Raw genomic sequence first — 135,747 nt, 5'->3', positions numbered from 1 at the left:
AGGGGAGATACGACGAGGCACGGGAAGTTCTCGCTGCTCTCGAAGGAAATGGCGCTACTCCGGAGTCGGCCGCCGTACGGACCCAATTCAACATCATCAAAGAAGTTCTCGATAAAGAACATGCTGGCACGTACACCTGGTGGCAGCTCTTCACCGGTCGGGGTCCATCAGGGGTCGTTCGACGTATGATCTTGGGTGCTTGGATGCAAGCCATGAACCAGATTTCAGGCATCAACGTCACTTCATATTTCCAAACGTTTGCCTCCGGTTTCCAAAACATGAGGTGCCTTGCTAACATCAACAAGATATATTTTCATCCACGCCATCAATCTCAGCGAGCTTTTGGCACGGATCCTCGCCGCCGCTGGCTCCGTGGACTACCTCATCTTCAGTTTCCTAGCATACTTCGTCATTGAACGATATGGGCGACGTCGTGTCATGATGTGGTCGGCTGCTGCATGTTCGACATGCTGGATCATCATCAGCATTGCTTTGGGTCTCTCGGAGACCGGTCAAGGCGACGCTTATAAGCTGGGCGCTCTTGCGACAACGTTCTTCTTCGTGTTCTTTGCGTCTTTTGGAATGGGAGTACTTGGTGTTCCAGTATGAGCTCTTTTCATTCATATGCATTTTGCTTTCCTGCAGCCACCGCGCGTGGTAAAATACAGTGTACGATGGCTGACTCCTTGACTTCATAGTGGCTCTACCCAACCGAAATCAACCACATCGCATACCGAGCCAAAGGCGCCTCTCTTGCCATGTCCACGAACTGGATCATGAACTACATGGTCGCCCAAGTGACGCCCCCCGGCATCGCGAACCTAGGCTACAGATTCTGGATCATCTGGGCCGTGATCTGTGCATCGTTCGTGCCCATCACTTATCTCTTCTACCCGGAGACAGCCAACCGTACACTCGAGGATATCGACCGCTACTTCGCCGAGCATCGCAACATCTTCATCTTCCGCGACAAGGTCGCCACACAGCTCAAGCGGCCTGAGATCTGGGAGCGGATGGATGCTGAGATCGAAGCCCGCGGTGAGGAGATTGAGATCCTCGACGAGGAGAAGGGTACCAAGGAAGTTGTCTACGTTGAGAAGTAAGTGCAGAACTAACTGCGTAGCTGATGAAGGTTTGAAATGCCAGGCTGTTTTGTCCAACGCAGGTGCTCCACTACTGCTAGGATACATAGACTTCTATAGAAGACAGGACTGAGTGGAGTGAACGGGAATGAAAGACAAATTGATAACTGATAATGCCTCTGAATCATGAATCTTTTGCCATCCTAATCGTAAACCTCTCGCCTAACCATTCTATAGTTCTAGATAATGTGTAGTCCTATTACCATTCGAAGTGTGTTTTTCTTCTCGGCTATACCGCCATCGACATTTAGTGCTAAAGCTCCAAGGATCGTATTGAGATCGTCCTCTATCATTCTGTCAATGGTAACCATTGGCCGAGGGAAGTCATTAATAGGCTAGTTATGAAGCAGGGTTAGGTTATCGGTGCGATAGACCACTTCGGCATTCCGAAGTCGTGCAATAGCGTGGATCAATAAGTACTCAGAATTCATTCGCGTGTTCATGTTGTCCATGCGTCGTCCATGCCGTTCATGCGTTGACCGAGATATTCCACACGTTGAGTAACTACTATACGTTGGATTAAACATTAATCGAGAAAAATGCTACTTACCTTGGAGGTTTTGATTGACTTGGACAATGCTGTTGATAATCGCTCCGCTGTCGGAGGAAAATTTGGAAGATTCTGGTGGTTATCCTGATCCATGCTGCACTGCAATGGTAAGGGGAACAGGTAGTTGAAAAGATGTCAGGAATTTCTGTGATGGTTGAGGAGGGTTCACGGTTTTTATTGTTGGAAATCGGTTCGCGGTGATGACTGCCTGCCATAGAGCGGGGGAGTCGTCGCCGTTTACTGGCAACAGCCACTTTACGAACAAACAAGACCCCGCGTTGCTCCTGGCGGACGCGTTGCTGAGTCTAATACAGCATTCAACAAATATTTTCGCTTTGGGCCTTTTATGATTTGGGGAGATCGTACTTCAGAAAAGAAAATCAGCGCTGGAAGTGGTGGAAAACGTGTACATATCAAAGCTGATGGTTCGACAGCTCGACGCTACAGAAAACTTACAAACTGACCAAAGGAGAGCCATGAGAAAGATCAAAATTATGGATTGGAAGAGGTTGATGGCGCAGATACTGTTTGGTTTGTCGCAGATACTTTCGATTGATATCATACTCTATAATGAATCCGTGCGACTCGGCTTGTACGTTCTAGACTCGAGAATGTTTGAATACTCCGATTCCAACAAAGTGTCTGAAGATACTTGAGGGGGAATCGAATATCCAAATGAAAAGCCACTCTGGACTCAACGCTACTCATCCTGAGGAGAAACGTCAGCACTTTCGGTGATCAAAACCGTCCATCGTACCTCTACTTATCGTGGCGGCGGAATGGGCGGGAACTTCGTGCTGGTCATTGCAGCTAGTAGGGACACCAATACTAGGCAATAACTTCCACTTCCCATAATGGTAGCGACACGTATCTTGACATTCATTTGATCACTCGGTAGCAGAATCGCTAATCCTGAATCCTATTCCGAGACTCAATCTTCAGAGTTCGAAACGTCGGGTGTGACTGTGCCGCGAAGGAAAGCTGCGACGAGCAGCCAAGCACAAGAATTGCGGGACACTCTGCTCTCATCATCTGACGACGCTCAGGTATCAGACCAGAACGTTTTGTTGTTGTCCATATGAGCCCTTTCATGTCATCTCATCCGATCTCACGGCAAAGAAATTGATGGGACAAAACACATTCTTATTTGGTCAAGCAGATTCAAAGGTGTGGAGAAGGTCCGATGGTGTTGAGGTTTAACGAGTCAGACATGCCTTGAGAGGCGATTCCATCGATGACATCCGGTGAAGACCGGTGAGGACACGAACTTACATCTGCCGCGATAACGAGGTGTGAACTGAGGTATACGACCAGAGGAGGGAGGACGAGGCGGGTTGGGGAAGTAGAGACGAGGCGCGGGCTGACGCCAGTCATGAAAATGAGCAGTTGGAGCAATGAAGCTTGAAGATATGACAACGTTCGCGACCGGTGGATGAGGAACGTGTAGGACTACAAAGCGTCAGCATAAGAAACAGAAAGCGAAGTTGACAGTAAGTGAACGCCCGGCTGCATGGAGGGAAAATCTGGAAGCAAATGAAACGAGAGATATGAAGAGGGAATTTGCAAGTCGAGTAGGAGACTCGCGGAAGAGATATCCTTGCAGACTATTTATCATATCGAAGGAGAGGAAGCAAGACGCAGGTGACAGAAAGATTTTGAGTGAGTGGACTAGCCAAAGAGCGAATGCCGCATCACCCTCAGTTCTGATGAGAGGAGTGAACCCCGCTCGGCGAGACAGCACCTTAATTTTATCCTGCTCGTGAATTTTAGGCTGATGGCGCAGTCTGTGAGAGGAATCGTGGCGTCGTGGGCGAGGAATTTGGAACTCCTTTGTCAATTACCGTTCTCAGAGGTTGTTGCTGTGTATTCTGAGGGAAATCCAAGAAGGGTGAGAACGAGGACATAGGAGGAGGGGGAGAAAGAGGAAGGATGGTGGATGTGAAAAGGTTGAGAAAGGTGAGAAGAGAGGAGAAATGGGAATGGGAGAGACAACCAAGGTGGCCTTGTGCGCCAGGCAGAAAGTGACTGAGAATGCGGTCGAATAACAGGGCAGGGAGAGCTTCATGGGCGGGCCTCGAAAGCAACTAACCGCCAGTAGAAGAGGCGACCGGGGGGAAGGGAGTGGAGAGCAAAAAAGGTTGAACGGTGGATACGGTGATGAATGAATGGGTTTGAAGGAGTCAAAATGATGCAGCGAAACGAGCAATCCCGGCTCCTTGCACCTGGATCATCATCCTCTGATCAGTGGGTGTGTGGTCGAAGGGGGGTGAATTTTTGCTTGGTGGCCATCCCGCGTCGAGTTTTCCGGCTACCCACTGGCTGGTTGTAGGCAATCAGCAAAACTGCAAGTAGGGGCCCGCGGGCCCGCAGCTCCAGGATCTTAACTGCGATCTTTGTTCAAATCACCTCCCTGAAGCCTGTCCAGGGCATCCGTGTTATGCCGCTAAATGCCATGTTCTCATTGCAATGTGCCATGAATGGCGAATCATCTCTCCCACACTTTGCTTGTCAGAGCCTAGCATTCCACGCCTCTGCCCTGCTCTCCCCTGTGACTCGTTACGTCGATGGTCCTCTCGGCCTCTTACTGTGAGCAGGCTGCCAGTCCCCTCGCAAATGCACGCAGCAAGACGCCGCAGAGCCAAAAAAAGCCAAAACGCGCATTTTTCAAGCCCAGTCCACCAACGCTAGGCCCTCGACATTTGGCCACTAGCCCCGTCGGTCCTGGTTCGGTGGATTGTGGCCTACTCTTTGCTCTGCTTCAACATCTAGCCAGTGGCAGAGTGGCAGTCTGGGGGACTCGAGTCCGCTTGCACCTTTGTGCTTGTACAGTCGCAGTGCAGCTGCGGCTTTTGCTGCGTGCTCATGGCCAGCCTGCCAGTGGCAGGACTCCGTACGCCGGCCAAGTACGTTGTGAGTCCTCTAACCATTCTGATCCACGCTACGCTCTCTATGCTCTCTCCCGTCGGTTTCTTTGCCCATCTGCGTCCCTCCCATCTTTCCTCTTGCCGTTCACTCATCCTTCCTTCTCTTCATTTTCAACAATCACACACTCTCTATTTCAAAACCATATCCCTTCCACCTGGCGAACCTTATCTAAGTCTTTGTTCTTCCCTCTCCCTCTGTCGCCTTTGTCCTGTGTCACCCTCGATTGATCTCCTTGTCGACGCTTTTGCACCCTCTGATACTCTCAACGACATCTTCAACTCGAGAACCGCGCCGTTGGATGTCGTGTAAATCCCTCGAATTTGCTCCAAACGCTCTCCGACCTCATTTGGAACCTATCTGGAGCCCTCCTCACTGTTTGCGACACCCCTTTCCGCCCTGCGCCTACGTGACCACTTTGTCGACCTGATCGCCCGCCTCCTTGAGCCGGCACTTCTTTTGCCCCCTCCCCAAAACACCACTTCAATTTCACTTCCAAAGAGCAATTAAAGACATATACATCAATTTCATACCTTGGCGAAACCGGTATACTTGTTTTGAGCATCCCAACACCGTGTGGGAACCGATCTGCTCTAGCGATGCGCGACACGCGACTGAGGAATTTATGACTGAACCAGACAGAATAACTCTTCGATTCGATCAATGAGGAGGTGCTCTGTCAGATTATGACCGAGTCCTCCCTCCTCACCACGCATTCGACACCCAACCACTATCCGGTCACCGCCGCTCCTTCTCTAGCCTCTCCCATACCTAACGGCTCTCTGTCCGACACCAACCCTCAAGACGAGGAGGAATACACCATCAAATGCATATGTATCTATGCCGATGATGATGGTAACACCGTCTACTGTCCTAAATGCGATACGTGGCAGCACATTGAGTGCTATTACCATGGCAAAAAGGTACCAGAAGAGCATTTTTGTGCAGAGTGCTTCCCTCGAGATCTTGACGCAAAGAAAGCTACCGAACGACAGAGACGGCATCGAGAAGCCCTTGACGGCGGTGACCGGAAGGTCAAGCGACCCAGTTCCAAGGGTCAGAAGAAGAAGAAAGAGACCGGTGGACCCTCCGACCAGGTGAATGGGTGGCATTTACACGACCGCCATGAATCCGTGGCCAGTTCAAGAGACGGGCCGCCCGCGAAGAAACCCAAGACAAATCACCGGACCTCTGGCTCGGTTGTTTCGGTGAATGGAGATTCGAGGAAACGGGCGACCTCCACCGCCCAGTCATACCCGAGCCCTTCCAAATCGCCTCAAGATCTTTTCCGCTTCCCTGCCATCCCTACGTACACCACGGAATTCCTCGAACTTTACGAACGCGACGAAGGAAATACCAATGCTAGGGACAATGAGCAGACCATCCAAGCGACCAACAAGCTCTCTGCGTGGCGGACTGATCCGTCTCTCGTGGTGAGCGGCCCGGGACAACAGCCGAATGCGAAGTCACCTTTCGTACGCTCCATTCGGCCACTGGACCAAAGCACTTGGCCGGAGGTTTCGGTGGAGACTCTTCGGAAAACGGACATCGAGTACGATGGAAGATGTCCCACCTGGCGATTCCTGCGCGTCCAAGCACCGGTCAAGAAAGACGACATTGTAGGTGAGGTGCGCGGGCAAGTCGGAACGTTGGAGGAGTACTGCCAACAAAAGTCGTCTTCCAACCGATGGCAAGAGTTGAGGCATCCGGACCCTTTCGTTTTCTTCCACCCGCACATGGACATCTACATTGACAGCAGAAAATCGGGCACTCGATTCCGATATCTGCGAAGATCCTGTCGACCAAATGTGACGCTGAAGACGTTCGTTTCTGACACTGACGAGACTCATCACTGCTTTGTTGCCAGCAAAGACATCCCGGCCGGTTCCGAACTCACCACGACCTGGTTCCTCGACTCGGGAATGTTCTCTGTCGATGCAATCCGCGACGATTCCGAACAAGCCCAAAGCCGGCGCCTCGACTGGGTGAGCCGCGTCCTTGCCAACTTTGGAGATTGTGCCTGCGACGCTGGTCCCGCTTGTCCACTCGCCAAGTTTGACCAGCGGTTTCCCGGCCGATCTTTGGAGGGTGTTCCCAAGGAGAAGGGAGGGAGAAAGAAGAAAAGTAAGAATAAACATACCATTTCGCCCTACAGTACAGGACGTGCCACCAACAGTCGTGCAGGAAGCGAACCCAAATTGCTCGATGACGACGATCCGTTCGACCGCCGATCTAGCTCCGAATCCACTCACAGTGGTGCTCAGAGCCGGGACATCACTCCGGTCACGGTGGCGGCCCTCGATGCCGACCCCGTTCTGGGGAGCGGGCTGACCGCTCGAGAGCTACGCAAGATCCAAATGGCCGAAAAAGCATTTGCGCAACGGGAACAAGAAAAGAAGGATCATAACGGACACGGTCCACAGCGGAAGAAGAAGCGTACGAGCGGAGGGACAACCTCGAACACTCCAAATGCGAATACATCGAAGCCATTGGGTCACCATTCGAATTCGCATCCACCGACACCCAGCGGACAGCAATCCAAGTCCACCGAGCCTTCACCCTCTCCCAGAGGCGGTGTAGGTCGTGGCAAATCGACGGATGCACCGAATAGATCCGAAACCAGGAATCCACAACCTGTGTATATTAGTGTTTCAGTTCAAACGGACCCCGAAGAATCCGACCTGCCTATGCCACCGCCCAAGAGGAGAAAATTCTGCACGCCTACCCAACGGTTACTGAAAAAGCTTTTAGAAGATCGTGCCAAACATAGTGGTCAAGAGTGTCCGACGCAAACTTCCCTTGCTCCCCAAGCAACAGAGCCAAAGATGGCTGCAGACTCGGAGACGCAGGATGTCGAAATGAAAGATGGCTGCTTGGAGAGTAGTGATGGTCAACCTATCTCGACGGAGGAGCCGTCTGCACTTGATTCGGAGAACAGCGGCAGTGGCCCAGTCCGTGTCCACTCCGCAACATATCCACTACCATCACAAGCGGCGCATACCATAAGGGCGATTAAACCTCCGGCCGGGCCTCGGTTACAGTTGTCTACCTTGCCTCCGGTACCAGCGTTTCCCCTGCCCGCCTCTTCAGGTTCAGCATCAACTGCCACTGCATCAACTCCCGGCCTGACCACGACGCAGTCGCCTCTTACCATGACTTCAGCATCCAGCTCGAACCCGATCATATCAAGTTCGGCGGTGACTCCTAGTCCAGCAAGGAAGAAGCTGAGCTTGGGAGAGTACAGAAGTCGACGGCTCGCGTCAACACCGTCTGCCGAAAAAAGCCAAGCTCAAGCTGGCTTTGGTAGTGTCGAAGGTGGACCAAAAGATGCCGAGCAAGAACGGCCTTCGCCCAGGACTTCTGAGTCGGCAACAGGTCATCCTCGACCGAGCGAGGAACTGGCGCAAGACGCCGCAGCCCAAGGAGAAGTATCAGGGAGTGCAGTGGATGACACGCCCATGAAAGATGAGGGTGACGACGTTGACCATCGTCCTTTAGGTGCGCCACCGACCGAAGCAGGATCTACTCAAACGTCTGTGCCTCCCAAAGAGGAGGCGGCAGTCCAGTCGATGGCCGAGCATCGTAAGATGCCCTCGGAAGTGTCACATGTTCTCGCTCAGCTTGCGCAGTTATCAGAGAAGTGATCAGAAAATGAGATCGGGTTGATGGGCCGGGGAGTTGTATGATAATCGACCGGAATGGCGTTGTTTGAGCTTTCTTTTCTCACGAACAAATAGAGATTTTGGGACCTTTCGCGAGGCTGGAACACGCAGTGATGACGAAGCTATACCCAAAGGATGGGAATCAGGGCATAAGGCACAGGGCACAAAATTCGGGGCAGAAGGCTGAAACTGAGGGCGTTTTCGGAGGGGATTTCTGCGTCAGGCGAACCAATGGCTTTTGTGTTTGGCGAGAGACATTCCGGGTTTCAGGCAGTCCTGAGACCATTTGCTGTATATATTTTTACTCTGTTGGAGCGGCAAACCGGACACCGTTGCCGGGATATTGTTGTGGCGGGTGTGTGCGATGTATTAGCCGAGAAACCAAAGGCTAACCCGCTTGGGTGATCGAGGACGAGATGTTAACTAGCTGAATGAGCCGAGTTTGGCAATGACAAAGAAATCAATCTCTATTTCCCTGAGAGTATCCGGCGAGGGAGGCGTTGATTTTTGCTGTCAAAATACAAAATACCATGGTAGGCAACCAGAGACGACGGAGAATGAGAGCGCAGCCTTCGGACAGCGCAGTTGGCGCAGTTTGGAAATACCCCTCACCTGGACTGTTGAGCCCCCCTCTTTCTAGATGCAGATTTCGAATGTCTTCGCGGAAGACAAGTTCCATATCTCCCATCCACCATGGATACCTCCCACCCAATGGGCTCAACGGGGCCCCATAAATCTGTGAGTTGAATTCCTTGACCCCTGTATCGTCAACACTTTTTTTTGGACGGCCGGTGATGTACAGATGACAGCCCTGTATCCTGCTCTGATTGCTGAAAAAGGGAATCTCGTCACCAATACCCAGTCCGAATTGTTTCTGCTATTATTTTGATTTCTTCCCTTGCACATCTCTTGACCTTGTTACTTTCATCACTTTCCTACTGTCTACCTTTCCACTTCCCCGTCGATCATCAAATTTCTCAAGACGGCCTCCGGATTGCCCTCTTCAATGGCCTTTCGAACCCCTCTTGGAAGTGGAGTCAGAACTCCTCCCAGCCGACAGAACTCAGTGGACACTCGAAATGAAGTCCACGTCCAAATGAACCATTACATTGGCATCGACGTCGGTACCGGTAGTGCACGGGCATGTATCATCAACGAAGCAGGTGATATCGTGGGCCTATCATCAGAGAACATTGGCCTTTGGCAGCCTCAAACGGGATACTACGTAAGTCCAGAAGCATCCCACAAACTGGAGCAAGCCACTCTAACCACCTATGCGTCCCTTTCAGGAACAATCCACCAACGACATCTGGCGCTGCATCTGTATCTCGGTTCACCGCGCCATCACCCAGAACAACATCGACCCTCACTCGATTCGAGGCATCGGATTCGACGCTACCTGCTCCCTGGCGGTCTTCACGCACGACACAGACGAACCCGTGTCCGTCACAGGACCGGACTTTGACCAATCCGGCAACGACCACAACATTGTCCTCTGGCTCGACCATCGCCCCGTCGAGGAAACCCAAAAAATCAACGCCACCAAGCACAATCTCCTCCGCTATGTCGGTGGCACCATGAGCATTGAGATGGAAATCCCCAAGGTTCTGTGGCTCAAGAACAACATGCCCAAGGAGCTCTTTGCCCGATGCAAGTTCTATGACCTAACAGATGCCTTGGAACACATTGCGACTGGAAATGAGAAGAGGAGTTTTTGCTCTGTGGTGTGCAAGCAGGGCTACGTCCCTGTGGGGGTGGATGGGAGCGTTAAAGGCTGGCAAGAAGATTTTCTGAAAGAAATTGGACTGGAAGATCTCGCCGAGGATAATTTCAAGCGGATGGGGGGCGTCAACGGGGTGGTGAGCCTATTTCCTATCGCCTCTCGGCCCCGGCTTCGTCACGTTCTTTGCCCCATTGCCACCCGCTAACATATATCCTTTTCGTGCAGAACGGCGAGTACCTCTCTGCCGGAGAGCTAGCTGGGTACCTTTGCGAACGAGCTGCCGCCGACCTGGGACTTCCTGCAGGCATTGCGGTGGGCAGCGGCGTCATCGATGCCTACGCTGGCTGGATCGGAACGGTGGGGGCCAAAGTGAACCTCTCCGCCGATAAACTCGACGATTCTGCACCTGCAAACGACCAGTCCCAAGCATTCACCCGTCTCGCCGCTGTGGCCGGTACATCCACGTGCCATCTCGTCATGTCGAAGGACCCCGTCTTCGTGAACGGAGTCTGGGGACCCTACCGAGACAGCATCATCCCAGACTACTGGATGGCCGAAGGCGGCCAATCCGCGACCGGTGAACTGCTCAAACACGTCCTCGAAACGCACCCGGCGTACAACCAGGCCGTTTCCATGTCTCAGTCCAGTCACCGGAACATCTACGACTTCCTGAACCAGCACCTGCTAGACATGCAGGAGAAAATCCAAGCGCCGAGCATCAGCTACTTGGGCCGACATTTCTTCTTCTACGGCGACTTGTTTGGAAACCGGTCGCCGATCGCCGATCCGACCATGTCCGGCTCCGTCGTGGGATTGTCGAGCGACAAGTCCTTGGATGGCATGGCGCTCTACTACTACGGCACCATGGAGTTTATCGCCTTGCAGACACTGCAGATCATTTCGACGATGAACAAAGCCGGACACAAGATCTCTTCCATCTTCATGTCCGGATCACAGTGCCAGAACGACATCTTGATGTCCCTGATCGCCACGGCGTGCGATATGCCGGTCCTGATCCCTCGCTACGTGCACGCGGCCGTTTGCCATGGTGCTGCCATGTTGGGCGCCAAAGCCGCCAGTGCCGATCCCAACGGCAAGACCGAGGATCTCTGGAGCATCATGGACCGCATGAGCAAGCCGGGAAAGGTCGTTATGCCCACGGAAAACAAGAGTGTGAGACCTCTGCTTGATGTCAAGTACAAGGTGTTCTTGGAACAATGTGAGCGACAGAGAGTGTTCAGGAAGATGGTGGACGAAGTGGTGAATGCATCTTGAATTGAGATATATTGACCCGGGAGGAGACTCCGGATTAGATCATGTCGGAGCTTGGTCCATACCATGGCTGATGATTCAAATGCCCCCGGTTCAGGACACTTCTAGCTCAACTGTGCCAGCAATGCTAGGCACATAGTCAGATCCCCTAGATAGAAAATTTGAAGTTCACAGGTAAGGATCTTCGGAATGGCGATATGGGGGCTTGTCTTTTGGTACAGCCAAATGCCCACGTCTGGTCCGAGGAGCACACCCGGTCGTACTCTGATCTCTCTCCCTGGTTCCCGAATACCTCTGGCGTCCTTCACAATCCGGGTAGCTTTCATGACCAATGTTCTAGGGAGAGCATTGCGAGGCCAAGGCGCAGCCTTTCCGTACTGAGCATGTACGAGCAGATCCAAGTTCGTGAATACTGGAACGGAAGTGTAGGCTTGCAGAGCGCGAGCTCGTAGCCGTCATGGTGGTATGAGAATTGATTACACCTTCAGCGGATGTTCAGAAAAATATCACATTGTCGGGCTAGTTCAGCCATGACTTGCCCCGGCCTCGGAATCCTCGCTTTCGTTCTGGCTTCTGTTGGCGGATCCCCCATCCGGGACTCTGAGAGGTTGCCGGTTGGCCAGCACGCCGACACGCCCTCCTTCAGACACTGGTAACTGAGGCCGCGCCTCTTCCGGGATGGACTCCAGTCGGGGGGAATGGCGCCGCTGTTGCTGGCGCTCTTCTTCAGGTACCACTACGGCGTCGAGGTCAGGATGGTGCTCGACTTCGTGGATCTTCAACGGCCCCTGTTGCAGTCCAAGGATATCGAATTTGCACAGCGGACAGTCATGATGGCCCCGTTCAACCCACAGATTCAAGCATTTGGCGTGAAACACGTGGCCGCAATGTAGCTCCCGGATTTGGTCTTTCTCCTCGATGAGCTCGAGGCAGATGGCAGTGCTGTGAATGTTAGTCTCACAGAATGAATCCCGACCGGGAAGAAGGGTGACTTATCAGATCAGTTTGGTGGTGATGGTCGCAAATGTTTGGACGTGTGTGGTCAGTTTCTCGGCACGCCATTCCCCGAGCGATTGGGCGGGCGCAACTTGTTCGAGTTTCTTTAGCCTTTTGCGATGTCTGGCTGCGATGGTGGCGGCAGCGGATTCTGGGTCTTCGATGCGCCAGGCGCCAGAGTCTGAGATGGACGAGCTGGAGTCGGAGTCGTCGTCGTCTCCGCAATTGAACTTTTTGTACATGGCAATGCTGCATGGAAATGTTCTGGTCAGCGTGACGGAATGGGAAAATTGGGGAGGCTCACTCACCCCAAAATAAGCGCTAAGAAGAATAAGCACGTCACTGTCACGGCGACGAATGCTGCCGAGCCGGGCATTTCGTTTGTGCTGGAGGAGGTCTCGTTCGTTTTCGACCTGGGTCCTCGTTGGTACAGGGTCGATTCGAAAGGTTGTTGAGCGACGTCTGTGAATTGAAACGAAGGCGGCCCTTCGAATAGCAGAGAGTCCTGTCGTTGTCTAGGGATATACATGGCTTGGGTACGGTCCCGGAATCGATGTTGCAAATATCATAATCTGGTCTCTTGGAGGAATTGATTGCGGAACAAGGTCAAACGATTCAGACAAGGGTGTGTCACGCGGCGAACAATATATATTTCAACGTGTCGGCCCCAGTTCGGTAATTCGGGATGCCAATCAAGGGAAGAGAAATGGAAAGGCTCGCACCCGACAGGTGGAACACGGATAGAAATAAAAGCATGGATGACCAAACTTTGCGAAAGTTCATCAGGTCCACGTCTCGAGGTGCAACAATCGTGAATCTTCTGGACGGGCACGCGGGGAGGCCATGTGACATGACGACAATGGACATGAGCATGATATTGCGCCAAATGTCAAGGCGAGGATAGGTTGGTGGATGGAGATCCGCGGTGGAAGCGAAAAGGAAGAGGTCTGGGCGTGCCATTCTATGCATTTCTGAGTGGTGTGATGAGCGCAGAGGACCTGGGCGTAAGGATGTCAGATGGACTGACGCGAAAATTTGAGTGGAAAAGGGAAGAAAAGGGACAATAGGAGCGCGCCGGAAGCAAAATCCTGTTCCCGGAGAAATGTTTACCCGTCCCGAACCCCGAGCTCACCTTCCTTACTCAGGGACCCTCAGCCTTGTGCACATGAACTCGAAGTCGCTGGTGGTGATTAATGTTGATGTTTAATTAAGATTTGAGCCAGTATTGTACATGCCTTCCCTTCCTCGAGTACGACTATGTATGAGGTCGCATCAATTCTAGGTAGATAGCCAACCCCTTTGAAATCCGTCCACTCCGGCTCCCTAATTGAACGAGCGAATTCTCATCGCGGCCTCGGCCAATCTTACCGACTCCATCTCCTGTCCCTTCAACACGCTCACTAGGATATTTTCGCCATTCTGTCCCACGGCATGCACCACCACATTCTCACCGTAGCCGCAATCTTTCTCTCCCGCTTCAGCCTCGTCGTACTCGGCGAATGATTCTTTGGTCACGTCGTCCTCAGGAGCCAGCAGGACCTGGCTGGCGTATTGCCTCGCCTGTTCGTACGAAGTAAACGATCCTTCGACATTCGTTTCTCTGGCCTCGCCGCTGTCGTCTTCGCTGTACAGCACATTTGTCTGCACCACATGATAGAGGTCCTGGTGAACTTTGTGATCTTCGGCGGACCCTTCGAATCCCTGCACGTTGGGCGTCGTCGCCACGCTCACGCGGAAAACTGTGCCGTCGGAGGCCTTTGCCAGGACACAGAGGCCGGTCCTTCTCTTTATGCCGTGGGCCACGAATTCTTCGTGCTTGGTGTCGAACTCGGTGAACCACTCCTTTTCATATCCTGCTTCGAAGAGGGTCTTGTGTGCAGCGGCTTTGGCAGCAGGAAGCGTCGTGTAGGTACCACAGATTCGGACTTTCTCAACCTCACTGTTGACGTCTTTTTGGATGTGAGAGACGGAGAAAAGTACATGGTAGAGGCTTTCGGCTTTGCGGTCACCGTTCTGGGTTCCGTTGGAGGCCATGTTGATTCAGATTGGATTGTGGTAAACGTTCTTGTTGGTTTGTTGGTTGGTCTTGGTCGTTATGATTTCGCTCGTGACTAAGGGAGGGCGGACCTTCTTATTGAAAACCGGCAGCCATTGAAGCTCGCCCCCGGAAATAACCAGATTAACTTTTCAACCTTCACCCAATATTTTCCCAACGACTCAATCACGTTCTCCCACTCGCCAAAATCAGAGGGTGTGCTTGTGGTCTGATTAGAAAGTAAACAGCGGAACATCTCACACCAAAGCGAGAATCGAGATCACCCAGCTTCTCGCCAAAAAGGTGGGGGGGAGGACTCGTATGACAAACGTGAAGAAACCATCTCATGCACGTCGGGGTGGAAGTTCTGCAGAAATGGCTCATTGGGTGAGTGTGTTTGCGGTACGTGTTGTGTCTTGCAATTACGAGAAAATCAAATGACTCCCCGTTTGAGGCGTGACCTTTGAGCGGTTTTCCGGTCAGTTGGCCTAGTGGCTGGGCATGGTGTGATCCTTACACAAGAGCTTCTCGCTTACCATTAGCCAAAACTTTACCTTTCCCCGGATTTTTCCTCGTTCCGATGTGTCATTGCTGCATCACTTTAGCTTTTGGTACCTCAGAGGACAGATCTAAACGTGGCGGGACGCAGATGTTAGGGAAAAATTCTCGACGTTCTGCAGCATTCTTGGAAGGATCGTTCGTTCCAGCGACTGAAATGGATCCAAGTAGAGTCACCGAGAGGGTATTCTCAGTGGACTTTAGAAGCGAGATTGTGTGGCCATGGATTGAAAAATATGCTGGGGAAATCGCTTTGAGGCAGAATGCATGGCAATCAGTGAGACATTATGACATTTATATGTCTATGGCAACATCAGTCGAGACTTGCGCTTCGTCTCGTCGCATCCAATTCAAAATCACTGTTGCGGATTGGATATCATTTCCAACCCATGGCGAGACCTGTAACTTTGTCCGCGGCCGTTATATGCTAGAACTCCCCCATCCAAACTCCATGATTAACCCGATGATGATGATGTATTTCATTACAAACAGCTCTTTAACAGTCATTTTTCTCCTTGTTGTGCTGCAGCGGCCGCTTTCTCCATTTCGTTCAAGTGGCTTTCCACTTCATCGAGGTGTTTTCTTTGGGCCATGAGCTTCTCTCTCATCTTCTTGATACTAGATCACGAATTAGTCTCGGATCTAAACATCGGACCGGAGGAGTAAACTTACTTCTCCATCTCGTGCTGCTTAAAGTACATGTTCTCGATGGCTTGCTCGCGGCGGATAAATGAGTCACTAAGATCGAACCTGGTCAGCGATGTCTTCTGACGGCCACTCGGGAAAGGGGGAAACCCGAGCACTTACCCCGCGGCGACACCACCTGACCTAACAGCACCGGTATCTCCTTCGCTGAATCTTGGCCTTGAAGTGACAAACGATTGACAGAACGCTGGAGTCGTGATTCTGGTCGTATAGGCCCTAGGCATCGTTGTTCGAATCATTTTGCTGGTTTGTAGTGGTGGAGGATGTGATGGCTGAGTTTCGGGAACCCTTCAGGAGTCTTTTCTGTCTGTATTTTGCTTTGTACTTGGATCAATGTAACCAATGGACCTGCGACGCAGCGAGATTTATACTGTTGAGGCAGAATGAATATTGTTTCTGTTCGGCCGTGGGGGGGGGCTGAGACAGTGATACCGTGTGGTATGACGCCGTCATGAGGCTGAGTGCTCCTAAAGATGCAGATCGGCGCTGGGAGCATCTTCCAGCATCCAGGGGTTGGAGCCTTGCCGTCCTAGCCTGTAAAGCGCTTTTCCTATTATGGCTAAGTTGTAAGGGAAAACAAAATCACTCCACATCCTAGCTCACTTTTCGCGCCCTCTCAACGCCCAACGGCGCTTGCCGAATGCGCCTAGCCGCAATATGCTTATTCCTGTCGCATGATGTTTCCTCGGCAATGCAACCCGTGACAGGTCTTCAAGAACGATCTCGACGTTTCTGGCGAAAACAACACGATATCTCCACGAGATGTGTTTCCTAGGCGAGGAGAACATCCCTCTTGTTGGGGTCTGCCAATCCAGAGGTGGTGAGGGGGAGATGTGCGTTCATGTGGAAGACAAATATACGGCCCGGCATCCTCAATTCTTGAGAAGCTGAAAACACGGAAGACTACAACAAACGTGAAAGACCAGTACAAGATTACCGAGACCACGTCAAAGAATCCTCACTAGACATATGCCGATGTCATTCTACATGTTTCCCGAAATCGAGCCTTACCCAACGACCTATGTGTCGCACACATACCCGGAGAAGGGACATCATCACCTGCACCACCTGCCACTTCCCTACATGGTGCACAAAGCGCACAGACTGTTCCACGACAAAGACCATGACGTCCACCAACCCAAAGCTGACGTACGAGAGACGCCAAGCAACTTCTACATCGAGGTCGAATTGCCAGGGATCAAAGACAGATCCGAGCTCCATCTCCGCTGGACTTCGATGCGTACACTGCTTGTCTCGAGCAAGATCCTCAGGCCCGAGATCCCTGAATCCGAGCTCGTAGACTCACCAATGCCAGCGGCGGACGCCAAAGAAGCTCAACCCGAGAAAAAAGAAGAGGGGGCCGAGGCTGGGAAGAAGGAAGAGCCCAAGCCAGAAACCGCGCCAGAAACCGCACCAGAAACCGCGCCCGAACCTCACGCAATGCCTGCAGCGAAGAAACTACCTCACCTTACAGTCAACGAGCGGCAGATTGGTGAGATGCTGCGCGCGTTCAATTTCCCCGTCGACGTCGACCGCGACAATACCCATGCCAAACTCGACGCCGGCCTGTTGAGTATCAAGGTCCCCAAGATGGAGCACGAGCAGGTCAAACACGTCAATGTCCCTGTTAGGATTCAGGAGTCCATGGGGACCATCATGGCCGATTGAGGAGCTGAACCAGTGAGAAAGAATGCCTCATCACCACAGAAAAGATTGTCCAGGCACGGTGATGTATTGGAATAGTGGATGTTGGAAATTGGCATACGGATGGCTGAGAAGGTTGAACAGGCGGACAAAAATGAATGGGGTAATATAAGGAAATTGTATCTGCTATTGCTGAGTCAGTAATGTCTACCTCTGAAATATGATATCATCAAATCTGTGTGTATTGGTGTCAGCTGCTACGATAGTATGTTACACCTCTCAAAATCACGCACGACCTCCCGAATCAACAGATCCCTATCCCAGAGATAAGCCCTTTGGTCTGATTTGACTGATGGGACCGGTTCGTACCTCTTATGTTCCTGATCCTGGATCCATGCTAGCTCATGGCGAAAATCGATACCAAGGTATAGGTTTTTGAGGCGCCCTATCCTGTAGTATTTTTCTCTGGCGTTTGGTGTCTACAATATCGAGCTCGTTCAGCATCAGTCGAGCAGAATCTCCCGTATGCGAATCTTTCACAAAGATTTGATTTCACGTCCTGGCAAGTCAAGACTTCCTAATAGCTTCACTGCCCGGCTTCGGCATATATGTTGATACAGAGTGAGAATTTCCAGCCTGCCGATTCCCATGACCCCCTTGCGCCCCGGAACTCCCTCTGGGAATATTATAAAACAACCGAGTTGACTTCGTTTCATTCCTGAAAGCGACCCTCAATGGCCGGCCATTCTCGAAAATAAGTGGCATGGAATCACTCGTAGAAAGCATCGGTCCAGACTTCCTCTTCAATGACATCCTCCTCCTCGTCGGCCGAGGTCCCGTCTCGTTCCACCCACTCGTGCCGTGCCGTCTCTTCGTTCTCGGGCCACCAGCTCATCGGCACATGCGACTCGGAAGAATGCCGTCTGTGTATATGATGTGTCTTGTGTTGTTCATGCTCATGGGTAGTGGGAGTCGATACTTCGATGAAGCTGGGTCGGCGTTCTCGGTTGACGGCCTTGGCCATAGAATTAGCTTGTTGTTGAGGGGTATTTTTCATCGCAGGCTTCGGTGGGTTTTGTTGCTCGGGGGCTTTTTTCTCAACTGTTGCCGCCGGTGGGGGTGTCGTGCCGGTGTTGAATGTCTCGGCTGGTCGTACCTTGGATTGGTGGATGTGAATGGGGTGGGCCTGTTTGTCATCTTGGGGTTCCAGAGGAAGAAACCCGGAGGCAAAGGCGGGAGTGATGTAGAGGTACTCGCTAATGTCGCCGTCGTTGTAGACGGATACAAAGGCGTTGTCTCTGACCCCGGAGGAGATCTCTCCGGGTGATTGGTGGGTCTCATTGACCTAGAGGGGATCATCTGTGAGCATCCGGGCGAATAGGAGATTGGCGGAATAGAAACACATCACTCGATGGAGAACGAAGAGGAAATCCTTACCGGTGCTGTTTGAGACATCATCTTGAAATTATGATGGCTGAGGCTGAGGATTGGTGTCGAGTGGCTGGTCTGTTGCAATACAAAGTTGTTACGGGATGGTGATGTTGAATCCGAGATCTCTCCAAACCTTTTATGTGAATTTGCATGCATGATCAGTAGCAAATGGATTATCATTTTCGTAAGGCCATGATGACAGGCAGACTCATCACTGCTCAGGTTACTCATTCTTGTTGCATCTTCGGGAGATGTCGCACTGGCAGAAGGTGGTCTGATCCTACCATTTGACTTTTGAGTGGAAATACGGAAATACTCGCCTACTCGGAATCGGGTGACGGTCTGACCAGTCGTATTCGGGCCGGATGAGGTATTTGGGCGCCATTTTCTCCGTATTGCTCGTCATGTTGGTATTGTTTGGTATCACGTCATACCACAAGGACATCCAACTCATTTTCCAGACTTCATGCCACACCAATCGATCTTCATCTTTCTTTCACCCTGCGCGATTATCTTTGCGGTGTTCCACTACCGACGGAACTAGCATTACCCCAGATTCTGCACAATTCTGGCTTTCCATTGGGCTTTTATCAAACCTTCCCGCCATCAGCCCGCACCCTCTGAATCTTTACCAATCCTCATCCAGCTCGATATTGCGTGAATTGGGATGGCAAATCCTGTCCGCCCATTATCACAGCCCGGAACTTGCTTCCATATCCTTCCACCTCTCACAGGCCCGCACCACCTTTGACATGGACTGATCGATCCACTTGTGAGGCATTGCTCGTCTTTTTGTCTTCTCAATTTTCGGGATCGGTCTCGTGAAAGAACGCTCTAGGGTTTCTGCTCCCTTTATCCAATCTCTTCTCTGGTGTGTCGAGACGCATATCTCATGTGTGGCGAGGTATAAATAGTACAATGCCCCAATCAAAACCACTAGTGCGTTTCTTTTCCCGAATGCAGAAATGTTGAGACGAATTGCATCAGCACTACTACACCACCGCCATAACCCGTTCGGAGAAACTAAGCGTTGCAACCATGAGTCGACGACCTCAAACAGCGGTTGACATTCCCATCATCGTCAGTACCCCCGGGCTTCACTGCCATGCGGAGACAGGCCCTTCCGAATATCCTTTTGCCTCGACCACAGGAACCCACGCTGAGAACTGTACCCCATTAGACCCAGCACGACCGACAATGATATCCCACGCTACCCAAACAGACCCGGAAGAAGAGACGTCAAGCCGCTTCTCCCCTAAAAAGCAATCGCCAGTCCACTCCAGATCCCCTTCTAACTCGCGCAAGCCTCACGGAAGCTGGGCTGAACAACTTCTCAGTCGCTTATCCAGTCCACACTCACATCACGGTCCCGTCGCGGTCGATGCAGCCGGTCGACCTCTTCTCACCGCTCCCGGAGTCGAAACGCCCAAACGACCGACGACTCCACGAGCCGATCTCTACAAAGGTCAGTCCGATGCCAATTTTGGCATGACCTTTGAAAATTCTGGGGATGTGCATTTCAGAAAGGCAAACAAACCCACGGCTTCCCCGTATAGCTACGAAGATCAAAAACATCGGATGATGATGGATTGGCTAGAGAGGAGAGCTTGAGATCTCTCAAAATACCCAGTCATGGCGGTCTTGGCATTGGGCGATTCGTTGTCTTTCTGAATGGAGTATTGGATATCATGCTGGGAAGGCTTGGGCCCGGACGAGATGTGGACTGGTCGGAGTTTGGATTTATCGTCGAGGAGGACTTCTTACGGCCGATCGATTAGCATATTACCTAGAGGGCAACGAAAGTAAAGCCCCATCACCACAATCCGAGGCCTGAACACCGGGCTCAAGACATATCTGAAGTACCAAGAGACCAAGCAAATCAACCAACGGAGAAAGCATATTTGAACACCAAGGGAGAGAAGAAGGCCTTTTTATCCAGATTGAAACAATCAACTCTGTCCCGAGACTCAACGGGCCCTCGGTTGGTGTTATTCGATCACCTCGAGTGATCAGACCATATAACACATCGACTCATACGCCTGTGAGTTTGTGCACTTATATTTCTTGTTTTATTATCTCAACGACGGCAAACCAATTCAGCAGGCAGCAGCAACATCAGGATCAGCATCAGGACCAAATTGTTAGCATTTCGAGGAGAGTAACGTCAAGGGCATTTGACATCTGAGGCAAACTCGACTATTCACCACTCAAGAATAGCGGAGCGGTTGCCGCTGGTCAGGGAGGATATTACGACCTCTCTTCAAATTGAAGTTCGCAACAGCTGATAGCTTCATGTTCGTAATCACCATTGAATGAGACAATACGGTACGGTTTCAGAAACACAATGATTATTCTTCCCCCTGTACCGCAGGTACGATGATCCTACTCCCTTGCTCCCTGCCATCCATCCACTTGAGGCCTCGTACCCATCTGAGTTCTCTCCCTTTAGAAAATAGCAACCCCATTAACGGGACTTGCCACCCCTCCCGGAACATAACACGGCACGCTCGCGACGAAAAAGCTCCATCTCTTTTGCCTCGCACATTCCTTACTCAACGCTTCCAAATCCAAAAGCTCACCAATATGACACCCCCACCCCGCCAACAGCACCTCATGCATACTCCACTCGTACGTTGTCGGCCACCTTTCAAAGCTCGGATGATCACTCGCCACGGCCGAAAAATGATCCCAGATCCACTTCAGCACTTGATCTGACTGTTCCACACCTCCCAGTCCTGGCGGAGACATATTCGTCAACCGATCCAGTTCCGCTTCATTGTTCGCTGACATCTCATAGTAACTCTTAAAGAACCCCGAGCGCACGATCAGTATATCCCCGAACTTCGGCACGGTGCCCTGCCACTTGAGCGTCTCGAGCAACCACTCAAACTTAATCCCGCTTGTCTCAAAGCTCTTGAACCCGTCCCCAACAATTCCCATTCCCGGGCCCTCATCAATCCATCGGCGAAAGTCGACGAGGATCCCTCTCCCCATAACACCCCCACGGGTCACGGCATTTTGAATCCCCAGGACGTTCGGGTTCTTTTGGCCCCGGTCACTGGTCCCCGCGATGTCTTCGAGGGTGGTATCATTGTAGAAACGTCCTGCCTTTTGATAGCCGAAGTGGCGAAGGCCGTCCCACTGCGTGGAACTCTGCGTGTTGAAGCTCCAGGTGTCGTCATGCACGATACGTGGTTTCTTTTGATATACGTCCTTTTGAAATATTTGGCGGCCAAAAAGGGGCTTGGGGCCTTGGAAATCGAGAGCGGCGTCGAGGGGGACGCGGATCCCTGTGCGGATTTCTGAGGCGGCAGCAGCAGAGACGGTCGAGGGCGTTTGACGGTTGAGGAAGCCGAGTTCGTCGGAGGGACCGTAGGCACCCCAGGCGTTGAGCCGGGCGGAGGAAGGCTCCTTCGAGAGAGGTAGGGAGGAGAAGGGGACGGGAGGACCGGACATTGCGTCGTGTTCAGATCCGAGGACGTGTTCGATTGAAGACAAGTCAAATGGTAAGTTGCGTAGGAGGTCGCTCGACGGGTGCAGCGAGGTTGGAATTGAATAGAATAGTACAGCACGATGGCTTCCAATGGACGACCTACCTTGAAAATCAATCAATTGAACGCGGAAAACGGTTTCCTCTATATTGCACGCAGAGAGTATTTGTAGCTCGGCTCATTCGATGAGGATGAGGGGCAGGGCGGTTGTGGTTTGAGATCCCCCGGAGGGGAATCAAATACCGTCCTTCTCCGTATCATAGCATGGTGCTTATTCCGACGGAGTTCTTTTTGACTCTTCCCATCAGACCCGCACGGCGAAATACCAAAGGGAGAAGATCAGTGAAGTAGTAGAAAGCCATTGATCGGGGATTAACGTAATTACTTGTGTTCAATCAGCCAGTCTTCCTAGCCAGAGCACTCCTGGTCTCTTGAGGTGCCAATCACCTGCATGCTTTTTCATCGAACCAACCAACCCGCTGGGGCAGGGCCGCATTGGCGCTCTCCCATTGCTTATTGATACCCCCATATGCACTGATGCCCTTCCATTCATCTTTCCTTGGCCCCAGCTCAATGCAACCCCCATGCGAAACCCGCGCCGTCTAGCCCAATCAGGAGTTCGTTGTTGTACAATGGTTGTATTTTGAATGTTGTAGCAAAAACGCTGTCGAAGATTCTTGGACGCCGTGAGAAACATGTTGGGGACTTTTCCGGAACGCCGTGCAATCTATTTCCAAATGCTCAAACTAGTTCGCTCCGCCATGCCTTTAAACTGAAAGAAACCGATTTCGATTCACCAACCTCAGGCGTGTCCATTGACTCCATTGACACCATTGACCACAGGAGCTGGAAGTCCAGCCACCATGCTGAATTGTCCACCTGCTCCAGCCCAGACGAGTTTCTTATCTCTAACTGCCGTGTTGTCGATGAGTGTTGCCACTTCAACGTCGTCGTCAGTACCGAGACCGGTCTGGAAAGTCGTGCTGAATCCCCAAGAGTATGCTTTGCCCTTTTTGTCGATCGCAATGCCATGGTCGGAACCAGCCGCCGCATAGACGGCGTCGATGTTGGGAATTTGAGTGGGCACCGTGAGAATTCGAGGATGACCTGCTGAATCACGAACCACCTCATCTTGCGGAAGATCCGACATCTTCAGACCGAGTTGATTCCCATCAAGTCGTCCCCAAACCAGAAGTTCGCCCTTGTCCGTGACGGCAATCGTATGATGGGCTCCACCTTGAATGCAGGTAACCATTCCCTTTCCGTGAAGACTCTGGACGACGATAGGACGATGGACATCAGATCCTTTGCTGGCGCCGGTCTCGTCGAATTCCTTGGGAATACCAGTCTGACCAAAGTTGTTCAAACCCCATGAGTACACATCACCATTGTCTCGAACTGCAAAGGAGTTGTATGCACCAGCACCGATGTTGACGATCTTCTTGGGCAAGCCAATGGGCATTGGCACCAAACTGTTGGATGCTCTTCTCTCCAGAATTCTTCGGCCCAGCTGATTCTGCTGTCCTGATCCCCATCCATAGACCGTTCCGTTACTTTGAAGAGCTAGCACGTGATTGGCTCCGGCTGCGAGCTTGGTGATCTTGCTGAGTCCCTTGATCAACTTTGGTCGGAGTTGAATCAAGGTGGTAGGATCAAAGCCGAAGATGCCTTCGTTGGAGCGGAATGTGCCCCATCCGTACACCTCGCCTTCACTGGTGAGGGCAAAAGTGGCACTGTCAGTGCAGGTTACCTGGGTGAATACGATGCCTTCTGGCAGACCAGAGAGATCGACTTCGCCCGGAGTGGACTCTTTGGGATTGATTGCCGTCTCGGAACCGCTCTCGGAATCACTGTCGTCGGTATCCTCGTCGATGTCGCGCAGTCCTCCTTCCCATGTCGTATCTCGGCCGAGTGCGCCCTGATCGTTGACACCCCAGGTGAAAATCTTGCTGTCGTGTGTGAGGGCTGCCGTATGCATTCCGCCAACGCTGAGCGTAACCACTCCGACCGTATCGGGACTGAGATTGGGGTTGTAACGCGGTCTTTTCACCTCAGTCTGACCCTTAGCACTTCCCAGTCCCAATTCACCCGACGAGCCTTCACCAAAAACGTAGACATTGAGCTTCTCAGTGGGAGCATGGTTGATTTCAGCCTTGGCTCTGGGCTTCTTTTTGGCTGCAGTCTTTTCCGCCGCTACCTTGCGCTTTGGTGGCTCGGGGACGGGCTCGGGTGTAACGGATTGTGACTTGACTCGCTTGACTCCGTTGACATGGGGTTTGTCTTCGACAACATCCTCAGCCTTTCGTTTGGTTGTCTTCTTTGCCGGCGCAGTGGATGACTCCTTCGCGACTTTCGGGGGTGCTTTGGAAGGTTCTGTGGATTTCTTGTTGGTAACGGTGGAATTTGTCTTTGGTTCTTTGACAGGTTTGGATGATTTGGTTGCCTTCTTAGATGCCTCTGCGGCATTCGCCTTTCGAGGGCGAGTCGACGACATTTGGGTGGAGATATGGACGCGACGGAGGACTCGATGGTGTGGACTGTTCAGCGAAGGGGGCGGAGAGTTGGTCAAGAGGAGAAATGGGCGAGCGAGGGGGTTGGAAGAGAAGGTTCAGAATCAAGAGCTGTGTTTGATTGAATAGTCAGAAGGCTATTCACCGTGAACAACACAATGGACAATTGTATGGAGAAAGAGATGAGGCAGAATGAGCAGCGACAGACTCCCTGGGAGGCGACGAGCAAAAAAATATTCCCTGCGCAGTTTTGTTGTGATTGGACTCAACGCGCCGCTACCATCCGATCAGCTGCTCGTGGGTGCGCATCTCGATGGCTGACTAATCTCTTCGACTCCTTTGGAACCCCCTTTTTGCATGTCGTCTTTCCTATTCATCTATCTACCATCATATTCAGCCCTGTTGTGGACAACAACAATACCATCTTGTATCTACCTTCCCCCTCCCCTGCCTTGTTGTATTCTCATGTCAATCGGCCGTCTGGAAACTCCATTTCTCTGGTCTGTGCATTCATTCCCATCGCGTCGCCATCCAGGCACGTCATTGAGTGTTCCGTCCAATGATATACCTTATCTAACCATTCTCAAACCCTCTTGCAAGAGAGCTCCTTAAATGTGATGCTGCTGCTTCGCCATAGAGTTTCACGATATCGGGTTTTTCGGATTTTCCTGTGTCAGCCTTGTTACGGGTCGATTATGGGCGTCCTGGCTCGCTGATTCCAGATCTTTGTGGTCCTGTTCGTTCCTTGTGCACTAAGCATTGAAACCTGCCGAGCTGACATGTTTGCAATGTGCAACCCAACTCCGAAATCCGTGAGCAAAAGGTGGACCCTTTTCGATTTCCTCCTGCGTCATTCTGCAAGGAAGGAATTCACGGAGACCCGTCAACGTGTGTAAACTAGGTAGTCCGCTCCAGATTCCACGACTCCGAGCAGCTTTTCGTCGAAGACTTGTCCAAAAGTCCTCTACAGCACCCTTCTGTCGCCGGTTCAAGGAAGACACCGATGACGGCGGTTTCTCTGCCTCCTGTTCTCCTGCCAGTCGGACAGCCCTATCCGAGGCAGACACATCGCCGTCGAAGAACCCCAGACCTGATCATTGCAGTGCCCATATTGACTGGGGTCAAACATGCTTGAATATCCGATGGACCTTTGTTTCCAGCACCACCAACTGACACAGTGAAAACCTGTGATTCTTATATATGAGTTCAAATTTGAAGATCGAAAGGGCTGTCGCAATCTTCAGGTTTTGACGATCGAAATCCGTACTTCAGATAATGGCCTGGTTTCGGAAAGATGAAGTTTCGGAGGCCCTTGTTTCGATGTTGTCACAGCTCCACATTCTCCACCGTCATGACATTCATCATTTGTCGATGTTCTGGGCAACTTGTTCATCCAGTGCTGGTCTCAGTTCCGATTCAGTGGGCGACTGCATTCCGGGCAAGTGCAATGCGCTCTAGCCGGCTATACCCTGATTCTGTAGCGGATATGCCTGAGGTGGCATGAAGTGCATGTGGATGGTAGGTAATTGCACGGGAGAATTCTGGGGGGCTATTGGGTTCAGGCTTTTGCGTCTGCGACGGTTGATATTCAGATGTTTAAGGCAGTGATCCGAAGCCATGGTAGCGACCGTGAGATTTGAACGAACGATATTGTGCAGACGGTGAGTAGACACTTAGTGGTCAAAGGAGACAACAAATGATAAGACGTGCAAATCGATGAAGATAGTTATCGGTATTCTGCATCAGTTGTTGATGGGAGTTTTTTCCAAGTGATAAATCGCGGCTTGCATGTTTCGTTGAGATCATTTCTCTGCTAAGTCCCGGCCCGTGGTCGCCTCCATAGTAGTGCTCCAAAATTTATGGGAATCGCAATCCTCAATCGAGATATCGGCCCAGTTAGCTCTCTGTGGCATACAAAAATGCGATGCCCATTGAATGTCTCGTCGAATGGATAATGTTCATGTCGTCATTATCCCATATAGCCACGTCTGTCAGTATCTTCCCATCTCTAAACTACTGGCTTCAACTTTCGATTATCCTTTGCTCGGGGATTTGGGGCATTTTCGTTCTCCTGAAGGTAGAATCGGCGCAGCAACATGATAGCTTCCTTTCTGAAGATTCCTCCATAGCTCGGATACCCTTCCTCTAAACCCTTGTCGGAGTGAACTGCCAGAACACTTCCATTGCCTCCAAACCGATGGTTTTTACATCCAAAGTAGACACATCGAATTCCATATTGTCTTAAGGCTGAAGCACACATGATGCAAGGCTCGACTGTGACGTACAGATCGGTTTCCTTGAGCCTGGAGGCCGGAAATTTGGAGAGGAATTCCGAGATGGCGAGGAACTCAGCATGTCGAGTACCGTTCAGAGATCGATTGGTGTCATTCATGCCCCGAGCGACAACTTCACCATTATGAACGAGGACGCAGGCCACGGGAGTTTCGCCTCCTGCTAAGGCTTCTTCGGCGATATTGATGGCTTGATGCATGAAGCCTTGGTGGACCTCGAGGTTCTTGAGGACTTCAGGATGAAGTTTGTCTTTCTGATTTTTGGAGCTTGGCTGACTAGTCGTTGTCACGTCGTCCGAGTCGGAAGAGACGGAGAATTCTCTGAGGTCCGTGTCCGTAATGGTGAAAAAGGAATCATCTCCAGGGAGGTTCTGGAGATAGTCCATCGTGGCTACATCTTGAGTCGCTGCAAAAGGAAAGAAACAAATTAAAGCAGGCGCTGCCGTTGGGCGTTTGTACACTCGTTGTTCGGCCCACTTTCCGACTGTGAAAGGGTGTTTATCGACTTCAACTATGGAGACCATGCGAGGGATAATCACGTGGCAGCGCTAGTTCCAATCGGCCGAGCTGTCTGCATGGGCGTAAGAGATAATCTATCGACTTCATTCAGACAACCTCAGTTCTCGTCTTTATTTCTCGACCATGTTTATGCCTAGTCTTCGTAGCTTTTTGCTGCTGATTCTGCAGTCTTTTATTGCTTTGGCCATCGTTGATGCCTCAAACTTACCAAAGTCAATCACCCTCTCCTACGAATTGATCGGATTCCCTTCTGTCAAACCCCTCGTCACTGTCTTCTACGATCCGAAATCGCTGAAATACTCTTTGTCTTCATGGAATCCTCCAAACTTGGACTCCCTTACATCTACAACACCGGAGTCCACCTCCAAACTCCTTCGAATTCTACTTCCTAACGGAAGCTCGACTATCACGACCCTCGACACATTCAACCAAGATCTCCACCAGAAGATTGATCTGTGGATATCCCCGGACGATGGAACAGTTTTTTCGGCTTCTGTATCCAGTCTCTCACCACCACCTTTGTCTCCAGAAGAAGAACGTTACAGGAAAAAGGTCGAAAGGGCCAAGGCTAAAGGGAAACCAATACCAGCCCGGCCCCCGGTACCGAATACAAAGAAGGCAAGGGAAGAGGCGGCCAAGGCAGCGGCCATGTACGAACCCATCAAAGTGAATCTGTTAATCTCTGGGCCTGGTCCTGCACCGTCGCTGGCCACTCGCAAACCGCCCCAGGTTGATTCGGAGGGACGGGAAATTCCACAAGAAGAACGGCAAGAGAAGAGTTTCTTCCAGAAATATTGGTGGGTATTCTTAATTATAGCAATGCTTACCATGACTGGGGGCGGGCAAGACAAATGAAAGAAGTTATACATAACCAACACGATGGACTACGTATCGATCCGAAAAAGTATATTCTACTAGCCAGCTTGGAGCCCCGTTGCAGCCTCTTCTAATACACCCACCTTGACTAACCGAAGGCATTCTCGTGGAGAAATTGTATCGAATCAAACCATTTGCTCACATCGGGATCTCGGACACAACAAGTCATTTTCTAGTTGGGTGAATTCAATGCCCAAAAAAATCGGTCCGCTCGACAGGGCCTGTCCCGACGATTACAGTATGCCGAGCGCGCTCCATTTTCATCAATACACTGCTATTTCTCGTCCCGCTATTGCAGCACATCATCACCGGCGAGCTCACAGTGAATCTGCCTTCTCTTGCCCCAGACGCTGAGATCCCAGACTTGAACCCCGCGATCTGTCAAAATCGTCAATTCATTCTCGGTGACCCTCTTTCGCCGCTCTCGTTTTGGTGGGGGTGGGGCCTTGGGCACAGACTGTGTCGACACCACCTTTTCAAGGGGAGTAGTCTCTTTCAATGGGTGAGATGGCTCGATCGGTGGCGGAGATGAATGCTCATCCAGATCCATTCCCTGTTCATGTTTTAAATCGTCCTTGCGGTCTGATTCGTCAGCCAACTCGGGCTCTTTGCCTTTGCCCCAATCTGGCTCTTCCAGACCGGGAGACGGGGACGAGGATGGAATGTCCGCGAATGTATCCTTGACGAAATATTCGGGAGGTCGGGCAATATGTTTGATTTGACCAGTCAATTTCGAGTCTGAAAATGGTGCTGGAGGTGTAGTTTCGGGTGCCACAGTTGGTACTGAATCGGTGGAAATGAATTTGGCTCCTGAGAGGATGGCGCTACTCCCATCTGTTGTCGATATGCGTGGCTCATTCGATGTTGTCGGCTCGGAACCACGAGGGTCTTCTGGCGGACCGGAGTTTCCCTCATTTTCCGTTGTCGGCACCGTTTCGACATGTCCGATCCCCGGTTCAATGGGCTTGATGGACGAGAAGGAATGTTGACCTCGATGCACAATAAAATCTATATTTTCCATCTCTTTTGCCTTCCCATTGGTCTCTTCTTCATCCTTCCCGTCTTTCTTCTCCCGCTCGCGCTTCTCTTGATTCTCTTGAATGGTGACTCCCTCTGTATGATCATCGTTGGAATGAAGTCGCTCATTCCCGGGCCCTGACGGCCCATTTCCCCAGATCATTCGCCGCACGATCGCGCCGCCGTCCATTTTCAACACGATCGGCTTTAGCTCGACCACCCAGCCGCCAAGCATGTCGTCATCGACACGATGGTAGAAATTCATAAGCTGCGATGTCGATGCCGATGTCGACGTGGTTGAAAAGGCCGGTTTCGGCGCAGAGGGGTGCGTTGTGGACTGAGGCACGGAGGGAGCCGGGGTCGGGTTCTGCGGCATTGTGGACGGGGCTTGTGGTTCCCCTTGAGCCGCGTGTGTGTCGTCGTCGTCGTCCTCCGTGTGGGTGGTTGCCCCGTACGGGTCGGCAGACCCATCCACCACCTCTTCGACGGGCGGCCCCAGGATCGAGGAATGGGAAACCCAAGCGTCGCTAGCATCCTCACTGCCCGCCTCGCTCTCAATGATACTTCCTCCATCGTTCTCCGAGCGGCTTCCTTCGTCGCCACCCTCTTCGCACAAGGCTGCAGGATCCAAGGCGTATATCAAGACGCGATCCCACTGGGCCACGGCAATCCTCTCGCCCATGGGCGAAACACTGACGGTGTCTAGTCCTGTGAGCGTTGTGGATTGCGGATTCCAGCCCCACAAACGAGCGACAACGCGCACATCGGTACTGTCGAGTTCATCGCGGTCACGGTCGTCAATTCCAGCGTCGTCGTGGTGGCCGGCATTCTCGTCATCATCATCACCATCAGGATTATTGTCAGGGTTGGGATAATCGTCAAAGATTCGCTGAAGCCTCCTCGGTGGAGGAGGAGGCAAGACAGGGAAGTCGTCTCGAGATTCCACGTGATGACATTGGTCATAGGGACGGCGTCGACGGATCTGCACAATGGTCAAGACTTGTGGGCCTGTCATGTTCCGCAGTCCGTCGCTGTCATGGGCAATATGTCTGGGGATCGTTGCCGGTAGGAGTGTTGTATTTCCCAAGCATAAGAAGCTGGTTATGCATTCAGTCTCACAAGCTTCGTTGTCGGTTCCGGGAAGACCTGGGCGGAGAGTAATCTCGTGCCGGGAGAAGAACGGCAAATCCAACGTGAAGCGGTGTGAGTAGATAGATGTAATGTTCGTGCGCCGGACATGTGTGGCCATGGATTCCACGAGCCTCACATGATCCATAGGGTGACTACCCGGAACGCGGTTGGGATCAATTTGGCGGTAGCGGACTATCTCGTTCGTCATCAGCGTGGTGTACGGTGTAACCGCGCCGGGGGCATAGAGCAACAGCCGGCGTCCCCATTTGAAGAAAGAAATGGCCCGAGGCTTCATTCCGGCATGCAGGAGCCTCTGGTCTTGCCCGGGTGCCAGCTCCGGTGAATAGGTGTTGGTGTAGACTTCGTCGGATCCTCCATAATCAGTAAAGTCGCCTGATTCCCTGGTCTCACCGGTGTCCCCCCTAGATACCGTGGCGACGTGGTCAAATGGATATATCACTGTAATCCTGTACATGCTATTTCCTTTCTGGGAGGCTACGTCGGGAGAGTACAACAATATACTGGCGTGGCTGGTGGGTGTCGAGCGGTCCGGCAGATCCCATAATATTGCGCAGAGCATGCTACTATGTACTGCTAGATGGACAGGAGCGAGTACTTTGTGATAGCACGACTTGTGAGTCGGGATGGCGTAGAATATCGGTCGGTCGCTGAAGTATTTGTTGTAGTGAAGGAGATGATAACGTACAGACCCTTTGTTTGGGGTGGGTGCCTTTGCGGTTCCATCTTGAGCCGAAATTTGGCCTGTGATAATCTGATGAGTGGTCTCTTTCACTGTTGGCTTCGAACTTGACGTCGCGCCAGGTGGATCTCTTTCAGCTGGTGTCCAGGCGTACAGGACAGAAATAAGATAAGATTTGTGAACGACTTGGATTACCCTCGCACGTCCGTCGGCATATGGAGACTCAATAACATCATGAACCTTGTCCAAAGATCTGTACAGGCAAACCCGGGAGCTGTTTTTCAAGACAAGAGAGACGTCGTTGTTTCCATCGCAGTCGGAAGAAAGGCATGAAGCGTGCGGGTCCAAGACACCGCCACGGCGAAAGCGATAGTTTCGACAATCGGCGGTCAAGTTGGTTCCGAAAAGATGTGCTGCTGCTCGTTGGCGAAAGAGGAGGAAGAGCTCACTGGTGGGGATGGAGGTATCATCAAGACCGAGTTTCAGGCCAGGAACATGGTGAAGGTGGTGTACGAGGACTTCCCGGCTTTGAGAGGCTAGGGAAAAGAGTCTGTGATTGGACTGAATTAGTTGCAAAAACGAGGGCGTGGTACACAGGTAGAAGATTTGTTGGAGGATCTCTGCGGGAAGCGAGTTCAAGGTCAGAGCTTCAGAGCCAGGCCAGTCCATATTTGAAGACATGAGAGTGAATGTTATTCTTGAGTGACATGGGTATTCACATATATTTGTGCGAGAGCCGTTGAATTTGTGCAAGGAGCTGTCCGTGTTGGTAGTGGGGGGAGCCAACCAGGGTAAACCAAACTCTCAGCCTGCTACTGCACGAAATGAAACCTAAACTGGGGGAAGGGGGTGTCAATATTGCACGGTGGAATTGAATGAACGATAAATGGCCACGGCCAAAGAGCCAGAATCTCCCACCGAGATTGCTTGAGCCGACATATCGAAAGGGAAATTTCAAGAAGGCGAGGCTGGGAGTTGCATTTCAGGCTGAACTTGAAGTAGATTTGAGTTGCGTGCAGCGATTTTAAATTCTAAGTTGGGACGCAGAGGCTCCCGCCGCTGACGGAAATCTTGGCGGGCTTGGCCATAACCGACCCAACAATTCAAGCGCAAAGACATAGTATCGAGGTTCAGAGGTTTGAGGAATCTCTCGATCTCCATTCCCTCTACTTTACGACCCATAACTTTCTCTTTACGGTAAATTCCTTCCTTCCCAGGGCTCATAGAATTTCACACCTTTTCTCGATCCACCCACCGTCTCCCAAATCGGGACCCAAACAATCATACCCACCGCCATGCTCAACAACTAAACAGCATCAAAGTGCTCCTCATCCACAAGAGGCAAAAGAATCAAGATAACCCCGGCCACAAGCCTCATTCCAATCCTTATTGTCTTCGTCATGATCGACTCCCCTTTATCGTCGCTGCGGAACAACATGGCCAAGATCCAAAGACAGAGCAACACAACTCCCCCCCCCCAAGCAACCATCGCTCAGCATGTTCAATCTCCTCATACCCCGCGCTCGTTGCGCACACATGTCCGCCCGCAGCCAACGACGCAGCCAACGGCATATGCAAGTCGAAGAAGACGAAGGTGGTCGTCGCAGACCGACGGATTGAATGTACACTCTCGATGCCGTTGACGTACAACCGATTGAGACAAAATGCAATAATCAGCGTCCACACAGCTTTAAGCAGATCCATATTCAACCCCATCGCCGCCGGATTGCCCACGATCATGCTATAAAGATACCCGCCGAGCACAATGATATAAAACGCCGGCAGTCGATCGATCTCACGTCCAATGTCCGCCGCGGTACTGTACTCAAGATGGAGTCTTTTCTTGATCCCGGGTCCCAACGTCGCAATCCCGCTCACTTCCTGATGCACAATGGCGACGGTGGCGACGGCGATTTTCGCACGCGGACTCATGCTCTCAAAGAAGAGCGGGATCCAGATGAACAGACCCACAGCAATCAACGTGACCATGAGCCGCGTCTGCACCCGGTGCGGCCAGCTGGCAAAGCTGCTGATGGCATAGACAGCGGCGACGGTGATGCGCGCCCCGCCATGAACGCCGCAACAGCAGTTCTCATAGCGCCAATGTCGGCCGTGACTAGCACGGCGTTGTTTCTGTGTAGTACAAGTAGCGCCATGATCCAGAGAATCACCCAGCGCTGCACCGGGTCGTCTGTGTATTAGCTATTCATGATTTCGCGAAGATGAGCAGGTACTTGACCAGCTCGGGGCCTGAGGCGCGCTCCGTGAGATCCACTTAGGCTCTTATCTTGAGCTGATCAAGCCTCCTCGAGTAAATTGTTCGTAAAGAAGCTTGGCCTAGAATGCTGATTTCAGTGGGATCTGGAGCTGGCGAGTTGGCTGTTGTAGCGCCTGCATCAACCCATTATGCTCAAATGCCCTATATTGTACTTGGTTCTCAGGATTGGTATCTGCTCGTTTATCAGTACCCGTGTGGTCGATGGCATACACGACACACAACCTGCACTCGACGACGAGCGTGGAGGAAGCAGGAAGCACAGAACACTGGTCCGCATCAGCGTAACGACACCAGCAAAGAGAGTTGATGTCTCGACTGTGCTCAGGGTTCAAGGCTCAAAACTCAAGGTTGTAGGTCTTATTCTGCTCACCCTCAAACGGATGTAGAGATGACCCTTGTCAAAACAAACACCTTCATTGGGGTCGACTTGTGCGAGAAGTTTGCCTTGCAGCGTGAGAACCCGGTCCTTGTGATTGTATATTTTCCCAAGAGTGGAATTTCGTGTCTTTGAACGCGCCTAGAAAAGGAAACAGAGGTGACTAGTGCCCAACACCCGCCACTAAATACCACAGCTGCCAGGGATGGGCGATAAGTAATGGATAGGGACAGCAGATGGGTTAAAGATATTGTAGAAATGCAGAGTTTGAGATCAACCATGCGTTTGGAGTATCTTCGAGGAACGAAACAGATATATAGGTGCCTTCGCAGTCCCCAAAGCAGCTTGCAGCATGTCTGAGAGACGGAATTGAAAGAGTAGCGCTTGCAAAGCTTTTGGGCTGTACGAGGCCGGAAAAGCTTATACTTGACCTCGTGGTTGGGTGTCTTTCGTTTTCAGCTGCATGTTGCTCCTATATGGGCATGAATATACATTCTGTAGATGCTAAGAGCGGATCAGGCGTCGTGGAGAATCAGGAAGATACGTATCCCTCTTAGATGTCCTGAATATCGAGTGAAGAGATCAAAGCCTGGACGACTGTAGAGACGCAAGAAAGAAGCTGCATATTTTGAATGATATACAACACACACGATCTCTGGACACTGGGAATTTCAGGCTGGCAGTATCTGCTGCGATATTGACATTCTGCGGGCATGATGCCCATGGGACCGCAATTGGCCCTTTCGTTTGGCTGGTGCCGACCGAACCGTCTATTTCCGGAAAATACGTTTTGATCAGCAGTTCAGCAAGGATCTCAATAGGCGGCTGTAGCTAATCCTTTCTTCAGATCTTCGAACTTGCCCTACACTCTGTCACATGTCCATTAGGCTACTAAGCGAGGTCCAAAAATAATTTCTAGACTCTTGTGTTCTCGTGAACGCCACGTAATCTGATTTCAGGGTCCGCATACGATTCAAAATGAATGAACCAAAGCATCCTGAGAATAACATGGGTGTAGGTATGATATTGTATTCATATGGATTGTCTGTTTGTCTATACGGTTGTGTTTCTTCTCACTATACTAGCGATGGGTATATCGTGCAAACCAAATTTCGTAAACGCTAAGCAATAAACATTAATCGGCGGTTTGGTCCAAACGTCCCAAGTACGATTCGTCGCAGCAAGGGGAGTTTCAGGTTCCTTTCCAGTGAAAAGTAATATCGGAGGAGTCCTTTCCCATTCCGTTCCGTTTCGTTCCATTGTCCATGCCACGCCGTGCCATGCCACGCTCCCCGCTTGCTTCAAAGATCAAAATCAAATCAAGCAGCCAAGATCAAAATAGCATTCTGTGTCTTTAACGATCGTCGTTCAAAATCCATCTGGCAAAGTGCTCTTGTTCGTCCAAGGGTTTGGAGGTAGGGTTTTCGTAAGCCTTAGTAATTTTGGCTCTGTCTCGAATGTCGGAACTTCTCTCTGGAATCGCCTGCCGTCCATCTTCGTCCGCGGATCAACTCCCACACGGCGAGAATGGCGACGGCAACTCCGATGATGAATAAGGGGATCAAATTCCATCGCCAGCCTCTCATCAGTCGCAGGTGGTTGCGGATGTCGCGTCGATCACTGTCATGAGCCAATGGAAGAGCTAGGACGGCAACAAACCAGTTTTCTGGCGTCCATTCGTCGTCCGGATACATGAGTGGTTCCGGGTTTGCGGCGGCAACGGTGAGGTTGATTGATTGGTCATCTGTTTGCGCCGTGAGGACGAACGTGTAGATCAGAGCAGCGAGTGTGAGCATGGCGGACAGAATGGTCATGACGACCCAGAAGATGAATAGAGCAGAATGACCGGTTGCATTGGTCTGGAAAGGATTTGTCAGATCAGTGCGACAAACCAAAAAAGGAAGAAAACCAACCTTTCTAGTTCTTCGTTGCTCATACCAAATGGTGAGAAATCCTAAGATACCCACTAACACGACCGCGGTTCCTGCAGCACCATTGCTCGTGTGGCCTTGGTCCACCAACAGTCCTTTGGGCTTGCCGTGAAGATCGAATGCTCCGTCGGGTGCATTAATGGTGAAGAATTTTCCAGCTCGGTCGTGAAGAAATCCAACCATTGACCCCACGAATCCCACTTCAATGAGGCCATCGGCCATTAAGACGGGAAGCGTCACCAAAAGTGGTAGGTATGGCACGTCGCGAAGCATTTTGTCGCTCTGACGCGGGGGGTTGTGTGTGTGTGTTCTTTCTCGCAGGTGGTATCCAACACAAAAGGCCAGTCCGCAGCAGGACTGAGAAAGAAGAGTAAGGATTAAAAAGTAACGTCCAAGATGAGGGATAAGGTGGATAATAGTTAACAGACAGGCAGAAAACTGAGGAGTTATGTAGGATGACTAGAGAAATCGGTGGCAAATGGCTAAGTAATGATGGCGGGGGAGCTTTATAACGAAGGAATCAACCTAAGAAAGATAGTGGTTAGGGCTGAACAGGCAAACCTTTCTTGGACAAGTACTCCGTAGAAGGAGATTAATTCGTGGCGGTAGTGGCTGGACGGCTGTAAGACATGAATACTACGTTGTAATAAACGAAAACAGCTGGTGGCTATCCCGTCCTCTTTTCGGGCTTCCGACGGTGGCCCCGCTTGTGTTGCTATGCACGATCTGGCATCGCCGGCGGCCCCAATAGGCCGAAAATCAAGCAGCAACCGTACCTTTGGTACCTTTTCTTCGAGGGTGGTCATGTTCTAGCTGGGAACAAAGATGATTGACCGAAAAGCCCATCGGGCGGCGGACAGGCGCACCGCACGATGGAGGCGAAGTTTTCTGGGCATCGACTAGGCTTTGAGCTTTGGAAGAGGACCACCACCTAAGCCTCGGCCGGAGAGCCACAGGGGGAGAGACACGAAAAGTCTTTAGTCCTGCACGTCCGTTCGGGGAGTGAAAGACGTTCGGGAGTTCATGTTTTGCTTTGGCTGGAGATTTCCTGGGAACATGCCTGGAAGCACGGTTGATCAGGCCGTGGAATAACTGGAAGGCTCGTTTAGATGCGGGCAGGGATGAGGAAGGCAAAGTTCGAAGTATGGGGGAAGAAAAGTGATTTAGTGCTGACTTGCCCGAGAGAGGGCTCATGATCATTGGCCATCCAGCGGGATCTAGGCACTCTTTGGGTATGGTGGAATGCCAGCAATGGTTTGGTTGTTCCAATTAAAAAGTGATTGACGAGGCTGTGACTCCGGAAAGGCCACTGAAAGGGAACGTTGGGGCCGATTTTGTGATCAGCGAGGTCGACCACGTTCGTGTTTCTTTTTCGGGGTCGGCTGCTTACGAGATAGGGATGGCAAAAATGACAGACTCTTATCTCTGGACAAGAGAGGAAGGTCGACGTGTCCCTGCCAGACGTGAAATCAAATAAGACGGTGGTTAGGTGATGAAGATGAGATATCTCCTCCAACAGTCCTCTCCTTTTTGATTATTACCTAATCATAAAACTCATGCATCAATAACATGCACACGAAGTGTAATGCAATTCATACACGCTATGTAATGCTCGCTCCGCAATGCAGGAGTGCAGCCCTATCACACCAATGCCATGCAACAAAATATCCTGTATAAGTGGACTCTGTTTGTCGTCCACGACCCCATCGGTCATAACCCCTGTTCATCTTTATATTCCCGTTCCCTATGATGCAATGCCTTTTGAACCGTACCTTAGCCTTGAGAACTCCTTCTGGGATCTTGCATTCGCGGTCGTTTCAGATGCTCTGAATCCTGTACCACCAGCCACTGCAAAATGCTTTCGTAACACAAAACGAATTGTCGTAAATTCTGTACCATGCTCAATCGTTGACGTCGGAAGTCATCCACGGTCTTGGCCACCAAGTCAACATCATCTCGATTCACCCAGTCATCACCGTCAACGTTCATTGCATTCTGACTTCTCTCGTGCGAAAATCTTTGTCGTTTCAACATGTCAATCACCGAGTCAATGGTGCAGAAAGTTCCCGTTCGCCCACAACCGGCACTGCAATGCACCAGAATTGGTCTTAGACCCTCGGGAGTCGCCTCCTCGGGCCCGACCACTCTCGGTGGACTGGCAGAACCTCGCACATATTTATCGACTTGCTCCACTAACCCCAGGAGTTCCATCGGGCTCGCTGGAGCTCCAAAGTCGGGCCAATCCGAGTATTGCAGCTGGGTGATTTCCCGCATCGGCTGGAAAGGAAAGGCCGAATGGCTCAAAGTGAAATGCCGAACCGTGGCGGAGGGTGCCTTGGACGTCGAAGACTGGACCTCTTCATCTCTTCTTCGTTCTCCCGGAATGTTCGCCGTGGTTGACCTTCTCGGCGCCATGGAAGGTCTACGTGTGAGGGCCGCTTTACTTGAGTGCTTTTTCGGTTCCAGGCTCACCTGGCGCTCAGACAGCTGCTTCAGCTTGAGAGGACCATACTCTCCAGGCTCCCAATACACGTGACTCTTGACTTGTCCACCTTCAGCTTCGGCCGTCAACATGACAATAACGCGAACGTCTTGTTCCCACACGACCCGCCAGAAGTCGTTGAAAGTTGCTGGAATAGGGGCCTGTGTGGCGATGTAACGACGGTTGGAGAACTCGGCCTTGAGGTGACTGGCATTGATATAATCGCAGCTCCCACCGGGGACGTTTTGCAATCGGACTCGTGCGTGGTCGTATGGAAAGATATTGTTGTATCGGTTCTTGGAGCCCTTCTCAATCCCCGCCACCTGGATTTTCCGGGGAGGTTCACTTCTTGGCGTCCCGTACGAAACTTGGGCACTGAGTGCTTCTTGCATCCGCTTCTGTTCGGATTTTTCAATGGTCAAGAATCGGTCCGAAACCAACTTGCCTTCATCCGAGAGGGACGAGGCCCTTTGCAACCATTTGGGCATGGCGCGTTCCGTCTCTGACGACATATCCCCGGGTTTCTTAATGGGCATTTGCCCAACGCCATCGAGTAAATCCATGTTTTGGCGAATGTTTCCAAAGAAGGCATTTGCAGCCGATTTTTCGGAAGGCATCGCACAACCTCCGGCAACAGGAACCGTGTCCTTTCCCGGAGCCGAGATAGATAGCGGCTGCGATGATACACCTCGTTCCGTGTGAATGGGTCCAGAGTCCACAGATTCGGGGACCATCTTTTGAAATGCAAGGAACCCGCCTTTAACGACCAGCCCTGTGCCTGTCCACCCTTCCGAGGTAAATTTCTTTAAGACGTTGAGCGGAGTAACGGCCTCCTTGGTCAGGGCGGAGTTGGCATCATAAACAATTATATAGGAGCAGTCCGGCCACCGCGCAAACGTTTCCTGGTCGCGAGGGGAGGAAAAGGTGTCGGACAGTCTTTGAACATTATATGCAGGCCGCTTCAACAAGGTCGTGGGAATGCAAAGGTTCAGCGCTCCGTGGATTCTTGCGGTGGCATATTGTTGGTAGACTCGGAGATCAAGAATAAGAATATCTTCCGGCTGATTCTTCAGGAGGTCGGCAATGTACGCCGGTGAGACAAGGGGGGGAATATCCTTCTCGCCCGAGGATGGTAGCGTATCTGAACGCTGATTTAGCCGGGATGTGTTGAGAGGTGGTGCTCGCAATCCATTCGTCGGCAATGAGAGTCGTGCATGCTGATGGTCGGCCACACTATACTGCGAATTGATCGGATCGGGGGATTGTCGTCGTGGCATGTCAAAGAATGAGACATCCTCCATTCGACTTCCTTGTGATGTAGTCCTTTCATTTGATCTGGATTTTTGTTCTGTGACCGGCCTTTTGGTAGACGGCGAGGCCGGAGGGGAACCAGGGGGAGGGGTGGTCGAGGAGTTGTGTCTGCTTTGGGAGGGTCGACTAAAGGCTGTATTCAAAGTAAAACGGTGATTATGTTCCGACTGCCTTCGAAAGGCCTCGAAATCGGGATTGGCCTCGACCGGCACATGGCGGGGAGTCGGCACCGCAGTCAGGACGCTGGAATTTGGGAATGCCCAATTTTGGCGGGCATGAGCACCGGGATTGGAGTCTGGAGGTATGGAATCATCGCCGCCTACCACAAATCCAAAATAGCTCGGACTCGGACTCTTGGGATCCTTTGGCTGTTGGGGAGATCGAGAAGTCGGGGAGAGAAGAGGAGGTAGGGACTGGCCGACCGATGCAGCGGTTGGTTGAGTGCGTGGTGTCGTGGACGGCCGAGAGGATCGAGAGTGCGAGTGCGAATGGGAATGGGAATGGGAGTGAGAGGGTGATTTGAAAGCAGCTGTGGCGCTGGCCGACATGGCGGCGCTGGCCGATTGACCTTTGGACGGGGGCGAGGTCGTCGTGGAGCTGGTCGAGGAAACGTGGTGGATGGTCATGAAGGAGAAATTGGATTGATGGAAGGTGGTGATAAGTGGTTTGTTATAGTATCTCTGGTGGCAGTGGTAGTCGTGGTGATGGGAAATGATCGGGGGGTGGAGATAGGTACCGACCACAGGTTGCAGGGGAGCAACGCAGGTGAACGCCAGGTGGAAGCAGGTAAGCGAGAAGGCAAAATGGCAAAGGGTTGCAGGACATAGGACGCAGGATTTACGTCATTGTGGTCTGGACTGCGCACGCGACATGGCGAGGGGGATGGGTAGAATGTACCTTAAGGCAACAAAAGGGAAACATCAGCTGAATGGCCTGGGGGGATTCTGGTTTTCAAGAAATCAAATCACAGCCGGATGAGGGATAAAGAGTAGAAAATGGATATAGAGGCTGTGGTGGTGAGCAAAGTTTTTTACTAAGTCGTAAGGGGTCGAAGTGGTGGCACTGGATGGTCTTCGGGAGGATGACGTCGATGGATGGGGGGAGGAGAGTTGGGAGAGTTCAGGACCCCGGCGCAGGGCTCGGGGCTAGCGAGAGTCAAAAGGGTGAGGGAGAGCCCGAACGAGAATGGTTTGGAGGCGAAATGAGCATAAGAGTACTAGCTAGTAATGGACGACCGGAGGGGGTTCCCTACTTATTCGCTCGCACGAGTTAGATAAGCGCCGGTGTTATCTAGTATCTTAGCGAAGAGATTAGCAGTGACAGTGACAGGAGACCCTACGTGAAGAAGAATGAAACCCCATCAAGTCACCTGCACATATGTCTCAAGTATCCTGTACAAACAAATTGTAGGGAGCATACATATGAGACAGAGGTACTCAGTACTACCTACACCGGCCATATCTCGATTCATAATTCATCATACATTTCCAGAACCCGGGTTTAATCGTAAGCTCTCCTCGCTCCTCCTCATCATCTCCACCCGGAAGTCTAAGTCTCGTGGCGTCTTCCCACGCGAGAAATGCCAGGACCGCCAGAAACTAATTGGCCCAGAGTCCCTGTAGTCAGGATCATGCCACTTTTTGCATTACCCACCCAACCTACCCTGGCATGGTCAATAGCGATCCCATCAGTGCACTTCAGAGAAGCAACTACATAACATGGGAACCGGATGAAATGATAGGTGGCTCTCCTGCAACCGTTTATGAATCGAATCCCTGGGTATGCACCATATTATTCAAGTTCTCGTGACTATGATTAGTTATCATTGGTATCACCACCATCATCTTCACGAACTTTCAGGGTCCAATAGCAGTAGCTACCGAGTCATTGCAACGAAGAGATAGTACAGTATGTCCAGTATGTCTCCTCATTTCACCAACCCGGGCCAAATGAGTATTGACGTAGATGCATTTAGAACGTGGGTGCATGCACTGACCTTTTTGGGCCGGGTAGGTCCCGTTGAACGCCTGGCAGCAGCACTCCCATAGCCTCTGCTAGCCCATCTTCGTTCAACGGTCTGTCTGACTCTAGACTGGAGAAGGCCTTCCAACAAGTGCAGTCGTATTTTCCAATCATCAATGCCGTCATTGACCTTCTGCTCTCGGCACCAAAAGGGGGGGGGGAACCTTTCGGCTTGGCTAGACTCAAATAGACCCTCATCGCCTGCATATTGGCCCACGCCTGGCATTGGTTCGCTTCAATCTCTGGCAACCACTGTCTTTGCACGAAACCGATACAGGCTGCTTTCTTGCCAAGGTTCCTTCGCAACACGTTCTGCTACAGAAATCCCACCATCATCCTGCTGCTCCCCGCATACGTGTAGCAGCATTCCTCATACATTTGCCGGCGGCATTTGCAAGACAACGTCATACCAAATGGTCTCCACCGGCATTGACTCTCGCATCATAGGCGTTTCAGATATGCGGACGTTCGTCTCTGGAACCTCTTTCATGCCTTGTATTATCGCAAACCTTTCTTCGAGAGAGAGGTCCAAGCGAAGGTTTCCGTCTGGCTTTGCTTCCATAATGTCGGGTGATGCTCCGGGTCGGTTATCCTCCCCTCTGGCCGGGGAGGTAACACTGTCCTCGTCATCATTCTCTTCAAAATTTGTGAATCGAGATAAAGTACCGCTCAGATTTTCACAATCAAGATCACGCCTTTCTCGAGGATGCAAGCAACAACTTTTCCGCTTCATATTTGCTCACAGTCTCCCGTCAGGCTCGCCCTTCCATCGTTCTACTCGTTTTTGCTCCCAATTGTCTAGATCTTTGGCCATCAATCTGTAGTACTCGTCTCGTTCATTCAATTCTCCTTTCAACACCTTTCTCCGCCGAGGGTTGTATGTCACAGTTCCGTCGCCCTGCGGCCCACCTTTTAATCCCAGTTCTAACGTTTCTTGGTCGGTCAACTTTTTGTGTTTGCGATCGTGCTGCTCGTATCTCAATGCAGTAGCCGGTGTAAGGAGGAATGAGGATGCGACCATGATTGTCATGAAAGGCAATCCGAAGAATAGGAAGGGGTTTTGTGCCAATTTACGACGATAGGCAGCGGCAATCCGCTCGGACAGGTTGTTTGCTGCGGCAGAGCCCCGGAATCGCTTCGATGGGAAAGTGGGCATATTGGAACAATCTCGAGTCTTAGTTCTGGAATGTAGAGGGTGATGTGTGCTGCTGAGGCTTTATCACAGCTCATATAACATAGCTCTGGAGGATACCTTGAGCTTTGCCGCGCTGGTCTGACTGGAGATACAGTTGAGCAGCAGCTTCGGTGAGAGAACTTGGAGGCAATAAGCAGTGCCAAGAACAGTAGCCATGTTCGAAAGTGGGGCTAGCAATCGATGGGTCATAGCCTAGAATCGGAGGCATGGTCTCGGAGATTGTAAGCTGGAGTGGTTGTGGCCACGTGAAAGCAGGGCATATGATACGAGGAACCCACGAATCTGACATCTTGGAATGGAGTTTACAGAGCAGAGTGTTTGGTGAGGCTCGAAGATCAGGGGGAAGCATGAAGCCGAAGTCGCGTGAAGGGGTTTACCAGGGCTTGGCAAATGGCAGACAGGCTACACGAACGTGGTAGGCAGTCTCTCAACTTCAGTATGTTGAGGCGACAAGGGTATCATACGCTCAGGAAGCATGCGTGAGATGGAAGCCATCAGGAGAGGCTCAGGAAACACGTCCAGTGTCGCGGGAAAACCCATTCGAAGTCAAATTGATCGAAATTGCATTGCATCCAAGGTGAATCGAATTCGAAGTGAATTGCATACTAGAATTCGTGTCTACCATACCAGTAGGTTTCTCATTAAATTCCGGGGGAACACCACATTCACTGTCTACATTCAGCTGCATCGTGGCGGGACATGCTGTCACCATCGGGCTCTGTGTGGCCTTATCGCAGCTTGTCTCGGATCAATGGTTTACAAGCACTTTGCTGCCAGCGGATTGTAGGTAGCCGGCTTTACGATGGGCGAATCCAGGGTCAGCAAAAGCCATGTCGCACACAGACAAAGACAGAGAGGGAGAGAGGGAAAGAGGGAGAAGCATGTCTCAATGATATCTATTGCAGCTAGAGAATTCGTTGTCCAAACCTGCTAGTACCGCAACTCAGACACCTCAGCCTTGAACACATCTGCATCCTCCAGGACCACTCTGTCCGCAAGCCGCACGAAATCGGTGACCTGAACATCCTATTCAGATAGCCTGCCCAAAACTCTCGGCACTTAACATCCACACAGGCGCAATCAAGGGAGTAGACTGAAGAAACTTTGAGGACTGTGCGCATATGCCATGGGCCACAAATTCTGGGAAGGCGTAGCGCGATTTGGGGTGTGGTTGCAAGTTGGCTCGGAGCATGTCGGTCAGCTCTTGTTGCAAGAGGTTTGGATTATTGTGGCCTTTGTGAGCACGCTGGCCAAAAGCTCCACCGGTCTGTTCAAGATCGCCTCCGGAACGGGAGTAAGTCATGCTTCGGTACCGAGATGATCAGCAAATCGAACCCGTAGTGATCATCACGCTTTAGAGGCGTTTGAATAATGAATTGCAATACTAAGGACTATCAAATAGGGTGCGCCTTGATGGTGTCGAGCTGTTTCATTTTAGCGTACAATCTCAGGAGAAGCGTCTAGCGCCTACATCGAGCATACCTAGTTGACTTTAGACGGCAAATAAAGCATCCCGAGCAACTACCTGCGGGAGCATCAAAAGATGAACGCCGTTGAGAACAAGATCGAAAGAATGCCTAGATGACAAAGCTCGCGCTTGGCGTTGAAAGCAACCTATTCGCGAATGAAAAATTTAGTACATTAATTTAGAAGATCAAAATCTTCCACCAAATCAGCCGGGAGCTGTGGCGCAATGGTATCAAACCAGCTAGGACCCCTGGCGCAACGGTAGCGCGTTCGACTCCAGCGATGGTTATCGAAAGGTTATCTGTGTTCGTATCCCTGTCCAAGCATTCTTCATTCCGCTAATTCATTTCATTTCAGTCAAATCAGGTGGGGTTCAATTTTTTTTAGGCTGCTCTCCATTGATGTAGTACGCCGAATTATATATTCTTTTCGAAGCGCAGCCCCTTTAATGTACCACTTACTCGAGGAAAAAGCGACGAGTACCCTAACTCTACAGCGTAACAGCTCCGGGGACTGCTCACTCAGGGGTCTAGCGAGTAGGCTTTAATCAACAGAGGCGGGATGCACTATCGACGGTCCTTCCGTCAGCGTCGCACTATTAATGCCGTGTCCTGCTACCTAGATAGGATCTCGCCCTCATGGCTAGTGAGTTCAAGGGTGCCTGCTCACTAGGTCAGGCGAGGATGAGTACAGGGCGGCATCACCTTATTCCGAATTCGGGGTGAGCCGCGAGTAGATTCCCCATACCTTGGCTGGAGGTGCTATTTAGTGGGAATCCCCAGATCAAGGAACGGTATTTTGAACTTGTTCATAAAACGGTCCAACCAGGCCCGAATCGAAGAAGTCATTGTCATGCAAATGACACATAGAACTGATATGTCCGTTCCAAGATCCACCATCTGATACATTTCGGCCCGTCTCCATGGTTGGAGGAGCTTGGTTCTTGCGTCCGCACCATGCGAAAATGGAAATGTCCCTATGGCAAGAAACGCCTCTGCTCCGCAATTGAAACTTCCATATCAAGCCGACGTGTCCTTGAGCATAAGATGAGCACATTTGAAGATGAGAAGGAAATGTACCAATGCCTCCTGGGTCCTGCCTCGTCACGTGGATTTGTCTCTAGCAAGAAATACGAGGAGACTCTGCTGATAGCAGCCAAAGTTCTCGCCATGCAACACCGAATTGAACTCCAGTGATGATACGATGTTGTTCTCTTGATGTGAGCCGACTATTCTCCTGGGGTTGGGTTTCCTGTTAGAGCGACTGAATGAAAGCCTGAAGTATTGCGAGTTATTCGGCACTAGCCTTCGGACCCCAATCCATCAAGCAGCGCCGGTATACAGCGGCGGGAAAGCGTCAACCCAGGCCTCTCAGATGGTAAAACGCGACGACAGGACAGAAGCAAAACGGAGAGGAATTGACAATTGTGTAACATTCTACAGAACATATAGAAGGGAAGGACAGACTTTTCGCTCTCCCTCAGGTATGTTATTTCTCTCAGGTCGACCATGGATTTCTTTGGTGACCGACACAGGGACTCGAGAAGCATCGATCCCCCTGACATTTACATGCCGACAGGTTCCTTCCGACAACGGGGAGATATATTCATAAGAGTGGCCTTGACATCACGAGAAACTTGTATTTTGTTGAGGATGGCTGAACTGTTACTAGCATTTTCGAAGAGCTGTGTTTCTGCAAATGGTTTTGTTACCATCCGTCTCCTTTTGCTTGTAAGTACGGTCATTAATATGTTTGACAAGGAGTGGTTCATATCACCTTGGACCGCGCAACGCCGTGTGCAAACCAACATGGGAGATCTTAATTATCCAAGCCCACGGATCGCTTCCGTGCGACCAACCAGCCTCCCATGGTTACCATGGAAGCTTCTGATGCTCCATTTGCCATCCGGCGGAGGCATTTTCATCACTGGTTCGCCAGATGGAAATGTTTCAGGCTTGTCACTTTGCTTCATTTTACTAGGATCCCATTTTGTGCTGACCCAAGTGGTTCGACCGTCCACGTCCTTTCCTAAAACTTATTGAGCATAAGATGCCATTCTCTCTGACTGCTTTGGCCTTCACGAATTGCACCCCTGTGGTCACAATAGTTTTGTCGGTTTGATTTGGTAATTCTAAATTGAGCGGGTCGAATTGGTCGAACCATCTTCCATAGGTATACACTCTTGTCCGTTTCCCGGTTTTGGAGGGAGAGTGCAGCGTGAGACTCTCAGACCTGTTAAGCAGGTGTTACCGCCAAATTCTCCCCATGCGAGCTCCAATTTGGTGATCCGGTGCGAGGACAGGTCTTTCAGCCATTCGAGATCGTTGAAGTAGTAGGATTTCATGCGAGAGATTTTCATGTGCAACAAAAGTCGCCGATCCGCCAATGCTCTCCAAGATGCACTAACTTGGAAAAGGGCGACCTTTTGGATTGTTTGGAAGATAGCCAAGCCCCATGTTAGGAGTAGAGAACTGTGTTTGACTGTATGCGGACTGTTGTGGCCCAGACAATACCGAGCACTTGTTCACCGTTTGTCTGTCGTGTTGAAGCTTGAATAGAACCCAAGGAGAGTCCAAGTCCTCTTTTCTGCCTGTGGAGCTTTTTAATTCTCTTCCTGCGGCGCTGTTATCTAGGTGACTTCCTTCGGCAAGTTGCCCAGCTTGGGACATACCACGGCTTCAAGATGCATATTTGACCAACTCAGTGCCAGGTGAGCGACGGTACCCTTCTCATTTCGAGCAAGTTGCAGGTCAAGAACTGACTTGTTGTCTCGTGTTTGACTCTCGCGCCATCTCTGATGGTCCTCGTCAAACTGTCTTCGTCACAAAAGACTCGAACACTGCTGACGGCCAACACAGTATGGAGTTTTTCCAGGTCATTGGTAATGACGAAGCCATTTTTCTTGCTCCTCAATGGTGGGAACGATACCTGCATACCTGGACATGCGGAAGTGGTTTGCCTTGTCCGTGTACCTGGCCGCTGATTTGCTGCAGCAGGAAATTTCGAGGGATCAGCGGTATTGACCTGGTAAAAGTCAGTATTTGACCCGCTCAAGGAATCTGTCCAATCTGTCCATTCATCATCAACGACTTTGTTGGCCAAAGCAACCAAGTGTTGTAAGCTTCTGCTACAAGATAATTTGAGAACCGGAGGGGGTTTAGAGATAGGATTGTCCAAAAAAATACTTGGTGCCAGAAGATCTGGAGCATCCGGTTTCATGGCAATTACTTGGATTCTTGCGGATGGCATCCAGCAGGAGAAAATGGAAAACTTTAGTTATTGACGATCTTCTTTGACAGATCAAACGAATCGTGGACGTCCACGTGATATCGGGAAACTAGACGCCAAGAGACAAACACGCGCCTCTGGCTCCAAAAATTGTAGAGACGCGACCAGCAACCGCATTGCGTTTGAACGATGAAAGCAACCTGATTCACCTTCCCAGATTCTCATTAGGCAACATGTCGCTCTTTGGACAGCCATCCTCTGGTCAGGGAAGTTCAAGTAATCCTTTCTCCGGCCTAAATCTGAACACAAACACCGATCCACAGGGCAAGCGAAAGTCCGTCTTCGATGCCTCTCCGCCAACGTCTCAGCCTGCCTCTACCGGAGGAGCTTCAGGTTCCCTGTTCAGTCTCGGCGGTCCTCCAAAGACTTCTGCTCCTACCTTTTCATTTGGGACCACCACGACCACCACGTCAGCACCTTCGACAGGCTTGTTTGGAACCAGCTCAGCGGCACAGCAACCTGCTGCAACTACATCACTCCTCGGTACCACGACGACACAGCCTGCTGCAACTGGCGCTTTTAACTTTGGTAATACCCTCTCCACAAGCACAGGTGCACCAGCTGGAGCTCAACAGTCAGAACCGCTTCCATCGCAGGCTAGAGATGCAGCGTATTTCAGCAGTTTGTTGGAGAGACAAAAGAAGAAGCCAAGATGGAAGTCTGAAAACAATGAGCATTTGGGTAAACTGTCCGGCCTCAATATGGATTTGGGGGATTTGGCTCGGCGAGCGCAGGAGATCAGACGGCGTGGATTGAAGACAGAACCTACCTGGGACAGTCGTGCGCATTATTTATTGGCGGGCTCTGGCGTTGCTCCCGGTCAAGCGTACAAGGATTTCCAGGCATTGGGACCTGATGGTCACCTGCCAGCATTGAGGACAACAGCACAGAACTTTGCAGACGAATCCACTGCCTATCTGAGAGATCTACGAGTGAAAGGCCGGGATGCGATGATGAGAGAAAATATGGATCGCGTCTACCGAGAGGTGGATAACTTCGTCGAGGAAAGCTTGGGCGTTGACTTTGAAGAACAAAAGTTGAGGATCATGGAGCACTTTGGCCTGGTTCCCGCAGGTGGCGACGATTCTGGACGGTCCACTGCGGGCGGCTTTGGAAAATTAACGAGACGAGGCAAGGAGGGTTTATCCGACGCGTCTCGCACTACGAGAAGTGTTTTTGGTCGCTCGGCAATCGATAAATCTATCATTGGAACCCCAGGCTCCGGTGCTGGCGAAGCAGCACCTCTAGGTTCGGCCGGACTTTCAAGAGGACAAAGCTTACGCAATCTTAGAGACAAGGAAAGATCATTCATCCGAAAACTGGAAGAGTTGAATAGGGCCAGGTTACAAGACGCTGCATTTCCCTTGCTCCAAAACTTTGCCGAAGCTGAAGAAGAGAGCGTTGGTGATAGCCCTCGACAACTTGTGGATGCGTACAACGCCTTGCGCGAGATCACCAGAGAGGGCATGTCCCCGGTCAGGGAGCGGCAATATGCGGAAGCGTATCTGGATGAGTCGGGCACCGACGTTGACACCTTCAAATTGAAGAAACAAATCTTGGAGGGTTCCCGCGTTCACTTGGAAAAGACATTTTGGCGTGAATTACGGACTTTGATCGAGAAGAATGCACGAGAAGCCTCCCTAGGTGGACGGCCGAGTGTTATCAACATTGTCCGCGCTTACATTCGATTACGTGCTGCACGACGGGATCTGGCCCCGGACGGAGCAGAGTTACAACAGCTCGGTGAAAATGGCGACTACTGTTGGGTGCTCATCTTTTACCTGCTGAGATGTGGTTTTGTCAAAGAGGCAGCAGAGTATGTCAACAATGATGCAGCTTTCCAATCTACCGACCGAAGAATGGTGTCGTACGTGACTGCCTATGCAAACAGTCCAGACAGACGTTTGGGTCGCAAACTACAAGACATGATCGAGAACGAATATCAGAATCGAACGAAGGTGGGACCCAAAAATACGGTGGATCCTTACAGAATTGCATGCTACAAGGTGTTAGGCAGATGTGACCTGAGTTCGAGGAATCTGGACGCTGTAGGTCAGGGTGTTGAGGATTGGCTGTGGCTTCAATTCACACTTGCCCGAGAAACTGACAGGTTGGAAGAAATATCGGGAGAGATTTTTGGCCTGGAACAAATCTGTGAGACAATAACCGAGATTGGACAAAAGCATTTCCAAAAGAGTCAAATCGAAGGCTCCAGTGCCTACGGAACATTCTTGTTGATGCAAGTCCTTGCGGGAATGTTCGAACAAGCCGTCGACTATCTGCACAATTTCAATCCTGTTAGCGCAGTTCATCTTGCCATTGCTCTAGCATACTATGGCTTGTTGAGGGTGTCGGATTTTACGGTTGCTGGGAATGAACTTTGTAAGCTACCCGCTTCTCTGAACTCGATACTCTCAATGATGCTGACCGGGGGTGTTCTTTTCCCCCTTTGCAGTGACCTACTCAACCACGCAGCAGCCGCAGATCAATTTCGTTCCACTGGTTGCCCATTACACCGCCACTTTCCGAACAGCCCTTCCGGTGGCCGCGGTGGACTATCTCTCTGTGATCTGCCTCAACTCCGACCTCCAGCCTGCCAATCTCGGGTTGGTGCACACCAACGCATGTCATGAGTGTCTGCGAGAGCTATGTCTCGAGACACGCGAGTTCGCCAAACTGCTCGGTGACATTCGCAGTGATGGCACTCGACTTCCTGGAGCTATCGAGATTCGGGCAAAGCTGATCAATCTCGATACACGAGAGGAGTTCTTGAAGTCAATCACCAGTCAGTCTGCCGCGATCGCTGATCAACGCGGGCAAGTGGCGGATGCAGTGCTTCTTTATCACTTGAGTGAGGACTATGACCACGTCGTAAGTGTGCTCAACAGAGCTCTTGCGGACGCTGTCACCCTGGATTTAGGAGAATCGCCCATACAGCTTCAACCTCTCAAGCCTCGACGACCGGATGGACAGAGTGATTCCTCCCCTAGCAGCCAAGGTCCCGGGCCTCAGTCATCCTTGTCATTAACGCAATCGACATCATCACCGGTTGAATTGGCCCGGAATATGATCTCATTGTACAACGACAATGCTGCATATTACAACGTGATATCCGCCACGAACCGAGAAATTTGTGGCGCTCTTCTTCGGCTTCTCTCCGTGCGAGCACATCTTGAAGCCACCCCTCCTCGATTCATGACGGCACTGGAAGAACTCAACGATTTGAACATCCTGCCACTTCGGGCCAATGGCTCCATCCCCACGATTCGAGCTGCCGCCACCGCTTTTGGAACGCTACCTCAGCTCCTGGCTCGATGTGCTGGAGTTAGTGTTGTGTGGGCAGTACGTGCAATAGGGGGTGAACGAGACAATATCATTAGAAATGGGAGATGGGAAGCGGGATATGGTGGTGATGCAGATGGGATGAAAGATCAACTGGGCGACATGGCCAAGGATTTGATGGTATTTGCAGGCTTGGTCAAGTATAAGCTGCCTGGCCGTGTGTATGATATGCTGACCCGGGCTGGGGGAGATGTAGGTGGATTCTGAGGAACAATATGCGACTGTGATACCAGGCAAAAGAATACAGCACCGATATCGGTGGATTGTCGAGACAGTCTTCCACCATTAAGCAGGTGAATTCTTTCGAAGGGGCTTGACTTTGACAGATTTTTTTTGGCAGTCAGGTGCCTGCTGCCAGTTCGGCAGCCCATTGTCGGAGACAGTAGGGAGCTGGGCCCCGTCGATGGAGTCACCCATGATCAGTCGGTCCGTGTCAAGGATGGCGGGTGGTGTGGCCTTTGTGTGATAGGATGCCTTGGGGTGGCGATAGCGTGTGATAGGCTCATCAAGGCTGGCCCACCGATCGCCCAAGGGCGCAGTCGGGTAATCTTATCAATCTCATCAGCTAACCAATTCCTCGCCTTTGCTGAGCCTGATCTTTCCACCTAGGCAGTGCAATTGTTTCGCCCTCACATCCTCTCTACTCAGCTAGTCGCTTCTTAGTCTGTCTTGCTTCTGTGACGCTTCCAAGCCGCGTTCATTTGTCCACTCCCAAGTCCATTCCCAACGCCCTTCTCTCCTCTATGGTCAGGTCATGCTTGCTGGGCTGGGTCAGGCTGCATCCCACTCCCAGTCTGCAGACGCTGGCCTTGAGCTCTCCCACCTTCAATCCTCCTCAAACCTCCCCCTCGCAGAGCAAGATGCTGCTGTACCCTCTCTATTCGAGCCCCAGAGTCATACGGGTGGCCCCTTTCCTGGTCACGGACCCTACGAACCCTCTGCCTTGCCTCCGATAGATTCGCCTCGACCAGATCAGAACCTCCGGGGGTTTACCACGCGTATCTGGGATGCCATCATGTCACGCAATCCTCTTCTGTTGATTCGCCCTTCTCCCGCCTTGGGAACTGGTTCCTACGGCGCTGTACCATTGTCCGGCGCTAGATCTGGATCCGAGTCGAGTTCCGACGACGAAGGGGCTCTGCATGGGCGTCCAGACACCAGCAAGAGGAAGGGAAAGAGAGTACATTCTGCCCATGATATATCTGACAACCATGGGCATTCCTCAAACCCTAGACGCCGTCACCGCGGCACCGAGTGGTTACATCGGAGATCTTCCTCAGTTACCAGTGACATTGGAATGGGTCTTGATGCCAAAGCCTCTTTTGCCGTGAACCCTGCCATCGCTGAGGACAAGGCGGAGTCGTCCAACGCCAGTACACGAACACGGAGCGGGTCAGACATTGAACAAGAATACATTCCCACGGCGGAAGATCCTCCAGACAATTCTCCGTACCCCGAAGTTCGAGCGTCAGTTCCAGCAACCGACAACACTTCTCTATCGATCAATACACCTCGAATGTGGACTTTGTCACTATTCTTTGCCATCGCAGGGTCGGCCACGAATCTTTTCTTTTCATTGAGGTACCCCAGTGTCGCCATAACACCTGTCATTGCGCTTGTCCTTGTTCATCCCATGGGTAAGCTTTGGGACCTGTTGCTGAAGAGACAAAACGACCAGGAACAGTTTTTTGTCGAGGGCTCTCTTCAAAAGGACGATCCCCAGCTTGGTCAGTCAAAACTTGAAAAGTTCCGGTTATGGCTAGCTCAAGGCCATTGGAACGAAAAGGAACATGCCTGCGTGTACATCAGCAGCAACGTGTCTTTCGGGTTCGCATTTGCTACCGATGTCATTGTCGAGCAGCACAAGTTCTACAAGCAGGACGTTCCAGTTCTGTACCAGCTCCTGCTTACCATTTCGACCCAAATTCTGGGCTATGCTTTTGCCGGTCTCACGAGACGATTTCTCGTTCGCCCGGCGGCGATGATATGGCCCGGCACTCTAATGTCAACCGCAATGTTTACAACCATGCACAAGGATGAAAATAAACCGGCCAACGGATGGACCATTTCAAGATATAGATTCTTCATTTATGTTTGGGTTGCCGCATTTGTCTGGTATTTCCTGCCTGGGCTTTTGGTTCCGGCATTGAGTTATTTCAATGTCATCACTTGGTTTGCGCCGAAGAACGTGGTGATTTCCAATCTTGTAGGGCCCCCGTTGTTCCTATATGTTTGTGCCGGTCTGACTCGTCTAGTTTGGAGTGGCTTCAGGATTAGGACTTTTTCCTGTCACCTTCGATTGGGCCCAAATTGCCTATATTGGCTCCCCATTACTCACTCCGTGGTGGGCAGCTGCAAATGTGGTTGGCGGTCTCGTGCTGGTCATGTGGATCATCGCCCCCATTCTATGTATGAGTCTCCGGAGGCCGTCGAGTTCAGAGATTGATGCTCAACAGATTACAAAAACGTCCTGTTTTCAGGGTATTTGCCCATCCTCTCTTCAGCAGTCTTCGACAATGAAGGCAAACCATACGACGTCAGCAAAATCCTCACACCAGACTTTCTCTTTGACAAAGAAGCCTACGACAATTATTCCAAAGTCTACCTTCCAATAACCTATGTACTTTCCTATGGAGTTCAGTTTGCGGCCCTGTCGGCGCTACTGACTCACACAACATGCTGGCATGGCCGTGATATATGGCGACAGTCGAAGCAAGCGTTTAACGAAAGACAAGAAAAACTTGTTGCCGAATACCAGGCCATCCCCAGCTCCGACCACGATACACCTCTCAGCAGGATTGACAGTCAAACCATTCACGCCGGAGGCGAAGATGTTCACAACCGCTTGATGCACCGGTATTCAGATGTACCAATGAAATGGTACCTTGCAACCTTCATCACAATGTTGGCTGTTGGAATTTTCGTCGTTGAATACTATCCCGTCCATCTACCGTGGTATGGTCTTTTGATGGCTCTCGGCATCACAACCGTTTTATTCATTCCCGTGGGAATCGTCATGGCAATCACCAATCAGCACAGCAGCCTGTATCTGATCTGTCAACTTATCTGCGGCGTGGTCTTTCCCGGCCGACCCGTGGCAAACATGGTGTTCGTGACATATTGCTACATCAGTTCCGCTCAAGGAATCAAATTCTCCTCGGACCTGAAATTAGGCCACTACATGAAAATACCTCCGAAATTGCTCTTCAAAGTCCAAATGGTCGCCACCTTGGTATCTAGCCTGGTCCAAATCGGCGTTCTCAATTGGATGTTCATCAACATCCCTGGAATCTGCACTTCCCAGGCCATCAACGGTTTCAACTGTCCCATTGCCCGCGTCCACTTCAACGGCAGCATCCTCTGGGGTGTCGTGGGGCCTCAACGCTTCTTTGGACCAGGAGCTTTGTATCGACCACTAGTCTGGGCGTTCCTGATCGGCTTCATCGCTCCTATCCTCCTCTGGCTCATGGGCCGCGGCAAGAAGAAAAGTGTCTGGCGCAAAGTCAACCTCCCCGTCCTCTTCGGCAGTCTCAGCTGGATCCCGCCGGCCACCGGCCTCAACTTTTCCATCTGGGGGGTCGTCTGCTTCGCATTCAACCATGTCATGAAACGCCATGCCTCTGCCTGGTGGGGGAAATACACCATGACCATGTCTGCAGCTTTGGATTCGGGCCTCGCTTTTTCCCTCGTGGTGGTGTTTTTTGGCTTTGTATATCCGGGGGTCATGGACAATTTCCATTGGTGGGGCACAGAGATATATAAAGCGGGATGTGACTGGCAGGCTTGCCCATGGATTAAACTTGGACCTGGGGAGAAGTTTGGTCAGTAACCGAGCCGGGCTCCCCAAAAAGGAATGCATGAATGATGAATGATGGTGAAAATATGCACATTTCGGCTGTGGGCCTAGGGAATAGAGCGACAGAACAAGAGGCGTAGAACATGATTGATTGTTTAATGTTCCTTTTCCCCCTTTCCGTCTTTCTCAAGTAATGTGTTCTTTAAAGTATTCTCTGGGTATTGGTTTCTGAACTCCCACCCAATTGGTTCTTTTTTGACTTCGGTTCTCCTCGCAGTTTTCCCACAACTGGTCTCTTCTCACTACCTTCTCCCAGATCTCTTTTATTTTCCTCTTCTCTGTTTTCACAATTGTCCTTTACTACGTGTTCTTCTTCTACTCTGACCATCATTCTCCTTTCGTCTCTTCCTCCCCTCTCTCTTTCTCTCACTTCCGTTCTTCGTATTCCTCATATCAACGAATCCGAGCTGGATTCACATCGACCTCATTCGTCCTCATGAATCATAACCATGTCCGATCTCATTTCCATCAAAGCTGAGAGGCAACAACTCTGGATTGACGAAGAAGTCGATTAGATTAAATTGGAAATCGATGTGACGAGGTTACGGCAGGCGCATCGTCGCAAGAGGAGAGTCGAGCGGAGCCAAGGTGGACGCCGAATTTGCTTCAGCTTCACGAAAGCCGGCGTTGTCGAGATGTCAAGCCCGCGTCTCAGCTTGTTCAGAACTTAGAACCGGACCGGAGTCACCCTTTATCTTGCTCAACCGAAGAGTGTCAAACTTCCCGGCCCGGTCCAGTCATGCATAACAGCAGCCTGAAGGGGCAGTCAAAAATTGGAGGCCAGATACCTGCGGCAGCATCTCGGTCCAGAGAGTGTGGCGGTCTGCGTAACCGTCAAGATGTAAGCCAGAATAGTGAACTCGACGAGGGACGACCTGGATGGGTTGGATCTGGTTGGCAATCGATGCATTTCGCCTGGAAGAATCGTCCCAACATTGCCTCTTGTCTCAACGTAAGGAAGACCGATTGCATTCGATGCTAGGATTTGAGACGAGATCGATGCTGGACTTGATAGGACGACATCATCAATTCATGCCTGCCTCCAGAGTCGCTAAAGAGTCATCTTCAGTTTTCTCCCTTCTTTTCACGTCGTTTCTCCGCCCACCAAGCCCTCATACCAGCTACATCAAATCCCATTTCCTCCAACCTCTTCTCATCACTGATGAACCACTCCTCGGCAACTTGATCGTCTTCGTGACCAGGTTTCGGGGAAGCATACTTGTTCAAAATGATATCATCCTCCCACCTATGCATTACCACATCACGGAACAGAGCGACGGTCCCAACCCTCGGGAAAAAATTCTTTGCGTCAATGAACACTGCGACTGTAACCCCCGCTTGACGACGGCGTATACTTTGGTCGTGGATCTTAATGTGTCGTTTTGGTGGAAAAGGGGTGTTGGCTTTGTGGATAATGGATGTAGAGACCCAGGTTATGATAGCAAAGACTGTACAGGCGTAATTGCGCGATGGTAGCGGTGTGGGCGGAGAAAGGAGGGAAGAAAGAGCGTGCAATGGTGCACACTTGAGAACGGAAGATGGTTGAGCTTCGAGAGGTGTGGCGCTCAACGACTGTTGCTCTGGCCTTGGTTCCGGCAGGAGAGAAGGGATCTTCTTTCCGTCGCCAGTTCTCATTTCCATCTGTGATATTACCTTCAGAGAGGCTGGTGTTGTAATGGGGCCTCTATCAGACTCGATTCGACCATGGGCGGTAGGTTTAGGCCTGCTTGGGATATTGGTGGCCGCTTTTTTAGCAATCTGATGGAGATTTTCACGGCGTCTGTCGATCTGGAACTGAGAGACCGGCATGACTTCAAAGAAGTCGTCCTCATCGTCGGAATCTTCCCTTTTAATTCTCTGTTGTCGTAGTCGTTTTTCGCCCAGCCCCCTTTTGGTGAAGCTATGCCCGCCGTGATCGGCCGATAAACCCCGTTTTCCATGGCCAAAGGCGGGAGCGTGGAAATTGCTTCGCTTTTGCTCCTTCCACTGTGGATTTTGAGGAGATATGTGGGCTTCTTCGCGAATAAAACCACCTTCGAAGTCGAGCTCTGGGTCTGTAACTTTGCCTCTTCCCGCCCATTCACAGCTTTGTATACCCAAGTAGACCACTCGTCCCTGGCCGTTTATTCGAGGTGCACTCCTGATTTGGAATTTCTTTACCTCAATGAGATCGCCTCTTTGCGATTCCAAAAGTTCTTTGGTATGCAACTCTTTTGCCAATACTGCCTGGATTTGGAGATGCCCGTCTGATACAATGAGACACAGACACCTCAGTGACGGGGTTTTCAGATCGATTTCAGACCCATTTTCCAAACGAAGATCTTGCCCGTGGTTGAGAGGGTGGTCTGGACTCGGTGGCGTATTCCTGCAATTACCAGATAGTACTCTTACAAGTATGTGCTCAACTCGAAGGAGGAGCGTTGGTGGATGGACACAAGTGCGAAGTACTTCGGCAAGACATGGTTTCAGCCTGGTTGGTAGAATGTCGGCAGGGTCAAGCATACTCAAGGTCCATCATTGTAGAGAATTTCTATAGGTGGGAGAAGCACTGAATTCTAAAAGCGCGTGGATGGTTGTCCGATTGATGATGAGCACCGTAGAAACTTCACACCGCGACGCGTCGCATTTTACGCGAACATGTGACTGATCTGCTTACATAATAGAGGTTGAGCACGGCTTGCCTTCCCCCTTTCCAATAGCCTTGCAATTCATTTTGACAAATCAGTTTTATTGCTCCCTTAATGTCCACTGAGTAGTATGAATCGGCTCATGCTTCTAAGCAAATGAGGCTCCGTCTCTCTACTATTTTCTGCGTGTAGACCTAGTTGATACCCCATGGGGAGGGCATTTATGGACCCTCCAAACCAGACAAAAACCTGTCCAGGGCGCTCTTCACGCCATTCATGTCCTGCAGAATCATTTGATGACCACTTTTCACAATTACGACCTCGGATGGGCCTCCGAGCAGACCACTAATATCCTTAGATCGCTGCACTGGACTGATCATATCCCCATCGCCGGCGACAAAAACGCACGGACAAGAAATCTTGTTATAATCAGGATCAAAATGATCATCGCTAGCGACAAGTTCCGCGGTCTGGGCATATGCTTCCGCATTGCATGAAGCAACAGCAATGCGAATTTGCTCTTTCTCGTTGTCTTCCCTTTCCCGGTCGGCTGGAAAGTTCGTCTTCACGGCAACTTCTGCAATAGCATCCATGCCTTTCTCTCGTGCTGTTGCTGCGAGATCTCGCATTCGCTGTTGAGCGGCGGGAATACCCCTGACAGACCTACCGACGCCTAGCAACAAGAGTCCTCCCACTTCTGCCGGATATTTAGAGGCATAATGCAAGCTGATTATGGCGCCAAGGGAATGGCCCATGAATACGGTTTGGAACTTGGCGGCACTGCCATTGGAGGTGTTCGCAAGGGGAGCAGAATGTTTTTGCAAATGTGAGATGAGAAAATGTAAGTCGGAGACATAGCGTAGGAAGGAAAGCGGTTGGGTTTGATTGAGTGAGGTGTTGCCGAATCCTTCGATGTCAACTGCAATGACACGGCGATGTTTTGGGATGCATGGAATGAGATCGCGAAACGTTTCAGTTGAGCCTCCTAAACCGTGCAATAATATGAAAAGAGGTCCCTCAATGTTCCCAGAAGCGATATAGTGGATGTTGGTGCCGTTTGGAGTCAAAAACTGTTGTGATGATGGACAGAGCATCTTGATGGCGGAGCAGTGTATGGATGAATAGACGCTACAGCGTCCTTTATGCACAAATGGTAAGGTGAAAAGGGGTCCATGGTACGATGACTTAACAGGACAGCCCCCGATGCCAAAAGGAGTGGGCTCTCATAGTCGGCCGAACCGGCCGAGGTATCGACGCCAATGTTGCAGACATTTTACTGGAGCCAGATCTTATCGATATTCGAAGAAATCGTAGAAAAAGAAAGAGCTCGCTAGGTGTGCTGCTCTGGGAGCCTTTCCATGATCAAGAGCTTTGGCTGTTGATGGTGCAGCCATGGTCATTGAGTCTCTTACCGAAGTTGTCGCCCCGGAGGGCATCAAAACAAAATTGGTGGCCACCAGATCTGATATCAGTCTTCCACATGCCGAGGAGACGAATGGAAGAGTCGTTCCTTTCAAGCACCCCGCGGACAGCAAAGTCAACTTTGGTGCTGCTGTCTATGGCATCAACCTCAACAACTTTAGTGACGCAGATTTTGAGTTTATATCCGACGCCCTCCACGAGCACAAAGTCCTTGTCTTCAAGGAGCAGCCTGAAATGCTAAGGCCGCAACAGCAATACCGTCTCGCAGCAAATTTCGATCCTGACGAAACGACGGGGGGATTCGCCCATGGGGCGGATCCATTTCTCACATCGTACAACAATTTAAACATCTATGGAATCCCAAGTCGACCCGCCATTCCTGTACAGCCTCAGGTCCACATCCTCGGCAGAGGTGAGGTACCTGAAAACCACTACCAATTTCCACCTGGCTTCAAGATTAAAGGAATTGATCATCATGAGTTTCATCTTCCCCCTCACATCCCAAAAGAAGAGCGGGAGAAGGGCGCCAGTAGATTCTACCAATGGCATTGGGACGGATCGCTCTATGGCATTCCCCCACCAAGAGTTGGCTGTTTGCTGGCCGTCAAAGTCCCCAAAGGTCCGGATGTGACTGTCAGATGGGACGATGGCACGGGGACAGAGATGAAGATTGCTCCGGGCGCAACGGCTTATGTCGCTGGTTCCAGAGCCTTGGAGTTGCTCGACGATGAAACAAGGGCAACAGTTCTAAACAGTCGTATTGAGTACGCTCCACACGCCTTCAAATGGATGTCGACAGCACATAGTACCCGGCTTGGTCATACGCTGGAGACCGAGGGTCTGGAGCTGCCTCGTGAAAAGCTGCCGCCAATCGACGAGGGCAAGATCTGCGTTTATCCAATGGTGTGGACGAATCCCAAGACTGGAGAAAAGTCTCTGCAAGTCCATGGTCAAGGGGCAAGGAAACTGTACCTCAAGAGCAGTCCAGATGGAGAAGAAATTGTTGTGGATGATCTAAAGGAGGTGAGAGCGTTCATGCATCGGTAAGAAGTCCCGTGTGTAAAAGCTTCATATGTGGTCTGATGATTGGATAGCATTATGCGACCTGTCCTCTCTCCCGAAAATATATATGCACATCGACACGACGAGCAGGATGTCATCTTATGGTACAACCGGGCACTCTGGCATAGCATTGTAAGAGGAAAACTGATCTGTGAACCAACTAGGTGTCGTCGCTGACGGATTGGCAACAGACTGAATTTCCAGAATCGTATGGACCAAGAATCATGCATCAGTGCAATATCGCTGCCTCAGATCACCCTGCAGGTTGAGGAAATGTATGGATTCATCGGGCGGCGGAAGCTGGTTGGTTAGCTGTCGAACTTCCAAGAGAATATTCCAAAAATGGCGCCCCCCTTTCCCCTTCCCAAAAAACAATACCTGTTGGAGAGTGTATGAAAGACCAAGGGCATCCGTGCTTATCTCTAAGTTGAAGGTGCTTACAATCCCTCGAATCTCAATTCGACCTCGATGAGTTAATCCGGGATGCCAGGATCCATCCAAGTACCAGTCTTATACCAACACACACCTTGATTAGCAAGAAACATTAAATTTTCAAATGGCTGAGAGCCGTCAGATTCGTCGAATGGAATGTCCCAAATTCGATTGCACTCCAGTGTAGGATTGAGTGGGCGTTCGGAATCGATGGGCAGTGCGTTGTTCTCACTTTCAATTCTGTCTTGCCCAGTAGCCGCAGCTTCATGGTTTGGCAAGACCGTGTCAACGTCTCCAGGAGATCGGGCATCTCCACTATTGCAGAAGGCCCTAACAAATTCAGTAACATCAAACGTGCGGCGTCTTTTCCTGGCCCCGTTCTCAGAGACATCGTCGGCAGACCGTTTCTGACCGTTGCTAGCGTCACGTATCCGCTTTTGCAGGGCTTTCAACAGCTTAACGCCCCGGGATGCAATCATGCTTCTCTTTCCACTGGCTTCTAGAATTTCAATGGTCTGCGTGACAAGTTGCGACTGCGTCTCGACTGGTATTGAGGACTGATGCAACATGTCTAAGCATATGATGATGCAAGCGGCCACCGAGAAAGCCTGATGGGTCCAGAGAGTAGGACTTGAATCGTCGTGGCTGATCGCGATATACTCTCTCAATATCGTCTTCGCAGCTGCAAGACACGTTCGACGGGTGAATGCGAAAACTGGATTAGTGAAACTAAGACTCAGAAATTTCCTACACAGGGATGAGTGGTTGCACACGGATCCAGGGGGAGAGAATTTCGGGGCTTTTACCTGTGGATCATGATGATCTTGTGCGCTGAACTCATTGCGATAGCTCTGCGAGCCCAAGGGATATAACACGGCCAACTCTCTTCGATGGGTGTGTTTGCCAGAAAAGATGGGCGGCCTTCGGTTGCAAGTGAACGCATTTTCCTGTCGTAGAAGAGTACTTGTTCGTGTTTCGTATACAATGTATTGGAGGAGGCCATACCATCTTGTAGGCGAGGCATGATAGACGCTATTGTGGCCAGGAAACGGCAGAAGCTGGTGACGGTGGGTACTGACTCTGGCATTTCCACGAGGTCATCATCACAATTTTTCGGAGGAAGAGATGTACAGTGTAGGTGGTTGATGGTATAGGTCTCGGAGAAGGACGTGCTGAACCAGTCTTGCGTGCAGAGTTGTTCCCACACACGCCGACCAGTTTCGAGTTCGATTGCATCCCCTCGAGCGTCTTCATTCAATCGATGTAGGCCGAGGCTCTGCGCAATTCGAACAGCAGATGCCAGCATTACTGACTGACTGTTGGAATGACCCAGGATGTGCGCCGTGCTGGTCAGTGTCGCGATGGCTTGAACCGAGTATAGGGAGTGATTTGCAGTGTAGCCCGCTGCATTCAACAAGGCAATGACAACTCTATACCATTTTTGGGAGAGCACCCTGATTTCTTTTTCTTCAAACCTCCATTTATTGGCTTCATATGTTGGTGCCGAGGTTATTGTTCCCGCCATAACGGCAAACAACAGGGCTACCCATTGGAGATTCACGCCGGGCGATTCGAGGCGACCGCGGTGGTCATGATAGAAGGATGCGAGCTGTTTTAATAGGGATGGAGCAAAATATGAGCCATGAAACCACAAGAGACACTCGTTGTGGTACTCGACCAGTTGAGTTACCTGGCGTCGAGAAGGAAGGAGTATCTGCACCCACGGAAGGAGACTCTGGTTTGAATCCAAAAGAGCATCGTCCTCATTGTCGGCTGGGCTGTTGGCCACTCGTTCATCCCGTTCAGTTGCTCTCAATACTTCCGGAGAGAGTCTTGTCCTGTCTGGGTCTTTCATTCGACCCCAAGCAAGAAATTCAAGAACGGTGGCGGCATCTTCAATTTCTGAATCGTGGCTTGGGGAGGAGGTCCGGGTAGCTCCAGGGCCAACGCGACCCTCATTGCCAGGCACAGGAGTCAGATCGGTGCCACTCTGAGCGCTTCTCTGTTGTAGTGCAGCCTCGAGCTCGGCGACACGGATTCGCAGCGCACTGACAGTGCTGGATACGTCCACATCATTGTGACCTGTAATCCCATTATTGGGGGCCGATGGCTCGACAGACTGGTCTCTGTTACATTCTTCGGGGGCACCTCTCTTGGAACAGTTGTTGCAGGGAATTTGTTTGTCGCACTTGACCTTGCGTCGGGTGCAAATCCGGCAGGCAAGCTTCTTTCGCGAGGCAAGCATGGTGAAAGCTCAATCCCATCTTCGGTGAAGAAATGCCTCGGCCGGGGATGACCATGATAAATGGCTTCTTGGGCCCGGCACGAGTACAGCACGGCTTTTCATGCTCGGCCGAGGGATCGGGCCACGATGATAAGCTCGAGGCACCCAGAAATGTGAGTTTGATAAGACCCCGGGATTGAAAATTAACGCCCCGTGATTGGCGATGAAAATATCAAAGCCTGGTCAAGCCAAGATGACAAGAAGGTGACAAATTAACTTCAAAGAGGAGAATACTCGATTTGTGAGGTTATGCGAATGCTGCTCAATCCGAAAAGACATGGTAGATACTATGCGTACCAGATCCTTGTATACGACGTAAGGCTTATCACCATAGACAACCAGATACGACTATCTATTTGTCGATTGAATGTAGTTCGGCCGTCCTCGTCATACAAAGGCTCAGCGTCAATGGCCGCTTCTTGTCCAACGGCATCCGCATGGACAGCGACATCCAGCACATGAGGTCGACACACATATACTCGTGCGCCGGTACTCTTATCCCGCATCTTCAGGCTCGATATCATACCTTTTTGTCCTCTCTCCTAGTTTCGAGACTCATGTTCTGTCAAGTCACAAAATGTCAAGTTTTCGCCCACGTTATGAACAAGCGAGATCTAAAGTCCATGATCGTCTAACACAGCCGTCGAGCTGGAAATTACCCAAGCAGAAAAGCAGCATCGCCCCCCAAAATGTGTGGTCCAATGCCGACCAAGATCCTGTCCCTCCTGAGAAGAGAACATGGGACGGCTTTGCTTTTGTCATGTACTGGTTTTCGGACCTTGTCACCGTCAGTGGCTGGTCTGCTCCAGCCTCCATCTTGACGGTGGGACTTACAGCGTAAGTGATTGCTGCTCATTCTCCCGGGTGATTAGGGGCTGAGACTTCGACAGCACCGATGCAATCCTCATTACTCTAGTCGCGGCTATTTGCAATGCCATCCCCACCGTCCTCAATGGCGCCATTGGTGCGAATCTTCACGTGCCTTTTCCCGTTGCCATCCGTGCCAGCTATGGCTACTGGCTCAGTTATTTCTGCGTGGTCTCTCGTGGAATTTTGGCCATGTTCTGGTTTGGAGTCCAGGGTGCTTTTGGAGCCGCATGTGTTACTCCGGTACGTTTATAGGTGATCCTTATCGGACTCGCTAGTCACACTGCATAATACCTTCTAGATCATTTGTGCTATCTGGCCAAGCTATGCGCACATCAAGAATACCCTCCCGCCATCAGCTGGCATCACCACTCAAGGGATGGTCTCGTACCTTCTCTACAACCTCATTCAATTTCCATTCCTTCTCATTCCCACCCACAAATTGAAGTTGATGTTCATGATCAAGACAATTGCCGTCCCGCCAACCGCTTTGGCTATGGTCATCTATGTCAGTGTGAAAGCTGGCAATGGAAGCTCCTTCTTCAATCAACCAAGCTCTGTACATGGCTCCACTCGAGCCTGGCTCTGGTTGAGCAACCTGACCTCCGTGACCGGTGGATTCTCGACACTTGCCGTGAACATCAGTGATTTTTCCCGTTTCGCGAAGACACCTGGTGCACAAGTGTGGCAATTACCTTTTATCCCCTTTTTCAAGGTCATCGTTGGAGTTTTCGGCGTGGTGGCCGCCAGTGCTACTACAACTCTCTATGGACAGACTTTGTGGAGTCCAATAGACATTATCAGTCAGTGGAATGACAGCGCTGGTGGACGAGCGGCGATGTTTTTCTGCGGCCTTGTCTGGCTCCTGGCGCAAATTTGTGTTAACATCTCCGCGAACAGTGTGTCATTTGCAAATGGTATGAATAAACTTTAGTTTCGTCGTTTTGTGCTATGCTGATTGTCTTCCTCACAGACATTACTACTCTCTTTCCAAAATGGTTCAACATTCGTCGTGGAGTGATTTTTGTCTCTCTCATCGGTGGATGGGCGTTGTGTCCGTGGATCATTATCAAATCGGCCACCACATTTTTGTCTTTTATGGGAGGCTACGCCATTTTTATGGCTCCAATCGCCGGAATCCTCTTCTCAGACTATTGGATTATCAAAAAGCGGAAGTACGATGTGCCCGCTCTCTACGATCCACATGGCATCTACCGATACAATAAATTTGGATGCAACTGGCGCGCCTTGATTACCAACCTTGTTGTGGTGGTGCCCTTATTACCCGGGTTGGCCAAAGCAGTCTCCCCGGATACTGTGCATATCAATTCGGGCTTGCAGCATCTCTACTCAATCAACTGGTTATATGGTTTTTGTCTGAGTATCTTCCTCTATGTGGGCTTTAATTTTGTACGGCCAGACTCCAGAACCTTGATTGACAGAATCGTGTATGGGACTCCAGTCTACGATGGCACCGAGGCGGATGCCGAAACCAACGGGAGTGACCATGAGAAGAAAGGGGTGGTGGAATCTGTCACGACGGGGAAACCAGATGCAACAATGTGACCTTTGCGAGAAGCATGGTGTAACTTTGAATATCGAACTTTCCGTATTGTTATATTTCTAACAATTTCGCTTTGCCATAACCCCCATTTGTAGCACAACTTCAAGCACCTCAGTGAAGCCTCGTGGAGCACGAGTACCTTCTGTTGAATGAATAGGATTCGAATTCGGCCGTCTTGTCACACCTAACCCTCAATTTCAATGATCGCTCCTTGTACAGCGATGTCGGAAACTGGTTCTGCGTAAGTCGAATCTCAGCGGTTTCGCCGACCCAGTAATGTATTAATTCAGAATAGCCGATTTCGGGGTTTCTTTTTGCTCGTATACTCCATCATTGGCCCGGAACGGTAGTGTTTAGCCCAAGTGATCTAAATGCCACGTATGGGTCCCACAGATATCCACCTTGCTTATTGGCGAGATCCAAATCAGTCAGTTGTTCTGTTTCCCTCCTATCCGATTATTCCCATACTGCCCGCATACCACGGCTGAAAGAAGTATTCAGCATTATTCAATTCCATGGAAACCGAGAACGTCTCCTAATCTCCGTAAAAGACTTGGTATGAGACTTCCTCGTGTACTTTCTCTGTGTTCCTACGTGTTGTCAATAATAAGTCAAGCAGGATGGGCGGGCGAGGGTTATGAGGGCGACAAACCCGCTCTCGGCTTCTAACCGAGTCGCACCACTGTAAAGGAGCGATTCTCTGACAAGGTGATGGGACAGAGATATACCAGCGGCTCGGTCATGAAAGAAGAGGGTTCCAGTACGAACGAGGCCTGGTTGTGTTTCAAACAGCGAGCCCGAAGCAGTGAAGAATAGGGCGTCTGCATCAATAAGGATGGTACACAGGCGTGGGAGGATGCGAGAGGACTAAAAGGCTTCATTGCCCACCCGTTGCCGACCTGGTCTTCGTGGGCAGCAGGTAAACGATCGACGAGGTCGATAGAAGAGGCGTTCGATTCGAGATTGGAGAGAAGTGCTCGGTGTTCGTATTTGAGGTCACTGTTACCTCCATATGCCATTTCGATTGGTATTCGATCGAGAGCCGTGCACTCAGTGTAGACTGTGTATTAGATGAGCAGAGAGGTAGAAGTTGCCAGATCCCACGCGGATAACAAATCCCACTTCAAAAGAGAAAGCACTCTCGACAGAGGCAGCCCAAGGTGCCGCATGTAAATGCACCAAATAAAGGCTCCTGTTCGAAAGAGAATGAATGGGAGACCAAAGGTCAAAAAATGGAGGTGGGTGGTGGGAAATGAGAGCCCGTCCTGATGGCAAACCGCATCGGCCTGGTTGTGAATCTGTTCTTCGACTTTTGTGTCCTTTCTCTCCTTGCTATCCTGGCTGTGGTCGAAACTCATGTTCAGATGTGGATATCGAAATAAGAGGCTTCTCCTGGCGCGGTTGAAAAGACACGAGATGCATTCCAATTGACAGCGTCAGTATCTTGATGGCTTCATCGGTTCCTACAGAGCAATGGGCAAGGTTACACATGCCGGATAGGAAGCTGGTAAGCCGCATCATCCTGAATCCGAATGAGTTCAACCCCTGGATCAGGAGATCCCGCAACCAGTACCTTCACTCCAGCTAAACCCACAGCAGCCAATGGCCCAGAAGGACACAGAAGGGAGCAAGGAATGATCAGAAAGGGGAGGTGGGAAGGCAAACGCGACATGTGGAGCAGCAAGAGCAACGCTGAAATAGACCAAGGAGTTTGGGGCCTCTGCGAATCAGCGGCTAATGTGGCCCGTGTTTGCGAAAAGGCTAGGAACTAAAGAGTAATCAATCGATCAACCAATTCTTCACAGGAGCCTGGCTCATAGCTGGATTTGCATTGCGGTGTGGCCAGGTATTTGGTGACAACCGAAAATTAAACCAGTCGAGAACTTTGAAAGTTCGTTTCTATTGGCTTGCATCGCAGAAAGCATTGGAAGAAATGATCTGAAGGGCGTCACGGAAGGGGTATCACACTCAGGGTTTTCTAAAGCAAACGAAGATCTTACCTTGGTTCATCGTAGTTCCATCAGTTCCAGGATTGTAAATCTCTGAAACAAGGCCGCTGCAATATTGGGGGGAACTAATTCGATAGTGTTCAACTATTGGACTGATCTTTGATCTTCGGGCGTTGCGCGAGATCTCTGATCTATGAATTTGAATCTTCGGCCGAGCTGTCGTACATGCAAGATAAGACTCTCAATCTGAACGTTGGCTCAAAGGTATCACATCAATAATATATGAACATATTGTGAGATCAAATATCAAGTGCAACAAATCATTCCAGTACAGGAGTATAATATAAGCGGTTTGATTTGAAGCGCAAAATCCACAACGCGCACCCAACGAAGCTAAAGCATTCATGTCTCCAGCTGCGCTTTCCCCGGAACCCTCTTTTCGGGTTGAACCTTTTATTAAAACCAAAGATCAGAAATTTAATTTTGGTGCCACGGTCATTGGTTTGAATCTCGACGAAATTTCAGGTATGAAGATATGACTGAATTCTTTGGATGCCGTTGACAGACTGAAGACCACGACGTCACCAAGTTGAAAGAGACCATCTGGACTCATAAGGTGATTGTGGTCAAGGGGCAAAAGCACTTGGATCCCAAGAAGCATTGGGAACTTGTGACCCGTTTTGACCCTGACGCTCCTCAACTCCACAGCCACGGCAATATCGAGACTTTCAACAAGAAGGGCGGCTTACTTGCAAAATCACGGGAGGTATATGGGATTCCAGGAGCAGAGAATGTGCGCCTGGTTGGCAAAGGGTTTCAAGGCGAAGATCATTACGGTCTGAAGAATCTGACTGTGAAAGGTTTGTCCAACGATTTCCACGCCGACGCATTGGACGATGAGGACTTCAAAAAGGGCAACACGAGATTTCAGAGATGGCACATTGACGCACCACTGTATGACCGTGATCCAGCATGGTTCACAACGCTCCGTGCATGTAAACTGCCTTCTGGGCCACATTTGACAATCAGATGGGATGACGGGTCTGGGTTGAGCATGAAAAGTCCGCCAGGCCTAACGGCATTCTTCAGCACTTCCCAACTATATGAGATGCTTAGTCCAGATGAGCAACGGATGGCTGACCACAGCTGGGTTGAATATGCACCACATCCATATCTATGGATTGAGCATTGCAAAGGAAACACCACGGGCCTGGGACTGAAGAACCAGGGCAAGGAGCATACAATTGAGGAAATCGGTGATTACGATGAAACTGCTGTTAAACGAGTGAGAGATGTCTTTTCGACCAATATATCGACTTTCCAAAATACTGACTGCAACACAGTATCCGTTTGTGTGGATCAATCCTGTTACCGGCGAGAAGGCATTCCAAGTCCACGGCATATGCGCTCGCAAACTCTTTATTCGTTCTTCCGCAGACGAAGAGCCCAAAATCATTGATGACGTGGTTGAGATCCGGTCAATTCTTCACAAGATTCAGTCGCGCATCTTACGTCCAGAGTACATTTGTCTCCCTCAGATTGAGGAGGGCGATGTCGTTATGTGGGATAATTACGGTTGCTTTCATAGTGCTGTGGATTATCCATTGGAGATGTATGGTCCTAGGACAATGCATCAAGCCAATATTGGCGCAAGCAAAGGTCCTGTTGGACCAGTGCCGATTCCATCGATTGGATGAGACATATGTCGACAAGGCGTGCTTTACTCTAGCGTAAATCCTCCATTCCGTATGGATCGAATGGATCTATTTTTTTCTACTTATTCTACCATTATACTTCAAGCGGTCAAAGAGGACAACGATATAGACCAAGCGAACATCTAGAGCCGAGGCTACCCTAGTCCATGTATCTTCGCGAGTGAGCCTTTGAAATAAATAGGAATACCGAACCAGCTCTTGCCGTGATAGAGGCGTATGCCGTTTCTGGCTAGGCCTCGGCCGAAGGATCTCAACAAGGATAACGGAGTTTTCCTATCTTCTAAGTTCCAAATCGCCTCAGCATGAAGATCAAAGTTCATGACAATGTAGCATAGTATATGCTTGGAGGTGGCATCCATCACCGCCAGTAAGCTTGTGTGTATGTGTTGTAGATAGCAGCTGTGCCCCTGTGTGACTTGTTAAGAAGCGAGGGTATCTCCATCAGCTCCCAGCAGCCGGTATCAAAGTCTCGAAGATGATTTGTCTGCATGTCATATCTCTGTTCCTTTCATTGGCGTCCTGCCACAACATAGGATCCTTGCAGAGCGTCATCAGCGACCAGTCACTCTCCATAAATGGCGTCAACTTCAGCACCCGCGCCTATTGGATGAGGAAAGCAAACGCTGCCCTCGGCCAGTTGGTGTCTCCATGTCCATTTGGCGCCTTTGGAACAGTCATTGTGAATCACACGGCGGGAGAAGGCCTAGGAGATCTTGTCTGCATTGGCGCGAATAATATATCTCTCACTGGAAATCCCTCTATGCATGGTGCGTCCATTGCCTGTATTCACATCTACATCTCGAACACTTCGCAGAATGTATGGATGTCTGTATGTGGACGTATGTTAACAGATGTGGTATGTTCTAGGCGAAATAGCGGCAATCAAAAACTGCTCTGACATTCTCATTGATCCTGTCGGTCCATACAATTTGACACCCTCTGAGGCTCAAAGTGCTTTTGCGGATTTATCCCTGTACACGAATGCGGAGAGCTGTCCGATGGTAAGTTGGAAAAGAGGATCACCAGGATGAGAATCGCGTTCTGATGTTGGTGCCAACAGTGTGCCTCCGCCATTCGATGGGCTGGCTTTAAAGAGTACATCTACGGCACGTCGATCGAGACCCTGATTGCTCAGGGGTGGGGACAGATTCGGATTCCCAGCATTGAAATATTTGCTCAGAGCTTCGATATGTCCCCGTCGACTAGGCTGATAGGCGAACTGCTCACGAATGAAACGGATCCGTATTTCCTGTGGCAGTATAATCCGAGCTATCCTTGTCCGGCTGGATGTCATCGTGGGAGCTCTGGATCTTGCACAGCAGACTAGGGAGCTGTATCTGGAACAGAAAAGACCAGGTAATAGTGTTGAATGAGTAACCTGGGCCGAAATTTCCTGGCTAGAAAGTAGGGACGCCGATGTGCGGACTGGAACGAACAATGAAAACTGAAGTCTATTGGAAGACTGCGATGTAGACTGTCTGTTTTCTGACCATTATACAATGCTGCTCATCGCACAACCTTGATAATAGCATAGATTTCACGTCTCGGATTGTGTGAAGAAGAGATATCTCCCACTGAAGAGACTTCCTCGCGAATCATGAAATCATCCATCTTCAAGGTCAGCAAGCAGCTCAAGATCGTTGACCCTGCGAGTCTACAGCCTAAAGTCTGGCTTTTTTCACAACAGCTGGTCCTTACCAATGTCAAATAGCAGTATCTCTGGCAATGCATAAAATGGGAGGAAGCCATGCAATTGGACGCCGATTGGGTCGTCTTCTGGGAGTACTCATGGAGTCACGAGCTGTGTCATGAAATATAATGTAAACTATGCAAAATGGCAACGAAGAAATTTTCAAGCGACAGGAAAAAGTGCCACAGATTCTTCGATCGGAGCCGGATGTCGAGAAGACCCTGGAAGAATGTTGCTTGCAGCAAGGTACAGCGGATCTAGGAGATATCTTGCAGGGCGAGTGTTGCAGAATAAGTTGGCCTATCGTGAACGATAGGTCACCACCTGTTCAACACGATATTACCACCCAACATAGGAAGAAGGAAGTACCCACCCCTCAACATTGGGCAGCTTGGATGCTCCAACTGATTGCTAGCAACGAGGCTAGTATCCAGCGGCTACAATCCTGCCAAGCATCGTCTCTTACGCCCGCTCGCTTCGCTTCTGTCCCCTCCCCATCTGGTATTCAGCCTCCTTCCGCCATGTAAGTTATTGTTCCGTGCTTGAAGTATATAATAATTGCCGGAGACAAGGTTTTTGAACAAACAAATCGATCGTGAATCACTCTTTTACAAAAGCACGATCGCCAAAAGCTTCGTTTGCCAGTATATTATACTCCAGACTTTGTCGTCTTTGTAATCTATTCAACATGGTCCACAAGCTTTTCGATCTATGCACCCTTTTGGCACTGCATCTCCTTACACTCCCCCTAGCCCTCGCATGCGGACGTACACCCATCAACTCTGCCTAGTTCGTCGTCGGCGCGGACTGCCCACAAGATCCAGCAACACTGGGCTACAACATTAACCATTCGCATTCAACATCAAAAACATCACGGCATCCATGTACTTCTACACGACCGTGCCGGGTATGCGTCATGTCTATACGTACCACGCGTCCTCGCACTCCTTCACCTACGTCGGCTACACTTACGGCGGCAAGAACGGGACCGGCTACTAAACTGGCGCTGAGATGCTCCGCGAGAAAAACAATAGCCAAGGCCTCATCGAGCTCCAGTACTTGCGCAACTCTACCGACAACCTGACCGCTTCGACTGTCGTGACCAACACGTTCTCGCATATCGGCTTGGTCGTTCCGGACGTGAATAAGACGCAGACGCGCATGGAGAAGTTTGGCATCGAGATCCTCAAGCGTGTCGACGTGGTCGCTGCTTTTGACTCCCCCACAGCATACGCATTTGGCCTTTCAACTGACGCCGTTGGAGACAACATGACGGAAGCGAATAATATCATGAACGGAGTTAATCGCTCTGGCTTAAATATTTTTTTCATCATTGCTGATCCAGATGGAAACGTGCTTGAGATCCAGCAGCAGAACTGACCATCTCGCCCGAATGGCCGAGTTGAACAGTGTGGTGTTGAATGTGTTCCCTGAAGATGCAGTATGCATGGCCCTGATGTACAGAAATATTCAAATCGACAGCAGCATAACGGCATCAGAGTCATAACAAACTCCATGGTAGGGTGGACGAGAACGGTTGTTGAAAGCGGCACATCTGCACTCCTGCTTGTAAAGTCTCCGTAGGAATAATAATTAAAATGTACATATACAGGGCGGAATCGATCTGGTCTTCCACCACCTGCTTGGTTCCTCATACCAGTGGTCATTATCAAGGAAGATCTGACCTGGATAGGATATCCAACGAGTTCACCAGTGAGACCAGATCGTCATTCCCTTCTCCATTCTCATCACAAAGTGGCTTCCCGCTTGACAACCCGTAACATGGTCGATCCAGGTCCTGCGCCTGATGGTGGGTTGAGGGCTTGATCACAAGTTGCGGCAGTCTTTATGTGCTCTTTGACAACATGGTAAGACGTTCTGAGATTTTTCTTCGCCGGATAGGTGCAAGCATTGCTTCTTTCGGTATTCGTCTTGGTGGATGTCCTGTTGATCACCGCATCGGCCCTGCAGGGGATATTTGAATTTGTTCATGTGTATTTCAAACATATTAGACCGAGATTCTGTGAGAGGCTCCATCGACAATCTCATGGACTGGGTCTATCCGGCTGTGGATCGTGTTGTTCGTCAGCGCATGGTCAAGTAAAGCGCTCGATGCTGGTCTGCTTAGGTGTCGCCTTGCATGTCGTCGGCATCTTCAGGACGAGAGGTTGCAAAGTCCTTTGACTATTTCCCTTGCTCAAGGGCTTTGCGCAGGACTTGATAGTGGCATCTTTTTCACTCCTTGGACGGGATTGTGATGATATACTTCACCAATCATCGAGGCATCGCCATTGCTTTTGCGTCAGCTGGCAATTCCGCCGGCGGAGCAATCTACCGGTTGTTGTTCGACAAACTCCCTTTCTAAAATTCGATTCGTGTTGGGCCGTCCCCGTCCCTGGGCTTTATAAACTTGACCTCCTTGGCGGTCGTTTTCGTAGTTATCTAGCCAAAGTTACCACCAAGGAAGAATGGACCCGTCGTTGAGTGGAGAACCTTCAAGAAAGTCCCGTATCTCTGTATTCTCATCGGCATGTCTTTTTGTCTTTGGTTGTTTGTTCTCCGTGTTCTATTACATCGGCTCTTAGCTCGAACGATCATCGGTATGAGCTATATTGATTCACACACAATCTTGATTGTCTTCAATGCACGCACAATTCCTGTCTGGATCTCGATCGGTTACGCTGCTGGCAAATTTCTCGGGCCTCCCAATGCTATGGTACCACTCCTCTTCATCAATCACCATCTTCGGCTTGGCTTGGATCGCTGTCAATTCAAGAGGCGACATTTTACGGGCTCTCGACGGGCGTCTTCCAGTGCTTGTTTCCAACAAGTCATGAGTCTCAATTCGGATCTGAGTAAGAATGGTGTCAGGCTCAGAATGGCTTTCCCAGTGTTCAACTTTGTTGGTCTTGCTGGCCCTCCGATTGGAGGCGCCATTGTGTCAACCAATGGTGGAGGAAGGGTCGGTTACCCGTCTGCCTAGTTGGTGTGAGACTAGGCTGGGTGCTTGGTGCATTGTTTGTAGGTATGTCCCGTGCTTACAAAGAAGATTGGAGCCTGGAGGTCAAATGCTCATTGTCGGTGATTTTTCAACAAAGACGGAATTGCGGCCTTTTCATTGAGGTCGTTGAGAAACGACCAGCCGTAAATGTCGGCTAAATTTGCGGCCCATTATAAGGCTTGGGAGCACCTCTAGTTTGAACAGGCAAGTCAACAACGCTAAAACAAGGTGGCGCAGACAAGTCCCGTCAATTGGCGAAGACAGGCTGTAGCTGCGTTTCTTCACAACACCAGTGTATGACCAGGGTAAACGCCATGTGATTCAGATCTATCAGGCATTTTTCCAGTAGAGACACGAGGTAGATTGCAAACGGAATGAATATTGAATGTGTTCTCCTAAGCAGGTAAGTTCTAGAACTTCTTTTTGGTGGCTGGTGGACCCTCTGTGAAAGTTCTATGACGATGCTTGCACAATCTGTTGTAGCGATGGCAATTTACCAAACGATCAAGGAGAGTAGGCCGGATTCGGTGGCCGGGCGAGTACCTGTGCCTCATCCCCACTGAAGATGAATCGGGTGCCTAGCACTTTAGCCAGCCGATAATGTAAAGGGCACTTAGGGCATTCAGTGGCAACCATTGTTAGTTAGTATGAAACGTTATCTAGAGTGGCAGCACGGTCATCTATGCATACACGTATACAATTAATTCGGTTTTTCTATCCTATCTTTGAAACATTGATTTTCTGCCGCCTACCAATCCCGTAAGGTGGAATCTGTAGAACTTCAGGCGGCCCGGGGTAGTATAAATGCTGGCGAGATACCCTTTCGCTTGTGGGTAGAAGTGATCCGGCACTCGATAATCACGCCCTCGAAGCGTAGCTGATTGTCACTTCGCTGGTCTTTTTGATTTGATTGTGCAAGGGTAGAATGCTCCTATCGCTCTCACCCTCTCCAACAATTGTTCGATGGCCCCGGCTGGTGGCTCGGCCATGCATGCGTGACGGTGCTCTATGGCCAGGTTTATCTGCACCCGGGCCGAAGTTTTCAAGAACATAAAAGGAGCTCTTCTGGCTAGATGTCACATAAGACATGACCTTTTTGAGAAGTGGCCGGTAAACGGCAATGGAGGAGGCGGCAATCGTGGATCCCGTTTCCGCGCCAGCCCATAAAAGAGTATCTGAGCCCGCATCTGCATTCAGAATTAGACATGACTCCATTGACCGAAGGGTTAATAGGTTCGGAGAAGAGACATACATGTGTAATCGACCTGCTTCGATAGGGCAGGCAGTTTGGTGGTTTTGATTATGGCGGTGGCCCCGGCACTGGTATTCCATATCAGCATTTTTTTATTTTTTTATTTTTTTTTGGAAAAGTTTTGGAACTGGGAGTCACTGACAATACGCCCAGGCTCATGGCCAGCCCTACACCTACTTTCTCCCTTCTCTTCATATTGAGACTTTTCAATATCACCCAGGGATAAAGAGCGAGGGCAAAATCGCAAGCTGCAGAATAGGCTTCATGATTGAATCAGCCACAGATTAAAATTAATGCATGCGGAAGCATGAAGGTCCAGACTTACCACCAGCAAAGATTGTGTAGTTCACAAAAGTTGAGAGAGGCCAGCATTCTGTTTTGATACTTTTATCCCATCCATACGCCGGGTTCTTGCATTGAACAAACTGAAAAATACCACAGAGGAGCATCACGATGTTCAGACTGAGAATGATGTACCAAATCGCTAATTTCTCGAATTTTTTGGTGACAATCCGCAGCAGCGTAAATGCAAAGGCCGTCTTGCTCAAGCTGCAGGCTTCGATGATGACTGTCTGGCCAATGTAGATAAACAAGTAGGCGTTAACCAACCTGTCTTGCTCGAGTGTCCAATAATGTCGGCCGACACCGTAGTCACGCGCTTTGGTAATTATTGACGTATACACCAAGAGTAAAACCTAGTAAAGAGGTGGTCCATATTAGCGAGCAAAAAAAAAAGAAAAAAACTTTGCTTTTGGAGGAGAGGAGTGGCATACCCAAGCGGCGACAATGACGGTGTCATCCCACCCATATGATTTACTAAGTGTAATTCGAGTGTAGAGGCGTAAGGCCACAAAAAGTGCAGGGATCACTGTAAGCACCCAAAGAACAACAACAACTTTTGGTCCTTGGTCATCGCTGGCTAAACCAGTGGCTCCTGGAGGTGGCAGTGTCTGGGACATTATAAAGGTGGTCAAGCCGTTATGTTGACAGACCTCGAGAAGTTCTGAATGAGAAAGGTAGACCGGTGCCAAAATACCACAGGTTCTTTTTAAGGACAAAGAGGAGATCCGAAAGTAGGAAAAACCCGAATCCTCTCCTCTTTCTCGTTACTGCTATAGGAGCAATTCCACGCCTTCGAGAATGAGTGATAGACAGGTTTATGAATCTTTGGAGCAGGCTGTCTAGGGGACTCTATGCAGGAACCGTGCCTAGAACTATTTGGAAAAATCAAATATCCACTAGGCGTAGGGAAAGAACTTGCTTACAAGGAAACCCCTGGCGTGAGGAATATACGGTAGGAACTACTTGTAGTCTGTGACCATTGACCGGGGACATAGAGAGGAAGGGGGGACCCCGTTGTAGCCCACTCCTCCGGTTCTTCCAACAAGGCTCGTGATTTGGAGTCTTGTGGGGATCTGCTATTCATTGAAAGGAATATGGTCAATTCCCCTTCGTTTCATTACCTTAAGTACTACAATCAAGAAGAGGTAGCTTCAGCACAGTGGGTTTTCCTTACAAGGCTCTGGATCGTGCGTATTAGTTTTAGTACAACTTCCTTGCTTCGCATACGCGCAATGGGATGGATAGGACTCAAAAGCACTATTATCACCTATCGGCTCTTTACATTTGACGAGACATTTCTCCAACATTAGTCCAGGTGTAGAAGGCGCATGAGTCGTAACAAAGTTGCCATAGAATATGAACAACACCTTGAAGCAGATTTTGACAGGAGAATCTATGTCCCCCGGTACGGCGAACTCGGTACAATTGCACATGTCAGTTGGCCATCCGCAGAACAATCCACCCCGGACAGCAGAGGGCATTGGTGAGGCTGGTGATGAACGCCAATTGGCATCTAACTTCAGAAGGTCAGGCTCATAACTAAAAGCGCGAAGCTCGTCGCAATAGAATGCAGGGATAAAAGCATGAAACAAAACTTTGGGGTCCCTCACTACGTATCCCAGTGATGCGGAACCGCAGGTGAATTAGCAGACCGCATTTGACGGTTCGAGTGCCTAATGAGCTCCCTGCGTTCCGGGGGGTTGAGAAAAGGTACGTGTTGTGATTGGGACGATGATCGCCAGATCGACAATACGTTAAAGTATCTGGATCATGTGGTCCATAGCGTGGGAACATGTCCGAGCCGGGTACGGGATTAGTCTTTAGTATAATGGTCGGGTGTAACAGAACGTCGGCTGGAACAGGTTCCAGACAAGCTTAGCTCCCTCTATCCTCGTCGTACCATGCTAGCTCCAGTCGACCCTTAATCCCGTCGATCACCACAAAGGCTAGGATCTAGCGAAAAGCATAATCGTACCCCTGCTCTCAAATGATGTTAGACGTACTCGTTTCGGAGTATAGTCACAGGGAGATCGACGCATTTACTTTGGGGTTGATTTGGTTCGATTACTTGAACCCGATACGGAATATGCGAAGACACCACCAAGACGGCATCTTGGGCCATGACCCGTGGCCAGTCTACTAGAGCTTTCAGTGCTGCATCCTTACAGTAGTCCGCGGGCTAATCCGCTGGGCTCAGGCTCGATTGGAGGGTCCGGAGTACACGACCCGGTCCCTAGGCCACAGACTGCTTTGAGCAGCATCTACATGGTGGCAGTCTCTTGGACAGCTCTCTGATGCGGGGCCCGGCTCTAATGATCCTTTCGTTAAAGTTTTTCCCCAGCGCTTTTGTGGGTCAATCGTTTTTCACGTGACGCATACGAGGACTACTTTCTTCGACTCCTGCCACCCCACACAGCCTCTGAAGAACAAATGTACAACAAACAATAACTTTCAGTCAACCTTTTGCCATTGTAGTTTTCCCTTCTTCCTTCTCTTCCACCTCCTGTTCCAGATATGCCTCGTCTAGTTACTATCAGGAGTGTTGTCGCTTTCTATTGTACATTACTCCGTCCTACACATATCGCCAAGCTCTTTCTTTTCCAGACAAGTGTGACAAAGGAACTTGGCCCACTCTTACATTCAAATAGGATATGCTGGGAATCTTTATGTTTGGGTCATAACAAAGTGTCCACAAATGGACTGAACACCTTCTCAATCCAGGGTACAAAGTATTACTGCATTTTGTTACTCTTTTGACCAACTGCCATTCCGAGTACCTGATAGCCATGGCGTTCGCCAACTCCAGATTAAGTGGATCTAGCCGGGGGCCGGTCGACAAGCATGAACCCTGAAGCATACTCCATCCTAGTACGACTAACATGGGACAGGAAGTTCCAAGTTGACGCACCTTCTATCACTCAATTAATGTCCAAAAACCCTTGATTGTATCCCACCCTGTCATCTGACCATTTCAAGCTAGCAGTGTATGGTGGCTTGTTGGAAGAGAAATGATAGGCAGGTCCGTTTACGTCGATCAAGCTGCAACTCAACGACACCCGTTCAATGCCCCAATCAGTCCCCTTGAATATTGCTATTTAGCTCAAGCCATATACTTTAGCGACTACATGGCTTAATGCGAGTCTGATGGCTGCTTCAAGATCTTTGCATGTCACTTCGGACCCGTCCTATCTGATGCATCACCGCCTAAAAGGCCTCACGCCAATGACAAAAACCTTGGGGGAAGGGAAAAAAAGGGGGGGTATTTTTGTCCATTTTCGTTTCTTCCGGACTCGGACCTTCCTCTCTAACATTCTTGTTACAGCAGAATTGAAAGCGATATACACTTCGTCATGGCGTATACAGGAATTGTATCAACATTGGCCGTTTTTGGCTTTGTTGTTTTGTTGCTGAAATTGCTCTCGACCGCTTTTGCCTCTCCTCTGAGGAAATTTGATGGGCCTTTTGCAGCGAAATTCACGGATTTCTGGCGTCTGATAGACACATACCGAGGTCGATGCGACATTACGCAGACGAAACTGCATCGTAAATATGGACCTGCCGTAAGGATTGGACCAAATATCATCAGCCTCAGCGACCCTGGAATGATCAAGACTGTGTTCAACGTCAAGGCGCCGTGGAAAAAGGTATGTCTTTTCCATCCTTTGCTGCAAACACTCACAAACTAATACGACGAATCCCCACAGAGCCATATGTACAATCCAAACGATGTCATGGTCAACGGCGTCCGAGTCTCGAATATTTTTGGAACAACCAACGAGGAATGGCACACAAAGGCAGTCCGCCCCATCAGACAACTATATACAATGACCAATGTTCGTGACTTCGAATCACTTCTCGATCCTGTCATTGCGCGTTTCACCCGAACTTTGGAAGAGAGGTTCATGGACGGAGAAAATGCTGGGAAGCCGTTCGACGCCAGTGAATGGGTCAATTATTTTGCTTGGGATGCCATGAGTGAAATGACCTTTAGCAAACCTTTTGGCTTCATTACCGAAGGTCAAGATGTGGGGGGTTTTCTCTCGATCTCGGAGCGGTCTCTCGACTACTACGCATCTGTTAGTCAAGTGCCGGTACTGGATTTCGTCTTTGACAAGAATCCAGTCCGACGAATCGGACCCCCGACATTTTCTTGGGCGACCGACTTCGCCGTTCAGGCTTTGGGAGAACGTTTGGCCAGACGGGCCGTAACAGCAGAAGAAAAGTCCGAATCGAAGAAGGCTGACGGTAAGAAAGAGGCGAAGGACTTCCTTGATTGCTTCCTAGAAGCAAAGGTCACGCATCCGGACTTCGTCGATGACAATCAAGTTGTCAACTACCTGCTCATCAATCTCCTTGCTGGAAGTGACACGACGGCCATCTCCCTTGGTGCGATCATCTATTATACTCTGAAGAATCCTGGCGTCCATAAGAAACTGGTCGATGAACTTCACAACGCTACCCTGAGCTTTCCTGTCGCCTGGTCCGAGACGCTGTCGTTGCCTTATCTCAAGGCCGTCGTAAGGGAAACCCTCCGCATCCATTCGGGAGTCGGCCTGATGCTCGAACGTATCGTCCCGGCCACCGGATTAACATTACCAGACGGCCGATATATTCCAGGAGGCTCCGTTGTCGGCATGAATCCATGGGTGGTGCACCGCAGCGAAGAGTACTTTGGGCCCAATGTCGATGAATTTGTACCCGAAAGATGGCTTCCAATGGCAGGCGAGACTGAGGAGGAATTTAAAAAGCGTGAGACGAAGATGAAAGAAGCCGATCTCACGTTTGGTCACGGCACAAGAATTTGCATGGGCAAAAATCTCAGCAAACTTGAGGCGGATAAGGTCGTCGCCACGCTTTTCAAATATTATGACGTGAGTGCTTTCGTATTTCTCTTTCCAAACAGAAGAATTGGTCGGTTCCAACGTGTTTTCACTCTCGTCTAACATCCGCTGTCATAGCTCGCGCTGGTCGATCCAAATAAGCCATGGACCGTGAAAAACTCATGGTTCACGTACAACAAGAACATCAATATCACGATCGCCAAAAAAAAGAGTTGACATGCTATATTTTTCAACTAGTCTGCATGGGACTGAATGGAGGAAGGCCTTGTCGAATGGCAACGATTCTGCTTCTGGCGAAAAGGCCATATACAAGACGGAGATTATCTCCAAACCTCAATCTGCAAAATGCACAAATGCAAGCAATGGCGTTCACCCGCTGCGATCCCCTTCTGAGATAGTCACCAGTTTCCGGCTTTGTCAACCTCGCTACCACCAGGAAATTCAACGATTACCCTCGTCCTTGCCCCTGCCCCAAAATGGTGTCTCTTTATGTCCTCACTATTCTGATCCTCGGGATTTTCATACTCGTCCGTCATTTTGAACCCGACTTCCGTCATGCGGTCTTTGTTGGGTAGGGAAAGCATACTATAAAATGCATCGACTTGGGTCAATGGTTTTGTTAGGCGTTGCCCGACCTGGTAGATGATCTGGCCAGTAGATCTATTGCTCTGGGGCCATCTTCGAGGCCAGTATAGTCGCCATGCTTCGCCTCACTGTGAGTAGAAGCAATTTAATTCCCAATTTTACGGTCGTCTATCGACATGCTTGCTTTCTCCTGCAATATGTCTCGGCAATTCTTTTGTGCGGGTATCCTTGTTTCCATTTTCAACCCAGATCCTTGGCGGCTCCATCATGCCTTGATATTCAATTTCGTTGATGTGCTCCGTGCCTCCAACTATAATATTGGTCAGGGCCCGATCCCTAAAGCTAGTGGACTTCCTCATTGGTACGCTCTATCTTCATAAATCAGTCATTTATTAAGAGTGTACATATTTTCAGCGCAAGCAGGAGATGACTCACGTGCTCGTTGCCTGACTTTCTCCCCGGTTTGGCTGCCTATTACGCTTCCATATCGAGCTTTATCCTCACATTGGACGAGTTTGTTAGACAACTAGTCCGCGGCTAACTGAGTTTCAAGGCAAAGATGGATGACGGACGTCGACACTTTGTTATGCCTCCCCAAGGCTTTTTGCTGAGCGTGCTGCATGAGAAGGACGGAATTTTCGACAACTTTTTGTGCCACATTCTAACATTCCCTCCCTGAACCATGATCGCAGGTATGACTTTGCATGTGGGGTGGCGATTTTCCAGCAGGCTTCATGTATGCTCCGATGAAACGCTAAACCGAGCTGTTCGCATCAAGAAATGTCACTCCTAGTTGTCGTACCCACCAATTGCTCTCATGATGTTGCGAGCATGAACGGCACATTTACCCTAATGCAAACACATTATGCTACATTGCCCAGGGGGCTTTCATTCTCGGAGAAACTTCTCGATCAAGCATTGCTCGCACATATCAAAGATGGGCCTTTCCCATGCCATAGTGGAGTCAAATGTTCAAATTTCATTCATCCTAACTAGGGGGATTCGGTAAATGGACATTTATAGGTCTGAAGAAGAAGCACACTAAGGAAAGGAGGTAGTATCAACTGCAGTAGAGTAGAGATCACCAGGCTCAAGGACACCATCTCAGCACAGACAATTCAGAGGGAAGAGATGATTTAAGGTCGAGCATGCTTTTTTTCGGCCTCCAGTCATGTTGAGTCGGTGGCTGGGGGCATACTCGCACATATCCCCACGTTCCCACTCCCTTCGGCCAACTGCCTCTGCCCTTTCACTTCGGTTTTCGAAGAGAGGTGTCTCAAGCATGTCGTCTCTCCCGTGGATCTGACACACCCTGATATGTTTTGGTGGTATAACGGCGGAGGAGGTTCTCGACGGTGTGATAGTCCCGAAATGTGTCACATTCGAGGAGCTTGGAGAGGAACAGGGAAAGGCTGTTAAAGCAAAGAAGGTTTGGATCCTTCCCTCCTGTTAAAACGTGTCGTGGCCTGTTACGGGGTTTAGCGGCAGACTCCGTGCCTTCCAACAGAGATTGCCGTTTACCTTTTACTGATAGGTGTCCAGCGTCGTTTGGAAGGTTCCCAGTTCGAGGCTCCCTTGGCGCTCCCCAAACCAGACCATCGTCCCTCGAAGATATGTCGCTCGTGTAAAGTTGACCAAAAGTCAGGAGGACACTTGACGGGGCCCATTTCGGTATACCCGGGAAGAGCCACGGGATATGGATGGCCAAAGAGTAGAAAACAGGAGCCGACGGAGCTGTTCAGAGAGCCACCTGAGCCCGACCCTGATTTTGCGCCCATAAAGCGGCAAGGCGGTGTCCCGAAAGAGAAGCTCGTGGTCAGTCAAGTTTGGCCCATTTATAGGTAAAGAGCAGTGCCGGAACATGCGTTGTCGCCTACAGTCAACTTCGAGATACGAGGCATCTACTTGAATAAAGGCATTCAATTGGCCGTTGCCGGTCTCTTCGGCGCATCCTAACGGCAGGGGTCTTATTGGCTGATGGTAGTGGAATGGGCCGGGCCCCGGGAATGACATGCAGCTCTGGATCCCCCAGACATACGCTTGGGATTCAAATAGGCTCTGGTTGGCGATAAGCGCCATGGCTGCGAAAGGCCCAGGGGCCTAATTGCATACCTCTGGGCGGGTCGTTTAAGGCCCCCTCAAGTAGTCAACAGTCTTTAGTAACTATATACCGACAGGCGATCACCTCTTCTGTTCCTCATGAGCTAGGGAAAGTGAAGCATGCACTAAGACTATATTTCTTGATGGACTTGCGTTAGGTGACTAACCACGTGAACAGGGTGAGTGCCGCTGAAGAACTACATTGAACATTATAGACCATTGGTCATGGATCTTGAAGCAGGCAGTGGAGAGTCAGATCATGAATCGAAAAGCTACTGATGAAGCATGGCGTAAGCGCGTCTAGTGCATTGGTGCGGCTGCAGGGAGTGTGCCTGTAAAAAAGGCCACGATTGTCCAAGGCGGGGAAAGAGTTCACCTGTCTTCGACTCTTTCAGGCCACGACGTTAGTCCCCGCATCACGAACTGATGGAGCATCTGATATACCATCCATCCCCCCGAACCTTCCGGGCAGAGATCCGTGACGGAGCAAGTAGTCCACTTGAAGTTACGGACTGGACTCTCCGCGATAGGCTGTACGGCAGTTGCGCTGCTGTCAGCCCACGGATCCCATGGCTCGGACACGATCACTGTGGATCATCATATCTCCACAGCGTCGACTATAAGCCTATGCCCATTGACATCGCGTTTCGGGACGAATATGGCAGAGACTGGAATATCGAAGAAATGCTCGACCACCAGGACATCTATTGCGCTCATTCGTCGCTGAAAGAGCTGGATGTGCATGAGGCTGTGTATTCCACGGCCGCATTCATCCAGGCATGGCAATATTTCGGCCTGTTGGAAGCGATTTTCGCAACACCAATATATCATTCCTATCTGACCCGATTTAGTCCAGATGAGGATGGTAAAGAGTGGATTTACAGCCGAAATCTGGGAACACTCCTGGAATTGTGGAAGCGTAGGCTGGATGGAATCGAAGATGACTTTCGAGAAACGACGCTCCGACAAGCCAGAGACTGCGTAACAGTCGCGAGTACAATCTTGCATGACATAGTCACTCAACTTCCAACTTCTGCTGATTCGGAAAAAACAGAAGCCCTTTTTGAGCTTCGAAAGCTGATTGTTGAGATTGAACCTGCCCTGTCCGCGCTCCACGAAGCCATCGCCGGCTTTGTCGAAAGAGAACTGCGCATGGAAATTAAATCATTCAGCGGCTTCAGTGCAGATACAGCTCCATTCCCACGAAAGTATTCAGAACGACTCGTCGCAAAAGGCTGGTGCTCTTTCGTTATCGCCAGCGCCGAAATTGCCATGTCACCATCTCTCCTCCGATATGTGGATGCGGCTGACTTTGCGGCTCCTACCACCGGCCACAAGACATGCACAGCAGCACGATGTCAAAGAAATGACGTCGAGTTATCGACGTATAAACAAGAGCACGAAACTCCAGAATGCAATTGCCATTTCTTGAAGCCGTCCTTGAAAGACGTCTTTGACATCTTTAACGCCCATAAAATTCCCGTTGTCCAGTTCATTCAAGACGGCGGATCTCTTCGACTTGGAGCTGTGGACCCTCACGACTCGAAAGCAGATTATGTCGCATTCTCGCACGTCTGGGCCGATGGGCTGGGCAGCAGTACCGAACTCGGTCTTCCCGCTTGTCAAATCGCAAGACTTCATCAGCTCGCAAGCCAACGACTCACATACGATGCCTACTTCTGGATCGACGGCCTCTGTGTCCCCAGCAAAGAACCTTACCGTGGCAAAGCGATCGAGCTGATGAAAGCGACGTACGCAAATGCCACGGGGGTGATCGTAGTCGACAAAGGCATGCGCTCTCTCTCCGTATCGGCGCCGAGCCTAGAAATCGGCTGGACGGTCTTTGCCTCCGGCTGGTTTGGCCGTCTCTGGACATATCAAGAAGGCTTTCTTCCAGCCTGGGTCGACTTGGAGTTGAAGGATGGACTCTTCGACTTATACGGTCTGATTCAGGGCTTGTATCGACTCTACTATGACTCCAACGTTAGTCCGTTCCCCACCGTCTTTGTCCGTGATTTACTTGCCGTGCTGCAAAAGGCCCGCCCTCTAGATCGCCAGGCAAAACACCGCCCAAAAGTCAGGAAACTAGTGGATATCTTCAATGCGTTTACGCGACGGAGAACAAGCCGGCCGGACGACCAGCTTCTCGTCATGGGACTCTTGCTTGATGTGGATGTGAGGGATCTCATGGAGTTGAATGGTCAAGAGAGATGGATCCATTTCTATCTCAGCCTGAGAGAGATTCCGTGGACGGTGTTGTTCGATAAGCGGCCGAAAATAGAGTGCCGCCCATTCAGATGGGCGCCAGCCAGCTGGATCAGCCCCGGGCAAGATGTTTGGTTGCATTACGATGAGGGGCTTGGTATGATTTCGAAGGATGGACTGAGTGTGACGCTTACTGTGTTGTCGTTGGATGAAGCGCATGATACCAGTATGTCAGCACTTGTTCTAGAAGTCGGCCAGGCCCCGGATCAAACGAAAGCTCGGTATGAGTTGAGTCGTCCCGACCCAGGCAGCCGTGTGAGTTCTTCATCCAGAAGAATGGACACGTTTAATCTGGTTTTCATTCGCCATTTCGCACATGAATCGCCGCAGAAAAATCTCATGGAAAATAGTCGTTTACTCATGAGTGTTGGACTGGGATATTTCGATCACGCCACGGGTTCATCGCTTGTCGATAGCTATGATTTCTCGTCGCCATGGGAGGTTCGGTTCGTGATCGAGGAGGATGCAGATTTTCTCGAGGGTGTCGAGAGAGTAAGAGCAAAGTGGATGGCAAGAGAATTTTGCTTTACTTGAGAGGAGAGTTTTGATGACACTTATTCGAGAAAAGGACTGGCTGGTCTACGAAATACTGGGACATTTTATCTTGGGGGCCGGATACAGAATATTTCGACACGATCGAACTGCTTCTGCTATTTCATGACTATTGTAACACGTTCCTTTGCTTTGAATTGTTGGTATGAACTTGTGTCCTGCGTCATCTACGTCCAATTCGTGTCCGATGTTCTTGTACACATTGGAATCTGTCTCAATGTACAGACAGCACCAAGACAGCGACAATGTGGTTCCTGGCTCCCACGCAGATATCAAGGCCAATAGACAGCATTTCATCAAACCATTTCAATCCATTTGATACGCATTCAATCATACTGCCCCTCGAGCATCTTTCTGTGTATTAGCCATACTCTTCACTCGCCCCGATGACACCAGGTCTCTGATGAACGTGGTGTCATGATGCCCAGGATCTTCCGGACCAGGTCTTTCGCCGTACGCGACCTTATATCTGTCTCGCCACTGAGCCATCTCGTCCACCAAAAGAAGACGGCCGTCATCGCCGATCTTATTGAGATCTGGATGCACCAAGTGCGCTGCTGCCAAGTCGCAAGACCACTTAGCCTATCCATTGCGGCGATGGCCCTGGCGGTGAATTTCGTGACGAGTCATGCTATTCCTTCCGCCGTGTCGTTGCGCAGAGGGTTCGTTCTGTGTGCCGCCATTGAGCATGACGTCCTGGAACTCCGAGCCTACAGCGTCTACGCCGGTCAAGCCTATACTGCCTGCTATATATTTACACCTGGTCATCGAGAAGTTTGGAGGCGTCAGGATTGCCGAAGCTTTCCCGGTCGAAGTTGATGACTTGGTCAATGGTGTTATGGCAGACCCGGGACAACGGGTTGGTACAGCTACTGCATCCGAACCGGCTTCGGTGACGGTGAGATTGCTGGCAGATCGTAAAGCGAGGATCTGTGCACGGCAAGGACCACAAGCGGAAGTAGTATTGTCCATCCATGTCGTGGAGCCAGTAGCTGTATTCGGAATACCTCGAGAAATTCGCTCGCCATCTGCTTCCAGCCAAGTCACGTCATTTAGAGGAGTGGCATTGTCTGTGTTGAAGCCAGCGTAGCCGCCAAAGATCACTTTTCTCTCTTCTCAAGTCACCTGAAAGCCGACTGTCCGGAAAGAGACAATGCTTTGTTTCAAGTTCATCGGTGATAGGTCGACGGAATCATACCCCCAAAGGTCTTCTTCCTTATTGGTGTAGACGCTGTTGCCATCTAGAGCCGAAACGTCGTCAAACGTGGTGATGTATGGCACAAGATTTCGACCCAATTCACCCCATAGATTTGCCGTATCCATTTGATAGTCGCCGGGGTAGCCCTTGCCATTATTCGGTTCTTGTTTGGTGGCGACATGTTGAAGATCTGCAGCACTGATATTTCCTGATGAGCATCAGAAATATCTATTGGCAATTAACGGCACTTGGACATACTGTGCCATTGCTGAGGGACACAGAATCTTCTGAAACACCTATCGAATAGGCGAGGGCGACAAAAGCCGCCAAAAAGCTGAAGGCAATGAAAATGAGAAATCATGCTGCCGCTGCAACCTAAGATTTGCTCGGATACCATGTTTCCGGACGGTCGCCCGGAAACACAGTACTCGGAGTATAGCAGTAGCTCTTGCATCCGAGGGCCAGCTCGAAGTCGTTAAGTGTCCGATACCGGGGAGCAAGGAACCTCCATCGCGTCATATCTGTATATTGTTAGAATTGTGCTGCAAAGGCAAGACCGAGGAAAATAGAGAACCCGGTGATCATTCCGTTGCAGGCGTACTTTTGCGTTTGACCGAGACCTAAATTAAGAGTACAGAAGCCGTATATAGTGCCCGCGTGAATACCATAATGAAAGCAGTTGAGAACCACATGGTTTAGCACTCAAAGAAGATTCGGGGTGTCTGACGTCGACGATCAGAGTATCCGACCGTGTCGAAAGCGGTGGTGCTCCTCGAATGTGTGTCTCATGGAGTTTGTGTTCCCAAGGCGGTGGTGACAGACCGTCAGCTCTATTCAATAATCGGTAGATGGGTGTCCTGGAAACTTTCGGTTCGGTAGGAGCTTGGTTTCGGTTTCTATTGACTGTCAACCTGAGATTCATCGCTAGAATCGACACGAGTCCAAGGTTTATTGGCATCGCTCGTCATGTTTGCCAACGAGACATTGTGGATATTGTTGAAGTTGAAAGAGCCATCATGTAGCTCTCCTGGTTCGTTCCAGAATCAACAGAGAAATGAAAGAGTTCCTGGCGCACCACGGGTTTGAAGAGACTTGGCTACCTAAATGAGGCTTCGAGCACGCAAGATATTCTGTCCATGGATGCAGCTGATATAGTATCATAACAGCGAGCGAGTGCTGAATGCTAAAGGAGCAGCCAAATCAAGACAAACATGATGTGATAACGACGTCACAAGAGTGAGTCGAGTACTCCTTGGGAGGAATAACAGCTGACACGCGTGGATAATTCTGCCAGCTATGAATACGAGCCGCAAATCCGGAAGGATTCTTCGGTCTTCCATTTGGCTCTTCTCAGCGGCTTGGCCGGGTGCTCCAGTGCTTTCAATGTCCAGATGCGTCGACGAGTGCCTGAATTGTAATATGAATGGTGGTGATCGACGACAGAAAATTGCATCAGGGGCAACTGTCCCGGTTGCTGGATCCTTTCTCGTAACGCGAGAATCAACATTGGCGGGAGAAGCGAAACGCCGACTGTTTGAAGCCTAGATTTCCAAGGCGTGTCAAGCTGTCAGCCTTTTTAGCAACTATAGGTAGGAAGCCAGCAAAGTGTATGCATATCACAGTCAGCTGCAAGGGGAATAGAATCGAGTGCCAATGGCCCAGACCATGATCGACTGAGCATCTCGAAATGGGGTTCCAAGTAGTGTAGAATCTTCATTGCAGTCCCGTCTTCCATTATGCCTGAGGCGGCATATGGGGGACGCTGTATGAAGATAGCAAGGCCAATGATTGGCCTTTCTCCCCATCAAAGTCAACAGCTTTTTGTATAGAGAAAGCATACTGGCAGGATTGATTCGCTGGCAGTGGCTGCCATCGGTAGCAGGAGAACCAGTGCTCTTGGTATCATTATGTGTTGTACGAACGGGATGTCGAGGTCACTGGTTCGAATCCAGTAAGGGGCAAACCCCTGCCACTAGACCTCAACCTTTTTTTTTTTGGCTCATTTTACATATATTAGTGAACAGACAGATAGGAATCAGATTTTGAATATTTGTGCTTGAATAAGGTTGTCGAGATCTAAGTGGGTAAGAATTTGTGCGTTTGTGCCACCCCTTTTTCATTTTGGTAGGGCTGGTTTTCTTGGCCTTTCTTGCTCTGAAAGGTCTTCCGAGTGGAAACCTCTTCGTGCAGTGGTTTCGTAGGACACCCACCAAGCAGGCAGGCACGTTGAAGGTCATAGTACGATTGAGTCCTTGAAAATGTATATTTACGAGAGGATCACATATCAGATGAGGTGAGCGCTTTTCCCTCTCACGTAGTCACTTCCTCTTCTATCGCTTGTAGGAGTTATTCTTGTATTTTGAGGGGAGGGCTGGTGTGGTAGCCCATCGCAGATTTGAAAGAGATACCTGCTCCAAAGAGTTTCCGTGCGTGGAAACTATTAATATCCCTGCTGACGTCTTCACCACAGCAAATTTAGGATCGCAGCGCTCGACCACGGTACCTCAACTGTAACTATGCCACTCCGAGCAATCTGCAGTACTTCATTCCTGGTGACATTATTCAACATGACTGGTCGGCCTTTGTCGAGTTCGTAATTGTACGAAACCCCATCAAATGTGATCCCAGTGATGGCATTACTTCCATTCGCCATGAGCCGTTGCACGTTGATTCCCTTTATGGATGCGCCGTTGGCAGTGGGCAATTGGAAGCTGAATATCTCACGGGGCCGCGCTGCATCTGTGCCCATTGTGTAGTTGTATGCCCGCATCTGGATAATTGCAATCCTCTCTAGCCGTCCATTAACGTACGCCGCATAGGCGTTTTGGTAGATGCTCCCCAATTCCAGATCGCTGATGCTGACGTTCCCTTTCGTCACGTCACCCAGGAAAGTCGCAGCCATGATATTTCCGTAGTAAGGTGCTTTGGTACCCAATGTCTCATTGACTGTTTGAACGGGTTGCCACGAGGCGTATCTGTAATTGGTCCCTTGATGCATGTGAACCCGTCGAATGCCGGTCGCAGCACAGTAGAGGGAAAAATCCACTCCCCACAGCGCCGCACCAAAAGAGTTGGAGAGTCCAGGTGCACCTTCGTTGTACAAGCTGTTGGTCTCGCCCAAGATGTAGGGTAGGCCGGCTCCAGAGAGTAGATGTGACTCGTTTAGGTGTTTCGCAACAGACAGAACAGTCGAGGTGTGATTCATCAGCGTTCCTTGGAGAGTAACTCCGGGTTGAGTGGCGCCTCCAATATAGCTACATTTCGTCAACCGACATCCCCCAAAGAATCACATCACTCACTTGTGACTGTCGATAAAGCTGATATCGTGGTCTGCGTTGAGGCCCGCTGCCCACGTGGTGATGAGATCCAGGCTGTTGGCTGTCCCAGCAAAACCTGGTGCATAGAACTTGAACTTCCCTTGCTTCATGACATCCGGGCAGTTGGTCTGAATCAGCTGTTTCATGATGCGAGTCTTGGTGAGCCATTCTTCAACATAGTCCGTTTCGTTCCACCAACTCGGCCGGACTGGTCCTTGGGCGCTAGTTTTGAAGAGGTCGGGCTCATTGCCCAATTGCCAATAGGCCAGTTTGCCATTGCTTAAGGCCTTGCAAGCCAAGGGGACTGTACCGGCCAGTGTGTCATGTCCGACAGTACCATTCTTTCCAAGGTTGAAACCATGCACGTATGTGATATTCGGCCAAGTGGAGTATGAGTCAAAATACGAGGGACCGATCGAGATGGTGGTCGGATAATCTTTGGATCGATTGAAGTCGAAAGTTCCTATCAAGGCAGTCTTCTGGGAAGCATTGAAAGTTGCGTAGTCCCTATACTTTGTTGGCACTCCAATCCGGTCATCTGCTCAATTGGACCTACTGCGTGTTCCCCCCAACTCTGACGATGGGATTCGATCCTTGGATCTTGCCGAGATTGGTCAAGAGGTTATACGAGAAGTGGTTCGGATGGCTCGAGTTTCCTCAAAATAGTTTGTATTCACTCCTTCTAGACAGATATCTCTTGATGCTTACCGGCAAAATCGGGAAACGAGGAGAACTCGATGGAGAAAGAAACGAAGGATTCTAGGATAGGTTTACTCGCATTGGATGGAGGCGACGCAGATAGGGAAATGGCACATGTCGCTACTTTGAGCAAGCACAAACTTGCAGTGACAGAGGCGACGAACATGATGCCAGATGCCAGGGCGTGATACAGCTTCGAACGGAGAATTTTATTCTGGCTGTCATTCTTTTAACCTGTTGAAGTCTATGCACGGAGAGTTTCCCATAGAAACAAATGTTGTTTCCCGCACTCTGCCGGTGATGTTACTTTCGGCATATTGTAAGCCGGTTTTTCCTTCGATAGGCGACATTCGACGTTGCAATTGCGGGGAGAGCTTTTCAAGATCGACAAGGTGAAGTATGATCCAGGAATGGTAGTTGTCTTTTGTTGTTACTATATGATTTTGACTGACCAACTTCGTCGCCTCAACAACCTCTGGTGCTTCCATAGGAACCAAATACCCACACCCTTCCATCGTTCCCGGCTCTTCAAGAACGTCTGACCCCTCCCTCTTTTCCCTCTGCGTGTGTGTCTCTTTTTTCACTTTCTCAACGGTCTCCGCTCTGTCCTCCTCTGCTACCAGCATACGAATCCTAGAACCAGTCATCCTGCTTGTAATCTTCCTCACAGACTTGATATGAATCCGTCTTCGTCTTCCGACTTCCGCCCAACCCCTCTCACTCCGGAACTCATACTAACACAATTCCATACTTGCTTCTTAATAAGCCCATCTTCCGGCGCTTTGTGTGTGGGAACGTCCCGTGCCCATTCTGCACTCTCAAACAAATGGTACACTTTCAATTACTACGCACGTATTCTCGCGGGCAGCTCAAGCAACCCAACCGGCCTTCGCTTTTGCAAAACCGCCAAACTATCCACAACAAGAGCGGAAATCGAGTTTGGTAGAAGGTAGATCCGACATGGGAGCTCGCATAGATCCACTGCCGCAACCTGATATGGAGATGCAAATATTTGACGGACGCGCAGCGCGGAGCTGAAGAAGCACAGAGTCTACCGAATCAAAAGTCGATGCTAAACCCGGCCCAGGACGTAGGAATAGCACGGCAGGCGCACCGGAATCAAGTTCCAACGGTTTGAAATATCGGATACTCAGCAATGGTGGGCCTGGTTGAAGTTTGGCCCTCGCCTGACTGTGTCCGCTGCAAGGGCTGAGATGGGAGAGGGATGTCTTTAATGAAAGTTCATTCATTTCCACTGCTGTTCCCAAACGTGACTGTGTCGGTTAGCTTGAATGCATCCAATCCATATTTGCCAATGGCTTCGTGTGATGACAGCCTTGCGTAAGTTCGTCGATCCTACCTGACAGTGACTTGCATAGCCCTGGACCTAGAGCATCGACCGTCGAGCCCATTTCCCCGTTCTAGCCACATGAAATTGCATTGCTTCATCTACAGGACTTCAAAGTTCACACAAAAATGGGCAAGATGAGTGTACGGCAAATAATCTTGGACGGACGAGGCACAATGTGTTCTAGTTCTTAAATCTCCCAAGGTAGAAGTTGCGCTGGAATAGGCATGGTTCATTCTTTGGTCCACACGAATGCTATTAGGCGTTGGGATTATTCCCTTTGTGTAGAATCCCGAACACCATCGATCCACGTTGATTTTTCAGAAGATGATCTTGTCATACGCACGATGCTCTGCTGTTCTTCTTCCGAAAATAACCCCCCCCCCCCGGGACAGCTTGCTGAAATGCTGAGGAAAGCGCTTACTCCATCCAGCACACAGGTAACGATGGCTCAATAATTTTCCCTTCATAACATTTTGTCCGGCCTCCATTTAAAAAAAAAAAAAAAAAAAAGGAGAATTGAATCAAATGAAAAAAACTTGCCCTCCAGCCCACTCCGTCGCTCTAGTGCAAGTCTATCGCCTAAGCCCAGCGTGTTTCTTTTCCATCGTCAGGTGTCATAGCTCGTCGCAATAGTGAAGATGACAAACAAAGGACTTGCAAGTCACGTTCAAGTTTGATAAATTAAGCACTCGCTTGGATCATCCGCAAAGTGGTCATCTTCCAATCATTAGGCTCTGTGTGTAATTGTTCTTGGTTCGCTGCAGCCGACTCAGAATTTCCCCCCTCCGGGTTCTTTTTTGCTAATGGTGTCCGTTTTCAATGATGAAGAATTCGACGCCTCGGTGTTCAGCTCGGAGCCGGGGCTGAAGGAGCTTGAGCGGATGGTGGTACTGAAGGGGGCGGACCTGTGTTTGTTCCTGTAATATGGCTCGGAGGAATTGATTGGTGGGTTGGCTGCGGCGGTTGTGTTTGTGGTGATTTTTGTCGCTGATCTGCTGGGTCTTGAGCAGTGTGAGAAAACCGTTGAACGCCAGGAAGAATTCCATTCGCAGGACGATCGTAGCCTAAGTGACCGCAGAGTACAACATCAGCGTCGCCCATGGGTTGCCATCGGACATTCCTGAGTCTTGAGGCAATAGGTCTTCCTGTTGGATCAAACGTCGGGTCCGGTGATACCGCCACCCCGGCCTTGCCAAAGAAAGTTGGTGCAATTGTGAGAATGACTGAATCAATCATGTGGGAGTGTCGCCATTTTAGGAGCTCGGAGAGAACGATTCCACCTCCTTCAACCATGATGCTTTGGATTCCCTCTCGGTGGAGAACGTTGAAAATTCCTTCCCAATTTAAACCTCCGGCTTGAGGATGATAGTCATTGATCATGAGATATTCTCCACCGTGAGCCTTCAAAGTACTGACCGCCAAGGGATGCAGCATGGCACCGGGAGCTACCACAACCCATGGAGCCTTTGCACGACCTTCGGCGGCAATCTTGAGCACTTTCATTTCGGGTCGAATGTGAAGTCGTGCGTGGGGGTCAATGATAATGGGTCGTGGTTGATATTCCCGGGACAGTGCGCCATAGCCAGCGGGATTGGCAAGCCTGCAATTCAAAGCTGGATCATCCGCTATCGCGGTTTGTACGCCAACGAGAACGGCATCATGTCGACTTCGTAGATAGTGTGTCATTGCTTTGGTCTCCGGGCCGGAAATGACGGTGGGCATACCTGGTACCAGGCTGATCCTGCTGTCAAGACTGCTTGCCCATGTCAGGGTGACATGGGGACGGTTCCGGACGGGGCCCAGTTTGGGATCGGGAATGTATGGGTCCAGGAATCCTCGAGCATGTTCAGGGTACTGCAGCGTGTCGAGTGGTATGGGATGCTGCTCGGGTCTCGTTCCATCCGGTCTGGAAGGATCTAATCGTCCAAAGATGCCAGGCTGCATGGGAGGCTGGTAGGGCTTTGGTGGAGTCGGTGGTCGTTGTCGGGGCGCACGGGTCTGGTTGAAGCCTGTGTGCGCTTTCAATACCGTTTGTTGATTCTCTTGTCGCCAGGCATATTGAACGTTTCGAACATCGGAGACCTTCATGAATTTTCCCCCTGCGGCATGCATCTTTTCCGGCTCCTCCCACATCTTCCAAAATATTGAAGCCGGCAAGAATCCTTTGGTGGCCTCTCGCCGAGCCGTGTCCATGATACCCGAATTGCGTTTTGTGGAGTCAATGTAGTCCAGATCGTGAGAATGTTTCTGGAAACTATCCACCGCTTTTGATAAGATACAACTTGGGGCCGGCCCAGAGCTGTAGACCACCTTCATGGTCATGCCACATGTCTTATCATCTCTCACTCTCTTTTTCCTGGATTGTTTGCCCTCGGGAGTGGGTCGCGGCACATGGGGTTTCTGGTTTGCGCCTCTTCGTAGTCGGCAGGCGTAATACTCCGTTCTCACACTACCCTCTGGTTGCGTCTCCGCCGATCTCATCTTGCGCCAAATATTGTCGACAAAGGGGAAATAAGTTTCAAAGTCGGCGACAGAGAGCTCAATCGGCTCGGTCATTTCGAAGATTCTCCGGCGCATCTCCCCGAGGTCGGATGGATTCGAGAAGACACTGTAATCTGTGGTTTCGTCGGACACCGCATATGGTTTTCCATTTTGGAGTGTACGTTCCGCACTGCCCTCGGCTTCATGTGGTATTGTGGTATCATTGGCAGTTTCATCTTCAGCGTCACTCTCAAGCTGATCATCTCCTTGTTGCGCCAATCCGTCACGAACGTCGGGCGTATCCGGTTCACTACTCATGGCGATTGGGATGGGCAAGGAATGCAAGATTTAGTGAAGGATGATGGAGGCTAGAGATTCTATAGTATGCGACGGGAGGGATGATCGGACGGGCGAAATTTTCTGGTGAGGACGCGTTGTCATTCGAAGGGCGCTGAATGATGATAAGATTGAGGGAGATATTGAGGTCAAGCTGAGAGACGAAAGTCCATACTGTTGCATGTATCAATCTTTTACATGGGCCGTGGTGGCGGTTCGGAGTTGGCAAGCCCGCATTGGTGTTGAGTAAGAAAGCTGATCTACACGGAAATCGCGACGGAAAGTCTGATCGGCGGCTTCGCGCTCCACACGCCAAGTTTTTCTAATGCAAGGGACAACGAGCACCTAGAAGCATGCTAGCTGAATAGGCCAGGGAATGGCTTTCAATTGTATTTTCATCGAGTATTCACCAAGTCCTCGGCAGGCATTCAGGCCAAAACAAGAAGTCCAAGGATGCCTAAGCTGCATGGTGGACCGTATCGTAACGCAACTATTTGGCGTTTCTTTTCCGATCTAACCCTTTCGCTCTAATTAGACAATAAAGATCTTCACCTCTGGGATCGTGGAAAATCCTCGGACAGGGCCGACCAACAAATATCCATTCCGAGTAGACTTCCAAATCGTACTCTGGCCGATACCGGCCTATCGGAATATAAGCGTCCTTAAGTGCAATTTGCATCTGTTCCAGAAACCTGATATTTGTCACGGAGGGTTGGAGTATTTATTTGGCAGGGAAATTCCGAATAGCTGGCTGGAGCTTGTCTCTCTTATTCATCTCCGGCCACCGTATCTTCCTCTGCTTCTGGATCGGCTTCTCGTCCTGCTTCTGCTGCGACTATAACTGCTCCGAGAACTGTAGCTAGGACTTCGTCTCCTTCTCCGCGGTGGACTTCGACCTGGTGGCCCCCGTCTCCTAGGTGGTGTTCTAGAGGGTGATCTTGAGTAGGAGATGGACCTCCAGCGCCGTCTCGGCGGCGAAGGGGACCTTGAGTATGTCGAGCGCGGAATGTACGTATTATCTTCGCCCCCACCTCGTCTGCCTCCGCCATAACCACCTCTTCTAGGTGGTGGACTTCGGTATCTCCCGGGGGGCGGACCTCTTGGTGGGGGCCCATAGCGAGGAGGTGGTGGTCCCGGTCTCGTAGATCTGGCTGGTGGAGGCGAGCGCGAAAACGCGCGACGAGGTAGAACAATGCTGACTGAAATGACGACGCCGTCTAGCTGCGCCTCGTGCATGTGGGCAATGGCAGATTCAGAGGCGGACGGATGGTCGTAGAGGATGTATGCCGTGCCACGATTTGTCATGACTGTTCAACATGAGACCGGGTTCCCATCATTCAAGGTCATACATACATTGCTTGTTCAAGGGAAGGTCAATAGATTCAATGCGCCCATACGACCCAAAGATCTCTCGCAAATGGGCTTCCGTCACATTTTTCGTAAGCTTTTCGACCACAATCTTGGAGCTCTGTGTCCATCTGCTCTCTCTGCTAAGGCTGCGAGTGTAACTCCGCTCTCGGTATGACCTTCTATCCCCACGACTCGGACTTCTGCTGCGCGTTGTGCTTCGACTGTAACTTCGACCTCGTCCATGACCGTTGCGCACATCCCGATGAGGAGGTGATCTGGAGTATGATCTGGAGCGAGGTCTTGGTGAAGGAGATCGACGGGGAGAACGAGGACGATTAAAGGGCGGCGATGGTGCTCGTTGTATAGAAGTGGGAGTGTTGGAGCGAGTAGTTGACCGGCCTCGTGATGGGGATCGCGAAGGCATTTCGGCAGATTAGTCGTGAAATAGGCTTAAGGGGGATTCTCATGTCATAGTACGAGGTAAGCCTTCAGCGTGGTTTGAGGATTGTGATGGCGCAGCTCAACGAAGGGTTTGTTTGTTGCTTGTTGCAGGATGTACGACTTTTATTCTTCCTCTGAAATTTTGATGCGGAATCGCATCAATGCGACTAGATGATGAGATACGGTGGAGTAGAATCTGCGTATTATCACCACATGCTCCTATCGAGGCACAATACGCCACGTCCATCACGCTTCAAACCACACTTCCAGCCCAGAAACTAAATCTTTTATTTGAATCGAGCATTTTCGGGCTGGTTTAGCTGCGTCTGGACGCACTCTTTCTTCTATAATACTCACAGTCCTTACGCCAGCCGCTTCCATGACCGCCATTTTGGCGTGCGAATCGCTCAGTCCAAAACCTGTTGTCAATACGGGAATCCGGTGGAAGATCAACCTCCACCTTTTCTCCCCTTCGCCTCTCTCCATATGACGCCGATATCCTCTTGGCTCATTTTCTGGTAAGATCTGTGGCACATTCTATTTCAACGATGTGGCGGCAGATTCGCATCTAGAGACCTCGAGAAGACTTCTTCGAGCCTCTCAAGGAGTCTGAACTATCGCTCATAATACCACTTAGTACAACTCGGAATGAACCTGAAATTTATTCATTGGCTGTCAAGGGTATCGTGGAGGATGATATCACGTGGAAAGGTTCTAATCTCTGTTCTTTCCTGCAGTTTTGTCTGAACCAGTAATGCTGCTGTTGCTTACCCGAAGTTTATGCAAGTCTAACTAGACCTTTTCTCTCCCTGAACTTGGATCCGTTCACAGAGGCGGCGCTCTCCGCAACTTGTTCGAAGATGGTGAGAAAGGTCAAATGAGATGTCGAGATTGACTGTACTGTGAGCTTGAATGTTCTCAGCCCCAACTCGGGTGATTCGATCGCAGCAATTACGGAGATATTTACCATCCTGCAATTTGCAAAGACCTCTTCCGATTCCTCCCACAAAGCGGCTCCTCCTAGGCCAGGCTCCGCAAAGACTACAATTTAATTCACATGTCAACGATGGCGGTAAATCTGCTTGGGTTTCCTCATAACATTGTGTACAGCAATCACGCACTGAACAAAAGTGCATTGGTGACTAGTTGCATCGGGTTATCTCGCAAACAGGAATCTCTTTGGATGGAAATCAGTTTTAAGAGGCCTGTGGTCGTGCCTGAACAATTGGCGATGAGAGTTTCAGAATTATCAAGCGATGGGAATCAATCGTTTTTCCCACTCATTTCAGAATATGAACACCAAAGCTTGCGTCGAAGAAGAGAAGCGGCCAGCCCCAGCACGCACCTCTTGCTGACTAAGCTGTATTGTCAATATTCCGACTTTGTAAGCAGCATAGGAACAAGAACCACAAAACACGAAGTCAGCGCACCAAAAATCGCAATGTAGCGCTCGGGTATTATAAACGAACCACGAGGGCATCAATATCATCACAGCAATGCTAGGGGCTGCTGCAAAATCAGCCGGACATCGGCGGGTTGGATGGTCTCTGCAGAGCGTTGTGCCTGAACCCGATCTGGTAATGGCTGAAACGGTCCAATCTATGGGTCGGCAAATCGGCAGCCAGGGGCTGGAGCTCCCAAACTTTTCAACAATTTTTGGTGGTTTTTTTTTTTTTTTTCCCGGGCACATGTGCGTCTCTATCTCATCGCGCGACGTGGGCGAATTGAGTGGGGGGTTCTTCGCACACTGTGGGAAAAGACGACCAAGAAAACCATATTGAGCGACGACTATCGCTGCCTTCCATCCATTTCCTTTGTTTTTCTCCGTTCGACCCGCCAGCACGCGTCTCCCGCCCACACGGCGTCCTGAAAATGTCATTTATTCTTGCCTATCGAAAACCGAAAGCGAAATTAGCACGTGCGCCTAGCAACGCGACAAATAAGGAAGAAAGGAGAAAGTTCAGATCAAAGCAAAAACAGCTCCTATGTTTCGAGGATCTTCCTGAATGGTATCAGGACAATCACTTCACCCGATCGGGATATCGGCCTGTGTCAAATTCATGGATCAGCTGCGCACACTCGCTCGGACATCTTCACAATGAGACCGTGAACATCTACACCCATCTTATACCAGCGATCTGCCTCATATTCGGCCAGGCGGTGATCTATCATGGTACCAACTATATGTACCCTGAGGCTTCACTGTTGGATCACATGGTTTTCAGCTGCAATGTGGGGGCCGCGGTGGTCACGATGGGACTTTCTTCTGCATATCATACCCTCATGAATCACTCCATGGACATCTCAAATCTAATGCTGAGGATAGACTACGTTGGCATTCTCACACTCATTCTTGGGAGTTTCTTTTCTGGAATCTACGTAGGCTTCTACTGCGAGCCTGTACTGCGGTGGCTCTATTGGTCCATGATCATCAGTTTAAGCGTCATTACATCCACACTCGTTTTGCATCCACAATTACAGGGGTTGAAATACCGGAATCATCGCACGTGGACTTTTATCTGCACGGCTCTCTCGGGGTTTGCCCCCATTATTCACGGACTCTGTCTCTATGGCTGGAATGAAATGTGGGTTCGTTCTGGAATGCCTTACTATCTCCTTGAAGGTCTCGTATACGGTGTGGGCGCATTTTTCTTCGTTACCCGCATACCAGAGTCGATATGGCCAGGTCATTTCGACATTTGGTTCTCGTCGCATCAATTATTCCACGTCCTAGTTGTAATGGCGAGTCTCGTTCATCTTTACGGAGTTTGGATGGCCTTCGATTGGAATTACGAGCACCAAAGAGTCTGCCCTACAATTGATTTATAACGGAAAGCAATTATATTGAAAGAATCAAGGCAGATCGAGGCTCAATCCGAGGCCGATCACTTCATCGTTTGCAACTATGTACTAAGGCAGTCGAGAAGTACAACGTCTTCAGTACTCTTCTTTATCCATCCGGGCTCTCTATCCCCAATAGGAGATTCTAATTAAACCGTGAACTTTTTCAAATTATCGGCAGCCGAATCCTTTGCAATTTTTGCCGCTTCTTCTTCTCCGATTTCATCAAAGATGTCATGGCCCCATCTCCCGGGAAAGTTGAATCTCTTGTGCCTCTCTAGGGCATTTAATCTTTTCATGGCGTCTTCTGGGAGGACGGCGTCCTGAAAGTTTCCTACGATTCTCTTCTCTGTTACACTCTTTGGCAGGGCAACGGTTCCTCGCTGGACTGCCCAGCTGACGAGAACTTGACCTGGGTCCATGCCTAAAGACTTTGCAACGGCATGGACTTCTGGATCATCTACTGTTTTGGGTTCCCCAGTCGTGTTGTTTCCCAGAGGACTATATGCTTCGATCAGAATTCCCCGTTCTCTGCAGTAGTCAAATAGTTCGTGCTGTTGGAGGTATGGATGTGCTTCGACTTGATTGACGGCGGGAACGACATCGCAACTGGCAAGCAGCTGCTTCAGTCGACGAATGTTGAAGTTGGATACACCAATCGCCTTGGTCTTCCCAGTTTGGAGCAATGCTTCCATTGCCTTCCATGTCTCGATGAAGTGGACTCCTGCCAGTTTAAACACACCGTTATCGTCCAAAGGAAACCAACGGTCGCCAGATGCAAATGCGACAGGCCAGTGCATGAGATAAAGATCAACATAGTCGACACCAAGATCCTTCAAGGATTTGTCCAATGCAGCCTCGACATCTCTTGGCTCATGTTTGGTGTTCCACAACTTGGTGGTAATGAAGATATCCTTCCGGTCCACGCCGCTCTTTTGAATGCCCAACCCAACTTCTGTTTCGTTTCTGTATATCGCCGCGCAGTCCAAATGTCTGTAGCCTGCCTTAAGAGCGATCTCGACGGCGACCTCAACTTCGTGTGGCGCTGCTTGCCAAGTACCAAACCCAACCGCGGGGATCTTAGCCCCAGTGTTCAATGTGAAGCTTCGGTTCAACGCCATTTCCTCGTCTGTGCATTCAGGCTGAGTAGAGCAGAAGAGGAGATATATATGCAACTGGAAATTGGTTCGCTTATTTATAGCGCGCCGATTTTCCCTGGCACGCCGATGCCTCATGGCGAGCGTTAATCGGTGATATCGGTTATTGACCCGGAGGGGCCTTCCGTGCTCTTCTAGGACGTACGGTAAAAGAGGCGATGTGAAGGGACACCGCTTGCCGTTGTATTTCCGCAGCCGACGGAGAAGCTCCTTTTGCTCCGCGAGCCGAAGAGGGGCCGCTGCCACCATTTTCCCCGCTAGCAGAACCTTTTTCTTCGCTTCCGAACTTCTTCAGTCTTTTTCTATTCACGTTCCTTCGGAGCCTTGTTGATCCTCAGAGGTGACTCAAGCTGCCAAAAAACATGGGCCCATTCTACGCGGTGTCTCCGTCGGATAACGACGTTCTCCCATCAAGTCCACCAAAGAAGCGCAGGCTCAAGCATCCTCGCACCGCTCGAGCTTGCATATTTTGCCGAAGGTACGTTGTGGAGGAAGCTTTCCTGTGCAGGTTTGATCACTGATTTGCGAAGTCTGCTCTTGGCCCATTGGCATTCTCATTGTCTTAGCTAATATGCTCAATGTAGACGCAAGGTGCGATGCACAGGCACCCAGCCTTGCGACTACTGTCATGGCGAGGGCGTTCGGTGTGAGTACGATGATGGTATTCCGAGGCCTCGGCCGGCTAGGGGCTCGGAGAAACCAAAGGCTTCTTCTCCAGTCGCACGAGATGTTCAATCAAACCTCCTGTCTCCGGCACCGGTTCCTCAAAGGGAAAATCGCAATCTTGCAAGCTCAACGAGACAAGCTCTCAGCCGGCCGGATATCACGACAAAAGACTACACGCCTCACGGCTCTCGACGTCCTTCTCTGGAGCCTCCCCAAACATTTGCTGGAGGTCAACATATTGGTCCAACGGCTGGAGTGTCTTTTCTTTACCATGTTTGGAATCAAAACGACATCAACGAAGGGGAATCTTTACCATCCGCACCGCTAACTTGCTACGGGGACATTCCACAGACACCTATGCGTCAAGAGCAACCTTTTCCTACTCGGGAGGGCGCCAATTCACTGTTGGAGCGATACTTCAGATTCGCGACACCTACATATCGGTTTCTGCATCGGCCAACGCTGGAGAAGTGGATGTCTGAATTGCTTGCCGGCTCTCGTTTACCAATGGCCGAGGCAGCCTGTGCTCTGATCGTATGTTCGCAGTCACTCCTCTATACCACAGACGGCGAGAGGTATAGTGATGGTGGAGATGAAGATCTCAGTCGAAGCCGATTCTGTAAGCACCACACAAGGTCCAGAGACGGAGGCAAAGGGCAAGATTGTGCGCGGGCTATTTAAATGCTAACATTATGATTCGCAGACTTTGAGAAGGCCAAATCACTGCTCAACCAAGAGCCAGGTCCGGCTTCGCTTGCCAGTGTGCAGGCTCGGCTGGCCATGTGCCTATATCTTCTGAGCACCTTTCGCATCAACGAATGCCGGTTTTGCTTCAGCTTAGCTTGTACCATTTTGACTTCTATCGGTCTTCACAGAAAGACCCCTATGGCCCACAAGCTTGATCTTGTCACACTCGAATCGCGAAAGCGTACCTTTTGGTGCGCGTATGTTTTGGATGACTATCTGAGTGTCATGCTAGGGCGGCCTCGAATTCTCCGTGATGAAGATATCGACCAGTCTTACCCCCGAAATATTGACGATCACGACCTGTTGTCGTCCGAATCTCTGGAGGATCTACCTCAGCACGGCAACCTTGAAGCGTTCATCGCTCACGCAGACTTGGCCAAATTAATGGGACGCAATAATGATCTACTCTATCCGATTCAGCCTCTGACAGAAGATCAAGTATTCGAGCGAACCAATGAAATGCTCGAGTTGCTATATAAATGGAAAGATGCCCTGCCCGATTTTCTCAAGCCCCGGGATAAGACCCTTGTCGGCCAACGAACATTCGAACGCCAAAACACCGTGCTGAAGCTTGCATATGCCCACATACGTATCCTTGTTACCCGGCGGTGTTTACTGGCGGATTTGAGTCGACTTGGGCGTAACGCGCCGTTGACCAGAGATGATCGAGCTTTAAAGCCAATACGAGAGTGTGCAAGTGCAATCAGCACCATCCTCAATGCAACATATGAATTGATTGAACGCGGTGCCCTATATCAAGCATTTTGGTTCACTCAATACATAGCCCTTGTTGCCATTTCCACACTATACGTCTTCATAATTCAAGACGCCCGTTCGACCATTCCGGCTGATCTCGTTCCGGATCTTGAAATGTTCTTTGATAAGGCCAATCATTGTCAGCAGTGCTTGACAACATTGGCCCCCGAAGGCAGTCAGGCGCGGCGACACTATACCCTCCTCAGTCGCCTTCGGCTACGTGCCGAGAAAGATAGGGCACGGACTAAGAAGCATAAGCAGATCGGATCTGTTGTCGAACACATGCCGCCTTCTACCGCTATCCATGATGTTTCATCCGCGGCCCCCTTAACGATAGAACCGGCCGAAGATGTCGACCCTACAGTTCATACTGTGGCCCGTTCACAGGAACTCACCGGGAATAACACGAACGCGAATGGATCTCCATCAAATGAGATGGACGTGATCATCGGACAATTTACTCTTTCTGAGGATGATTACATATTTCAAAACTTGCTTGGCTGGGGTTGGGAAAGTCTGGACACTGTAGGATTCCCTAGGGATGGCGACCTTTATAATCTCCAAGCATAGGCATGTTCACGCTTTCGTATTGCATTTCAACAGCCAATCTATTTAATTTTACCCCCCCCAAAAAAGGCGATAACCATGACCTCGTACGGCGATACTACGGGGCTGCTGAAAAGATTGCGTCTCTCAGAAGTCTGCGACCCAGCTTGCGGCAATTCCATCAAACTCCCTGCGCGAAGGGAGTATCCTCATGGTTTATTCGAATATACCGATCGGAGATATCCGGAACGTTCTCTCCGAGAACTAGATACTTACCACACCATCAACTGCTGGTTCATCGTCGCAAACATCCATGCAGCTTCCATTTCAGCCACACAGGGTTTTTGACGAAACGACAACGTGAGCCTGAAAACCTTCTGCACGGCCTCCCATTTCGTCGACCGTCTGACTCAGAGGGATCAGACAGAATCTGATTGCAACTACAGTAGATCCACAAAGAAAGGCCACGACAAGTCAGAAATGATCCACCCACGTAACGTTGGAGCTTGCCACACTCTGGAAGTGGATATGAACTGTAGGAGTGGGTCATTCTACCGCTCATAAGGATAACGATGGCCAAGGAGGCAGCTCTCTTTGCCTTAGGGCGCGGGATAGATGGTGATACCCAGGCATAGTTGACATTTGTACAAACTGACTGGCGTTAGCTTATGCTTTGGCTGCAGCGCGATCAATGGTTCCACTCACGCATGGACACCACAAAGTGTCAGGAGGATTATACCTCAAACTGAAGCCCAGCGTCGGCATTGCCATGGTATTGCCGATAAAAGACGAGATAAGAGGAATACCATTGATATGTGCAGAGGAGAATGCCACCACGAGAGCCAAGAAATGCTACAGCGTATGGCGGCGCTGATAGCAACAGGGTGGCGGTGTTTAATTCCCCAAGGTCTTCATACCACTAGGGAGGAAATAAATGATGGATTGTCCCGTAGTGATCTCCAAATGGTTAGCAGGAGGCTCATATTCCGCCAAAAACCTCGAGGGACCTAGAGCATCATTTGAATGAATGTGAAGCGATACTGTAAGTCAACGAATCACGCAGAGCCTAGCTAACATCTATCCCACCAGACGCCCGAAAACCAGGGAGCCGTGCACGGATATTCTGGAAATAATGGAATGGCATACAGGCCTACCATGATGGTTCCTGCACCCGCAATGATGAATAGCCATTGCCAATTTTCGTACCATACGGTGTTTTCCATTCAGCCGATGATACCCGCTGTAATCAAACGTCCGAAGCAAGAGGACACATATTAGACAAAGCCTGACACTTGATGGCGACAGCCACCATACATGAACGAAATGCGCTTACCCAGTTCTCTGCTTTTTGCACCTGCAAGAAAACAAAGATATGAGACCCGGGAGGAACGCCCCTTCGACAATCCCGATAAAGAACCTCACTACTATTACTGATTGGAAGTTGTGCAAGAACCCTTGTGACATCGAGACCAAACTCCAAACACACGTCACCAGCGAAGATATAAAGACGGTCCCACCAGGGGTGGGATTCTCCACCGTGAAGACAGATGGTGATATTGTGGAATACATTTTGCAGAGAGTCGAGTCGATATGTTCGATACTCTCGGAAGACACCAATCCTCGAGGATGTGAGAAGGACGACTTGCCGCTGATTCCCAGACAAAGGCTGGGTGAAACATGCATCTTTACACTTCCAACGCTCCCAGAACTTCGAACATCCAACTACCTAGGCCAAGAACGGTCAAGATGCAGCTTCGGCGACAATGGATAGGGCCCAAAGATACCAAGTCATTTGCGCAATGCCGCATGAAAGTTTCCGGGCCGTGAAGTATATAGATCTCTCCGTCGGCCTGAATTTGACGGGCCCAAAGCCTTCCCATTGCTATCCGTCGGCTCTCGGGATGAGATCTGGCTTTGTTCGCTCCCAAAAAAAATCTCCCTCTCGCCGGAAGGTTTGCCATTTCAAGGACGTTCGGGGAAACCGGAGAAAGCCAACGAGCATTTTGACTTCTGATTCGAGGAAATTGTAAGAGGGATGAGCTGTAGTCCGGGGAACCGATTTCACCGGAGTCGCGACATGCGAGCCGACGGGAAGTTTTCCTGGGTTCTATCAAAGGACGAAGCTGCCCTGCTCAAGAGACCTTGCGTACAGGAAGACTTATATCTCCCTTGAGAACTCCTTCTGTCTTAATAAATGCAGATTGCAAATGTCAATTACTTCTAGTATCGCCGAGTCAATCTATATATTTGGTCTTGGAAGCCTTTGTTGAGTCCTCTACACCACCAGCAAGGACCATACTACCAAACAAGCAACGTACATCATGACGTTCTCAAAAGTGATCTCCCCGACCCCTATCTCCAAGGTCACGTCTATCGCGTCGACTACATTACAACTACGTACGCCACCGCTGTCGCCACCAATACCAAAGCCACGGACCATTTCGGAGCTGATGTCGTTAAGTGCCAGAGAACTTCCTAACGAGCCGATCCTAGGATATCCGTCTCATGAACTTGATTATGTCGAATATACATTTTCAGACCTGGAATTGTTTTCTTCCCGAGCAGCGCGAATATATTCCCAGAAAATTCCTGTTCGGACTGTATCAGAGCAGGATGCACGCGTTGTGGCACTGCTGGGTCCGTCCAACCTTGACTATGTCATTACTACTCTGGCCTTGACGAGGCTGGGATTTACTGTTCTCTTCTTGTCTACCAGAATATCTGAAGCAGCGTATCTGTCATTATTAGACTCCACGAGATGTCGGCATATTGTAGTTCATCCATCGTATCATAAAGCCACTTCATCTTTGCAGTCATCTTTACCGGATTTGACCGTCATCGACATCAGCAACAAGGAAGAGTACATCATTGAGCAGGCGGGACCAGAAGAGCTTGGACTGGAGCAACATCTTGACCTGGACAAGGAGACGACGAAAATATGCTGGATCATTCATTCTTCCGGCTCTACGGGTCCTCCCAAACCAATCTACCAAACTCACCAGGCCGCACTCCGAAACTATGAGCAGAATATGAACATGCGCGGCTTCATCACACTGCCACTCTTCCATGCTCACGGCCTTAGTAGCGTCTTCCGCGCAATCACATCGGTGAAGAAGATCTACATGTACAATGCCAGCTTACCCCTCACGCGCCAGAACTTGCTGGGAATAATGGGACAACACCAGTTCGAGATATTCTACGGGGTGCCATACGCACTCAAGCTCTTGAGCGAGACCCCAGATGGGATCGCTGCTCTGGCGGCCATGAAAGTCGTCATGTTTGGAGGATCAGCTTGTCCAGACGCTTTGGGAGACCTGTTGACTGATGGCGGTGTCAATTTGATTAGCCATTATGGGACAACGGAAACGGGTCAGCTCATGACCTCGTTCCGGCCCTCGGGAGACAAGGCGTGGAATTATGTCCGAGTTCATGAGAAATTGGAATCGTATATTCGGTGGGAAGAGAGAGGTGGCAATCTATTTGAGCTAGTTGTGTTGAATGGGTGGCCATCGAAAGTCGCGACGAATCGAGATGATGGCTCGTACGCCACCAAAGATCTATTCGAGCCACATCCATCTATCAAAGGAGCGTGGAAATATAGTGGTCGGTTGGATGATACAATTGTGCTGATGAACGGAGAAAAGGTCATACCCATCGCCATGGAACAGTCGCTTCGTCAGAACAAGCTTGTTCAAGAAGCGGTCATGTTTGGAACCGGGAAGAGTCAGGTAGGAATGATAATCATCTCTTCTGACCTGGCCGCACATCTGGAGACACATGAATTCATCGAGGCAATTTGGCCAACGATCGCGGCGGAGAACAAGATTCTGCCTGCCTATGCGCAGCTCGCAAGGGACATGATCAGGGTATTGCCGCCTGCCACAGAATATCCATCAACGGACAAAGGTACCATGATCCGACAAGCAGTCTACCGCAGATTCCAGCAGGATATTGACGAAGTGTACCGACAAGCAGAGTCGAAATCAGCCGGTACTCTTGTGCTCTCCGAACAGGAACTGCAAGATTTCCTCCGAAAACAAATTCGGGAACTTGCGCCAAAGGAAGACGCGGCAAACGTCACAGATACCACTGACTTGTTCTCGCTGGGGATAGACTCTCTGCAATCGACGAGACTGCGTGCGAGGATTATGAAGGAGATCCAGTTGAATGGTAACTCTTTGCCACAGAACGTGGTCTTTGAATATCCGACCATCGCGAAGTTAGCGGCGGCCATCCTCGGCATCCGTGACAGTAAGGCCGTGGACACGGGAGATGTGATCCAGGAAATGGAAGACCTGGTTGCCAAATACAGTGTCTTTCCTCGACATATTCCTGTCCCAAGGGCCTCAACGGAGACATGCATCATCGTCACCGGTGCCACAGGGTCCCTCGGCGCGCACCTCGTTGCACAGCTGGTCCAAAGAGATGATATTTCAGAAGTGTGCTGTCTCGTTCGAGCCAGCTCGGAAGCCGCCGCTCGACAACGCGTTATCAAATCAATGCAAGACCGAGCGGTCTACCATACTTTATCCCTTGGATTACGCCGCAAGATATCCTGTTATCCCGCCAATTTTTCGAAGCCAAAACTGGGCCTCGATGACAAGCTCTATGACAGCCTATCAATGAAAATCATTTCTCTCGTGCACTGTGCTTGGTCCGTCAACTTCAACAAGAGCCTTGCCAGCTTCGAGGCAGACTGTATCGCAGGCATGCGGAATCTGATGCTCCTCTGTCTATCTGCCCGGCAACCCACTCCCGCCTCGTTCAATTTCTGTTCCTCAGTGAGCGCTGTCGCCAGCACTCCAGACGATCTTGTCGAAGAAGCATTACCCGAAAGCTTCAAATGCGCTCAAGGTATGGGCTATGCCCGATCAAAGCTTGTGAGCGAGCATTTAGTCACTCGAGCAGCCACTGAGACAGGAATGTCAGCGCGAGTCCTTCGCATCGGGCAGATCATCGCAGATACCAAGCATGGGATCTGGAACGACACAGAAGCCATTCCCCTGATGCTGCAAACCGCCACGACAATTGGAGCGCTCCCTGCTCTCGACGAATTGCACCGTTGGCTACCCGTCGATACTGTCGCAACTGCAGTGATGGACATTTCGCTGTGCTTTACATCACAGCGGGTGTTTAATATTGTCAACCCACGCACTTTCCACTGGACAAACGATCTGCTCCCCGCTTTGCGCGCAGCGGGTCTCTCGTTCGTCGAAGTCAGCCAGAGAGAATGGATTCGTCGGCTCCGTGTCTCCAATCCAGACCCCGAAACTAATCCCACGATCAAACTTGTCGAGTTCTTCGCAAGTAAATATGACAACGACACAACCAAGCGGAGGAGCTTGAACTATGTCACCACGACGGCAGAAGATCTCTCAGCCGCACTTGGCAAGGTTCCCGCCCTGACAACAGAGTTAGTATGCAAATTCGTCAACAAGTTCCTGAAGACAAGTTGGGCGTCGAAAACTCCGGATATATCGCTGCCACAGACCCGCCTCATTGTTCTTTCAGGACCTTGTGGTGTGGGCAAGAGCACACTGGCCAGTTCCCTTGCCGAACCACTTTCCTGCCCGGTGATTGAAGGCGACGATATCTACGACACAATCACTATTGCGAAAATGGGCCAAGGGACCCCGCTTACCTCGTTGGATCGACAGATCTGGCTGGACCGGATTAAAGTGCAGATTCTAGACAGAACTAGAGCGAAGAATCTCATTCAACAGGAACAGCAAAACTCCACGAAACAGGCCCAGAATATCGTCTTAACTTGTTCCGCGTTGGCACGTCCACATCGCAATGCCCTGAGAGACATCCTGGCTGAGGTTTCCTCGAGTTTGGGCTCAGGGGAATCGATCAGAACTGTCTTTGTTGTCCTGCAAGCGACGGAGGAGGAATTAATCGGACGAGTCTCAGCGAGAGAGGGCCATAATATGAAGGTCGATATGGTAAAGAGTCAGCTGGAGGCTATACAGCAGCTGGGCGTTGAGGAGGTGGATGTTTTCCCTGTTGATGCAGAGCAAGAAATGGGAGAGATCATGCAGGAGGTTTTGATTGGTTTGAAGGCGTGAGGCGGTGAGTGATCTGATCGAGGTGGTATGTAGACAATTAGCATGGTGACATAGACTGTTTGATGGTGTAAGTCAAGGCAATCGATTTCGTTTCTGGCACTCAAGTTACTAATGTAACGTGTTTTCGCGCCCGTTTCATTCTTCCATCAACAGGCTGAAAGTGTTGGTGCTTTGTGTTGATTTGACCGCATTACTGGCATTTGATGGCTCTCGTCTCCGTTTCTTCTTTCGCTTTTTCGAAATCCATTCACCGTCTCCATCAATTCCTGCTCCGTCTTGTGCATGCGAAATCGCGTACTCTGATTCGTTCTTCACGGTAAGTTGACAAGGGTCCAGTATGTCTTTCAATTGTGCGAGTGCGTTGTTTCTCGTCTCGAGATCCAATTTCCTCATGTGAAAGCGGAGGTTCGGTATGTCGAGAAAAAGATGCTCGATTTCAGGCATGTCTTTGAGCTTGGTATGTAGTTCTCGCAGTGAGAGAAGAAGGTTGCTATGATCTTCATCTCTTAATTGAGGGTTCGATTGGGATAGGATGTAATGAGTGATTTGCTTGAGCATTCGGAGGGAGTAGAGCGTGGCTTGGGCGTTGGCCAGTAGATGGGTGGCGTCCCATGATACTCTTGGACTTGAACTTGAGAATGTATTCGTCGAAAGACCGCAGAGATTGGTAACTTCTAATAGAGTCGGGGCACGTTTGACCATGATGAGCTTCTTCTGTTGTACAATGGAGAAGGATATTGTGTACCACTGTAAGAGTAAGACGGGGTCGGAGTTTTTTAGGGCAGAAGGTGAGTTCGGAGTTTTGTTGTCGAGAAGCTGAAGCAGTTCTACTAAATGTTCTTCGATATGCGACCGTGGCAAATATGGGACTGCCACTGTCGCGATTCGCTGGCCTTTCTTGACATGTTCGGTGGCGAAGTTGAAATTATGAGGTTTGAAAACGGTAAGCTCGAGCAGGGAATATGCGAGTTGTCGAATTTCAGCACCGTACGTCCATGAGGAATCGCGTGAAGGGTCTTCCAACATAGGCGTGAGGTAGACTTGTGCAGAGCCGGCCATGTCAACAATGAGCTCTGCAGTTCGCGGATCGAGATCATCCAAGCATCCTTGAAATTCTAGCTGAGCAGGTAACGAGGGCGAATACTCTTTTACAAATGCTGCGTACTCGGCTTGATGCCTCTCGAGTCTCGAGTCATCTCTTGCTCGCTCGCGAATGACGGCGGTCGATGCGCTTGAGTCCAGAGATCGCTCAAAAGCGAATCTCATGAACGACGATACTTTCAGTCTTTCTGCTACGGAGCGTGGTTTTAAAGCCAAAGCCATGATAACCGTCACTTGCAATGGACTTGTAATCTTTTTTTCGATCGAGTGGAGGAGGATGACCCGTGCCTTGGGCCCGAGACCATGAATGACCAAGTCTGAGTCATTCGTCAGAATCGATGCGTCGGAGTCTCTAGCAGCAGCAGCGCAGAATGTGTCGGCTTCCTCGGGAATGACATGGACCAGATTTCTCCACCGGGTGCTCCGTAGGGATTCAATGGCGCTGGCGACCATGAATGGTGGAGCAGGCCACGTTAATTTTCCTGTCGACATCGCTCTCGTCTCCCATAGAACACTCTCAAACGGAGGGGTTGGATGAGGATGTGTCATTGAAGGAAATTCCGCGTGGACTTGCCGATATGTTTCGAGTTGTCGGCGTAGCTTCTCCATTCGATCCAGTCGGACATCTCGTTTTAATTTAGGCAATGCTCCGTCGAAGAATATCTTTTGAATTTCGGCACCGTGGTTCTGGAAGTCAGAGAGGAGATGGTGCAAAGTCTGGTTAATTTCGGCGTAGGTCGGGATGGATGGAGAGTGGGTAAATGAGCCTAAAGAATGGTATGCTAGGAGTTTGTTATAGACCAAATATACAAGTGATGGCCCATCGATTATCAAAGATGTAGTGGATATATCAGGTGTCGGGCTGGTCGGGATTGATGTGCCCAGGGTCACTTGTTCCGCGTAGGAATAGAGGTCTTGAGAGAGACGGGGGATTCCCATGTTGCATCATTGCGCTTAGGGGCTCCCTGAATAATTTGACACTCGTATCAGAAGAACGGATTCCGGATGACAACTTGATGTGGAAGAGAAGCACGAGATATAATTTTTTTTCGCGTTGGACGTTCAAAATTTACGGCGGAGCATTTGCATATTTCGGAATCAATGATTTGCCGTAATCCCTTATCCCCGTGATCAAACGCGTTTCCCATATTTTCTTCTCATCCTCCCTCCTCACTAATGGTCTCTGCAAACATCTAGACAGTCAGTGCTTGCCGTGCCCAACCAAGGTGACATTGATGCAATCCAACGGCTGTAAGTCCCTCCGCTCATCCAGCCCCAGAACGTTCAAGTCCAAAGACCATCACAGTTCTGAACGCAAACGCATCGGTTCTATCATTGTTTCAGTCACCTCAAAAATCTTCTGTGCAGTGTCAATAAGTACCATTAACAACCTCGGCTTGGATATGCCTGAAATTCTCATCAAAGACCTCTTCGGCGTGTTTTTCGGCATCAAACGTGTGGATCCAGTCTTCACGTGGGAATTGGACCGACTCAGGGTTTTTCTTGACTTTATCCCAATCCGCTTTGTGCCACATATCTCGAGTTGTCTCTCCAGTCCTCTGGACGGCTTTGACGCGGTCATATCTGCACTATATGTCAGCAAGAGAGTACAAAGACCCAGGTCCGTCTATAATTTCTCACCTTATTCTTTGGTATGTTCTGACAGCATCCGGAACACTACTCTTCCCTGCTCGTCGGAGGCAAATTGCGATTGTAACGCCATCCTCCATTGCTTGAGTGGCACCTTGAGCTGAAGTCGGTAAAAATGGATGTGCGGAATCTCCCAGGAGGGCAATCCGACCTCCCTTGCTGATCCATGTTGGCAAAGGATCTCGATAAACTAGTTTCCAGTCGACCAGGTGGCTCTCGGGTGTCTTGGATACAATGGTCTTGCAAAGAGGGTCCCAGCCTTCGAAGACTTTGTATACATCCTCCAGCTTTCCGGGGAATGACCATGATTCGTCAATATCTGCTTCATCCTGATGCCCTCGGCATTAGCTTTGCGTGGAAGATTTGTCCTCGATTCTCACCCTGTGAGTCAACACCCAACAGCAGTCACTCCCGTTCTTGATAGTCGAGAAAAGGAAGTGGACGTCTTGGCCGATCCACCCATTAAATGTGTCTCCATTATCGCAGAAATGCTTTGTTCTGGGATCCGCAATCATATCAGTGTTGGGAAACCTGGATCAAGTCAATCCCCAGGGCAGGATTTCAAAGTTTTCATGAAGTACCAGGCGCGGAAGACTGCATATCCACTGCTTTTCGGCTTATCCACATAACCCAGCACAAGCTCACGGGCTTTTGATCGGACACCGTCTGATCCAATCACCATGTCGCCATATACCTGGCCATAACAAGTCAAAACCCCCCGGATCTCCAGAAATGGGAAATAAGTCATACTATTTCACCTGTCGAAAGTTCAATACCCGCTTTGTCTTCCTCCTCAAAATACTTCTCAACCCGTTGGTTGAGATGAATGGGAATCTTGAGATCATCTTTGGCATAGTTGAAGATGACTTCGTGCAATTCTCCCCGATGGCCATTAAAGACTGGCGCATCTGGATCTTGTGGAGGTGTTTTCTGGGTGATGATGTGCTCTCCGGTATATTTATGGATTCTGAAGCCGTGGTTAACGAGGTCGATACTCAAGGATCTCATCGTCTTTGCTATGGAGCCATCAACGCCCCATCGACGAAATATCCGACCAGCATTGGATCCAAACGATATTATGTCTCCCAGGGACTTGAGAACTGGGAAAGATTCGTAAATTTCAACTTGGTGGCCCTGCCGATGACATTCTATGGCTGCTGTGAGACCTCCAAACCCTGTTCTCGGTCAGCAAAGCAGATACCTTCATCAACGTGTAAGTCCGCTTGCCTGCTCCAACAATGATCACCTTAATTCCCGTCTTGGACTTCGCAAATGGTTCTTCCGCTGACATAATCATCCTGTTAGATATTCTGATGATTATACCACTGGCGAGATAAATTAGACCATTGCAAACCACCTCCCCAAAAAAAGGAGAGAAGAAGAAGAAAAACCCCAACACGTTTTGAAGCAAAGAAAAAGCTTTCTAGCGAGGCTGTGGAAGTATCAGAATTCCGACACAGAAAAATCGAACATAAGGGGCCTGCAGGTTCCCCTTTCATAAAGGTCCCGACAAGGCGATTACAGCCCCACGGCACTTGTCAAACTAACACACCTTTGAAGTCGATATCAGAGAATTGATCCAGTTGAGCCGGAGATTCTGGAGATTTCTCCAACTGAACTGCCGACTGGGGTGCATTGTACGAAAATGGATAATGGACCTTCAACTTTGACCGATAATTGGGCACTACATGGGGGTGGATATCTTCTCCACACCTGCCCCCATCGTTCCCCTCCTCCATGCAATCCAGCCCCCCAGGTATTGTTGTCATCGATACATGACTTTGCAATAACTGTGGATAAATTGTGGCGCCGATTTTGGTGAACAGCATTGTGGGGGTATGACAATGGCCTGGAACTCTCACATTGAATACATTCCACCTTCGGTGCACAGAGCACTATTTTCGGCGCCGGGTGCCAACGAACTTGCTAGCGGGACAAAGCTGGTGGGCAGTCCTTCAGGGCACATTCACTTATTGAGTCCTGAGTCCGGTGTTGGCTCATGTCGTTCCGTTCACGGTACTTAAGGATAAAAATTTATCTCTGATGCAGTTGATACCGGGGGATCTGATCATCTACTTGGCGGGGTTTCCAAGCATCACCTGCTAATCTGAATATCCTCGAACGGCTTCTGATCTTACTCATTTGACTCGCTCACCCCCATCTAGAGTTGGGCCTTCGGGATTGGTCAAAATTCCAAGTCATCCCGCATCTCAGCCTTGCTGTCCTTAGTCTCCTGACCCGACATGACCTCAAATCCACAATATGACCGCGAGACGACGGCGACCGAGGTGGCAGAGGCCTTCAGCGACGAAATTCGAGGCAAAACAGGTCGGTTCACTACTCGTCATACTCGACATGGCAACCTGTCTCAGCTGACAATAACTGGCAGTGGTTATCGTCGGTGTGTCACCTCAAAGTCTAGGCGAATCTATGTCCCTGGCACTCGCCTCACAGTCGCCGTTGCTGTTGGTGCTTGCGTCGCGGACGTTGTCCAAAATTGAGGATGTCGCCACGAAGATCAGAGGTCCGTATCCCAATGTTTCGCTTCAGCTCGTGGAGATAGACTTGTCTTCTCTCGAGGCTGTCCGCAAAGGTGCCGCGACCATTAATAGGGTCGTGAACCAAATCGACATTCTCATCAATAATGCCGGTGTGGTGATGCAAACCCACGCATTCACCACAGACGGACTTGAACTTCAATTCGGCACGAACCACGTTGGTCCATTCCTCCTCACCAATCTTCTTATGCCCAAGATTCTCAAGGCTGCACAAAGTTCCCAGTTAAAGGGATCAACCAGAATTGTCAATGTGACAAGCCAAGGGCATGTCATCTCCCCGATCCGCTTTAGTGATTATAATCTCCACAGGCGGCCTGAAGATATTCCACCAGAGGAACGACCGATGACAAATGCCAACATGTCGTTTGACCCGCCTCCCGGGGTGACATATGTGCCATTCGTCGCATATGGCCAATCCAAGACGGCCAACATTCTGTTATCACTCTATCTAACTCGGCATCTCTCACAAAACGGGGTCATCTCAATAGCCACCCATCCCGGTTCCATCTGGACGGATCTCTCCCGCAACCTTGACGAGAAGTACACCAAATTAATCAGCAAGACGGGCGGGTTTTGGAAAAGTCTCGACCAAGGAAGTGCCACGACTTTGGTCGCAGCTTTGGACCCCAAGCTGAGCGAGGACGACCGGGTGATTTATCTCAGCGATTGCCAAGTAGCCCAATCAGCTGGACATGCGAGTGATGAAAAAGCAGCAGAGAGGCTCTGGAAATTGAGTGAGGATATTGTCGGGCAGAAGTTTGAGCTAGAGGCTGCAAGCAGGTTATGATAGTTGATCATACATCCACAACGTGGACATCCCTGAAGATAGTGTCGAGTCTCGTGCCATAGAAACCAAGCGGACTGGTGAAGGAGAATGGCCTTGGTAGGACTAGGACCAGTATCCTTTGAGGGAGGGTAAATTCCCAGCTCTCTGGAGAGTGGCAGTGCAAAATATTACGTCATTTCTTAGCTAATCCATAAGATCTTATCCTTGTCAATCTATTCAATCCCATTGAAAGTGTGGGCCAATGCGGTGATTCTACAGCCTGATGCGTACCGCATCTCGAAACTCGGGCCGGAAGTTTGCTTGCCTTCTCCAGCTGGACGCCTTATGAGAATAGCAAGCCTCAGAAAACGGCAGGACACGCAAACTTAGATCCACATTGCTGTGTCGTTTCGTTAATTCCTTCGAGCGCCTAAACCTCTTGGGAGGCCTAATCTTTTCTTGACACCGGCTTCCTAATGCGTTCCCCGGCTCCGTATTCAGATAATACGTGTATCTATATAAATCCTGCGTGGAATGATGTGAAATTCACATTGCACCTTGCTGTGCCTGTGAAAGATTTCAAGGTTGACCGCTTTCAGGGGCCTTATTTTGGGTGAGACGATCAATTACGAGATCAAATATCTCATGTCCCGACCTATCAAGCGCCAGAACTACCAAGCAGGCGCTGTCTGCAACATGGCAACTCCACTTCCGAGCCTCTCTCTTTTGGATAAAGTCAATCGTAGCGAGATTGACACTGTCAAAATTGTGAACAACTGGTGCTCCTTGGTTGAGCAATGCATTACTCGAAAACACCTTGCTGCTGCATCGGAAGTCTTCATCGATGATTGCTGGTGGCGAGATATCCTTGCCTTTTCGTGGGACATCACCACAAAACATGGTCAGGAGTCGATTCGCGAGTTATTTGGTGCTTCGACCACTGAAGTCAAAGACCTGAAGCCGATGAAGACTGGTGCTTTACAACCCACTTTGACAGACATGGGGGGACTCGTATGGATTCAATCGGGATTCACCTTTGAGACCAAATTCGGCTTTGGACGAGGCTTTGTTCGGCTTGCAAATGTGGGAGAGTCGACATGGAAAGCTTGGACTGTTTTCACCCAGGTCGAGGAGTTAAAGGGTCTTGACGAGCCCGTGAATAAGGGAATCCTGAACTCTATACCGGCCCCTAATGGTGTGCATCTGCCCACGATACCAAGCGACCAAAGCCTCCAGGTTTTGATCATTGGTGCGGGTCAGTTTCAGCTTGCTTCCCCCATATATCAAACATTCCAGCTGACACTAAATGGTACTAGGACAATCCGGACTTGCTTTGGCAGCACACTTGAAAGACCTGGGAATCAGAGCACTGATTGTCGACAAGTTACCTCGAGTCGGCGATTCATGGAGAAACAGATACGATTCAATTACATCACACACGCCAATATACACTGATCACTTTCCCTTCATGAAATTTCCCTCCAATTGGCCGAATTATCTCGGTCAAAAGAAAATTTCCAATTGGATGGAACACTACAGCCAAATCATGGAGCTGGATATCATGCTGAATACAATTGTGACGAATATCCAATACGACAAGTCAACCAGACGGTACAAAGTTGAGGCTGAGAACACGGAAGAAGGTGAAAAATTCTTCACACCTCGACACGTCGTGTTGGCTACAGGGACGTTTAGTGATAAGCCGATTCGACCTGAATTTCCTGGCGAGGAGCTCTTCAAGGGAACACTCTACCACACGTCTGAACACAAGTCTGCGCGTCTGATACCATACGTTCACGACATGAAGGTCGCCATGATCGGATGCGGCACGAGCGCTCATGACGTTGCACAAGACTTCGTCAACTGCGGTGCAAAGGAAGTCTCCATCATCCAACGCCATCCTATTTTCTCATTTTCCACAGAATCAGTCGCGCAATTCGTGTATTCACTATGGAACACCCCTGGCCTCCACACCGAAGACGCAGACTTGATTGGCAATTCTATCCCGGTGCCCATTGCGCGTACGATGAACATCGGCGCTACACAGATGATGGCGAACCAGGACAAAGAAACGCTCGAAGCGCTGGAAAAAGCCGGGCTTGCATTAAAAAGAGGAGAGGATGGTGTAGGACTGCTCGACCACCAGCTGATTAAAGGCGGACACTTCTACATTGACCAAGGAGCCAATCCTATGATCGTCGATGGCAGAATTAAGATTCTTAGATGTGAAGACGGAGTCAAAGAGTTCTACGAAAAAGGCTTCATTCTCGGCAACGGCGAAAAAGTTGAGGCTGACGTCGTTGTATTGGCCACAGGCTTTCACCGAAACATCGTGACGGTCAAGCAGATGATGGGCGAAGAAGTTGCGGAGAAGGTGGGAGAAATTGGGTTTCTGGATGATGAGCAGGAAAGAATTGGTGTAAGTTTACGAGCCACTTTTGCTATTCTTCCTTCCGCTGTTCGACAAAGGTCGCGACTAATGTACGTTTTATAGTGGTGGCGACCAACGGGTTTTCCCGGCTTCTGGTATATGACTGGGAGCTTTCTCTGGTGCCGACAGTTCTCTCAATTCCTGGCTTTGCAGATTGCTGCAGTTGAGTGGGGATTAAACGATGAGTATTATAAGGATTCTGACAATTAATCGTCGGTCGGAGACGAACAATACATGAGCATATCTACACCAGACCCATTTTCTCACTTCCTCTCCTCTCCTTTCCTACTGCTCCACTTCGCATGTCTCTTTTCTACAATCCCTCCCAGTAGGACACCCCCTTGACGAATAAAAGCGATTTAACGTACCCCAGTTGTGGTTGACGTTGATCCAACAGATGATGTCCTACCCGGTGATCGCCGGAGTCGTATGCAGCATTTATTTTATTCTCACCAGAATTACAAGACCAGATCCCCGTGATAGAAGTGCCTAGGGCGCAATCATTTCAGGTATGAATAAACAGAACCATGGTCGTCCCCCCACAGCCTCCCAGAAGGCTCAGGGCCAAAAGATGCAATACGCAACAATGCTCCTATATCTTTACTCACTGAGCGATACAAACTAAGAGACCATGCAGAAGGGTGGCATATGTATCGACAAAATGGTTCTTCGAATCATGAAATGTGTTGTCAAATGGAACAAATTGAGTACTCTGAGAACGGCTGTCCCCAGCACCTCGCGGCATGGTTATATCGAGTCTGGCACCTTGCTTTGCCACTGCCTTTCTAGGTTTTCAGGGGGCTGAGATATTGTTTTAGCACCAGTACATTAAATTCCAGTCTGGATGAATCGATAGAGACGCTTGCCGACGCTAGAGGTCCCGTTGTCGTGGAGTTGTCGAGGTGGTAAGTGCAATGCTATCATCGTAAAGGAGGTAGACGCATCAAAGAACTGTAGATATTTTGCAACCAGTCGGAGCAAAGCGGGGGGTATTATTCTGTACACCGACTTTTGTTATTCTGTACATCGGAAAACCTGCTTATTCTGTACACTATGCCTCAACTCTCCCTATTCTGTACACCACCACCTCTCTCTCGCCTTATTCTGTACACTTAACGCTCTCATCCTGTTATTCTGTACACCGCACTAACAGAGCTTATCGCCGTTGACCTGGCGACGGCGAGAAAACACTAGTAAGTGGCGTAGCTGTAAAGGGTTGACGCGTTAAACTCTCCTCGTTATAGGTGGTTACGAAGCAATAAACACATTTAATTCTCTTTCCTTAGTAGATAAATACCGTGCATTTGAGCTTCTCTGTGTATTATTCTCTACTCTGTGAATTATTGACAGCCTTCTTGCTCTCGCGTAACCACAGTTTATCGCACTTATGGAAGCCCCTCAAAATCCTCGCTTTTCAACACCAGAATTCTACCAATTCAGCTCAGATGATGACGATTTCAAGAGTGCTCGAGAGTCTCTATCTTCTATAAGCGATGTATCCGAAAACTGGACTGGTTTCTCTCCAGGAACCGCCGAAAACCCAATTGATGTTGAGAGCGCTCCGCCAGTATCATGCCCATCCTTTAGCGATTCATTCGACGACGAGATTGAAATTCCTGCCCCCAAAACACTCGATCAAAACGGCGAAAAACTTCAGTGGGATTCTCTTGATTTAGCCTTCGAGGCTCTACAAGCTTTCGCAAAAGAAAATGGCTTTGCGGTGAAAAAACATACTCGCAAGTTGCGCGATGGTCGAGTTGTGATGCAATATATAAACTGTGTCCGAGGTGGACAACGCAACACCACTAAGGTGTCAACACCAAATCGAAAAAGACGATCGAAGAGCCTAATTGCAGAGAATCCTTGTCAATTTCGGGCTTGTTTGAAGGAGGTGAACCAGACGAGACAATGGGTTCTCGAATTACTTGAAGGATCGCATAATCACGTCGCCGCCGACGAAAGCAAAGTGTTTGCGGTACATCGACGTAATGCTCGAAAGGCCCAGCCTCGTATCCTTCAACAAATTCACGCGGATGTTGAAGTAGGTATCGAAACCAAGAGATCATGGCACTCCATCAGAAAAATGAATCCTACCACTCCAATCACTCTACAAGACGTGCGCAATCAACGATATAGATACTCTGCGGTTCTTGATGAAGGTCTACCAGCAATTCAGGCGTTAATTCGAGATCTTGACGGCGCGTTTGCTCATCAGGAAGTTCTGGACGAGTATAATCATTTAGTACATATACTCTTCTTTCAATACTCCTCCTTACAGCTGCTTCGACGATGGCCATTTGCTCTAGCAATTGATTGCACTTACAAAACGAATCGTCACGGCCTCTACCTCTGTCAAATCATTGGTATGACGTCTCTTAACACCTCGTTCGTCATTGGTCAAGCATTTCTAAGCAATGAAGACAAGGAAGCATTTGTATTCGTGCTGCGTTGGCTACGAGAGTTCTATATAAAGATGAGTCTTCCTTCGCCGACATCGATAACGACAGATAAGGCAGGAGGCCTTCTAGCGGCCCTTAAAGAGGTCTGGCCACAGATTCCGCACTTAATTTGCGTCTGGCACGTCAACAACGACGTTGAAGCGCATTGTAAAGTGTTGTGGCGAAGGAAATATGACAATCAGCAAGGTCATATGTCCGCCGCGGAGAGAAAGTCTCAAGTCGACAATATGTGGAAGTCTCTACTCGTCGATTGGCGCCAGGTTATTTACGCGACTTCAGAGATCGAGTGCGACAACGCATGGGGAAATCTTTACACCAAATGGATAGAGGACAATAAAGAGGTCGTCGTCTATCTCAGAGACACTTGGATGAGTTGTAAAGAGCGATTTTGCGAGGCGTGGACATCGTTTTTTATGCATTTCGGGAACGCGACAACATCAAGAGTTGAGAGTATGCATAAAGCGGTGAAGAGCGATTTGCCGCATAGACAATCGCACCTCCGGGGTGCGATTAGAACTTTTCAGGCCTACAACGAGCGTCTGAACGAGCAAACTGAGCATCGCCTCGCTGACGAGCGAATTAGAATCGATTTACGACTTCGTCATGACAGCGTCTTCTTCGGCCTTCATACCAGGATTTCCTCATTTGCTCTAAAGAAGGTGTTAGAGCACGTCGAGTATTTCAAGCGACAACCATTTGCTGGTATCGGTTGTTGCACAAATCGCTTTACTCGTCAGTGGGGTCTCCCTTGCGCTCATCTTTATCATCAAAGAAAGGCCCTTCGTGCCTCTCTAGAAATCGATGACTTTCATGCTCAATGGCGTCTTGAAACCCTCAAAAAGCTACCGCCAATTGACCCTCTATATCTACTGAAAGATCCGGTAAAGGTAAGATCACGCCTCGAGGCAAAGTCAAATAAACGTGAATTATCATTGGTTGAGGTGGTGCGTAATGAGGGTCTCTCCGTATCTACTCAAGACTCTCAGATGAACCAAATACTACCTAATCAACGCCGGATTACCATAGAGTCTTCTCAACAAGTATCGACGACGACTTCTAGTCTTTCCTCACGACAAGAAGAGGCATCAGAATCTCGACCTCGTATAACGCACCACCCGGCCTCTATTGAGACGATATTAAAGCCTCTAGACGACTTAACACCTCTTCCGTTATATCACATCTCTATGGGTGACGACATCGAACTAGGAGGCTTTCGTATGGCCTCGGAACTCGTGAACTGGGAGCAATATCACGGACTAGGCGGTGCATCATTCGCTCGTCAGTGGAAGAATGAAACAGCGTGGTGTCCAGACCCTCAGGCTTTTAAACATCGTCCTGAGGAGAATTTCGAGTGGTCAAGCGACGAGGAGGACTACTTTGCAGATTTAAAGGATGACAGGATTGTTAGTAAGTCGGCCAGGAACGATTTACTAGCAATTCGTAAGAGTATCGTGCTGAATCAGTTGTGGCTACAAGACAAAAGGCGGAAATATGGGGCCATCGATCCACGACTTCTTGAAACGTCAGAATCTACAACTGTGAATCCTGATGTTAACCACCACCTTGAGGAGCCTTTCGAGACTGTTGTGGAGCCCCAGCAAAGTCTACGAAGGTCTTATAGGTATCGTAGACGCAAAAGGCACTTCGATGAACTAGATGAGAGCAATTGATGCCGATTCGTGGCTTCCACAGCCGGATTTATATAGAGCATACCATCGTTAACCATCATTTCTACATTCTACGTTCTACGTTCTACGTTCTGTACAGGCTTAGATGTTGCGACATCACGTATCTTCGAATTGCGCAGATAACCGGAAAAACAAAAATCCGGACCAATCAGAGGCGGTGTACAGAATAACAAAATGTGGTGTACAGAATAACATTACCCGAGCAAAGCCGTTTGGAATCACGTGGTCTCTACCACGCGGCACAACCTGGTGCGAAATCCAGGGGCTTTCGGAGCCCTCAGAATTCATATATGAGAATGTATGGTACGATGTCCATCCCGTACATTGGCAGTGTTCTTGCTGTGGGAACTCTGGACTATATCAAGTCCTTGTCAGGAACATGAAATTCCCGAGATCATCCATTTGGAGATGGGGTTCATCAAAAAGAGAGGAACTTCCGCACTGCGTGCTGTGTTTTGGAATAGTACAGTACAATTAACCATTTCCGCGTTTAGTATTGTACAGCCCCAACGCAGGGTTGAACAGCGGCTGCTCAGCTCTGGAAAGTAAGATTGGACTTTGGCGAGACCAAGGTTCGTGAACGAGTATGTTGGAAGCTGGGACACACATACATAGTTCAACTCTCTACCGCTGGAAAGGCTTGCCTAATAGTGTCCCGTTCCCTTCCTGCCCAAGATGCGACTTCGCAATAGCATCCGGCTACCTTGGCAGGTAAATTCAACTCCTCCAAAGCCTTTGAGACGATCAAATCTAATCTGTCGAGGGTTTGGTCAAAGAGCTGTGAACCAAGCGGCGAACAATAGCACTGCTGAAGGAGGTACCATGAATTGAAAAGATAACAGACTTCTGGCGAAGGATAATTGAGCTTGCCGCGAGTTGTTTGTCGAGGTACCCATTCGCTCGGGACACAACATTGCCAGGAGCGCAGGCGTTCAAGGAGTTTCGCCAATCTTTCTAGCAGGTTGCGAGAAGAGAAGTCATTGCTTTCCAGTTGATCTTGAAGAGCGACCATGGTAACCGCACAGGCATCGAGCTCTGTTGCAGGAGTGTAAGAGTCGCATAATTATCGAAGAGTTCCTTGAAGGTTCCATAAATCCCAGTGTCTTGTTTTCCTTGTGCTAGAGATTGCAAGATTAGCGGCATTGTGACGAGCGGCAGCAAACAGGGCGAGGGACGTTTTGTCCCGAAAATTCAGATGCCCCCTCTTTCTGATCAAAGCCTCAGCCCCATCTTGATGAATTGTCCATGTTATTTTCCATCCATACCTTCGATCTCGCAGATGTTCCCCGTATGCAACGAGAATGACTGCTGTCAAGGTCTCGTCCTTGACACTGGTAGTCGGGTCTTTGACAGCAGCCAGGAGGCTCCTAACAACCTGGCTCATTAAATGGCCTTCCAAAGGATATGGCCTGCCTTTATCACAGGTACCCATCATTAACACCGCCAGCCAGGATGTGGCCAGTGCGAGCGGAGAGTCTGCAGCTGCTTTCTGATATAGTGGATGGAGAAAATCCAGGTGGCCATGACTTGTTCGCCAGTCTTTGGTCGGTTTCAAAACTCCAGTGGAGAACAAGAAGACCAAAGCATGAAATTCAAGGTCGTAAGCGATATCTTTGGGAACGTGAGACGTTTGCGGAGTCGTATCGGGAACCTTTGCGGAAGAAGTTGGCGATTTGCGGCTTTGATTTCCATGGCGGCCTACTACAGACGCAGTTTGATCCCCGAGACCACGTCAAGCTCATGGCGATAGCCTGGACAACGAAAGTTCAGCCTGGCGCACTGCCTACATGCTGGCTGCTCGAGACCACACTACTGGATTTGTCAGGAACATAGGAGGTACATGGCCCTTGAGGCAGTAAAGTGGCTTGCCTTGATATGACGATCTTTGTACCTTTGGCAACCTTTTGCCGGACCACGATGAACCATGATCAAGAAGGAAGGGGAAAAGGAAGCCAGACAACTTGCGGTCCTTCGGTCTATCTCCCAGCGTCCGCTTTGAGTAATACTTTCGCTATATTCTCTCGATAGGCCAATTCGTCCGATTCAAATGCGACTACAGCATAATCTGTCGAACGAATGGTTCGAGAATAATGGTCCTTGAATCATGAATAGACAAATGTACAAGCACAGGAGATATCATGTACCAGTGGCGAACTCTATCTCAAAATTTTCCTTATTCGTGCTAGTGTGAATCTCAAAGGAAGATTTGATCTTTGGCAAAAGTTCTAATTGACAAGGATTCCGCAGTGTGACTTGTCACAACGAATGTGGATTAGACTGAGGAATTGAAGTTGGGACCATACGTCGAATTGTGCAGAAGCTTGAGGTTCCTATCGAACAGATCCAGATGGTTGTCGAAATTACTACAATTACATGTTGGACGACTTGGGTCAAGGAACGTATATCGGCAATGCTGTCCAGCCACGTCGATTCTTCACAATAGCGCCTTTTTTTGGGTGGCAGAATCGCCTGGCCTCCACTGCCCTGCCAGTGCCATTTCCCGCGTTATCTCGATGTTAAATCCCGACCTTTGAATTTTGTAGCACGCTGGAAGCGGAATTTGTATTCTCGAGATCGGATACCTGGTGATACATTCGCCGAGTTTACTTGAAGAACCATCAAAGCCTTTTCTGTCCTGGAAGCGTACACATCTACTATCTGCGACGAACGGCAGTCCCACATCTGTATAATATGGGAGGCGCTGGCACCATCTTATGCCAGAAATCCCGGTATTGCTGAAGCCTGACGTATTCCCAGACTTCTGAACATGTATAGGATGAAGAGCGGAAAGGCTGCACCGAACATTGACCTCCAGACAGTATTCGCTACCAGAGCGGAGGTGGCATAAATAGTATAAGAATCGATCAGGTAGTCCGTGACGCTGATGAAGACCAGTTGTAGGTCAAAACAAAATACTACCCCTACGGAAACCAAACACATCCAATGGATTAACGGTGAATTTATCCAGGCAAGCCAGAACATACACGCATGGAACGGAAATAGCGATATAGACATGTAATGCGGAGGCAATAAGTTTCACAATAACAAAATCCAAGGTCGAACAAGAGCTGTCTTCAGAGCTTGAGAAACCGAAGCCTCTCCATTTTCAATCTCCAATTTTGTCTTGTACACATTGGCAGTTTTCTTGGATAGCCCTTTCGCTCTCTTTCTCAGCAGGATGGGTGCATATGCCTTGGGCACGAGGACTGTGCCTATAAGCTAGAGTACACCAGCGAAAGGAGCCATTAGATTCATAACCCAGGGTCGTCCTTCTTTTTTGCCCAGGAAGCCTGTGATAAATAGTCCAGTCACTGGTCCTAGAGCGGGTGCCACGCCGAATGCACTCAAGACCAACCCACGTTGATTTTGCAGGGAACAAATTCGCGACTACTTCCTTAGCCACCCCTCCCCCACAAAACACCCGATTTGTATGTGGTGTTGATCTAAATGCGCCTGCAAATAATTGAAGTACCAAAGCGTTGCAATACTAGTGCTGTCACCAGTACATCCTGCAGGGAAACCGATGAAAACGCTAAAGGTAAAGAAGACAATATATTGTGAACTGAAATGCTCAGACAGTGGCGCCCATAGCAGAGGCCCTTTGAAAATCCCAGTACGGAGAGAGGGGAGTCCAGCCGGAGAAGGCGAATGCTGTGGCATAACATCCGATTGAAATAATCCATAAAATCATCCATTTCGGTTTATTATTCCAGTTCATAGGATTTCCTGGTTCTTGTGGAGTCCAGATAACCATAAATGAGTCTTCCAGTGTTCCAGGGCCTTCATAGTAGTATCTAAGGAGATGTCTTCGTAGATTCATGCGTGTCCCACGATAAGTTTGAATAATGGGATCGAGCCTTGCCTTGTTCTTTTGATGCAGATGTGCTGATGGTATTCATCAATCATTTCTTTGCCACATGGAACAGTTTTCTTCGGGTAGAACAGGACCCAATGATGGATCCTTTGGTGCAACCAATGGGGGGTGAAAGATATGGGGCGTGGTATCAAGGAAATGTAGACAAAGAGTAGGTAGCCCTCCAACTAATCGGACCTTCCACTTGCCTATGCTGACTTGCTCTGTCCGATCAGGATCTACGAAAAGGCGCACAGTGCATATAGCAAAGGTCACTGCAAGTTTGACGCAGCTTTCGATGCTACCAGATGAACAAAACTTATTGACAGTCTCTGGAGGTTCTTGATCGTGGAGCAGAGAATTCGGAAATTCGAGCAGGAGCTGCTTTCCAAAACCGAAAAAGGCGCGAAGGCGCAGAGAATATCGGACCTCCTCTTGCGAATTTGCGCTTCGTGTTTCAGGTGTGGTGGAAATCCTAATCCCACAAAGTCCAGAATATGCAATCCCGTTCAATTGCCTTCAAAAGCTTTTTGAGGTGGGTTCTTGAGGTTTTATCCTCTTCCAAATCCTGCGACTGAGGTCCTAACAAGCTCACTGGCAGTTGGTTGTTTTCAAAAAGGAGAAAGAGTCCACTATTATCGACTTTTTCGCCGGATTGCCCAACTGTATTCCGCTCGCAAACCTGTACAGAGATCTCTTTCCAACCACTGACATGAAAATTGCGGTGGTTAGAATGTACATTGAAATAATTGACCTCATTGAACGGGTTTTCCTCAGCGATGCATTGTTGCAGAGGTCGGAATATAACTTTGAGTCTTGCATCCAAAACATTGAGGCTTCTAAGCGAAGAATTTCCGAGCTTCGAGATGCAGCACACGTGGCGCAACAATCAGACATGAAAGCTACACCAGATATCTCAAGTGCTGGTAGAAATCACCCTCTTGCCAGACTGCTTCATTCACGGACCCAGTTAACAGGCTGGGCAGGCATAAGTCAACTCAGAACTGAAATGAACTTAGTTGTGACTCAAGTCTCCTCCGATTTCAGAAGGTTGCAAAAGAAGGTGGGTCGAATCGACCAAATACTTCATGGCACGATTACCTACACGAGGAGCGTTCGATGTGTTTATTACTGAGAAAATACCATAGCGTGGCAGCACTTCCAAGCAATCTATCATGCAAACATCGTGCTAGATTGGATGACCCGGCAGATGCCATCAAGCTCCGAAGAACTCGCCGCAGCTCGATTAGGGCAATCCAATCTCTCCCCCAGAGATCATTGGGAGAATAATGGAGTCCCAGAGTCACTATCCACCTGGTCGGCTCAGGCGCTCTCGGTTCACACTTCCCTGCTCTGGATAGGTGGTGTTTGCGGCAATCAGTGTTCCTGGATCACCGAGCTCTCTGTCGACGTGGTCGAAACACTAAGCATACAGAATCTCGACATCGTCCTTGGATACGTGTTTTTTGACGTCACCGAAGGATATAAACTGACATCTCAGGACTTCCTCAGGCTATTAATTGCACGTATCATTGAACAGCAACCGCCGCTTGTCCTTGAGATGCCAGAGCTTCTCGACCCACGGCTTTCCCGACGAGAAGCACCCATTGACAAATATTGGCACGTACTTGAGAGGATGATTTCCAGCCTCCATACAACATTTCTCATAGTCGACCGGATTGACGCTGCTTTGGACGACAAAAGGGGACGTCCAGCTTCGAGAGGATTGTTCCCGTGTTCTTGGAGATCATCTCGAGGCACCCAGGCCGACTTAGGGTGATCGTTACAAGCCAGGAGCGACCTCCAATCGATCTGGAGAGCCATCCTAGGTTCAGTTCCATCTGGAGGGATACAGGGAGGGGGCCGGCGAGAAGAGACCGGTAATAACCGCGCTATATTGAGAGTTGATTTCACTGTCGCTTATGACAAGCACCGTTAGACGTTGTGAGCAAGCCTTGCCCTTGCCGAATTTATCATTTCCATTATTCAGCACAGCACGAACGCGCCCATGTCTGATTGTGGCCCAGCGTGAATCGATATGTGAAATTATGAGCACTTATGCCTTTCCTAGGAGGTGTTGGAAAATAGAATATTCTACGCCCTTTTGCGGTTAACGCCCTGGACTCAGATGCCTTCTTCGAAGCCTCTGTTTCTGCACTGCGGCTTCCCCGCTTTATCACTTCCGATGGCCAGCCGTGAAGGATCATCCGTGTCTCACCCGTCGTAGGGGGAGAGACGGGTGATCTCTCACCGGCTCGCCTGAGCCGGGGGAAGGTAGAGGGCGGCATCAGCCTCGTCCCAATCCGGGGTGAGCCGCGAGCAGTTTTGACTCATCTTGGGTAGAACAATGTTGAACTCGGCATGACGATATTCTAGATCCGATCAGCCAATCAAGTGCTAGGACCGACAGCCTTCCCACTCCACCTTTGCCAACTGAAATTCTGAGAGAATGGTGTCAAACCACGAAATAATTCACATCTTGGCCACGAGTCGCCGGGAAAAAAGACATCGAAGGGTACTGAATTCGACTACGGACCACAACAACAATACTCAAAGTGCCGTGGTGGCTGCTGATATTCGTATCTACATTCGCGATCGGTTAGAGACGGACAGAAAGCTGAAGAAATGGCGAACATGGGGATCGCAGCGGTTCTGTTCTGGGGCGACAACACTTTCATCGTTGACGTCGTGCCTCCTAGTACGAGTAGGATGTTCAGCTTATCCTGTCTCTCGTCCACCGATATGTGCGTCATGAGTGGACACCGCTACCTCGGGAATAGGATTGGCCAAGTTGTCTCGGTAATCCACCGCATGGATTATACTCTCCGTTTGAAAATCAGCAGCGTGTGAGAGCTGCTCATCTCTTCCCATGAAGATTTGGACTGCCTTCCCCTTGTCCCTCAACAGGTAGATATTCCTGCGCGATGCCTGGGCCCGAGTCCTTGCGCCGTCTCTGTCCTCTCTTCCTCTCCTTAATTATAGCAATATCCTCGCTACCGTGGTCACGGATCCACTCAGACGTGCTCATGTACTTGGTCTGCATTGCTCTGCTTCCTTGATATTTACAGCGCTCGTTCACCACGGCTCGTCCCACGGATGTCTGATTAAGCAGGGACTTTAACAGATGGAGGGTCGACTTTTGGGTGATACACATGACTAGCGCTGCCACCACAACAACGAGATACACGGCTAGGAAGACGATCGCGACGATCGCGTAAGGGATATGGTATCGGATGACCAGGCCGTAAGTGAGGACCTCAACGGGTGAGCTGCTTGGTATATTCTGTTCCTTACGTTGGATGTAGGTTGACACGCTGTTGAATTTTGAGTTGAGCTGGCTGCGAGAGGAGGTGACGTAGTTCGCCGTTATGTCGGTCCAAATCAAGGCCATCATGGTGGCGATTCCCTCTTTCCTAAACAACCAAAAAAAGTTAGCTTCAGGTAACCAGTGCGGACCTGATGGATTGGCCATACGTCTGCGAGAGCTTTTGCCACTTTTGCCTCAAAGGGAGGGATGTGATGCCACTAAAATCAGGAAACTGTTGGCCGCCCGAGTCCAGTCCGTTGTAGAGGATATCAAGGGTATTGATAGGCCCGCCGCAGCCGAGAGAGTCTGAAGTGCTCAGCATACCAAGTCCCATAGCTGATGAGCCTGCGGGAAGATACATGTATTCACGGCGTATCGTCCAGAGTCTTGGGTCATGCTCGTATTCGTCGCCGACTAGGCCCCAGATAGGTTGAACGTCTGATATATTCATCCCACCTGTGTTTTCCACAGCCCAAAGTGGCGTTGTGGCGTTCGAGGAGTACGTTTGTGGCGTTGTCGATCGAATCTGGAGGTTCTCCAATGAAGATGTCCCGTTCATGAAGAAAGTCACATTCATGATGAATACACGAACAGAGGTGGAACAGGAGAATAGGGGTGCACTGTAGTTAGTACCTGGATCAAAGCGGCCATTGTGGTTGCTCTTGTCAATATTTGAGAAGGCTCCAAGCACCGTACCACCGATATTGGCGATGTGTGAGAAGTTCGCTTGGTCCATACCACCATATCCAGAGGTGACAAGGCCTGTATCACACGGTCACTATGCCAAAAAAAAAAAAAAAAAAAAAAAAAAAAGAAAGAAAGACTAAGAGAAATAACATACCAATGCTCTCAACCAAGGTGATGTTCTGCTCTGGGTCGGTTGAAAGATATGTGTCTGGTATGCCGCTGTCAAAGGTACCAATGCTCACCACACCAGGCGTGTAATAGGAGCTGGGTAGCAAGAATTTCTTGCCATAATAACTCGCGTTGTTTGTCGACACATTCAATTGTTGACGTAGATTGAAGTTCATCAGAACGGCCCCTTTATGAGCTCGTGCGTACAATTCGGGTCGAACTTGAGTTTGGTTCAGGTCGATGTAAGGATAATCCGTCAGTCGCTCGGTGATGCCACCGTAGTCGACCAGATAGGTTTCCTGATATCCTGCGTCCTCTGGAATGCCAAACTCGACAGTAAGGTTGTTGTTAACGCACTCCGTCTCGGGTTCAAGCCACAGGAGAGCCTCAGTCCAATCTGCTCCCGAGTGAACATTTCGAGGGATTGTATGATTCCTGAATCCAAGGCCCCCTTTCTTCATATCTGCGACCACCCCATCTCGGATAACGAAATCGTCCGCCAAAACAATCATATCTCCGTACTGGATTTCTCCTTGGGTGCGCTTAGCATAATGGTCAATCTTGAAGTCCGGCGAGGAGCTGTTCAAGAGGACACTTTCTTGTTCTTCGACATCGCTCACTAGTGTGTATGATCTAAATTCAATATCGAAAGGGGTGGCGACTGTGGCGCGATCGCCTTCATGTCCAGTGGAAAAGAGCGTTGTGAGATTCTCAGGGACGACCGTAGATATATATGCATCGTCAGAATCCCAGTTGAGGTACGCTCCGCTTTCGTTTGTCGTGGTGTAGAAACCGTGATACTGACCAGGACAACTTGTCCACATGAGCCAGCCACAAGTTCGACTAGTGTTGTAGTCATCTCGAGGAAGGGTGGCTTGACCAATTGGGGACACATCTCGAGCATACACAAATTCGCTGGCCTGTACCGAGGTGGCCGTGATCGTGTTGTGCAGACCAAGAGGTGTCAGGACCGCAGCGACTGCTAGTAGGGCAAAACCTAGCGTCGAGAAGGTTGAAATAAAGATCACTCTATTGCTGACTTTAGACATGGCAGCGCCATCAGTTCTCAAAATCGTCGGCCACCACGAGCCATTCAAGAAGCGCCCGGTAACAGACCTACCAACGATGTTAGCAAGAGAAACAAAACTGGCTCTGAACAGGACATTCTTGCCATGTAATCGCATTGCTTCGTTCGGGGACGATACCGGCCAAGATGTATACAAGGAGAAGTGGGAAGGTGAATTGCACTTGGGCATGGTTAGCCGCAACCATTCTGGCTGACGACCCGGCTCGGAACTTACATAGAACGACACCGACGTTGATCACACCAGCGATTTCTCCGATAGTCAGCCCCATGATGATTCAAAACTATTGACAGCAAGGACTGGACGTCAATGGCGATGAGAGTAGCCTTCTGCCACGCTAAGGAGGGGGGGCAATGTCCGGACAATATAAAACTATGTACATCGGCTAGATTGTTGAATGGCAAATGGAATGTTTGAACTACGCCTAGCAGGCTAACCAAATTGGTCCCTTTTTATAACTTGATGGGTAAAAGCCATCAAGGAACCTGGCGAATCAACCATCGTTTCTCCTGAAAACAATTTATGCTTGGGCCAGCAGTCTCCTTTCTCTGGCTGCCATCCCGAATACGTGGTGTAGTGCAGATCTTTTGACCCCTTAATATACATTTGTTGTTTCGCCACCAACATTGTGTGATATTCTCTGAGATTGCATTGGCTGGTGGAGCTCGTGGTCTGCCGTGCCGGGAACTGTGACTTTCCTGCATCGCAATTCATATTAATCTTGGCTGCTCTTCCTGCCCGGTTTGTCGCCGTCGCTGTCGTGAACAATAACGGAATGCTACGTCTGAATTGCCAGACGATGCGGAGGACGCTTGTGCTCTGCTGGCTGTGGCCAGCTCTAGCAGCCGCTCAAAACGACACCATCACCGGACCACCGGCAACAACTTCTGATCTTTTTCCTCCCTCTGGGCTGGATTGTTATGCCTCTCCATCTGGCCTCTGCTTGACAGCGTCATATATTGCCGCTTCCTGCAACGACTATCACGATTTCATTGACGATGTGTGGGGTTGTTACTGCTCGAACGACTATCCTTCAGCCTGGACCGCGTTAGTTTCATGAAGCTTCTCTCTAGTCATTTGCACTGACACGCACTCGCTGCAGATGTTCGATATGCCATGCCTCATACAATTCAACGTATGACATAGGTTCGACCCAACCATACGTCGTCCAGTGTTCCTCGATTTTGTCAGTGCTGAGCAGTGTGGCGATGACGGCAACAAGCTCAGCGCCAGAGACAACGTCGGCGATCGCCACTGAGGCTTCGAGCCCAACAAATTCGATGGCTACGCCTACTTCGTCGTCGAGCTCAACAGCAAGCGCTCTGGGCGATAATGTGGCATCTCGATATCACGGCAATATCTCTCTGATCCTGGCGCTCGCAGGGACCGCGGCATTTTGGGCTATACCAGCCACTCTGTAGGCCATAAAATCCAGCCGAGGCACTTGTGGTGAGAGCGAATCGACCATTCAGCGGACAATTATAGTGGTGAGCTTGCCTTGCACACAGCACCAGACACAGACATACGCTGATACGTGATCGGAAGGCCCACTCGAATACGACCATGAATAATTTTAAGCGAATGTTGTTGAGACACCCATAGTTGAAGGCCCAAAATCGAATGGTTCTCTAAGAGCTGTCGCAATGTGACCACCAATCGTGGTACCATCCCGCACGCGGCGATATTGGTGGTGGACATTGTCTCAACCGAGCCGGGGGGATGCACAAAAGCGGTCAAAAAATGTTTGGGTCTTGGTACATCATCATGCCAATTTACACACGACAGTGCATCCTGGTTGGTGAATGCCGTTCTACAAAATTCGCCGGTATGTTTCCCTTGAAAGGCGTCAACTGGGAGCCTTCTGAACCATGCAATGAGTGTCAGTGGACGATAAGCGCTGGAGTCCTATGCTGTGACTGACAAGGTCAGGCCCGATTGCTCAAGCCAACATCATCATCACTTGAGACTCCCGACGAAAGAGCTGCAGAGTATAGGAGCTGTCTGTTCCCACCGTCCTCACTGTTCTACCATCTCGTTGACCATCTTGCTGACCACCAGCAGTATCCGACGACATGCTACAGCCAAGGGTAACGCGTCATATTATACGATGTCAACTGTGATAAATAGCGACGCCAATGCTTGTAAAGACCCTCGATGGCATTGTGCACTTGCTATACACTTTGAAACTATGTAGTCTGACAGACCCGTGGATCCCTTTGAAACGGAACGAGTCCGTAAAAGCACACCTCGCTGGTCAACATACACTTTAGCTGAGGTAGGATGACTACCCTTCTTCTTTTAAGATCTATTCAAAGGAAAGAAGCTCGTCCTTTTGTCTGAATCGACGGATGCCTGCCGTATCACCCGACAAGTTCAGCACAGGCTTATTCCGTCATCTTTCATCATAAATCTTCTGCGCGTAACACCTCGATGTTCTAGGGCGGAGTCTTGGGATAGGACTTATTTCTGCCCAGCTAAGGCCTTTTGCCCGATCCGAACCAGGTCCTCATTCAGAAGTGTATCCTTCTCGAACCCTTTGACAACCTGGTCTAGCAGTGCCGCTGAAATCACGCTAACGGCAACCTTTGGCAGATTTACGAGAATCCATATAACCATTCTCCCCACCTTCGCTAAAATGGCCGTCTCCTCCGGGTCCTCGATGACCCCGGACCTGGCCACGCATGCCTCCACCGCGCCGTTGAACTGTTGTGCATACGCAAGAATGCGCGATTCGGCATCGCCCTGTACAGAAGCAATGCTCAGCTTAGCAGGTGTCCTCAGAAGCAAAGCGGAACGCTGGTGTGAATGAAGAGGTTGAGCGTGTATGATAGAGCAGGAATTACACGTACCCGCATGAGACGGTAATCTCCCAAGATCAACGGCTTCTTGGACTGATTTCTCTCGGCGTGGGATCCGCTCATGTAGATGAAGCGGAGCGGCTTGGTCTTCCCTTCACGCGGGAGCTGCGAGATGGTCTCGATGCCCTTGATGGCGTAGTCGCGCGAGATTTTGCAGGCTTGCTCCCATGAGATGGTTTTTAGCTTCGATGGCACAATGGCGATGGTCCTGGTGTTCGCCCAAGCCCAACTAGTTAGCTGGTTATCCATAGTCGCGGCACTTGCCCAGAGTAGAAATTGGGGGTGGTGGGGGTGGTGGGAAGCATTTTGATTAAGATGCATTCACCAGATCACGGCGTCTAGCCCTGTTAGCTCCTCCTTCACGTCCTTTGTGTAGTTCTCAAAGTCTTGTAATATGACCGACTTGAGCTTCGATGGGTCAGCGGTTGGGCCCAGGTTCGGAGGTGCGGAGATCTCTCGACGACCGAGAGCAACGACGGTCGTGATGTCGGAGTGTGAGAGAGCTTGGCGAATGATCTCAGTGGCGACAAAGCCAGTCGAGCCAGCGACGACGATTTTCATGGTGATAGCGGCGGCGATAGTTTAAGTGTATTGTAATAGTGACGTCGGACTTGAGAAAGATGGTGGTTTTTACATATCGCGAACAAATTGCCTTAGGCGGCCGGTATGTGCATAAGGGGATTAGTCTCAAAAGCAGGAAGATTTGCATTGAGACCTGTCCTACAAGTCCTTACAAGTCCTTACAAGTAGATACGTATGCAGAGAGATATCCATTGTTGCCCCTGGGTACGAATTGCTCATACACCGCTCATGGGCCGATCCAGATCCCCTGACCTGTGGGGTTATGACTTGTTTTTCGGGGAAAAAAGAAACATTTCATAGAAAAGCTGCCAAGCTCCCCTCCATTCTTAGGGCCGATATGAAGGAGAAGTCTTCGTCAACACTATAACGTGTTTGCAGGATCTCTTGCCTAATCACTTTTGCGTGCTCAATGGTAACCGAAGCGGTTTACCACGATACGGCTGTCAGATATGTAGAAACCGGGGGCTGAAAATCAGTAATTTCCCAAAGATTTCTGTTACATGAGCCAACTGCGCTTGTAGTATGACGTCATACAAACGGTTTGTGATCGATGCATGAAAGCATCTCGACACGGTATTTGGAATCCAAGTAATCATCAGGGCCGTCGTTTCTAGGAGCGAGAATGCCTTGGTCGAAGGTCAGCTCAGAAGGCCGAAATTATTTGAGGAAAAGAAGAAAACAGCATTGAGTTCTGTTGAACAGTAGCCGGTGTCCCGTTATTGGAAAAGGGGTTACCATTCCTATTCAGGATAGAAGTAGGAACAGAGTAGAAAAGGGGTCAACAAAACGTGTATATATACTCGTAATTTGGCAGGATCAATTTCCAGACAGAGCATTCAACTACAATCAATGTACACCCACCGATTGTTTAAGATATGTCCACATTTTGTTTTCCCCGTCCCATGACCGCATTGTGAGGAGTATCGCTTCCAATTGCTCGTCCCATGCTGCGGGATATTTCCTGGTGACCTGTTCACTGACGTTCGTGCCTTTTTATACATCCTCGTATCTGAAAGCAATCATCTAGACTGGTCACTCGTTGACTTTCCGACCAACTTCAAAGTAGATGCGCGTGCCAGACAGACACTGATTGCAAACAAATATACGATTTGGTTCACAGCAAATGCCGAGCTATTTCTCTTGTTCCATTTGCGACAGGATAAGGTCTTTTAGCGAGCTAGTGTCGTATGTGAACTTTTCCGGTTTCATGCCCCAGAAAAAATGGAGCCCTTGTAAAGGCCAGCACCTCGGGTCCGAAGAGCATGGCATGAAGCGCAGTCATGAGGAAGAATGTGACCTGAGTACTGACAGACGTAATTCAGTGACG

At 49.9% G+C, this 135,747-nt stretch overlaps 47 protein-coding genes across 47 annotated transcripts in view; 21 read left to right on the top strand and 26 right to left on the bottom strand.

Moving 5' to 3' along the window:
* The window catches only part of Z518_08543 (uncharacterized protein), a gene marked incomplete at both ends in the record, with an annotated part of 1,871 nt that extends 768 nt beyond the window's left edge, over positions 1-1,103 (top strand). Inside the window, 3 exons of the mRNA XM_013414284.1 lie at positions 1-256; positions 306-603; positions 699-1,103. The exon at positions 1-256 is cut by the window's left edge and continues 66 nt beyond it. Of these exons, the coding sequence (XP_013269738.1) occupies positions 1-256; positions 306-603; positions 699-1,103 (959 nt within the window). The remainder of the gene's footprint in view (positions 257-305; positions 604-698) is intronic.
* Positions 1,104-5,300: 4,197 nt separating this feature from the next.
* Z518_08542 (uncharacterized protein) lies at positions 5,301-8,258 on the top strand (the record flags this gene model as incomplete). Its single annotated transcript, XM_013414283.1, has 1 exon — positions 5,301-8,258. The coding sequence occupies one exon, from the start codon at positions 5,301-5,303 to the stop codon at positions 8,256-8,258; it is 2,958 nt and encodes a 985-aa protein (XP_013269737.1).
* A 1,024-nt stretch (positions 8,259-9,282) lies between these two features.
* Z518_08541 (uncharacterized protein) lies at positions 9,283-11,274 on the top strand (the record flags this gene model as incomplete). Its single annotated transcript, XM_013414282.1, has 3 exons — positions 9,283-9,501; positions 9,566-10,135; positions 10,225-11,274. 3 exons carry the CDS (start codon positions 9,283-9,285, stop codon positions 11,272-11,274), a joined length of 1,839 nt encoding a protein of 612 aa, XP_013269736.1.
* A 695-nt stretch (positions 11,275-11,969) lies between these two features.
* Positions 11,970-12,164, top strand: Z518_08540 (uncharacterized protein; the record flags this gene model as incomplete). The annotated part of the gene is made up of 1 exon (XM_013414281.1): positions 11,970-12,164. The coding sequence occupies one exon, from the start codon at positions 11,970-11,972 to the stop codon at positions 12,162-12,164; it is 195 nt and encodes a 64-aa protein (XP_013269735.1).
* Positions 12,165-12,266: 102 nt separating this feature from the next.
* Positions 12,267-12,796, bottom strand: Z518_08539 (uncharacterized protein; the record flags this gene model as incomplete). Its single annotated transcript, XM_013414280.1, has 2 exons — positions 12,267-12,516; positions 12,576-12,796. 2 exons carry the CDS (start codon positions 12,794-12,796, stop codon positions 12,267-12,269), a joined length of 471 nt encoding a protein of 156 aa, XP_013269734.1.
* Positions 12,797-13,590: 794 nt separating this feature from the next.
* Positions 13,591-14,301, bottom strand: Z518_08538 (uncharacterized protein; the record flags this gene model as incomplete). The annotated part of the gene is made up of 1 exon (XM_013414279.1): positions 13,591-14,301. One exon carries the CDS (start codon positions 14,299-14,301, stop codon positions 13,591-13,593), a length of 711 nt encoding a protein of 236 aa, XP_013269733.1.
* Positions 14,302-15,363: 1,062 nt separating this feature from the next.
* Z518_08537 (uncharacterized protein) lies at positions 15,364-15,804 on the bottom strand (the record flags this gene model as incomplete). The annotated part of the gene is made up of 3 exons (XM_013414278.1): positions 15,364-15,478; positions 15,533-15,598; positions 15,668-15,804. 3 exons carry the CDS (start codon positions 15,802-15,804, stop codon positions 15,364-15,366), a joined length of 318 nt encoding a protein of 105 aa, XP_013269732.1.
* Positions 15,805-16,540: 736 nt separating this feature from the next.
* Positions 16,541-17,233, top strand: Z518_08536 (uncharacterized protein; the record flags this gene model as incomplete). Its single annotated transcript, XM_013414277.1, has 1 exon — positions 16,541-17,233. One exon carries the CDS (start codon positions 16,541-16,543, stop codon positions 17,231-17,233), a length of 693 nt encoding a protein of 230 aa, XP_013269731.1.
* A 745-nt stretch (positions 17,234-17,978) lies between these two features.
* Z518_08535 (uncharacterized protein) lies at positions 17,979-18,667 on the bottom strand (the record flags this gene model as incomplete). Its single annotated transcript, XM_013414276.1, has 2 exons — positions 17,979-18,554; positions 18,647-18,667. 2 exons carry the CDS (start codon positions 18,665-18,667, stop codon positions 17,979-17,981), a joined length of 597 nt encoding a protein of 198 aa, XP_013269730.1.
* A 1,011-nt stretch (positions 18,668-19,678) lies between these two features.
* Positions 19,679-20,251, top strand: Z518_08534 (uncharacterized protein; the record flags this gene model as incomplete). Its single annotated transcript, XM_013414275.1, has 1 exon — positions 19,679-20,251. The coding sequence occupies one exon, from the start codon at positions 19,679-19,681 to the stop codon at positions 20,249-20,251; it is 573 nt and encodes a 190-aa protein (XP_013269729.1).
* An 834-nt stretch (positions 20,252-21,085) lies between these two features.
* On the bottom strand, positions 21,086-22,096 carry Z518_08533 (uncharacterized protein; the record flags this gene model as incomplete). The annotated part of the gene is made up of 1 exon (XM_013414274.1): positions 21,086-22,096. One exon carries the CDS (start codon positions 22,094-22,096, stop codon positions 21,086-21,088), a length of 1,011 nt encoding a protein of 336 aa, XP_013269728.1.
* Positions 22,097-22,933: 837 nt separating this feature from the next.
* Positions 22,934-24,625, bottom strand: Z518_08532 (uncharacterized protein; the record flags this gene model as incomplete). Its single annotated transcript, XM_013414273.1, has 1 exon — positions 22,934-24,625. One exon carries the CDS (start codon positions 24,623-24,625, stop codon positions 22,934-22,936), a length of 1,692 nt encoding a protein of 563 aa, XP_013269727.1.
* Positions 24,626-26,649: 2,024 nt separating this feature from the next.
* Z518_08531 (uncharacterized protein) lies at positions 26,650-27,318 on the bottom strand (the record flags this gene model as incomplete). The annotated part of the gene is made up of 1 exon (XM_013414272.1): positions 26,650-27,318. The coding sequence occupies one exon, from the start codon at positions 27,316-27,318 to the stop codon at positions 26,650-26,652; it is 669 nt and encodes a 222-aa protein (XP_013269726.1).
* A 256-nt stretch (positions 27,319-27,574) lies between these two features.
* Positions 27,575-28,306, top strand: Z518_08530 (uncharacterized protein; the record flags this gene model as incomplete). The annotated part of the gene is made up of 1 exon (XM_013414271.1): positions 27,575-28,306. One exon carries the CDS (start codon positions 27,575-27,577, stop codon positions 28,304-28,306), a length of 732 nt encoding a protein of 243 aa, XP_013269725.1.
* Positions 28,307-28,616: 310 nt separating this feature from the next.
* Positions 28,617-31,844, bottom strand: Z518_08529 (uncharacterized protein; the record flags this gene model as incomplete). Its single annotated transcript, XM_013414270.1, has 1 exon — positions 28,617-31,844. One exon carries the CDS (start codon positions 31,842-31,844, stop codon positions 28,617-28,619), a length of 3,228 nt encoding a protein of 1,075 aa, XP_013269724.1.
* Positions 31,845-32,481: 637 nt separating this feature from the next.
* Positions 32,482-33,164, bottom strand: Z518_08528 (uncharacterized protein; the record flags this gene model as incomplete). Its single annotated transcript, XM_013414269.1, has 2 exons — positions 32,482-32,599; positions 32,692-33,164. 2 exons carry the CDS (start codon positions 33,162-33,164, stop codon positions 32,482-32,484), a joined length of 591 nt encoding a protein of 196 aa, XP_013269723.1.
* A 2,098-nt stretch (positions 33,165-35,262) lies between these two features.
* Positions 35,263-36,033, bottom strand: Z518_08527 (uncharacterized protein; the record flags this gene model as incomplete). Its single annotated transcript, XM_013414268.1, has 2 exons — positions 35,263-35,688; positions 35,743-36,033. The coding sequence occupies 2 exons, from the start codon at positions 36,031-36,033 to the stop codon at positions 35,263-35,265; spliced, it is 717 nt and encodes a 238-aa protein (XP_013269722.1).
* A 1,500-nt stretch (positions 36,034-37,533) lies between these two features.
* Z518_08526 (uncharacterized protein) lies at positions 37,534-40,101 on the bottom strand (the record flags this gene model as incomplete). Its single annotated transcript, XM_013414267.1, has 1 exon — positions 37,534-40,101. One exon carries the CDS (start codon positions 40,099-40,101, stop codon positions 37,534-37,536), a length of 2,568 nt encoding a protein of 855 aa, XP_013269721.1.
* A 2,213-nt stretch (positions 40,102-42,314) lies between these two features.
* On the bottom strand, positions 42,315-42,731 carry Z518_08525 (uncharacterized protein; the record flags this gene model as incomplete). Its single annotated transcript, XM_013414266.1, has 1 exon — positions 42,315-42,731. One exon carries the CDS (start codon positions 42,729-42,731, stop codon positions 42,315-42,317), a length of 417 nt encoding a protein of 138 aa, XP_013269720.1.
* Positions 42,732-45,193: 2,462 nt separating this feature from the next.
* Z518_08524 (uncharacterized protein) lies at positions 45,194-45,433 on the top strand (the record flags this gene model as incomplete). Its single annotated transcript, XM_013414265.1, has 1 exon — positions 45,194-45,433. The coding sequence occupies one exon, from the start codon at positions 45,194-45,196 to the stop codon at positions 45,431-45,433; it is 240 nt and encodes a 79-aa protein (XP_013269719.1).
* A 2,265-nt stretch (positions 45,434-47,698) lies between these two features.
* Z518_08523 (uncharacterized protein) lies at positions 47,699-51,074 on the top strand (the record flags this gene model as incomplete). The annotated part of the gene is made up of 2 exons (XM_013414264.1): positions 47,699-49,907; positions 49,981-51,074. The coding sequence occupies 2 exons, from the start codon at positions 47,699-47,701 to the stop codon at positions 51,072-51,074; spliced, it is 3,303 nt and encodes a 1,100-aa protein (XP_013269718.1).
* An 808-nt stretch (positions 51,075-51,882) lies between these two features.
* Z518_08522 (OPT family small oligopeptide transporter) lies at positions 51,883-54,696 on the top strand (the record flags this gene model as incomplete). Its single annotated transcript, XM_013414263.1, has 3 exons — positions 51,883-53,073; positions 53,123-53,276; positions 53,324-54,696. 3 exons carry the CDS (start codon positions 51,883-51,885, stop codon positions 54,694-54,696), a joined length of 2,718 nt encoding a protein of 905 aa, XP_013269717.1.
* A 1,092-nt stretch (positions 54,697-55,788) lies between these two features.
* Z518_08521 (uncharacterized protein) lies at positions 55,789-57,225 on the bottom strand (the record flags this gene model as incomplete). Its single annotated transcript, XM_013414262.1, has 1 exon — positions 55,789-57,225. One exon carries the CDS (start codon positions 57,223-57,225, stop codon positions 55,789-55,791), a length of 1,437 nt encoding a protein of 478 aa, XP_013269716.1.
* Positions 57,226-57,571: 346 nt separating this feature from the next.
* Z518_08520 (uncharacterized protein) lies at positions 57,572-58,444 on the bottom strand (the record flags this gene model as incomplete). Its single annotated transcript, XM_013414261.1, has 1 exon — positions 57,572-58,444. One exon carries the CDS (start codon positions 58,442-58,444, stop codon positions 57,572-57,574), a length of 873 nt encoding a protein of 290 aa, XP_013269715.1.
* Positions 58,445-58,742: 298 nt separating this feature from the next.
* Positions 58,743-60,103, top strand: Z518_08519 (uncharacterized protein; the record flags this gene model as incomplete). Its single annotated transcript, XM_013414260.1, has 3 exons — positions 58,743-59,815; positions 59,867-59,966; positions 60,026-60,103. 3 exons carry the CDS (start codon positions 58,743-58,745, stop codon positions 60,101-60,103), a joined length of 1,251 nt encoding a protein of 416 aa, XP_013269714.1.
* Positions 60,104-60,307: 204 nt separating this feature from the next.
* Z518_08518 (uncharacterized protein) lies at positions 60,308-62,511 on the bottom strand (the record flags this gene model as incomplete). The annotated part of the gene is made up of 2 exons (XM_013414259.1): positions 60,308-61,013; positions 61,073-62,511. 2 exons carry the CDS (start codon positions 62,509-62,511, stop codon positions 60,308-60,310), a joined length of 2,145 nt encoding a protein of 714 aa, XP_013269713.1.
* A 616-nt stretch (positions 62,512-63,127) lies between these two features.
* Z518_08517 (uncharacterized protein) lies at positions 63,128-64,983 on the top strand (the record flags this gene model as incomplete). The annotated part of the gene is made up of 4 exons (XM_013414258.1): positions 63,128-63,387; positions 63,441-63,660; positions 63,719-64,334; positions 64,391-64,983. The coding sequence occupies 4 exons, from the start codon at positions 63,128-63,130 to the stop codon at positions 64,981-64,983; spliced, it is 1,689 nt and encodes a 562-aa protein (XP_013269712.1).
* Positions 64,984-67,334: 2,351 nt separating this feature from the next.
* On the top strand, positions 67,335-68,627 carry Z518_08516 (uncharacterized protein; the record flags this gene model as incomplete). The annotated part of the gene is made up of 3 exons (XM_013414257.1): positions 67,335-67,455; positions 67,503-68,215; positions 68,274-68,627. The coding sequence occupies 3 exons, from the start codon at positions 67,335-67,337 to the stop codon at positions 68,625-68,627; spliced, it is 1,188 nt and encodes a 395-aa protein (XP_013269711.1).
* A 2,719-nt stretch (positions 68,628-71,346) lies between these two features.
* On the top strand, positions 71,347-71,715 carry Z518_08515 (uncharacterized protein; the record flags this gene model as incomplete). Its single annotated transcript, XM_013414256.1, has 1 exon — positions 71,347-71,715. The coding sequence occupies one exon, from the start codon at positions 71,347-71,349 to the stop codon at positions 71,713-71,715; it is 369 nt and encodes a 122-aa protein (XP_013269710.1).
* Positions 71,716-74,194: 2,479 nt separating this feature from the next.
* Z518_08514 (uncharacterized protein) lies at positions 74,195-75,547 on the bottom strand (the record flags this gene model as incomplete). The annotated part of the gene is made up of 5 exons (XM_013414255.1): positions 74,195-74,523; positions 74,589-74,656; positions 74,731-74,848; positions 74,914-75,283; positions 75,362-75,547. 5 exons carry the CDS (start codon positions 75,545-75,547, stop codon positions 74,195-74,197), a joined length of 1,071 nt encoding a protein of 356 aa, XP_013269709.1.
* Positions 75,548-78,280: 2,733 nt separating this feature from the next.
* Positions 78,281-79,987, top strand: Z518_08513 (uncharacterized protein; the record flags this gene model as incomplete). The annotated part of the gene is made up of 3 exons (XM_013414254.1): positions 78,281-78,574; positions 78,635-79,801; positions 79,889-79,987. The coding sequence occupies 3 exons, from the start codon at positions 78,281-78,283 to the stop codon at positions 79,985-79,987; spliced, it is 1,560 nt and encodes a 519-aa protein (XP_013269708.1).
* A 2,895-nt stretch (positions 79,988-82,882) lies between these two features.
* Positions 82,883-85,255, top strand: Z518_08512 (uncharacterized protein; the record flags this gene model as incomplete). The annotated part of the gene is made up of 1 exon (XM_013414253.1): positions 82,883-85,255. The coding sequence occupies one exon, from the start codon at positions 82,883-82,885 to the stop codon at positions 85,253-85,255; it is 2,373 nt and encodes a 790-aa protein (XP_013269707.1).
* Positions 85,256-86,389: 1,134 nt separating this feature from the next.
* Positions 86,390-86,868, bottom strand: Z518_08511 (uncharacterized protein; the record flags this gene model as incomplete). The annotated part of the gene is made up of 2 exons (XM_013414252.1): positions 86,390-86,679; positions 86,730-86,868. 2 exons carry the CDS (start codon positions 86,866-86,868, stop codon positions 86,390-86,392), a joined length of 429 nt encoding a protein of 142 aa, XP_013269706.1.
* Positions 86,869-88,932: 2,064 nt separating this feature from the next.
* Positions 88,933-90,653, bottom strand: Z518_08510 (uncharacterized protein; the record flags this gene model as incomplete). The annotated part of the gene is made up of 4 exons (XM_013414251.1): positions 88,933-89,725; positions 89,771-90,295; positions 90,345-90,444; positions 90,497-90,653. 4 exons carry the CDS (start codon positions 90,651-90,653, stop codon positions 88,933-88,935), a joined length of 1,575 nt encoding a protein of 524 aa, XP_013269705.1.
* A 2,031-nt stretch (positions 90,654-92,684) lies between these two features.
* Positions 92,685-94,637, bottom strand: Z518_08509 (uncharacterized protein; the record flags this gene model as incomplete). The annotated part of the gene is made up of 1 exon (XM_013414250.1): positions 92,685-94,637. The coding sequence occupies one exon, from the start codon at positions 94,635-94,637 to the stop codon at positions 92,685-92,687; it is 1,953 nt and encodes a 650-aa protein (XP_013269704.1).
* Positions 94,638-95,426: 789 nt separating this feature from the next.
* Positions 95,427-96,429, bottom strand: Z518_08508 (uncharacterized protein; the record flags this gene model as incomplete). Its single annotated transcript, XM_013414249.1, has 2 exons — positions 95,427-95,962; positions 96,009-96,429. 2 exons carry the CDS (start codon positions 96,427-96,429, stop codon positions 95,427-95,429), a joined length of 957 nt encoding a protein of 318 aa, XP_013269703.1.
* A 3,007-nt stretch (positions 96,430-99,436) lies between these two features.
* Z518_08507 (uncharacterized protein) lies at positions 99,437-100,408 on the bottom strand (the record flags this gene model as incomplete). Its single annotated transcript, XM_013414248.1, has 1 exon — positions 99,437-100,408. One exon carries the CDS (start codon positions 100,406-100,408, stop codon positions 99,437-99,439), a length of 972 nt encoding a protein of 323 aa, XP_013269702.1.
* Positions 100,409-100,806: 398 nt separating this feature from the next.
* Positions 100,807-103,183, top strand: Z518_08506 (uncharacterized protein; the record flags this gene model as incomplete). The annotated part of the gene is made up of 3 exons (XM_013414247.1): positions 100,807-100,922; positions 101,029-101,729; positions 101,814-103,183. The coding sequence occupies 3 exons, from the start codon at positions 100,807-100,809 to the stop codon at positions 103,181-103,183; spliced, it is 2,187 nt and encodes a 728-aa protein (XP_013269701.1).
* Positions 103,184-105,480: 2,297 nt separating this feature from the next.
* On the top strand, positions 105,481-109,227 carry Z518_08505 (uncharacterized protein; the record flags this gene model as incomplete). The annotated part of the gene is made up of 1 exon (XM_013414246.1): positions 105,481-109,227. The coding sequence occupies one exon, from the start codon at positions 105,481-105,483 to the stop codon at positions 109,225-109,227; it is 3,747 nt and encodes a 1,248-aa protein (XP_013269700.1).
* Positions 109,228-109,362: 135 nt separating this feature from the next.
* Z518_08504 (uncharacterized protein) lies at positions 109,363-111,267 on the bottom strand (the record flags this gene model as incomplete). Its single annotated transcript, XM_013414245.1, has 1 exon — positions 109,363-111,267. The coding sequence occupies one exon, from the start codon at positions 111,265-111,267 to the stop codon at positions 109,363-109,365; it is 1,905 nt and encodes a 634-aa protein (XP_013269699.1).
* Positions 111,268-111,698: 431 nt separating this feature from the next.
* Positions 111,699-113,275, bottom strand: Z518_08503 (uncharacterized protein; the record flags this gene model as incomplete). The annotated part of the gene is made up of 6 exons (XM_013414244.1): positions 111,699-111,912; positions 111,970-112,307; positions 112,359-112,509; positions 112,560-112,672; positions 112,729-113,112; positions 113,180-113,275. 6 exons carry the CDS (start codon positions 113,273-113,275, stop codon positions 111,699-111,701), a joined length of 1,296 nt encoding a protein of 431 aa, XP_013269698.1.
* A 946-nt stretch (positions 113,276-114,221) lies between these two features.
* Z518_08502 (uncharacterized protein) lies at positions 114,222-115,323 on the top strand (the record flags this gene model as incomplete). Its single annotated transcript, XM_013414243.1, has 2 exons — positions 114,222-114,306; positions 114,368-115,323. 2 exons carry the CDS (start codon positions 114,222-114,224, stop codon positions 115,321-115,323), a joined length of 1,041 nt encoding a protein of 346 aa, XP_013269697.1.
* Positions 115,324-115,947: 624 nt separating this feature from the next.
* On the top strand, positions 115,948-117,943 carry Z518_08501 (uncharacterized protein; the record flags this gene model as incomplete). The annotated part of the gene is made up of 3 exons (XM_013414242.1): positions 115,948-116,557; positions 116,619-117,721; positions 117,797-117,943. 3 exons carry the CDS (start codon positions 115,948-115,950, stop codon positions 117,941-117,943), a joined length of 1,860 nt encoding a protein of 619 aa, XP_013269696.1.
* A 1,177-nt stretch (positions 117,944-119,120) lies between these two features.
* Z518_08500 (uncharacterized protein) lies at positions 119,121-121,711 on the top strand (the record flags this gene model as incomplete). The annotated part of the gene is made up of 2 exons (XM_013414241.1): positions 119,121-121,599; positions 121,638-121,711. The coding sequence occupies 2 exons, from the start codon at positions 119,121-119,123 to the stop codon at positions 121,709-121,711; spliced, it is 2,553 nt and encodes an 850-aa protein (XP_013269695.1).
* A 1,123-nt stretch (positions 121,712-122,834) lies between these two features.
* On the bottom strand, positions 122,835-123,023 carry Z518_08499 (uncharacterized protein; the record flags this gene model as incomplete). Its single annotated transcript, XM_013414240.1, has 1 exon — positions 122,835-123,023. One exon carries the CDS (start codon positions 123,021-123,023, stop codon positions 122,835-122,837), a length of 189 nt encoding a protein of 62 aa, XP_013269694.1.
* A 5,567-nt stretch (positions 123,024-128,590) lies between these two features.
* On the bottom strand, positions 128,591-131,251 carry Z518_08498 (uncharacterized protein; the record flags this gene model as incomplete). The annotated part of the gene is made up of 5 exons (XM_013414239.1): positions 128,591-129,146; positions 129,208-129,802; positions 129,882-131,011; positions 131,043-131,142; positions 131,197-131,251. The coding sequence occupies 5 exons, from the start codon at positions 131,249-131,251 to the stop codon at positions 128,591-128,593; spliced, it is 2,436 nt and encodes an 811-aa protein (XP_013269693.1).
* A 2,189-nt stretch (positions 131,252-133,440) lies between these two features.
* On the bottom strand, positions 133,441-134,399 carry Z518_08497 (uncharacterized protein; the record flags this gene model as incomplete). Its single annotated transcript, XM_013414238.1, has 3 exons — positions 133,441-133,776; positions 133,830-134,046; positions 134,164-134,399. The coding sequence occupies 3 exons, from the start codon at positions 134,397-134,399 to the stop codon at positions 133,441-133,443; spliced, it is 789 nt and encodes a 262-aa protein (XP_013269692.1).
* Positions 134,400-135,747: the final 1,348 nt, after the last annotated feature.

The sequence above is a fragment of the Rhinocladiella mackenziei genome (assembly GCF_000835555.1).
Source record: "Rhinocladiella mackenziei CBS 650.93 unplaced genomic scaffold supercont1.6, whole genome shotgun sequence".
Classification (NCBI taxonomy): domain Eukaryota; kingdom Fungi; phylum Ascomycota; class Eurotiomycetes; order Chaetothyriales; family Herpotrichiellaceae; genus Rhinocladiella; species Rhinocladiella mackenziei.
Note: the sequence above shows the minus strand (reverse complement) of the source record. Positions and strands in the feature narration are given on the sequence as shown.